The 105,107-nt window shown below is 62.4% G+C and overlaps 2 protein-coding genes across 5 annotated transcripts; one reads left to right on the top strand and one right to left on the bottom strand.

Annotated features, from left to right (window-relative positions):
- The first annotated feature begins 386 nt into the window (after positions 1-386).
- On the top strand, positions 387-39,851 carry APBB1 (amyloid beta precursor protein binding family B member 1). 4 transcript variants are annotated; one of them, XM_039520051.1, is made up of 15 exons: positions 387-424; positions 2,426-2,519; positions 6,403-6,956; positions 18,285-18,490; positions 20,869-20,925; positions 26,310-26,395; positions 26,602-26,656; positions 27,827-27,964; positions 28,190-28,317; positions 31,123-31,237; positions 32,812-32,896; positions 34,714-34,797; positions 34,914-35,029; positions 37,591-37,767; positions 39,556-39,851. In XM_039520051.1, the coding sequence occupies exons 3-15, from the start codon at positions 6,416-6,418 to the stop codon at positions 39,721-39,723; spliced, it is 1,956 nt and encodes a 651-aa protein (XP_039375985.1). In that variant the 5' UTR covers positions 387-424; positions 2,426-2,519; positions 6,403-6,415; the 3' UTR covers positions 39,724-39,851. The 4 variants fall into 4 exon arrangements, with proteins under 4 accessions (XP_039375985.1, XP_039375986.1, XP_039375984.1 ...); XM_039520052.1 differs by lacking the exon at positions 387-424 and adding an exon at positions 1,642-1,709; XM_039520049.1 differs by lacking the exon at positions 387-424 and adding an exon at positions 1,738-2,037.
- A 556-nt stretch (positions 39,852-40,407) lies between these two features.
- Positions 40,408-46,186, bottom strand: SMPD1 (sphingomyelin phosphodiesterase 1). Its single transcript, XM_039519498.1, has 6 exons — positions 45,986-46,186; positions 43,254-44,023; positions 42,536-42,707; positions 42,070-42,146; positions 40,910-41,055; positions 40,408-40,828 (listed from the first exon to the last, which is right to left on the bottom strand). The coding sequence occupies exons 1-6, from the start codon at positions 46,184-46,186 to the stop codon at positions 40,419-40,421; spliced, it is 1,776 nt and encodes a 591-aa protein (XP_039375432.1). The 3' UTR covers positions 40,408-40,418.
- Between the last annotated feature and the right edge of the window lie 58,921 nt (positions 46,187-105,107).

Consider the following 105,107-nt stretch of genomic DNA (forward strand, 5'->3'; position numbering starts at 1 on the left):
GCAGGCACGGGGGCCTGGCCAGCACGGGGGGAGATCAGCACTGGGGCCAGGCCAGCACGGGGCAGATCAGCACGGGGGCCAGGCCAGCACGGGGTGGGGCAGATCAGCACAGGGGCCTGGACGGAGCTGGGGGGGACCAGGCCAGCATGGGGGGGACCAGAGCAGCGGGGGGGGCCCAGGCAGGCACGGGGGGGAGGCAGATCAGCACGGGGGGGGCCAGGCCCGCACGAGGGGCCCGGGGGGGGGCCTGGATCTGCCTCCCCCGCCCCAGCACCCCCCGGGATGAACCGCCCCCCCCAGGAACTTCCTGAGAGTAACTAGCCCCCCCCAGCCCCCCAGCGCCCCCCCACCTGCCCCGGGCGGGGCCGAGTCTCTCGGAAGCGGAAGCGGCGGCTCCTCCCAGAGCCGAGCGGGGCAGCAGCAGGTACCGGCCGGGCCGGGGCAGCGGGAGCAGGGAGTGGGGACACCGGGGAGCAGGGGCTGCGGGTCAGGAGTGTGGGGCAGCAGGGGGCTGCGGGGGCAGCAGGGAGCGGGGGCTGTGGGTCGGGAGTGTGGGGCACCGGGCAGAGCGGGGGCTGCGGGGAGTGGGGGCACCGGGGCAGGGGCTGTGGGTCGGGAGTGGGGACACCGGGCAGAGCGGGGCTGTGGGTCAGGAGTGTGGGGCACCGGGGGCGGGGCTGTGGGTCAGGAGTGTGGGGCACCGGGCAGAGCAGGGGCTGTGGGTCAGGAGTGTGGAGCAGCGGGGGCGGCGGGGGGGGCGGGTGGGGCACCGGGCCGTGCGGGGGGCGGCGGGTCGGGAGTGTGGGGCACCGGGCAGAGCGGGGGGCTGCGGGTCGGGAGTGTGGGGCACCGGGCAGAGCGGGGGGCTGCGGGTCGGGAGTGTGGGGCACCGGGCAGAGCGGGGGGCTGCGGGTCGGGAGTGTGGGGCACCGGGGGCAGGGGCTGTGGGTCGGGAGTGTGGGGCACCGGGAGCAGGGGCTGCGGGTCAGGAGTGTGGGGCAGCGGGGCTGTGGGGGAGCAGGGGCTGCGGGTCGGGAGTGGGGACACCGGGGAGCAGGGGCTGTGGGTTGGGAGTGTGGGGCACCGGGGCTGCGGGTCGGGAGTGTGGGGCACCGGGGCAGCGGGGAGTGTGGGGCACCGGGAGGCGGGGAGTGTGGGGCACGGGAGGCGGGGCTGCGGGTCGGGAGTGGGACACCGGGAGCGGGGGCTGTGGGTCGGGAGTGTGGGGCACCGGGCAGAGCGGGGGCTGTGGGTTGGGAGTGTGGGGCACCGGGCAGAGCGGGGCTGCGGGTCGGGAGTGTGGGGCACCGGGAGGCGGGGCTGTGGGTCGGGAGTGTGGGGCACCGGGAGGCGGGGGCTGCGGGTCGGGAGTGGGGACACCGGGCAGAGTGGGGGCTGCGGGGGGAGCGGGGCTGCGGGAGTGGGGACACCAGGCAGAGCGGGGGCTGCGGGTCGGGAGTGTGGGGCACCGGGAGCGGGGCTGCGGGTTGGGAGTGTGGGGCACCGGGGAGGCGGGGGCTGCGGATCGGGAGTGTGGGGCAGCGGGGCTGTGGGGGAGCAGGGGCTGCGGGTCGGGAGTGGGGACACCGGGCAGAGTGGGGGCTGCGGGAGTGGGGGGCACCGGCGGGGCCGAGGGGAGCCCAGGGTGTGGAGTTACGTGTCTGTGGGGCCGTGGGTCAGGCCGTGCCAGGCGTGGGGCAGACATGCGGGTGAGCAGTGGCGGGCGCAGCTCAGCTCTGCGGTTAGTTGCCCCTGGTGTGGGGCTGGGCTGAGCGGTGCCTGGAGTCGCTGGCCGTCAATACCCAGACGTGATCCCCACGCGGCCGGTTGGGATTGAGCCCAGCCGAGGCCCCACAACACCCAGCAAAGCAGGGGCAGGTCCAGGACCCCCGAAATCCTGAGGCTGCCGCGCCCCGCGGGGCAGAAGGGTTCCCAGCCCTGGCTGGGGTGTGGAGGGGGAGTCGCCTGCCCCCTGCGTCTGGATGGGCTGTCGGCTGGGGACTGGTCCGGGGCGGCGCAGATGCGGCTGGCTCTGGGGTGAGGGAGGGGCCGGTGATCTGGGGGCTGCTGAGGACGGGATGGGGAGAGACGAGCTCTGCATGCCACGGATGGTGCGGGTGGAGGAAGTTGGCGTCTGGGGATCACAGGGCGGACTGGGCTCCGGACCCTGGCAGACGAAGTCTGACCCAAGCCGGTGGCCGGGAGCTGAGGCTGGACCCTGGGGTGGGGTGGGGTCAGTTAGCTGCTGGGGCATTTCCCACCCCCTGACTGGCTTTGAGTCCCGTCGAGATTCGGGGAGTCCTGTGGCCTGTACTTGGCAGGGGGTGAGATCAGCTGATCCTGTCCATCTCGCCTGCCCTTGGGATCTGAGTCTGACCCCGCTGCCCCCCTGAGTGACCCCCCTCTCCTGTTCTTCTGTCTCCAGGTTCTGGGAGTTGGTCCCCAGCAGCATCCCCGCATGGACACGGCTGTCCTGGTCCTCAGGGGCACGTAGGATCTGCCTCGGCTGCAGCCACAGGGTAAGGGCGCCCCTGGGCCAGCAGAGTGGTGGCCAGTGACCTAGGAGGGGCGGGTGGGATCCTGGGCTGGACGGGCTGTGGGTCCGAGCCAGGAAAAATGGACTGTGACTGGACTGAGGTTGGGTGGTTCCACAAGGGGCTGTTCTGGGGCCGGTGTTAGAATCATAGACTCTCAGGGTTGGAAGGGACCTCAGGAGGTCATCTAGTCCAACCCCCTGCTCAAAGTAGGACCAAACCCAACTAAATCATCCCAGCCAGGGCTTTGTCAAGCCGGGCCTTAAAAACCTCTAAGGAAGGAGATTCCACCACCTCCCTAGGTAACCCATTCCAGTGCTTCACCACCCTCCTAGTGAAAAAGTTTATTCTCTGGCTGTCAGCCCAGAGAGCAAGCTGAGCCAATCTGCAGCTGACACAAAGCTGCGGGGAGGCGGGTGGGGACCGACACTTTGGAGGACAGAACTAAATTCAGAGGGATCAGGATAAATTGGAGAACTGGGCTGTAGACAACAAAATGAAATTCAACAAAGACGAATGGAAGGTGCTACACTAAGGGAAGAAAAAACGAATGCACAAATACAGCCTGGGGGATAACTGGTTTGGCGGCAGCACTGCTGAGAAGGATCTGGGAGCAGTGGAGTCAGCAATGCGATGCTGCTGCAAAAAAAGCAAATGCGATGTTAGGTTGCATGATCAGAGGCTTAGCATGCGAGTCACAGGAGGTGATAGCACCGCTCTGCTTGGTGCTGGTTAGGCCTCAGCTGGAGAACGGTGTCCAGTTTGGGTCACCAATGCACAGGAAGGATGTGGAGAGGCTAGCGACAAAGAGGATCCACGGGGTGGAATGCAAACCATACGAGCAAAGGCTGAAGGAACTGGGTACAGTGGAGTCGCATCACAGGCGCATTTAACTTACGCAATTTTAACTATATGCGCTCGGCAAAACAAAACGAACGAGAGAAAAATAACAGTTTAAATACTGCACCTGTAGTGCGGGCGATTGTGCCCGCCATTCCACTCAGTGGGCGTTTGACTAGACGTGATTTTCGCTGTACGCGCTGACATCAGACCCTAACGCCCGCGTACGATTCGACTCCCCGTATGTTTAGTTTGGAAAAGAGGAGATGGGGGGGGGCATGACAGCGGTCGTCAGGTACTGGAGAGGCCGCCATCAGTAAGGGCAGGACAAGAGGTGAGGGGTCAGACTCCAGCCCAGCGGAGTGAGGTGAAATCTCCGGAAGAACTTTCTAGCTAAGATCAGTAGGACAATGGACCAGACGCCTTGGGAGGTCAGGGAACCGTTTCCAAAGGGGGCTGGGGCTGTCAGGAATGGGTCAGACCAACCAATCCTGCATCTGAGCAGGGCCAGACTAGCTGACCCCTGCGGTCCCTTCTAGCCCTGTGGGTCAGTGGTTCTAGGATGGGATGCCGGGTTGCCCAAGCTGCTACGTCACTTCCAGGGTCCCTGCTGCCTCTGGCAGGCTCGGATCGCAGAGCTGCTGTTGTGCACAGGGGCCCCCAGTGTGAGCAGAGGCAGAGGGAGCCTGTCCCGGGGTGCCCGCCCTGGGTGCCTGGCCAGGGTGCGCTTGCATTCAGCAGCTTCCCTCGTCCCCCCATGGCTGAGTGTCACCCGGCCCCGGGCTCTCCCAGCTCTGTCGTGGTGCCCTGACCCTCACCGAGGGAGCCAGGCTGGGCCTGAGGCCGGGAGCTGGGCATGTGGTTCCTGAATAGATCTATAGTCCAGCTTATTGCACCCAATGCCGCAATACCTGCCCTGTGGGCGGGTGGCGTATGTGTGCACTCGGTGCAGGAGCTCCTGGCCCTCAGAGCCCGCGCACGGGCTTTGGGGACCAGGGTGGCTGAGCTGGAGGAGCTGAGGGAGACAGGGATGCAGTAGACCGGTCCCACCCCATACATGAGAAGCAGGAAGCTGGTAAACAACCAGTGGGGCCACTGGACAATCGAGGTGCTAAGGGAGCACTCAAGGACGATAAGGCCATTGCGGAGAAACTAAGTGAATTATTTACATCGGTCTTCACGGCTGAGGATGTGAGGGAGATCCCCAAACCTGAGCCAGTCTTTTTACATGACAGATCTGAGGAACTGTCCCAGATTGAGGTGTCCTTAGAGGAGGTTTTGGAACAAATTGAGAAACTAAACAGTACTAAGTCATGACGACCGATGCTGTTCACCCAAGGAACTCAAATGTGAAATTGCAGAACTACTCACTGTGGTTTGTAACCTATCATTTAAATCAGCGTCTGGACCAGATGACTGGAGGACAGCTAATGTGACACCAATTTTTGAAAAGGGCTCCAGAGGTGACCCTGGCAATTATAGGCCTGTAAGCCTGACTTCAGTACCAGGCAAACTGGTTGAAACTAAAGAACAATATTGTCAGACACACAGATTAACATAATTTGTTGGGGAAGAGTGAACATGGTTTTAGTAAAGGGAAATCATACCTCACCAATCTACTAGAATCCTCTGATGGGGTCAACAAGCATATGGACCCAGTGGATCCAGTGTACTTAGATTTCCAGAAAGCCTTTGACAAGGTCCCTCACCAAAGGCTCTTACACAAAATCAGCTGCCATGGGATGAAAGGGAAGGGCCTTTCATGGATTGGTAACTGGTTAAAAGATGGGAAACAAAGGGTAGGAACAAATGGGCAGTTTTCAGAATGGAGAGAGGTAAATAGTGGTGTCCCGCAGGGGTCTGTACTGGGACAGTCCTATTCCACATATTCATAAATGATCTGGAGAAAGGGGTAAACAGTGAGGTGCCAAAATTTGCAGATGGTACAAAACTGCTCAAGATAGTTAAGTCCGAGGCAGACTGTGAAGAGCTACAAAAGTATCTCACAAAACTGGGTGACTGGGCAACGAAATGGCAGATGAAATTTAATGTTGATAAATGCAAAGTGATGCACATTGGGAAACATAATCCCAACTATACATATACAATGATGGGGTCTGAATTAGCTGTTACCACTCAAGAAAGAGATCTTGGAGTCATTGTGGATAGTTCTCTGAAAACATCCACTCAATGTGCAGCGGCATCAAAAAAGCGAACAGAATGTTGGGAATCATTAAGAAAGGGATAGATAATAGGAGAGAAAATATCACGTTCCCTCTATATAAATCCATGGGATGCCCACATCTTGAATACTGCGTGCAGATGTGGTCGCCCCATCTCAAAAAAGAGATATTGGAATGGTTCGAAAAGGGCAGCAAAAATGATTAAGGGTATAGAATGGCTTCTGTATGAGGAGAGATTAATAAGACTGGGACTTTTCAGCCTGGAAAAGAGATGGCTAAGGGGGGATATGATAGAGGTCTATAAAATCATGAGGAATGTGGAGAAGGTGAATAAGGAAAAGTTATTTACTCCTTCTCATATCACAAGAACTAGGGGTCACCAAATGCCATGAATAGGCAGCAGGTTTAAAACAAAGCAGCGGCAGTATTTCCTCACACAACACACAGTCAGTCTGTGCAGCTCTTCGCCAGAGGATGTTCTGAAGGCCAAGACCATAACAGGGTTCAAAAAAGAACTAAATAAGTTCCTGGAGGACGGGTCCATCAATGGCTCTTAGCCAGGCTGGGCAGGGATGGGGTCCCTGCCTCTGTTTGCCAGGAGCTGGGAATGGGCGACAGGGGATGGGTCACTTGGTGACTCCCTGTTAGGTTCACTCCCTCTGGGGCACCTGGCACTGGCCACTGTCGGCAGACAGGACACTGGGCTAGATGGACCTTTGGGCTGACCCAGTATAGCTGTTCTTGTGTTGTTAAAGATGTCCCCTGGCTGGCTGCACCCCGGGGCCAGGCCGAGCCCTGTGCTCCGTGCTGTGCCGGCCTTCACGCCAGTGTCTCTCCCTTCTCAGGGTACCCGGGGCCATGTCATGGCCGCTGAGCCAGAGGAGCGACTTGGCCAATGACAACAGCTGCCCGGGGCTGAGTTTGGCACTGCGGGTGCCCCACAGTGAGCTGCTGAACGGCACGCTGCCGTGCCAGGCCTCGCCCCCAGAGCACCACCCCTGCACCTGCCCTGCTCAGCACAGCGCCCTGAGGCCAGGACCCCCACCTGAGGAGGAGCCCGCCAATGCCAAGTGGGTGAAGGACGGGCAGAACCAGCTGCGCCAGGCGGCCGAGCAGGACCAGAATCGCAATGAGCTTGGCCCCCCCGCCACGGCGCTGCTCAGTGACCTGCCGCGGGGGGGCCCGGAGGAGGAGGAGGAGGAGGATGGTGACTCCACCCCGGTACAGAGTGACCCCATCACGGCTGAGTCGGAGCAGAGCTCGGAGCGCGGGCCCCGCGAGCACGGCAAGAGCGCCAGCCTGCTCTTCGGCCCACGGGCCAGCGCCGCCAGCGACGAGGACTCCAGCTGGGCCACGCTGAGCCAGGGCAGCCCGGCCGGCAGCTCCCCCGATGACACAGGTACGGGGGGGGCCCACCGGCTCCCTCGCCTTCTCTGCTGGCCCAGCCCTGGGGGGCAGAACTGCCAGATGCTGCTGGGAGGGTGGGGGTGGAGCTGGATGGGGGGCGGAGCTCTGCACTGACGAATCACAGAATCATAGATGGGACCTCAGGAGGTATCTAGTCCAACCCCCTGCTCAAAGCAGGACCAAACCCAACTAAATCATCCCAGCCAGGGCTTTGTCAAGCCTGTCCTTAAAAACCTCTAAGGAAAGAGATTCCACCACCTCCCTAGGGAACCCATTCCAGTTCTTCACCACCCTACTAGGGAAAAAGTTTTTCCTAAGGTCCAACCTAAACCTCCCCCACTGCAACTTGAGACCATTGCTCCTTGTTCTGTCATCTGCTACCACTGAGAACAGTCTAGATCCATCCTCTTTGGAACCCCCTTTCAGGTAGTTGAAAGCAGCTATCAAATCCCCCCTCATTCTTCCCTTCTGCAGACTAAACAATCCCAGTTCCCTCAGCCTCTCCTCATAAGTCATGTGCTCCAGCCCCCTAATAATTTTTGTTGCCCTTCGCTGGACCCTCTCCAATTTTTCCACATCCTTCTTGAAGTGTGGGGGCCAAAACTGGACACAGTACTCCAGATAAGGCCTCACCAATGCTGAATAGAGGGGAATGATCACATCCCTCGATCTGCTGGAAATGCCCCTACTTATACAACCCAAAATGCCATTAGCCTTCTTGGCAACAAGGGCACACTGCTGACTCATATTCAGCTTTTCGTCCACCGTAACCCCTAGGTCCTTTTCTGCAGAACTGCTGTCCAGCCATTCGGTCCCTAGTCTGTAGCAGTGCATGGGATTCTTCCGTCCTCATCATATTTCTTTTGGCCCAATCCTCTAATTTGTCTAGGTCCCTCTGTATCCTATCCCTACCCGCCAGCGTATCTACCACTCCTCCCAGTTTAGTGTCATCTGCAAACTTGCTAAGGGTGCAGTCCACACCATCCTCCAGATCGTTAATGAAGATATTGAACAAAACCGGCCCCAGCACCGACCCTAGGGGCACTCCACTTGATACCGGCTGCCAACTAGACATGGAGCCGTTGATCACTACCCGTTGAGCCCGACCATCTATCCAACTTTCTATCCACCTTATAGTCCAATCATCCAGCCCATACTTCTCTAACTTGCTGGCAAGAATACTGTGGGAGTATAACAGCATTTAAAAGGAAACTGGATAAATTCATGGAGGTTAAGTCCATAAATGGCTATTAGCCAGGATGGGTAAGAATGGTGTCCCTAGCCTCTGTTCATCAGAGGATGGAGATGGATGGCAGGAGAGAGATCACTTGATCATTGCCTGTTAGGTTCACTCCCTCAAGGGCACCTGGCATTGGCCACTGTCGGTAGACAGATACTGGGCTAGATGGACTGACCCGGTACGGACGTTCTTATGTTCTTATGGGAGACTGTGTCAAAAGCTTTGCTAAAGTCAAGGAATAACACGTCCACTGCTTTCCCCTCATCCGGAGCCAGTTATCTCCTCATAGAAGGCAGTTAGGTTAGGATGGAGGAGGGCATGGATGGATCAATAGGGGTGTCCCGGCCAGGCCCTTTGGGGGTGACCCCTGTACTGGGCCGGGCCCCAGGTCCCCGTAGCTCACAGGGGCCGGCCTGCAGCCTCTGAGGCTGGGCCTACGGCACCAGCGTCCAGTCTCTGTCCGGGGCTCCCTGCTGCGAATCTGCCCGGGACACCGGCAGGCCCCACTGAGCAGTCACCTGGCTACTGGCAGCCAGGCCGTGGCTGGCTGGGGGGCTAAGCCGGAGCTAACAGCGCGGCCGGCGCCAGGCCGGGGGTCTGTCCCTGTCGTTAGTCGCAGGAGGGGCCAGGGAAGAGGCCGCGTGCCTGGCGATCGCGGGGGGCAGGGCTCGGGGGCAGGGTGGGGGCGGGGAGGGGGGTAGGGCGGGGGTGGGGAGGGGGTGACAGCCGCGGGCGTGGCGGGGACCTCACCCGGCACCAGAATGCTGTAAAACGAACGTGGCCCCGCTGAAGGGGGGCAGGGCTGGGGCAGGGCTGGGGCTGGGGCACGGCGGGGGAAACGCTGACTGGTCGGTCCCTGAATGGAGACCTCACTGGGGGGCAGGGCTGGGGGGCAGGGCTCGGGCAGGTCGGGGCGGGGCAGGGGCGGGGCGGGGGAAACGCTGACTGGTCGGTCCCCGAATGGAGACCTCACTGGGGCAGGGCTGGGGCAGGTCGGGGCGGGGCGGGAGGGGAAGCGCTGACTGGTCGGTCCCGAATGGAGACCTCACTGGGGGCAGGTCGGGGCAGGGCTGGGGCAGGGGCGGGGGAGGGAAGGGCTGGGGGCAGGTCGGGGCGGGGCGGGAGGGGAGGGAAGCGCTGACTGGTTGGTCCCGAATGGAGACCTCGCTGGGGGCAGGTCGGGGCAGGGCTGGGGCAGGGCTGGGGCAGAGGCGGGGAGGGGAAGGGCTGACTGGTCGGTCCCGAATGGAGACCTCACTGGGGGCAGGGCGGGGGAGGGGGAAGCGCTGACTGGTTGGTCCCCGAATGGAGACCTCGCTGGGGGGCAGGGCTGGGGCAGGGCGGGGGAGGGGGAAGGGCTGACTGGTCGGTCCCCGAATGGAGACCTCGCTGGGGGGCAGGGCTGGGGCAGGGCGGGGGAGGGGGAAGGGCTGACTGCTCGGTCCCCGAATGGAGACCTCGCTGGGGGGTTGGTTCCCTGGGCCCCGCGGGGATCGGCCCCTGGCCCTGCACTAGTAACACCCTTCCCAGCCACCTGCAGGAAGACCCCAGCGGGGTTTGCAGGTGGCTGGGAAATGGGGGAGGGGTGACTAGGCCAGAGCACCGCGACCCCGAGGGTGGCTCCCTCTCTCTCTCTCTCCGGGGTTTGGCCCTTTGTCCCCCTGCCTCCAGCACGTCTGGCTCTGCCGGGGGCCCCGGCCCCACTCGGCTCTGGGGCTGCATCTCCCCTCAGGGCACCTGTCCCAGGGCAAGGACCCTGCTCCGCTTCGGCACCTCCTGGGTCTGACCTCGGAGCGTTCAGCCCCCTGCTCACCCCGGGAGCTCCCCGCAGCGAGTCCCCTGGGGGAGCCTCACCCCCAAAGGGCCCTGCCCCCCACGCCGCAGCCAGCCGTGACTCCCAGCCCGCGTGGGACAGACGGGTTATTATCGTGGGGAGCCCAGCGCAGAACAGAGCTTGCAGCACCGAGATCAGGGACCTTCGGCAAAGTCCATGGGGGGATCCAGAGCCCTGGGCCCTCGCCCCCAGTCCCCAACCAGGAGACGGACTCGCTTCCAGCTGCCCGGCCTCCATCACGCCCGCTGCCCTCCTCCCTCCTTTGTCCCTAACCGGGTCCAGCAGGTCACCTGGGCTGCACCAGCCCCCCCAGCTGCTCCTTGCAGAGGAGGGGACCCGGCCAGCAGCTGCCAGGCTACAAGTGTCGGCTGTTCTCTGCAGCCCGTCAGCAGTCGCACCTGCTCTCTAGGGGTGTCTGCAACAATCACACCCCCTTGAGTAGCACGTGGGGAAACTGAGGCACACACAGGGTTCAGACAAAGCAGTCTCACTTTGTTACAGTGACACCACCTCCCCCACCCAGGATCCTGCTCTGCCCCAGAGCAGCTTTTAACCTTTTACGCTCCCTGCATAGCAATGCAAAGCACAGAGGGAAACTGAGGCACTCAGAAAGATGTTACCATCCCCGGGGTGGAGCTTTGAGTGCCCAGGGGGCAGAGCTTTGGCTGTACAGGGAAGGGACAGAGCTCCCAGCCCCTCCCCCGTTATAACCACTAGACCCCACTGCCTTCCCAGAGCTGGGGAGAGAACCCAGGAGTCCTGGCTCCCAGCCCCACCGCATCTGTCCAGCTAGGCCTGCTGCAGGGAGCCATGGTCCCTGAGTCCCCTCTGTCTGGGGGGGGTCCCTGTCCACTGCATGAAAACCAGCCCCAGCCAGCCGCTGGGGCTGGTGTGATGGAGTAGGGGCTGTCTGTGTGGGGGATGGGGGAGAGCAGGGGCTGTCTGTGTGGTTGGTAGGTGAGAACCAGGTCTGCAGCTGTAACATGAGCCTGGCCTGGGGGAGGGGAGGTCTCACCTCTGGCTGGAGGTAGACAAAAGGGAACGGGGGAGTGGAGGCATTCTTCAGTTTTGGGAGCTGGGGGGTGGGGTTTCAGGGGATCCTAGGCTGGGATCCAAGCACCCTGAACCCCCAGAAGGGCCAGATTGAGGGGTCCTGGCTCTGAGCACAAGCTGGGCCGTATCCTGTGTTCCTGTTGTTCAATAAACCTTCTGTTTTAATGGCTGGCTGAGAGTCACTGGGAGTTCAGGAAAAGGGGTGCAGGGCCGGACTCCCCCACACTCCGTGACAGCTGGATACTGGTGCAGGGGGCACAGTGCAGGATGTGGGGCACGCAGGGATGGGGGGACAGGTGGGGGCGCAGGGTGGGGGCAGCAGGCAGCTGGCTCAGCCTGTGCCCACGCCCTGCCCTGCTCGGGCCTGCTGCAGTCTGTGACTTTGTGGGGCTGGGCCCTTCCCCATGCTCCTCCCCCCGGTCTCCCCCACAATGTGCCTGGAGTGGGGCCGACTGGGGTGGGCACTGGTAGCCCCTATTGTTTAGCAACTGTCTCTGCTGGAAACAGCACGTCCCCACTGCCCTCCACCAGGGTACCCCCCCACTTCTGCGTCCTGCCCCTCCTGCACAGACCCCTTGCCCCCCACATCCTGCTGCCCCCCATACAGACTCCCTTCCCCATAGCTCCCACTGCCCCCGTCAGTGCCGGGGGGTGCTGGTCCTGGCATGAAGCGGGGGGACCTGGGGCTGCAGCACCCACAGGAGGAGCTGGGGCCCCGGCAGACTGGCCAGTTTCACTAGAGGAGTGCCTCGCTGAGCTGTGTCAGGACTCCTGGGTCCCTCCCAGGTCAGACGGGAGCCAGGGGCCTTACCCCCCATAACGATGCTGCCTTTGGTGGGATGCTTCTGAGAGCATCAGTTCTGGACCAATTGCTCGGAGCAGGGCAGTCACAGCCCTAGGCTGGGGTTTTTCCACCTCTAAGGCACCAAACCAGCCAGACAAGAAGGACTTTGGTCTCACCCCACTGGCTAACCACAAGTCACACAAGCAATTTCCTTAGACACTCCAGTCTCCCAGTATCACCACCAGTGCACTCGTCCTGGGGATAAATGGTTAAGAAAACCAACACCCCAATAAAAGAAAAAGGTTCTCTCAATCCCAAAGGACCAAGCCCCAGACCCAGGTCAATATACACATCAGATCTTACCCATAAATCACGCTGTTGCCAATCCTCTAGAATCTAAAATCTAAAGGTTTGTTCATAAAAGGAAAAAGGTAGAGATGAGAGCTAGAATTGGTTAAATGGAATCAATTAATGGCCAAGTTCTTAGTTCAGGCTTGTAGCAATGATGAAGTAAACTGCAGGTTCAAATCAAGTCTCTGGAACATCCCCCGCTGGGATGGGTCCTTCAGTCCTTTGTGCAGAGCTTCAGTTTGTAGCAAAGTCCCTCCAGAGGTCAGAAGCAGGATTGAAGACAAGATGGAGGGGTTTTATATTCTCTGCCCGTGGAAGGACGCCCCGTCCGTTCTTACTGTGGAAAATCACAGCAGCAAGATGGAGTCTGGCCTCACACGGGCAAGTCACATGTCCCTGCATGACTCAGTTTACAGGCCAACGCCATTGTTCACATGTTAGTTTGAAGGTTCCCAGGACAGCTCAGATGTGGTTGGCGTCTCCCAAAGTCCAGTGTCCAGGGAGTGTTTCTTGGTTGGGCACTTACGGAGAACAGCCCCTTCTCAAGAAGCTGAGCAAATGCTTCACTGAGGCTCCTTAGAATCGAATGCATTTGAGATACAAGTACAGAGCCACTATTCATAACTTCAACTACACCCACCCAGACTATAATCAGAACCAGCCACCCAGAACCTTGCCATAGACACCTCACTCGACAACATAAGAACATAAGAACATAAGAAAGGCCGTACCGGGTCAGACCAAAGGTCCATCTAGCCCAGTATCTGTCTACCGACAGTGGCCAATGCCAGGTGCCCCTGAGGGAGTGAACCTAACAGGCAATGATCAAGTGATCTCTCTCCTGCCATCCATCTCCATCCTCTGACGAACAGAGGCTAGGGACACCATTCTTACCCATCCTGGCTAATAGCCATTTATGGACTTAGCCACCATGAATTTATCCAGTTCTCTTTTAAACCCTGTTATAGTCCTAGCCTTCACAACCTCCTCAGGTAAGGAGTTCCACAAGTTGACTGTGCGCTGCGTGAAGAAGAACTTCCTTTTATTTGTTTTAAACCTGCTGCCTATTAATTTCATTTGGTGACCCCTAGTTCTTGTATTATGGGAATAAGTAAATAACTTTTCCTTATCCACTTTCTCAACATCACTCATGATTTTATAGACCTCTATCATATCCCCCCTTAGTCTTCTCTTTTCCAAGCTGAAGAGTCCTAGCCTCTTTAATCTTTCCTCATATGGGACCCTCTCTAAACCCCTAATCATTTTAGTTGCTCTTTTCTGAACCTTTTCTAGTGCTAGAATATCTTTTTTGAGGTGAGGAGACCACATCTGTACACATATATTTGCTGCAAATATATAACAGTGGTTGCATCAATGATCTATACGGTCACAGGTAATGTCAATAACGTCCCATGGGGGGAGCCCAGGGCTGGGCTAGCAGGGGCTGCGGGTCGGGAGTGAGGGGCACCGACAGGGTGGGGGGAGCCCAGGGCTGGGGTGGCAGATACTGTGTGGGCGCAGGAGTGGTTCCACAAGAGCGGCCAGACTGGGTCAGACCAAGCATCCAACCAGCCCAGTGTCCTGTCGGCCAACAGTGGCCAGCGCCAGGTGCCCCAGAGGGAATGAACAGAACAGGGAGTCAGAGACCAGGGATACCCCCGGGCGCTGGGCTGGCCTGTCCCCCCCCAGCACGGAGCCCCCGGGCCGGCCTGTCCCCCCCCCAGAGCACAGAGCCCCTGGGCTGGCCTGTCCCCCCCCCCAGAGCACAGAGCCCCCGGGCCGGCCTGTCCCCAGGCGCGGAGCCCCAGGCCGGCCTGTCCCCACAGCACGGAGCCACCGGGCCAGCCTGTCCCCACAGCACAGAGCCCCTGGGCCGGCCTGTTCCCGAACACGGAGCCCCGGGCCGGCCTGTCCCCAGAGCACAGAGCCCCGGGCCGGCCTGTCCCCCAGAGCACAGAGCCCCGGGCCGGCCTGTCCCCAGGCGCGGAGCCCCAGGCCGGCCTGTCCCCCCCCAGCACGGCGCCCCCGGGCCGGCCTGTCCCCACAGCACGGAGCCACCGGGCCGGCCTGTCCCCACAGCACAGAGCCCCTGGGCCAGCCTGTTCCCGAACACGGAGCCCCCAGGCCGGCCTGTCCCCCCCCCAGCACGGAGCCCCCGGGCCGGCCTGTCCCCCCACAGCACAGAGCCCCCGGGCCGGCCTGTCCCCCCCCCCCAGAGCACAGAGCCCCCGGGCCGGCCTGTTTCCCCACAGCACAGAGCCCCGGGCCGGCCTGTCCCCCACAGCACAGAGCCCCGGGCCGGCCTGTCCCCAGAGCACAGAGCCCCGGCCGGCCTGTCCCCCAGAGGACAGAGCCCCGGGCCGGCCTGTTCCCCACAGCACGGAGCCACCGGGCTGGCCTGTCCCCACAGAACAGAGCCCCGGGCCAGCCTGTTCCCCACCCACAGCACAGAGCCCCCGGGCCGGCCTGTCCCCCTCCAGAACACGAAGCCCCGGGCCGGCCTGTTCCCCACAGCACGGAGCCACCGGGCTGGCCTGTCCCCACAGCACAGAGCCCCGGGCCGCCTGTCCCCACAGCATGGAGCCCCAGGCCGGCCTGTCCCCAGAGCACAGAGCCCCGGGCCGGCCTGTTTCCCCAAAGCCCGGAGCCCCCAGCACAAACCAGCTGATGCTCCATTGCCCCTGAGGTGACCCAGACCCCCCCACTGAGCTGAGTTCGAGGGGGGCAGGGGTTGTGGAGCCCAGCCCCGGGGGAAGCAGCCGGGGGCGCTGGGGCAGGCACAGTGCGGCGGCAGAGCCTGGCACGAGGATGGTTGCGCCGCTCCTGGCCAGCTGTGCCCACAGGGCCGGGTGGCACCGGCTGCCGGCGCCGCGTACGGCTGGGATTCCTGCCTGGCCGTGCTGGCTGGCTGCCCGCCCGCGAGGGAGCCGGGAGCTGGGCCCAGCCGGGCCCCGCAGCAGCGGAGGAGCCCCAGGCTGGGTGAGCTCTCGGGGCTGCGTCATGGGGCCTGGCAGCCGCCGGCAGAGCAGGCCAGAGCTGCTGTGGGGCCAGGGGCCAGGGCTTGGACGTGGGTCACAGGCTGGATGCAGGGCCGGGCTCAGCCAGGGGAGCCCGGCGTGACCCTCAGGGGCCGGCGGGGTCCCCCTGCGCAGAGGGGAGGGGGATCCGGCCCTCTGCCCCCCACGTCTGTCTGGTGTACGCAGATGGTACAGCGCCAGGGGCCTCGGCGGCAGGGGGGTTGTGGGGTGCCTGGCATGTCGGGGCCCTGAGCTCACTGGCAGGGGGTGGGGGTGTCTGTGATGCCTAAGAACAATGGAGCATTGGCTGGTTTGTGCTGGGGGCTCTGTGCTGTGGGGGAACAGGCCAGCATGGGGGCTCTGTGCTGTGGGGACAGGCCGGCTTGGGGCTCTGTGCTGTGGGGGACAGGCCGGCCCGGGGGCTCTGTGCTGTGGGGACAGGCCGGCCTGGGGGCTCCGTGCTGGGGACCAGCTGGCCCGGGGCTCTGTGCTGTGGGGACAGGCCGGCCCGGGGCTCTGTGCTCTGGGGACAGGCGGCCTGGGGCTCCGTGCTCTGGGGGACAGGCCGGCCCGGGGCTCCATGCTGTGGGGGGGACAGACCAGCCCCGGGGCTCCGTGTTGTGGGGAGGGGGGACAGGCCGGCCTGGGGGCTCCGTGCTCTGGGGGGGGAACAGGCCGGCCCGGGGGCTCTGTGCTGTGGGGGGGACAGACCAGCCCAGGGGCTCCGGGTTGAGGGGAGGGGGGACAGGCCGGCCTGGGCGCTCCGTGCTCTGGGGGGACAGGCCGGCCCGGGGGCTCCATGCTGTGGGGGGGAAAGACCGGCCCAGGGGCTCTGTGCAGTGGGGGGGGGAACAGGCCAGCCCGGGGGCTCTGTGCTCTGGGGGGACAGGCTGGCCCGGGGGCTCCCTGCTGGGGGGGGGCAGACGGGGGGACAGAGGTTTATTAGAGGACAGGAACCAAACCAGAGCTTGTAGGTACAGAAACCAGGACCCCTCAGCCGGGTCCATCTTGGGGCCAACCTCTCTCTCCCCAGCCAGCTCCAGCTGAGACTCTCCAGCCCCACCTCTGGCCTTTGTCACCTGATCCCTTTGTTCTCCCGCACATTCAGCTGGCACCTTGCAGGGGAGGGGCCCAGGCCATCTGTTGCCAGCAGACAGGGTGTCAGCCATTCTCTGTGCAGACACCATCACACTGGTCCCCGAGGGCTCTGCAACGATCACACCCCCTTAGCCCACCACCTAGATACCTCAGAACTGCAGAGGGGAAACTGAGGCACCCACACAGTATTCAGAGCAAACACCAAGAACATTCCCATCTCATCACAGAGGCCTTCTGAGAAGAGACTTTAGCCAAACCCGAGTCTCTGGGCTCAGTGCAGGGCGGGCAAATGGGCCTTTGTTGGTAATATTTGTATGACGCCTAGGTGTGCCTCAGTTTCCCTGGTGCGCCATGTTGTTTCCCAGCGTGGGGAAGGGACTGAGTGAGGAGTCAGTGCTGGGCCGTGCCGGGGAAGGAGCAGGCAGCTGCATCCCACATGCTCACGGGGAGGCTGAGCTGGGACGTGTTCGGCCCAGTGATCACTATCACCGGACAGTGGGCTCGGCTGGGTCTGGCTGGAGCTCGGCTGGGTCTGGTGCCCGGCTCGGCTGGGTCTGGTGCCGGGCTCGGCTGGGTCTGGCTGGGTCTGGCCGGGGCTCGGCTGGGTCTGGCCAGGGCTCGGCTGGGTCTAGTGCCGGGCTCGGCTGGGTCTGGCTGGGTCTGGCCGGGGCTCGGCTGGGTCTGGCCGGGGCTCGGCTGGGTCTGGCCAGGGCTCGGCTGGGTCTAGTGCCGGGCTCGGCTGGGTCTGGCTGGGTCTGGCCGGGGCTCGGCTGGGTCTGGCCGGGGCTCGGCTGGGTCTGGTGCCCAGCTCGGCTGGGTCTGGCTGGAGCTCGGCTGGGTCTGGATGGGTCTGGCCGGGGCTCGGCTGGGTCTGGCTGGGTCTGGCCGGGGCTCGGCCGGGTCTGGTGCTGGGCTCGGCTGGGTCTGGCTGGAGCTCGGCTGGGTCTGGTGCCGGGCTTGGCTGGGTCTGGTGCCGGGCTCGGCTGGGTCTGGCCGGGGCTCGGCTGGGTCTGGTGCCGGGCTCGGCTGGGTCTGGGGCTGGAGCTCGGCTGGGTCTGGTGCCGGGCTCGGCTGGGTTTGGCTGGAGCTCGGCTGGGTCTGGCTGGGGCTCGGCTGGGTCTGGTGCCGGGCTCGGCTGGGTCTGGCCGGGGCTTGGCTGGGTCTGGTGCCGGGCTCGGCTGGGTCTGGCCGGGGCTCGGCGGGGTCTGGTGCCGGGCTCGGCTGGGTCTGGTGCCGGGCTCGGCTGGGTCTGGCCAGGGCTCGACTGGGTCTGGTGCCGGGCTCGGCTGGGTCTGGCCGGGGCTCGGCTGGGTCTGGTGCCGGGCTCGGCTGGGTCTGTCCGGGGCTCGGCTGGGTCTGGTGCCGGGCTCGGCTGGGTCTGGCCGGGGCTCGGCTGGGTCTGGCCGGGGCTCGGCCGGGTCTGGTGCCCAGCTCGGCTGGATCTGGCTGCGGGACGACGACGAAGGGACTGTGTCATAGGCAGAGGCTCAGAGGTGTCTGACTTGGTGCCGTCCGGGCGAGGCCCTGACCGGACACTGCCCATCATTGTAACGGGGGCGCCGGGTTCCAGGCTGTTCGCAGGGGCCCCGCAGGGGCTGTTCCCAGCCCGGTGCCCGTCACGCCGGGAAATGGGGGGTGACGGGGGGGCCTGGCTGGGCCCCGAGCAAGTGGGTGCTGGGCATCCCGTAGCACCGTGCGAGTCAATGCAGCCGGAGCCCCAGGCCTGGCTGGAGTGGCCCTGGGAAGCAGCGGCCCTGCAAAGGTCTGGGGGGCTCAGCTGAGGGCCGGCCGTGGGGAACGAGCAGGCATAGTGAGGGGCAGGGCGGTGGGGGTGTGGGTGTGCTGGGGCCTGGGCCGGTGTGGGGGCCTCGTCATGCCCCGGCTCAGGCCCGTCCTGACTCCCTGGGGGGGCCTGGCCCCGCTCACACCCCCTCCTTCCACAGACACTGCCTGGGCCCGCAACGCCTTCGAGACGGACTCGGACCTGCCTGCCGGATGGGTGAGGGTGCAGGATGCCTCAGGCACCTACTACTGGCACATCCCCACGGGCACCACGCAGTGGGAGCCGCCCGCAGACCTGGGGCAGGGCGAGGGGGGCTGTGGCCCCGACCGTGACTCCCAGGGGAATACGCCCACCGAGGAGCAGCAGGTGAGAGCCCCGCGGACACCCCCACCCTGGGGAGACGCTGCCAGTGCCCCAGGGACCCCCCCCACACCCTGGGGAGACGCTGCCGGTGCCCAAGGGACCCCCACACACACCCTGGGGAGATGCTGCCGGTGCCCCAGGGACCCCCCACACACCCTGGGGAGACGCTGCCAGTGCCCCAGGGACACACACCCCCGCTGCCGGTGCCCCAGGGACCCCCCACATACCCTGGGGAGATGCTGCCGGTGCCCCAGGGACCCCCCCCCACACCCTGGGGAGACGCTGCCGGTGCCCCAGGGACCCCCCCCACACCCTGGGGAGACGCTGCCGGTGCCCCAGGGACCCCCCACACACCCTGGGGAGACGCTGCCAGTGCCCCAGGGACCCCCACACACACCCTGGGGAGATGCTGCCAGTGCCCCAGGGACCCCCGCTGCTGGTGCCCCAGGGACCCCCACCATTGGGAGACACTGCCCGGGCCCCAGGGACCCCCCCACACACCCTGGGGAGATGCTGCCGGTGCCCCAGGGACCCCCCCCCGCTGCTGGTGCCCCAGGGACCCCCCCCACCAGGGGGAGACGCTGCCGGTGCCCCAGGGACCCCCCCCCACCCTGGGGAGACGCTGCCAGTTGTCACGGAGTGTGGGGGAGTCCGGCCCTGCGCCCCTCTTCCTGGGACCCACAGTGACTCTCAGCCAGCCAGTAACACAGAAGGTTTATTGGACACAGGAGCTCAGGCTACAGCAGAGCTTGGAGATACAGCCAGGACCCCTCAAACTGGTCCTTCTGGGGGTGCAGGGTGTCTGAATTCCAGCCTAGGTTCCCCTGAAAACCCACCTCCCTGGTCCCAAACCGAAGACTGACCCCACCCCGTCCACTCAGCGCCTTTCCTTTGTGCAGCTCCTGGGCCGAGGTGTCACCTCCCCTCCCCCAGGCCTAGCTCCTCTTACAGTCTGAATACCTGCATCTCACCTAAAATCCTCCCCGGCTCTCCCATCCCCCACACAGACAGTCCCTACTCCACCACACCAGTGCCCCAGGGACTCCCCCCCCCCCCACACCCTGGGGAGACGCTGCCGGTGCCCCAGGGACCCCCCAAACACACCCTCGGGAGACGCTGCCAGTGCCCCAGGGACCCCCCCCACACACACACCCTGGGGAGACGCTGCCAGTGCCCCAGGGACCCCCCAAACACACCCTTGGGAGACGCTGCCAGTGCCCCAGGGACCCCCCAAACACACCCTCGGGAGACGCTGCCAGTGCCCCAGGGACTCCCCCCCCCCCCACCCCCCGGCGAGACCCCGCCGGTGCCCCAGGGACCCCCCAACCCCACCCTCGGGAGACGCTGCCAGTGCCCCAGGGACCCCCCCCACACACACACCCTGGGGAGACGCTGCCGGTGCCCCAGGGACCCCCCAAACACACCCTGGGGAGACGCTGCCAGTGCCCCAGGGAGCCCCCAATCACACCCTCGGGCGACGCTGGCAGTGCCGCAGGGACCCCCCACACACCCTGGGGAGACGCTGCCAGTGCCCCAGGGACCCCCAAACACACCCTCGGGAGACGCTGCCAGTGCCCCAGGGACCCCCACACACACACACCTGGGAGACGCTGCCGGTGCCCCAGGGACCCCCCAAACACACCCTGGGGAGACGCTGCCGGTGCCCCAGGGACCCCCCCCACACCCTGGGAGACGCTGCCGGTGCCCCAGGGACCCCCCCCCCACACCCTGGGGAGACGCTGCCGATGCCCCAGGGACCCCACACACCCTGGGAGGCGCTGCTGGTGCCCCAGGGACCCCACACACACCCTGGGAGACGCTGCCAGTGCCCCAGGACCCCCACACACACACCCTGGGAGACGCTGCCGGTGCCCCAGGGACCCCACACCCTGGGAGACGCTGCCGGTGCCCCAGGGACTCCCCACACCCTGGGAGACGCTGCCGGTGCCCCAGGGACCCCCCCCCACACCCTGGGGAGACGCTGCCGGTGCCCCAGGGACCTCCCCCGGGTCTGGGCCTCCCCCCATCTCCAAACTGAAACTCTCCAGCCCCACCTCTGGCCTTTCTCTCTTTCCCGGGCCAGGAGGTCACCTGATCCCTTTGTTCTCCCGCACATTCAGCTGGCACCTTGCAGGGGAGGGGCCCAGGCCATCTGTTGCCAGCAGACAGGGTGTCGGCCATTCTCTGTGCAGACACCATCACACTGGTCCCCGAGGGCTCTGCAGCGATCACACCCCCTTAGCCCACCACCTAGATACCTCAGAACTGCAGAGGGGAAACTGAGGCACCCACCCAGTATTCAGAGCAAACATTAAGAACAGCCCCACTTTGTCACAAGGCCACTGACCCCCACTGGCTGGTGTCTGTCCCGCTCTCTGCAGCTGACCTGGACGGGCTGTGTGGAGGCCGAGCGCTTGGCGGAGGCTGAGGGCTGGAAGGTGAGTGCGGCGCTGTGTGGCGGGAGCCGGTGCCAGGGGGCGTCCAGGCCGGGCAGGGCAGGCGGAGGAGTGAGAAGGGGGCACCCCCAGGCCGGGCGGGTATGGAGGCACTCACCACCCAGCCAGCAGCTGGAGAACGGCAACAAAGCTCAGGCCGGGTCGCTGTAGGGTGTGCTGGGCACCACAGCCCGTCTGAGAGACCGGGCCTGTGTCCGGGGGGACGTTCTGTACTATTGTTACAGAGGGGGAGCCGTGTTAGTCTGTATCAGCAAAACAACAAGGAGTCCTCGTGGCACCCTAGAGACGAACACATTTCTTTGGGCGTAAGCTTTCGTGGGCTAGAACCCACTTCATCGGACGCATAGGCTGGAACATACAGTAGGAAGAGATATATACACAGAGAACATGGAACAATGGGGGTTGCCATACTAACTCTAACGGGACTAATCAGTTAAGGTGAGCTATTATCAGCAGGATTAGAAAAGCTTTCGTAGTGATAATCAGGAGGGCCCATTTCCAACCATTAACAAGAAGGTGTGAGTAACGGTAGGGGAAATAGTTTAGTTTGTGTAATGACCCATCCACTCCTAGTCTTTCTTCAGGCCTAATTTAATGGTGTCCAGTTTGTAAATTAATTTCACATAGAATCTCAGGAGGTATCTGGTCCAACCCCTTGCTCAAAGCAGGACCAATCCCCAGACAGACTTTGGTCCTAGATCCCCCTCAAGGATTGAGCTCACAACCCTGGGTTTAGCAGGCCAATGCTCAAACCACTGAGCTATCCCTCCTGTTCTGCAAGGTCATGTTGGAGTCTGTTTTTGAAGTTTTTTTGTTGAAGAATTGCCACTTTTAGGTCTGTTATTGAGTGACCAGAGAGGTTGAAGTGTTCTCCTGCTGGTTTTTAATGTTATAATTCCTGATGTCAGATTTGTCAGACTTATAGGGTGGTGTTTATGTGACCATCACTTATTAGCACTGTAGTGTCCAGGAAATGGATCTCTCGTGTGGACTGCTCCAGGCTGAGGTTGATGGTGGGATGGAAATCGTTGAAATCCTGGTGGAATTCCTCGAGGGCTTCTTTTCCATGGGTCCAGATGATGAAGATGTCATCAATGTAGCACAAGTAGAGTAGGGGTGTTGGGGACGAGAGCTGAGGCAGCATTGTTCTAAGTCAGCCATAAAAATGTTGGCATACTGTGGGGCCATGCGGGTACCCATAGCAGTGCCGCTGACTTGAAGGTATAAATTGTCCCCAAATCTGAAATAGTTGTGGGTGAGGACAAAGTCACAAAGTTCAGCCACCAGGTTTGCTGTGACATTATCAGGGATACTGTTCCTGATGGCTTGTAGTCCATCTCTGTGTGGAATGTGGGTGTAGAGGGCTTCCACATCCATAGTGGCCAGGATGGTGTTTTCTGGAGGATCACCGGTGGATTGTAGTTTCCTCAGGAAGTCAGTGGTGTCTCGAAGATAGCTGGGAGTGCTGGTAGCGTAGGGCCTGAGGAGAGAGTCCACATAGCCAGACAGTCCTGCCGTTAGGGTGCCAATGCCTGAGATGATGGGGCGTCCAGGGTTTCCAGGTTTATGGATTTTGGGTAGCAGATAGAATACCCCTGCTTGGGGCTGCAGGGGTGTGTCCGTGTAGATTTGTTCCTGGGCTATAGCAAGGAGTTTCCTGAGCAGATGGTGCAGTTTCTTTTGGTACCTCTCAGTGGGATCGGAGGATAATGGCCTGTAGAATGGGGTGTTGGAGAGCTGCCTAGCGGCCTCCTGTTCGTACTCCGACCTGTTCATGATGACGGCAGCACCTCCTTTGTCAGCCCCTTTGATTACGATGTCGGAGTTCTTCCTGAGGCTGTGGATGGCGTTGTGTTCTGCACGGCTGAGGTTCTGGGGCAAGTGATGCTGCTTTTCCACAGTTTCAGCCCGTGCACGTCGGCGGAAGCGCTCTCTGTAGCAGTCCAGTCTGTTGTTGCGACCGTCAGGAGGAGTCCACGCAGAATCCTTCTTTCGGAAGTGTTGGTAGGGAGGTTTCTGTGGGTTCGTCTGCTGTTCAGTGCTGCGCTGGAAATATCCCTTGAGTCGGAGGTGTCGCAAGTAGGATTCTAGGTCACGGCAGAACCGTATCGTGTTTGTGGGGGTGGAGGGGCAGAGGCCCCGAGATAGGACAGACTCTTCTGCCGGGCTAAGAATGTAGCTGGCTAGATTAACAGCTGTGTTGGGTGAGTTAAGAGAAGCACTGTGTGGCCCCTTGTGGCACTGTGACGATGCGGTTCTGCCGGGACCCCACCAAACAGGGCAGTCACAGCCCTAGGCTGGGGTTTTTCCACCTCTAAGGCAAACCAGACCAGCCAGACCAAGAGGACTTCGGTCTCACCCCACTGTCCAGGGCCGGCTCCAGGCACCAGCATTCCAAGCAGGTGCTTGGGGCGCCAGTCTGCAAGGGGCGCCAGTCCGGGTGTTTTTGCCCCCAAGCAGTGCGCCGAATGGCCACTGCAGACGGCGGGGGCAGTCCCTGTGCCGTTAGGGCGGCAGGCGCATTTCTGCGACGGTGGCAATTCAGCGGCAGCTTCTATGTTCAGTTGTCCGCAGTGGCACAGCTTCTGTCTTCCGGCTGAAGACAGATGCTGCCACCGAATTGCTGCCACCACGGAAACGCGCGTGCCGCCCTATCGGCACACGGACTGCTCCCGCTGTCCGCGGCGGCAATTTGGCGCGCTGCTTGGGGCGGCAAAAACAGTAGAGCCGGCCCTGCCACTGGCTAACCGCAAGTCACACAAGCAATTTCCTTAGACACTCCAGTCTCCCAGTATCACCACCAGTGCACTCGTCCTGGGGATGAATGGTTATGAAAACCAACACCCCAGTAAAAGAAAACGGTTCTCTGATCCCAAAGGACCAAGCCCCAGACCCAGGTCAATATACACATCAGATCTTACCCACAAATCACGCTGTTGCCAATCCTTTAGAATCTAAAATCTAAAGGTTTATTTACAAAGGGAAAAAGGTAGAGATGAGAGGTAGAATTGGTTAAATGGAATCAATTACATACAGTAATGGCAAAGTTCTTAGTTCAGGCTTGCAGCAGTGATGGAGTAAACTGCAGGTTCAATTTAAGTCTCTGGAACATCCCCCGCTGGGATGGGTCCTCAGTCCCTGGTGTAGAGCTTCAGTTTGTGGCAAAGTCCCTCCAGAGGTCAGAAGCAGGATTGAAGACAAGATGGAGATGAGGCATCAGCCTTAGATAGGCTTTTCCAGGTGTAAGAATCCCTTTGTCTTCACTGTGGAAAATTACAGCAAAATGGAGTCTGGAGTCACATGGGCCAGTCCCTGCATATTTGCTGAGTTACAAGGCGTATCTGCCTTCTCTCCATGGGTTAATTGTGTAGCTGATGGTCCTTAATGGGCCATCATGCAGGCTAGGCAGGGCTAACACCAACTCGTCTGGGGTGTCACCCAGAAGCACAGCACAAGTTTGAAGTACAACAGAACAGAGCCAATATTCATAACTTCAACTACAAAATGACACATGCGCCCAGACAGCATAATCCTAACCAGCCACCCATAACCTGGTCTTAGACACCTCATATGACCCCCTGTCACGGAGTGTGGGGGAGTCCGGCCCTGCACCCCTCTTCCTGAACTCACAGTGACTCTCAGCCAGCCAGTAAAACAGAAGGTTTATTGAACAACAGGAACACAGGATACGGCCCAGCTTGTGTGCAGAGCCAGGACCCCTCAATCTGGCCCTTCTGGGGGTTCAGGGTGTCTGGAATCCAGCAAGGGTTCCCCTGTAAACCCACCTCCCAGCTCCCAAACCGAAGACTGACTCCACTCCCCCCTTCCCTTTGTCTAGCCCCAGCCAGAGGTGACGACCTCCCCTCCCCCAGGCCAGGCTCATGTTACCGCTGCAGACCTGGCTCTCACCTACCAACCACACAGACAGCCCCTGCTCTCCCCCATCCCCCACACAGACAGTCCCTGCTCCATCACACCCCCTTTACATAAGATTTGGTGCCGTTACAGGACCTTGGTTGTAACCATGTTCTATATGGTCCCAGATTACATCAATAACGTCACAGGCGTGTAGGAATTCAGTTAGGTTAGTGTCCATTTTCCTCTGTAGAGAAGCAAAGTGTGTGTTGTAAATGGCTTGTTTCCCTCTGTCCTTTGTGTGGCCACCCAGTGAGTGCCGTGGGGGGGGGGGTCACCGCCTGTCTGGGTGGAAGGACAAGGGTGACACCAGCTCAGGTCAGCGGAGGATCAGACATACAAAGCCCCAAACAATCCCCGGTAAGAGCAGGGCGCCCGGAGCCAGGGAGCGAGGGGAACGGAGAGCAGAGCTTGGGCTGGCTCCTGTCTCATGGCTTAGCGCTGGCCTGGCAGCCAGTAGCCAGGGGACTGCTCAGTGGGACCTGCCAGCGTCTTGGGGATCATCGCGCCCTGACGGGGATGGACCAGCCCCTCGCCGGGGCCTGGCTGGGCTGGATTCGCCGCAGGGAGCCTCGGACAGAGACGGGGCCCAGGGCCTCCCCTGAGAGCTGCAGGGCCCGGGGCCCCAGTCCAGTCCAGGGGTCACCCCCTGTCATGGAGTGTGGGGGAGTCGGGGCCCTGCACCCCCCATTCCTCGATTCACCGGGACTCTCAGCCAGGCAGGAACACAGAAGGGTTATTAGCCGACAGGAACAGTCCCAGGCAGGGCTTGTGGGTACAACCAGGACCCCTCAGCCCGGTCCCTCTGGGGAGCCCCAGGGAGCCCAGACCCCAGTTCTAGGCCTTCCCCCATCTCCCCAGCGAGCTCCGAACTAAACCCCCCCAGCCGTCTCCCCCAGCCACCCCCCACCCTGCCCCCGGCTCCTTCTCCAGCCTTTGTCCAGTTTCCCCGGCAGAAGGTGTCACCTGGCCCCAGCCCCCATGCTAGGCCCAGGCATCGTCCCTCAAGTGAAGTCGCCGCTGATATCCCATCCCCATCGGTATTAATGCAGACAGTAAAGTAGTGAAACTCCCACCCAACATCCCCAGGCCAACACCCCCCACTCCCTGCCTCACAATACCTGATGGCCCTTAATGGGCCGTCAAGCCGGCTAGGCCGAGCTGACACCAGCGTGTCTGGGGTGTCTCCCAGAAGCACAGCACAGGTTTGAACTACAGACAGAACAGAGCCAATACTCATAACTTTAAACAGAACAATGATACACGCACCCAGCCAGCGTAATCGTAACCAGCCACCCAGAACCGGGGCTTAGACACCTCATCTCACCCCCTTTGTACAAGATTTGGTGCCACTACAGGACCTTGGTTGCAACCCTGATCTCTACGGTCCCAGTGTGTGTCAATCCCGTCACACCAGCCCGACCTGCTGTGACTCTCTGTCCCTCGCCCAGGACGTCCCGTCGGAGGAGGGGACCCCGGAGCTGGGGCAGCAGGACTTGGAGCAGCCCACCCTGCACCTGGCACTGCTGAGCCTCCGGTGAGTAGGGCAGGGCTGCCGGGGCCAGGCTGTGCACCGAGGCAGTGGGGCTGGGAGTCAGGCACCCCTACAGGATCCCCTTTGTGAGGCTTTGCCCTGTGACCCACGGGCTGGGGGTGACAGGGATCAGCCCGGGGCCCTTCCCATAGGGGGCAGGGGGCCAGGCAGTACCCAGGGCGTCACCAGCCTCTCTTGCTCTTCCTCAGTGCGCCGAAAGCCAAGGAACAGACGCTGCAGCTGGGCTCACCCCCGGGCTCCAAGGTACGGCTGCCGGGTTACTGTCGTCATGGTGCCGGGGCAGCAGGGCTGCCGGGTTACTGTCACCATGGTGCCGGGGCAGCAGGGCTGCCGGGTTACTGTCGCCATGGTGCCGGGGCAGCAGGGCTGCCAGGTGTCACGGAGTCCCCGGGCGATGCTCTGGAGCTGCTCCCCACCAAGCCAGGCAGGACTCTGGGGAGCCTCCTCTCCCTCGGAGCAGCCTGTCTGCAGGGCAAGAAGCTCCCACGGCTTCACCTCCTGGGTCTCTCCTTGGAGCATTCAGCATCCTCTGCCCCTCCGTGCGCTTCCCCCAGCGAGTCCGCCCAGGTGGGGTCCTGGGGAAGCCACCGGGTCCTGCCCCCCCACTGCGCAGTCAGACGTGACTCTCAGCCAGCCAGTCACACAGAGGTTTATTCGATGACAGGAACAGGGTCTAACACAGAGCTTGTAGGTACAGAGAACCGGACCCCTCGGCCAGGTCCATTCTGGGGCCCAGCGAGCCAGACACCCCCGTCTGCCCTCACTTCCCGTCCCCAGCCAGCTCCAAACTGAAACCCCCCCAGCCCCTCCTCTCTGGCCTTTGTCTCTTTTCCAGGCCAGGAGGTCACCTGATCTCTTTGTTCTCCTTCAGCCATCCCCTGGCAGGGGGGAAGGGCCCCGGCCATTAGTTGCCAGGAGCCAGAGTGTCAGCCATTTATGGGCACTGGAGACTTAAGAAATGCATAGGGGAAACTGAGGCACCCACACAGTATTCAGCAGAAACATTAAGAACAGTCCCACTTTGTTACACCGGGTTACTGTCGTCATGACACCCAGGGCAACAGGGATGCTGGGTTACTGTCGTCACGGCGCCGGGACAGCAGGGGCTGCTGCGTGACTGTTGTCACAGCGCTGGGAAGAGCTGCCAGCAAGTGCGCCCATTTAGCCTGGTATCATTCACCCCCGGTCAGACCCCTGGGCCCAGCCAGCCCGTCCCGTCCCCCCCCCCACCCGGGTCAGACCTCTGGGCCCTCCAGTGGCTGGCGGTGGTGACTCTGCCAGGGGTGGTGGGGCTCTGGCAAGAGGGGCTGGCAGGGTGGTGGTGGTGGGGCTGTGCCAGCTGGGGGGGGGGCTGTGCCTGGGGGGGTCGGCGGGGGTGGCTGGCAGCAGCCCCATGGCGTGTCCCCTCCCCAGAGCTTCCCGGTGCAGTCGCTGGGCTGGGTGGAGATGAGCGAGGAGGAGCTGGCGCCAGGCAAGAGCAGCGCGGCCGTGAACTCCTGCATCCGCCAGCTGGCCGGCTGTGGGGCCCCCCCGCTGGGGGGCTGGGACCAGGTGAGCGGGGCAGCCGGGGGGAGGGGGGAGGTGCGGGGCTGGGCCGGTCCCTGGGGCCGCGGGCTGGGCTGGGCTGTGAGCTGCAGGGAAAGGGGTCCCCATGGGGCTAATCCCCAGCCAGCCCCCCCATCCCCCCACTGCTGCCCTGCCCCAGGCCTGACCTCTGACCCTATGCTGCCCCCCCGCTCTGAGCCCCTCCCCCACCCTGACCCCGCTCTCCCCCAGGGCCGGACCATGCTGCTGCTCCTGGACCGCGAGACGCTGCGGCTGGTGGAGCCGGTGGAGCGGACGCTGCTGCATGCCCAGCCCGTGGCCGGCATCCGCGTGTGGGGCGTCGGCCGGGACGATGGCAGGTAGGGGGCTCTGGGGAGCCGGATGAGCCCCGCAGGGCGCGGCGCAGGGACCACCACAGGGCCCTGGGGCTGCAGGCAGGGCAGGGTCCAGCTTGGGGGCCCCCTTGCCCAGCCCCCCTAACTCGCCGGGACACAGAGCTGTACGGTGCCGTCCCCCGTGTGCCCTGGCCCCTGTCACCCCCCGTGCGCAATGACGCTGGCTTTGGTGGGACCCTTCTGAGAGGGCCAATGCAGGACAAATTGCTCAGAGCACGGCAGTCACAGCCCCAGGCTGGGGGTCATTTGCACACCAAGGCAAAGCAAACCAGCCAGACAGAGAGGACTTTGGTCTCACCCCACTGGCTAACCACAAGTCACACAAGCAATTCCCTCAGACACTCCAGTCTCCCAGCATCACCACCAGTGCCACTCGTCCTGGGGATGAATGGTTATGAAAGAAAAAGGTTCCCTCGATCCCAAAGGACCAAGCCCCAGACCCAGGTCAATATACACATCAGATCTTACCCACAAATCACGCTGTTGCCAATCCTTTAGAATCTAAAATCTAAAGGTTTGTTCATAAAGGGGAAAAGGTAGAGATGAGAGGTAGAATTGGTTAAATGGAATCAATTACATACAGTAATGGCAAAGTTCTTTCAGGCTTGTAGCCGGGACAGAATAAGCTGCAGGTTTAAATCAAGTCTCTGGAGCATCCCCCGCTGGGATGGGTCAGTCAGTCCTTCGTTCAGGGCAAGTCCCTCCAGGGGTCAGAAGCAGGATTGAAGACAAGATGGAGGGGTTTTATATTCTCTGCCCATGGAAGGACGCCCCGTCCATTCTTACTGTGGAAAATCACAGCAGCAAGATGGAGTCTAGGGCCATGTCAGGGGGGATAGCTCAGTGCTTTGAGCATTGGCCTGCTAAACCCAGGGTTGTGAGTTCAATCCTTGAGGGGGCCACTTAGGGATCTGGGGCAAAAATCTATCTGGGGATTGGTCCTGCTTTGAGCAGGGGGTTGGACTAGATACCTCCCAACCCTGAGATTCTGTGAAACTGAGGCACGTACAGTATTAATGAAAAACAGTAAGACTCCCATAGGCTCATAAATGTCATAACAGGGAAAATTCCTGCTGTGTCACACTAGGTCCCTCCAATCTGTGACTCTGGGAGCCAGCCTGACCCTGCTCCACTGTGAGAACCCCACTCCTGGGCTGTTCACACAGCCCCAGGCATGTAATACGCTCCTTGGATTGAGCAGCCGAATGACACTAGCCAATATCCCTGGCCCCAGGCGCAACCCTAGGAACCTCCGTCTTGCAGTGTCCAGTTGTGCCCGCTGGATGCTGCAAGCTTCTATGAGCTCATCAATTGAACAAAGACATTGCTATGCGCCAGGCTTGTTATCCCCAGGGGAGTCTCTGACGCGCTCCAGCCAAGCGCACTGCTCCAGCTGAAACAAACACACACACGTATTAACTACGCAGACGGATTTTAAGTGATGATAAGTCAAGGCACAGCAAGTCGGATTTGGTGAAATGATATAAAAGCAAAACGCATTCTGAGCTGCTCTTAACACTTTCACAGACTTCAATGCGTCTCACCCCAGGCCGGCTGGCTGCCCTTCAGCCCGGCTCTCCCCTTGGATCAGCGCTTCAGTCGCGGGGGGGTGTCTGTCGATGGAGGTGGCAAGGGCAGGACAAGGGAAGGGAAGGGGGGTGACTCACTCGGGAGTCCCACAGACCCTTTGTTGGTGCCTGGGCCAGTGTCCTTCGTTCTGTGAGGCTGGGCTGGGTTTGTCCCATCCAGGCCCTGATGAGGTGTGAACTGCCCTCTGCTCCTGGAGAGTTATGCCTGGGCTTGCTTTAAGCCATGAGGACACATTTCCAGCCTCATAACTATGTACATGAAATTACACCCTCTAACATCACTATAGCAACACTGCTCCGTGCATCAGGAGCCTTCCGAAGACACCCGACACGACACACTTTGCACTGGATCCCACACAGTCATTTTACAGGGATGAACATGGGGCTGCAGGGGGTTCCCCCGAGGTACAGAGCGTCACACTCACGTACAGCATAACAAGGGACAATCCCCACTACGTCAACCCCACCGCCGGGGGACGCTGGGCTCTGCACCCCACCACCGGGGGACGCTGGGCCCTGCACCCCGCCGCCGGGGGACGCTGGGCCCTGCACCCCGCCGCCGGGGGACGCTGGGTTCTGCACCCCACCGCCGGGGGACGCTGGGCCCTGCACCCCGCCGCCGGGGGACGCTGGGCCCTGCACCCCGCCGCCGGGGGACGCTGGGTTCTGCACCCCACTGCCAGGGACGCTGGGTTCTGCACCCCGCTACCAGGGGACGCTGGGCCCTGCACCCCACCGCCCGGGGATGCTTGGTTCTGCACCCCGCCACTGGGGGACGCTGGGCGCTGCACCCCGCCACCGGGGAACGCTGGGCTCTGCACCCCACCACCGGGGGACGCTGGGCTCTGCACCCCACCACCGGGGGATGCTGGGCTCTGCACCCCACTGCCATCCCCATGGGGGGCCCCCTTGGTGAGGGGAAACTGGCTCCAGACTCATTGCACATCTCAGCCAACACCTCTGTCTCCTCTGGCCCCTGGCTGGACGGGATCTGGCCGGTGTCGAGCCCGGGGGGGGGGGTGCCTGGAAACCCCCCCGCCCCCCCGGATGGGTGGGTGGGAAGATGCTGCAGGGCTGAGTTTGGCAGGCAGGGTCAGAGGTCATGATCTCCAGAACATGACCCCCCTGCTCAGGCTGAGGGCTCAGCAGGGGGCTCTGACATTCGGGGTCTCACCCACAGGGACTTTGCCTACGTGGCCCGGGACCCACTGACGCAGATGCTGAAATGCCACGTCTTCCGGTGCGAGACACCAGCCAAGCCCATCGCCACCAGCCTGCAGGCCGTGTGCTCCCAGGTGAGACCCCCGACCTCCCCGGGCCCCCCCGAACCTCCCCTGAACCTCCCCCCCATCGCCACCAGCCTGCAGGCCGTGTGCTCCCAGGTGAGACCCCCCGACCTCCCGGGTGCCCCGAACCTCCCCTGAACCTCCCCCCCATCGCCACCAGCCTGCAGGCCGTGTGCTCCCAGGTGAGACCCCCGACCTCCCCGGGTGCCCCCGAACCTCCCCCCCCATCGCCACCAGCCTGCAGGTCGTGTGCTCCCAGGTGAGACCCCGACCTCCCGGGTCCCCCAACCTCCCCATCGCCACCAGCCTGCAGGCCGTGTGCTCCCAGGTGAGACCCCCGACCTCCCGGGCCCCCAAACCTCCTCTGAACCTCCCCATCGCCACCAGCCTGCAGGCCGTGTGCTCCCAGGTGAGACCCCGACCTCCCGGGCCCCCGAACCTCCTGAACCCCCATCGCCACCAGCCTGCAGGCCGTGTGCTCCCAGGTGAGACCCCGACCTCCCGGGCCCCCAAACCTCCCCTGAACCTCCCCATCGCCACCAGCCTGCAGGCTGTCTGCTCCGAGGTGAGACCCCGACCTCCCGGGCCCCCAAACCTCCCCATCGCCACCAGCCTGCAGGCCGTGTGCTCCCAGGTGAGACCCCGACCTCCCGGGTCCCCCAAACCTCCCCCCCATCGCCACCAGCCTGCAGGCCGTGTGCTCCCAGGTGAGACCCCCGACCTCCCCGGGTGCCCCAAACCTCCCTGAACCTCCCCATTGCCACCAGCCTGCAGGCCGTGTGCTCCCAGGTGAGACCCCCGACCTCCCGGGTCCCCCAAACCTCCTGAACCTCCCCATCGCCACCAGCCTGCAGGCCGTGTGCTCCCAGGTGAGACCCCGACCTCCCGGGTCCCCCGAACCTCCTGAACCTCCCCCCCATCGCCACCAGCCTGCAGGCCGTGTGCTCCCAGGTGAGACCCCGACCTCCCGGGCCCCCGAACCTCCCCTGAACCTCCCCCCCATCGCCACCACCCTGCAGGCCGGCTGCTCCCAGGTGAGACCCCGACCTCCTGGGTCCCCCGAACCTCCCTGAACCTCCCCCCCATCGCCACCAGCCTGCAGGCCGTGTGCTCCCAGGTGAGACCCCCAACATCTCCGGGCCCCCCCGAAGACTCCCCTTCCTGGGGTCTCACGTTACCTGCTCAGGTCTCCTCCCTCAAGGCCAGTCTCCCGTCCCCCAGCGCCGATTGATCGTCCTCCCAGGCCGACACCCCCCACTCAGCATTCACAGGCCACAGTCAGAACAGTCCCAGTTCCTCACGTGCGGTGCCTGGGTGCCGGGAATAGTGCCAGTGGGGCCAGCATGGTGCCCGGGAGTGCCAAGCGCAGTGCCGGGGGGGTGCCGGGCATGGTGCTGGGGGGGGGCACGGTACCAGGGGGCCGTGTGTGGTGCCGGGGCGGCTGGGCGCGGTGCCAGGGGTCTGGGCATGGTGCCGCAGGGTGCTGGGCTTGGTGGCAGGGGCAGTGCCAGGGGGCAGGCACGGTGCCGGGGGGGGGAGACGGGCACCTTCAGTCGGACTCTCTGTGACCCCGGCTCCCCTAGATGCTGGAGCAGCGGCAGAGCAGCCGGGCACTTGTGAGCAGCCTGGCGCTGGAGCAGGCCGGGATGGTGGAGATTCCCTTCCAAGGTAGCGGGGCACAGGGGCCTCACGGCAGGGTGGGGCCAGGCTGGGCGGGGCTGGGCAGGGTGGGGCTGAACTGGGCGGGGGCTGGGTGGGCGGGAAGTGGGGTTAGGGTGGGCTTGGGCGGGCCGGGCAGTGTGGGGCAGGGTTGGGCCGGGCTGGGTGGAGGACTGGGGGCCAGGCAGTGGGGGCTGGGGTGGCCGGGAAGTGGGGTTAGGGTGGGGCTGGGTGGGCGGGCAGTGTGGGGCCAGGCTGGGTGGAGGACCGGGGCCAGGCAGTGGGGGCTGGGGTGGCCGGGAAGTGGGGTTAGGGTGGGGCCGAGCAGTGTGGGGCTGGGTGGGCCGGGCAGTGGGGTTAGGGTGGGGCTGGGCGGGCCTGGCAGGGTGGAGGACTGGGGCCCAGGCAGTGGGGGCCAGGGGCCAGGCAGTGGGGGCCGGGGGCCAGGCAGGGTTGGGCCAGGCTGGGTGGAGGACCGGGGGCAGGCAGTGGGGGCCGGGGGCCGGGCAGTGGGGGCCAGGGGCCAGGCAGTGGGGCCGGGCAGGGTTGGGCCAGGCTGGGTGGAGGACCGGGGGCAGGCTGGGTGGAGGACTGGGGCAGGCAGTGGGGGCGGGGGCCGGGCAGTGTGGGGCTGGGTGGAGGACCGGGGCCAGGCTGGGTGGAGGACTGGGGCCCAGGCAGTGGGGGCTGGGGGCCAGGCTGGGTGGAGGACTGGGGCCCAGGCAGTGGGGGCTGGGCGGGCCGGGCTGGGTGGAGGACCGGGGGCCAGGCCGTGGGGCCGGGGGCCAGGCAGTGGAGGGCCGGGGCGGGGCCGGGGGCCGGGCAGTGGGGGCTGGGGGCCGGGCAGGGTTGGGCCAGGCTGGGGAGGACCAGGGGCAGGCAGTGGGGCCGGGGCCGGGCAGTGGGGGCCGGGGCAGGCAGTGTGGGGCTGGGTGGAGGACCGGGGCCGGGCTGGGTGGAGGACTGGGGGCCAGGCAGTGGGGGCCGGGGCCAGGCTGGGTGGAGGACTGGGGCCCAGGCAGTGGGGGCTGGGCGGGCCGGGCTGGGTGAAGGACCGGGGCCAGGCCGTGGGGCTGGGGTGGCCGGGAAGTGGGGTTAGGGTGGGGCCGGGCAGTGTGGGGCTGGGCGGGCCTGGCAGGGTGGAGGACCGGGGCCAGGCAGTGGGGCTGGGTGCCGGGAAGTGGGGTTAGGGTGGGGCCGGGCAGTGGGGCTGGGCGGGCCAGGCTGGGTGGAGGACTGGGGGCAGGCAGTGGGGGTTGGGGGCCGGGCAGGGTTGGGCCAGGCTGGGTGGAGGACCGGGGGTAGGCAGTGGGGCCGGGGGCCGGGCAGGGTTGGGCTGGGCAGGGTGGAGGACCGTGGGGGCAGGCCGTGGGGGGCTGGGGGGGCCAGGCTGGGTGGAGGACCGGGGGGCCAGGCTGGGTGGAGGACCGGGGGCAGGCAGTGGGGCCGGGGGCCGGGCAGGGTTGGGCCAGGCTGGGTGGAGGACCGGGGCCAGGCTGGGTGGAGGACCGGGGGCAGGCAGTGGGGGGCCGGGGGCCGGGCAGGGTTGGGCCAGGCTGGGTGGAGGACTGGGGGCAGGCAGTGGGGCCGGGGCCAGGCAGTGTGGGGCTGGGTGGAGGACCGGGGCCAGGCTGGGTGGAGGACTGGGGGGCAGGCAGTGGGGGGCTGGATGCGCCGGGAAGTGGGGTTAGGGTGGGGCCGGGCAGTGTGGGGCTGGGTGGAGGACCGGGGGGCCAGGCCGTGGGGGGCCGGGGGGCCAGGCAGTGGGGGGCCGGGGGGGCCGGGCGGCTCTGCCGGCGCAGACTGACCCCCGTCTCTCTCCACAGGGGAGTTCCCGGCTCCCAGGACCGAGCTGGTGCAGAGGTTCCCGGTGTCCTACCTGGGCAGCGCGGTCGTGGCCCGGCCTGTGGGTACGGCCAGGGGGGCTCCTGGGCACAAGGGGCTCACGGCTGGGGGCTGGGCCGGGGGGAGCGGGGCCCCGGCTCACCCCACGGCTTGACAGCCGCTCTGCTTGGCCCCTTCCCAGGCATGGACGTGATCAACGCAGCCCTGGACTCGGCCCTGGCGGCCCCCAGCCGGGACCACTGGACCCCCAGCCACGTCCACGTGGCCCCCGCCACGCTCAGCGTCACCCACGCGCAGGTGAGACCCCCCCGCCCCTCCCCCCCGCTCAGCGTCACCCACGCGCAGGTGAGACCCCCCCGCCCCTCCCCCACCCCGCCACGCTCAGCGTCACCCACGCGCAGGTGAGACCCCCCCGCCCCTCCCCCGCCCCGCTCAGCGTCACCCCCGCGCAGGTGAGACCCCCACCCCTCCCCACCGCTCAGCGTCACCCACGCGCAGGTGAGACCCCTCCCCTCCCCGCCCGCTCAGCGTCACCCACGCGCAGGTGAGACCCCGCCCCTCCCCACCCCGCCACGCTCACCCACGCGCAGGTGAGACCCCGCCCCTCCCCACCCCGCTCAGCGTCACCCACGCGCAGGTGAGACCCCCGCCTCCTCCCCGCGCTCAGCGTCACCCACGCGCAGGTGAGACCCCCGCCCCTCCCCACCGCTCAGCATCTCCCACGCTCAGGTGATACCCCCTCCCCTCCCCTCCCCTCCCCCGCGCTCAGCGTCACCCACGCGCAGGTGAGACCCCCGCCCCTCCCCGCCCGCTCAGCGTCACCCACGCGCAGGTGAGACCCCCTCCCCTCCCCGCCCGCTCAGCGTCACCCACGCGCAGGTGAGACCCCGCCCTCCCCTCCCCGCCCGCTCAGCGTCACCCACGCGCAGGTGAGACCCCCCCTCCCCTCCCCGCCACGCTCAGCGTCACCCACGCGCAGGTGAGACCCCGCCCCTCCCCACCGCTCAGCGTCACCCACGCGCAGGTGAGACCCCCGCCCCTCCCCACCCCGCCACGCTCAGCGTCACCCACGCGCAGGTGAGACCCCCGCCCCTCCCCTCCCCGCCACGCTCAGCGTCACCCACGCGCAGGTGAGACCCCCTCCCCTCCCCACCCTGCTCAGCGTCACCCACGCGCAGGTGAGACCCCGCCCCTCCCCACCATGCTCAGCGTCACCCACGCGCAGGTGAGACCCCCGCCCCTCCCCACCCCGCTCAGCGTCACCCACGCGCAGGTGAGACCCCCGCCCCTCGCCGCTCAGCGTCACCCACGCGCAGGTGAGACCCCCGCCCCTCCCGCGCTCAGCGTCACCCACGCGCAGGTGAGACCCCTGCCCCTCCCGCCCGCTCAGCGTCACCCACGCGCAGGTGAGACCCCCTGCCCCGCCACGCTCAGCGTCCCACGCGCAGGTGAGACCCCGCCCCTCCCGCCCGCTCAGCGTCACCCACGCGCAGGTGAGACCCCGCCCCTCCCCCGCCGCTCAGCGTCACCCGCGCAGGTGAGACCCCCGCCCCTCCCCTCCGCCGCTCAGCGTCACCGCGCAGGTGAGACCCCGCTGCCCCGCCCCCGCCACGCTCAGCACGCGCAGGTGAGAACCCCGCCTCCCCCGCTCAGCGTCACCCACGCGCAGGTGAGACCCCGCCACGCTCACCCACGCGCAGGTGAGACCCCCCCGCCCCTCGGGGGTTGAGTTGGGGGGGAGGGAAGACCCCAGTGATGATGTCACTCCGGGGTTGAGTTGTGTCACGTAGTGGGGGGGGACACAAGGCCCTGCACCCCCGGCTTCCTCTCTCTCTATATATGTAATTGGAGCTATGCCAATCTCCTAGAGCTGGAAGGGACCTTGCAAGGTCATTGAGTCCAGCCCCTGCCTTCACCAGCAGGACCAAGGGCTGATTTTACCCCAGATCCCTAAGTGGCCCCCTCAAGGGCTGAACTCACCACCCTGGGGTTAGCAGGCCAATGCTCAAACCACTGAGCCCCGTCCCGCAGGAGCTGTGCCGGGGGCGGGGGGGTGGTTCTCAGAGCCATGCCATGGGGGGTTCTGGCTCCCTGCTCCGCCACACATGTGCTGTGTGTGTGTGTGTGGGGGGGGGGATTCTGGGAGCCGTGCCGTGGGTGGGTTTCCAGGACATGTGCTGTGAGGGTCCTGGCTCCCTACTCCCCCCTCCCACACCCGACACATGCCATGTGGGTGGTCCTGGCTCTCTGCTTCGCCCCCCCCCCCGGACACATGCTATGTGTGTGGGGTTCTGGCTCCCTGCTCCCCCCCCCCCAGGACAGGTGCTGTGGGGGGGGGGGGTTCTGGCTCCCTGCTCCCCCCAGACATGTGCTGTGTGTGTGTGTGGGGGGGATTCTTGGAGCCATGCCATGTGGGGTTCTGTTTCTGCCCCCAGGACAGGTGCTGTGGGGGTTCTGGCTCCCGGCCCCCCCCCAGACATGTGCTGTGTGTGTGTGTGGGGGGGGGGGATTCTGGGAGCCGTGCCGTGTGGGGGGTTCTAGTTCCCTGCTCCCCCACCGGACACGTGCCATGGGGGGTTCTGGCTCCCTGCTCCCCCCCAGACATGTGCTGTGGGGGGGTTCTGGCTCCCTGCCCCCCCGGACAGGTGCCGTGGGGGGGTTCTGGCTCCCTGCTCCCCCCAGGACAGGTGCCGTGGGGGGCTCTGGCTCCCTGCTCCCCCCCCAGGACAGGTGCCGTGGGGGGTTCTGGCTCCCTGCTCCCCCCCCAGGACAGGTGCCGTGGGGGGCTCTGGCTCCCTGCCCCCCCCAGGACAGGTGCCGTGGGGGGTGCCGGGCCCTGAGCCCCGCTCTCCCCGCAGACGGAGGCCGTGCTGTGCGAGTGCCGGGTGCGGTTTCTCTCCTTCATGGGCGTCGGCCGGGACGTTCGCTCCTTCGCCTTCATCACGGCCAGCGCCCCGGGCGCCTTCCGCTGCCACATGCTCTGGTGCCAGCCCAACGCCGCCGGCCTCAGCGAGGCCCTGCAGGCCGCCTGCATGGTGAGCGCCTGCCCCCGACCCCTGGGACTCTGCCCCCCGGGACCCTGCCCCCGACCCCCGGGGCCCTGCCCCCGGGACCCTGCTCTGGTGCCAGCCCAACGCCGCCGGGCTCAGCGAGGCCCTGCAGGCCGCCTGCATGGTGAGCGCCTGCCCCGACCCCCGGGACCCTGACCCCGGGACCCTGCCCCCAACCCATGGGGTCCTGCACCCGACCCCCAGGACCCTGCCCCGACCCACGGGACCCTGACCCACGGGTGCCTGCCCCGGGACCCTGCCCCCGACCCCCGGGAGCCTGCCCCGACCCATGGGAGCCTGCCCCCGGGACCCTGCCCCCGACCCATGGGGCCCAGACCCCCGGGACCCGGCCCCGGGGCCTGCCCCGACCCATGGGACCCTGCCCCGGGACCCGGCGGCCCAACCCCCGGTGCCCTGCCCCCAACCCACGGGACCCTGCCCCTGGGACCCTGCTGCCCAACCCCCAGGGCCCTGCCCCCGGGACCCTGCCCCCGACCCCCGGGGCCCTGCCCCCGGGACCCTGCTCTGGTGCCAGCCCAACGCCGCCGGGCTGAGCGAGGCCCTGCAGGCCGCCTGCATGGTGAGCGCCTGCCCCGACCCCCGGGGTCCTGCCCACGGGACCCTGACCCACGGGAGCCTGCCCCCGACCCATGGGACCCTGCCCCCGGGAGCCTGCCCCCAGGACCCTGCTGCCCAACCCCCAGGGCCCTGCCCCTGGGACCCTGCCCCCAACCCACGGGACCCTGCCCCCGACCCCCGGGACCCTGACCCACGGGTGCCTGCCCCCGGGACCCTGCCCCCGGTGCCCTGCCCCCAACCCACGGGACCCTGACCCCCGGGTGCCAGCCCCGGGACCCTGCCCCGGGTTCCCTGCCCCCAACCCACGGGGTCCTGCCCCCGACCCCCAGGGCCCTGCCCCCGGGACCCTGGACCCCGGGACCCTGACCCGACCCCAGGGACCCTGCTGCCCAACCCCAGGGCTCTGCCCCGGGACCCTGCCCCCGACCCCTGGGGTCCTGCCCCCGGGACCCTGCCCCACAGGACCCTGCTGCCCAACCCCCAGGGCCCTGCCCCCGGGACCCTGACCCCCGGGGTCCTGCCCCTGGGACCCTGCCCCCAACCCATGGGGTCCTGCACCCAACCCACAGGACCCTGCCCCCACTCCACAGGGCCCTGCCCCTGGGACCCTGCCCCCCATCACCAGCTTCTGACCCATGGGGCCTTGCCTCCATCCCTGCCCTCCATCACTCTGCCCCCCGACCCCCGGGGCCATGCTCCCCATCCCTGCCCCTGCCCCACAGGCCCTGCCCCACAGACCCTGCTCCCCAACCCCCGGGGCCCTGCCCCCAGGACCCTGCCCCCGACTCACGAGGTACTGCCCCGTCACCGGCCTCTGACCCATGGGGCCTTGCCCCCATCCCTGCTCTCCATCACTCTGCGTCCCCGACCCTGCCCCCAACCCACAGAGTCCTGCCCTCAGGGCCTGCCCCCCGTCACTGGCCTCTGACCCATGAGGTCGTGCTCCCCATCCCTGCCCCCAACCACAGGCCCAGCCCCCCCATCCCATGGGGTCCTGTCCCTAACCCATGGGGCCGTGTCCCCCGACTCATGGGGCCCTGTACCTGGGCCCTGCCCTCCCCCGCTACCTGCCTCTCCCCCCCTGGGACCACGGCCTGCAGGGGGCATCCCCCTCCCTCTGGGCGGTGGGCGGGTGGGGTGTTTTGGGGGGGCTGTTCCCCACTCTCCCCAGCTGGTAACCCCGTTGCCCCCCAGCTGCGCTATCAGAAGTGCCTCGACGCCCGGCCCCAGGCCCCCAGCTCCTGCCTGCCGGCGCCGCCCGCGGACTCCATGGCCCGGCGTGTGGGCTCCACCGTCCGCAGGGGCGTCCGCAGCCTGCTGGGCAGCCTGAAGCCCAAACGCCTCGGGGGGCAGACGCCGTGAGACCCCCCTGCACGCGGCCAAGGCTACGGCCCAGCGCGGGAGACGCCCCGGCTGGCCCCACGGCGCCTGGGCTGCCCGCCCTCCCCCCCGGCTCTGGCTGGGGACTGAGGGGGGTCCTGGCTCGGCCCCTCCCTCCACCCCCTGCCTGTGACTCGCCGGGTAGTGCTGGGGGGCCCATGGGCGCGGCCCCGGGAGCCGCTGTCACGAGGTGGGCGTTGTACTAGCTCGTTAATAAACCCGTCCAGCCCGACCGGCCCGGCTCGCTCTGTGCGCCGCGGGGGCGGGGGAGTTCGCCAACACAGCCGGCTTGGGGGGAGATTCCTGGGCTGAATCTGCCGGCTCAGGGGGGTGGGCAGGCCTGGCCCTGCAGCCCACCCCAGCCCCAGCACGGGGAGGGGGCTCGGGGGCCCAGGGGACGACCCACGCTGGGGCCAGGCTGTGCCCAGGCAGCCGGCCCCCGTGGCCAAGAACACCAGGAAGTTTGGGCAGCAGGAGCCCCGGCTCAGCACCCTCCCCCAGCACCAGCACCATGTGTTTTCCTCTCCTTTTATTGAGGGGCCGGAGCCCCCAGCCCCGCCTGGTCCAGGCCCCAAGGCTCTGCAATGCCCCCGGCTCCCCAGCCCAGCAGAGCCCCCACCCGACAGGCTCTGCCCCGCCCCAGCCAGGCTCTGCCCCCCACCCCCCCGTGTCCTGGCTCAGCACAGCCGCCGCTGGCGCCACAGGGCCTGGACGTGGGCGAAGGGCAGGCGGGGGCGCAGGGCGCGGCAGAGGCTGGGGTCGGCGGAGCGGCCGGAGCGCAGGGCGCAGAGCAGAGCCGCCTTGCAGGCCTCGCGGCAGGGCTCCCGGGGCGGGTGGCCCTTGTGGAAGAGGAACCAGAAGTGCTGGAAGAGCCGCTCGTCGGCCTGGAAGCGCCGCAGGAGCCCGTCCCAGTCGGCCGGGAAGACGCTGGGCAGCCCGTAGGCCTGGCGGGCCCGGTACAGCCGCTGCCAGCGCGGCTCGGCCCCCGGCACGTTGGCCTCCGTCAGGTTCAGGATGAAGGTCTCGTGATCCAGGACCATGTGGGAGCTGCCAGGGTAGTCGCCGTCCAGCTGGTAGACGCGGTAGCCTGGGGGGGAGCAGAACGTCACCCCTGCGGCACCGCGGGGCCCTGGCCAGGGCCGGCCGCGGCGCCGGGGGCTGGACTCACCGGGGTTCAGGTTGATGTAGGTGGTGACGCTGGGGGCCACGAAGGCCACGGAGACGGGGCGCGAGAGCGTCTCCTCGTCGTAGAACATCTCAAACTCGTCCACGTGCGTGTGCCCGAAGAACTGCGCCGCGATGGTGCCCTCGAACCTGCCGCGGGTGGAGACGGGCGTCAGGGCCGGCACCTCACCGCGGGGCCCCACAGCTGGCAGCGGCAGGAACCGGCGCCGCCGCGCCCGGGGGGCTGGGCACCGGCAGGAACCGGCGCCGCTGCGCCATGGGGGGCTGGGCACCGGCAGGAACCGGCGCGCGCCGCCGCCATGGGGGGCGGCACCGCAGGAACGGCGCCGCCGCGCCATGGGGCGGGCACCGGCAGGAACAGCGCCGCTGCGCCGGGCGGCGCGGGGGGCGGCAGGACGCGGCGCCGCGCCAGGCGGGCGGGCGGCAGGAACCGGCGCCGCCGCGCCCGTGGGGGCGGCACCGCAGGAACCGGCGCCCGCGCGCGTGGGGGCGGGCACGCAGGAACGGGGCGCCGCGGGGGGGCGGGCACCGGCAGGAACCGTGGGGACGTCGCCGGCCATGGGGCGGGCACCAGCAGGAACCGTGGGCGGGGGGCTGGGCCCAGCCCTGCTGTGCTCTGGCTGGGGCGCTGGCCTCCAGGAGCTCTGTGCACCCCGACCCTGCGCCGCCAGCACCTCCCAGTGCCTAGGCCTGAGCCCAGCACCCGCTTCAGAGGCCTTGGCTGGCCCCAGAGCTGCAGGTGCCCGGCCCGCCGAGAGGCCCCGTGGGGGCGGGGGAAGGGGCCGGAGACGCCCCCAGGGAGCAGAGCGAAGGCCCCGGCGGGGAAGGGGTCCGCCCTGGGGCTTGCCGAGGCAGCGCGCCTGGGGGTCCCTGTGGCTCTGGGCAGGGGCCCCGGCACCCCGGGGGCTCGGCTGGGCACAGCTCGGGGGGGACATGCAGGCGGCTGGGGCCAGAGGCTCAGTCTTGGGGGCGCGGAGGCTGCGTGGCCGGCCCAGGAGCAGACGGGACCCCAGGTCTGGCCCATGCCAGGTGCAGAACCTGGGGGTGCAGGGCTGGTCCGGGGGCTCTGGGAGGGGCTGGTCAGGTGGTTGGTTCTGAGCCCTGGAGGTAGGGCGGGAACCCAGGCGTCCGGGCGGGGCTCACCTGTTAACGATGCGGTAATAGTTCCAGCTCCAGCTCCTCAGGCAGTGGGCGGGGGGGATGTGCCCGATGATGTGCACCTGGGGCGGCAGTGGGTGTGAGCAGGAACGGCACAGAGAGGGACCCCCCCTCAGAACAGGGACCCCCCCCAACCCCCAGGAGCACAGACAGGGACCCCCCGCCAACCCCCAGGAGCACAGACAGGGACCCCCCTCCACGCCCGGGAGCACAGACAGGGACCCCCCCCAACCCCCAGGAGCACAGCCAGGGACTCTCCCACAGGGCCCCCCCGCCCCTGGGGAACAGTGACGCCCCCTTGATGGTGCCCTGCCCAACCCCAGCCCCGCTTGGCCCCTCGGGGAGGGGAACCCGGCAGTGACTCTGGCTGGGGGGGAGGGGCAGTGGCCCCCCCAACACCTGCCCCCGGCCGTGGGGCACAAAGGGGGCAGCCCTGGGCCCAGCCCCTCACCTTCTCCTGCTGCCCCTCGGCAGCCTGCAGGACGCCCACCAGCCACTGCAGCTGCCCGGCCGGGTCGGTGGCGTTGATCAGGAGCCAGAAATTGGCCTCGGAGCAGAAGTTCATGTTGAGGGAGACGAGCCGCAGGCCGGGCCGGAGCCGCAGGGTGTAGAACCCGCCGACCCTGCAGGGGGGTGGAGGGGGCAGCTGTGAGACCCTGGGCCGGTGGGGCTGCCCCCCAACTCCACCTGCCCGCCTGGGTGCCTGCCCCCCAACTCCTCCTGCCCACCAGCCCCCCAACTCCTCCTGCCCGCCTGGGCCCCTTCCCTTGCCAGCCCCTGGGGCCATGCCCGCCTGGGCGCCAGCCCCCCAACTCCTCCTGCCCGCCTGGGCCCCTTCCCTCGCCAGCCCCCCAACTCCTCCTGCCCACCTGGGCCCCTTCCCTCGCCAGCCCCCCAACTCCTGCCCACCTGGGTGCCAGCCCCCCAACTCCTCCTGCCCACCAGCCCCCCAGCGCCTCCTGCCCGCCTGGCCCCCTTCCCTCGCCAGCCCCCCCACTCCTCCTGCCCGCCAGCCCCCCAGCGCCTCCTGCCCGCCTGGCCCCCTTCCCTCGCCAGCCAGCCCCCCAGACCAGTGCTGCCAGCCGCCCCGCCTCCTCTCCCCTAGCCAGCTCCCTGCTTATCCATCGCCCCTGACCCCCGGCTCACCCACCCCGTGCCCCCAGTCCCACCTGAGGGTCTCCAGCGCCTCGGGGGGCAGCCAGCCCTCCCAGGCCTCAGCCATGGCACCGTAGAGCCAGGCCGAGGACTGGTTGCCGTGGACGTAGGGCGGGGGGAAGCCGTTGACCGGCGCGGCCTCGTGGTTGCCCACGGCCGGGTAGACGGGCAGGGGCGCCAGGTGCTTGCGCAGCAGGGTGCTGAGGGTGCGCAGGGCCCGGAGCTGGTCGGCGCGGCTCTGCTGCCACACGTCGTGGGCGGGCAGGTCGCCCGTCCAGTAGGCCAGCTGGAAGGGGGGGCCGCGGGCCAGGTGCTGCAGCAGGTTCTCGATGGTGTGCAGCGGCAGGTCGCACTTGCTGTACTCCCCCCAGTAGCCGGCGCCCGCGTGGGGGGGGCCCTGCGCCCGCCCCCCCCGGCAGCACAGAGGGTCCTTGCAGGCCGGGTCGCTGCCCGGCGCGTAGGCCGGGTCCCAGTGCAGGTCGGTGAGGAAGAGCAGGCGGGCGGTGGGGGCGCCGGGCGGGGGGGGCGCGGGCGGCACGACCGGGGGCTTGGGCGTGCCGGGCAGCGTCACGTTCCAGTCGGAGAGGATGTCCCAGTGCCCACAGCGGGCGCCCACCAGCAGCCCGCAGATCTCGGCCGGGCGCAGCACCGACCGCACCCAGGCTGACACCACGTCCTTCTCAAAGAGCCGGACGGCGTCCTGGCAGATCTCCCGCCGCGCCAGCCGCAGCTCCGTGCACACGCTCACCGCCAGGCGCTCGAGGCGGGCCTGGTTCGGCTGCATCTGCAACAGGCCAGGGCGTCAGGGGCGCGCCAGCCCGGGGCCTCGCCAGGCCGGGGGTCACGCCAGGCCGGGGATGGGGGGCCGCGCCAGGCCGGGGTGGGGTCACGCGCCAGGCCGGGGTGGGTGGGGCCCGCCGCGCCAGGCCGGGGCGTGGGGCGCCTCGCGCCAGGCCGGGGGTCACGCCAGGCCGGGGTGGGGCCTCGCGCCAGGCCGGGGGTGGGGCCTCGCGCCAGGCCGGGGTGGGGCGCCGCCAGGCCGGGGATGGGGGCTCGCCAGGCCGGGGGATGGGGGGGCCTCGCCAGGCCGGGGGGGGGGCCTCGCGCCAGGCCGGGGGGGGGGGCTCCCGCCTGGCCTCTTTTATCCCCCACTAGGCTCCCTCTGCAGTTGGACTCTGTCCCGCAGCCCGGGCCAGGCACTGTCCTCCAGCCCCCCACCCATGGGACACCCTGCTGCACCCCCTCCCCGCCCCCACACACTGCCCCGGGGGCAGGGTGGGGACTCAGCTGTCTCGAGGCTTCTCAGCCCAGTGCAGGGACTGGTTCCCCACGGGGGTGGCAGGTCCCCACCAGACGCGCCCGCAGCCCTGGCATCTCTGCTCAAGGTGCCCCAGACATCAGCCGTGGGGCCATGGTGAGAGCGGGCAGGGCGGGCAGCGCCCGGGGGGCGCAGCGCCCGGGGCGGGTCAGCGGCCGGGGGGGGCGGGGGGTCAGCGGCCGGGGGGGGCGGGGGGAGCGGGGGGCAGGAGCGGGTCAGCGGCCCGGGGCGGGCCAGCGGGGAGCGGGGCAGGAGCGGGTCAGCGGCCCGGGGCGGGGAGCGGGGGCAGGAGCGGGTCAGCGGCCCGGCGCGGGGGTCAGCGCCCGGGGTGGGGAGCGGTCAGCGCCCGGCGGGGGCAGCTCAGGCTCTGCCCTTGCCAAGGACCACAGAGGTCAGCGCGGCACCACCTGGGGGGCACTGCTGGGGGTCAAGATGCTCAGGGCTTGAGGGGCTCTGGGCAACTGTCCAGGCAGCTGGGACCCAGAATTTCTCTGCTGCTGGGGCAGGACCCAAGACCCCTGGCCTGAGGGCCGAGCCGGCCCCCCGTGCCAGGGCTGGAGCGCTGGGATACCACCAGGGCCGGCTCCAGACCCCAGCACGCGCTTGGGGCGGCATTTTGCCGGCAGGGCGGCAGGCGGCTCCGGTGGACCGTCCGCAGGCACGTCTGCGAGAGGCCCCCGGAGCCGCGGGAGCGGCGACCGGCAGCGCACCCCCTGCGGCGTGCCGCCCTGCTTGGGGCGGCCAGATTCCTAGAGCCGCCCCTAGATACCACCCTGCTGTGGGGCACCAGGCAGGCAGACACCCTTAACTCTGCCCTGCTCTTCCACCAGCCTGCCGGCCTCTGCACCAGGGGAGACACGTCCCACTCCAGGAAGCTTGAGGGGGCAGCTGGGGGGACGCTGGGTTCAGCTCCCGGCCCTGTCCCATCCAGCAGCCCGGTCCCGGCAGGCGCTGTGGGGCTGGCGGGGGTCAGCGAGGCGGCCAGGGGGTCCTGATCCCGGGGCCCAAATGGAGCAGGCTGCCAAGCCTAGTGGATGATTGTGAGTATCTTGTGCCACAGCTGGGACGGGCACTGCACACCCCACAGATGCTAGCGCCAGAGCCAGGGAGAGAACCCAGGAGTCCTGGCTCACAGCCCCCCTGCTCCAACCCCCCTCCCAGAGCCAGGGAGAGAACCCAGGAGTCCTGGCTCTAACCACTAGATCCCACTCCCCTTCCAGAACTACGGAGAGAACCCAGGAGTCCGGGCTCCCAGCCCCGCCGCTCTAAGCCACCAGACCTCGCTCCCTTCCCAGTGCAGAGAGGAACCCAGGCGTCCGGCGGGGGAGGGGGAGGGGAAGGACGCTCCCAGGAGCCGGCGGTTCCCCTCGGGGCGGAGCGGGGCAGGGGAGGGGCCCGAGGCGGCGGTGAGGGGCCGGCGGGCGCTACCTGCACGCCCAGGTCGATGGCGGAGAAGAGGACGCGGCAGGCGGAGCAGCTCAGGTTCCTCCAGCCGAGCTGCGCCCCCGCGGCCGCCAGCTGCTCCCCCAGCGGGGCCGGGCCCCACGCGCCGGGCCGGGCCAGGCCGAGCCGAGCCAGCGGCACCAGCCAGGCCAGCGCCAGCAGCAGCAGCCGGGCGGCCCCGGCCATGGCGAGTCCGGCAGGAACCTACAGCGCCCGCCCAGGAAGCGCCCGGCCCGGCCCCGCGCAGCGCCCGCCCCCGGCACCTCCCACCTCCCGGCCCGGCCCCGCAGCGCCCGCCCCCGGCACCTCCCACCTCCCGCCACCCCGCAGTGCCCGCCCCCGGCACCTCCCACCTCCCGCCACCCACCCCGCAGCGCCCGCCCCCGGCACCTCCCACCTCCCGGCCCGGCCCCGCGCAGCGCCCGCCCCCGGCACCTCCCACCTCCCGGCCACCCCGCAGTGCCCGCCCCGGCACCTCCCACCTCCCGGCCACCCCGCAGCGCCCGCCCCCGGCACCTCCCACCTCCCGGCCCGGCCCCGCGCAGCGCCCGCCCCGGCACCTCCCACCTCCCGGCCACCCCGCGCAGTGCCCGCCCCCGGCACCTCCCACCTCCCGCCACCCCGCAGCGCCCGCCCCCGGCACCTCCCACCTCCCGGCCCGGCCCCGCGCAGCGCCCGCCCCCGGCACCGCCCGGCCCCCGCAGCGCCCGCCCCCGGCACCTCCCGGCCCCGCGCAGCGCCCGCCCCGGCACCTCTCGGCCCGGCCCCGCGCAGCGCCCGCCCCCGGCACCTCCCACCTCCCGGCCCGGCCCCGCGCAGCGCCCGCCCCCGGCACCTCCCGGCCCGGCCCCGCGCAGCGCCCGCCCCCGGCACCTCCCACCTCCCGGCCCCGCGCAGCGCCCCCCGGCACCTCCCGGCCCGGCCCCGCGCAGCGCCCGCCCCCGGCACCTCCCACCTCCCGGCCCGGCCCCCCGCAGCGCCCGCCCCCGGCACCTCCCCCCTCCCGGCCCGCCCACCGCGCAGCGCCCGCCCCGGCACCTCCCACCTCCCGCCACCCCGCAGCGCCCGCCCCCGGCACCTCCCACCTCCCGGCCCGGCCCCGCGCAGCGCCCGCCCCCGGCACCTCCCACCTCCCGGCCCGGCCCCGCGCAGCGCCCGCCCCCGGCACCTCCCACCTCCCGGCCCGCCCCCGCGCAGCGCCCGCCCCCGGCACCTCCCACCTCCCGGCCCGCCCCGCGCAGCGCCCGCCCCCGGCACCTCCCACCTCCCCACAGCGCCCGCCCCACCGGCACCTCCCACCTCCCGGCCCCCGCAGCGCCCGCCCCGGCACCTCCACCTCCCGGCCCGGCCCCTGCAGCGCCCGCCCCCGGCACCTCCCCTCCAGCAAATCCCGCCCCGAGGACCGCCCACCCGCCGCAGAGCATTATGGGAGCTGGGGGGGGGCACCGCAGGGCATTGTGGGGGCTGGGGGCACCGCAGGGCATTGTGGGGCTGTGGTGTCACGGGGGGCACCGCAGGGCCTTGTGGGAGCTGGGGGGGCACCGCCGGGCATTGTGGGGGCTGTGGTGTCACGGGGGGGCACCGCAGGGCATTGTGGGAGCTGGGGGCACAGCAGGGCATTGTGGGGGCTGTGGTGTCACCGGGGGCACTGCAGGGCATTGTGGGAGCTGAGGGGGCACCGCAGGGCATTGTGAGACCTGTGGTGTCACTGGGGGGGGGCACTGCAGGGCATTATGGGAGCTGTGGTGTCAGGGGGGCACTGCAGGGCATTGTGGGGGCTGTGGTGTGACTGTGGGACGCCGCAGGGCATTTTGGGAGCTGGGGTGCACCGCAGGGCAGTGTGGGGACTGTGGCGTCACTGTGGGGTACTGCAGGGCATTGTGGGAGCTGTGGTGTCACGGGGGGCACTGCAGGGCATTGTGGGGGCTGTGGTGTCACTGGGGGGGCACTGCAGGGCATTGTGGGGGCTGTGGTATCACTGGGGGGGCACCACAGGGCATTGTGGGGGCTGTGGTGTCAGGGGGGGCAATGCAGGGCATTGTCAGAGCTGGGGGGGCACCACAGGGCGTTGTGGGGGCTGTGGTGTCACTGGGGGGGCACCGCAGGGCATTGTGGGAGCTGGGGGGGCACCGCAGGGCATTGTGGGGGCTGTGGCTTCACTGGGGGGGCACCGCAGGGCATTGTGGGAGCTGGGGGGGCACCGCAGGGCATTGTGGGAGCTGTGGTGTCCCCGGGGGGCACCGTGGGTTGCAGGTGCCCGGTTGAAAGGGGCCCTGGTTCTCCGGTCAGTCCCACTGACTGGGCTGGTCAGAGTCCGGTTGGTGCCCTGTGGGTGAGGCCGGCTCCCTGCCTGGCCTGGCTCCGCGCTGCTCCCGGATGTGGGGTGTGACCCAGCAGGGAGGGGGGCAGAATGACCTGGGAATGTCGTCTGGTTTTACTGGGGCTGTCTGCATGGGGGAGGGGAGAGCAGGGGGTGACTTTAGGTGAGGGACGTACCTGAGCAGGGAGGGGGGTGGGGCGAGCCTGGGAAACTGGACAAAGGGAGAGGGGAAGAAGGAGGGGGAGAGCCGGCTGGAGGGGTTTTTGGTGTCAGTTTGGGGCTGGCTGGGAGGAGGCAGGAACCCCAAGTCTGGGGTCTAAGCTCCTTGCCCCCCAGAGGGACCTGGCTGAGGGGTCCTGGTTGTACCTACAAGCCCTGCTTGGGACTGTTCCTGTCGGCTAATAACCCTTCTGTGTTCCTGGCTGGCTGAGAGTCCCAGTGAATCGCAGGAAGTGGGGCTGCAGGGCCCGGATTCCCCCACACTCCGTGACAGCTGGTGGTAGAGGTGGGATGTACTGCACCCCATAGACATGACAACTGGTCTCTCCCCCCTTCGAGACTGGACTGAGCGGGGTCACTCTGCCCAGTGACCTGGGGAAGTTCAGGGCCCCCTCTCCGGGACAACACGTCTGCTATCAGGTTGGCACTTCCCTTCACATGGACCACGTCCTGTGACAAAGTGGGACTGTTCTTAATGTTTCCTCTGAATACTGTGTGGGTGCCTCAGTTTCCCCTATGCATTTCTTAAGTTTCCAGTGTGCATAAACTGCCCACACTCTGTCTCTTGGTAACAAATGGCCGGGGAGACAAAGCCCAGAGGAGGAGGGGCTGGAGGTGGTTTCAGTTTTGGAACTGTCTGGGGACGAGGAGTGAGGGCAGACATGGGGGTCTGGCTCACTGCCCCCCAGAATGGACCCGGCCAAGGGGTCCAGTTCGCAGTACCTACAAGCTCTGTTTTAGACCCTGTTCCTGTCATTGAATAAACCTCTGTGTTACTGGCTGGCTGAGAGTCACAGAGCGTAGGACCCTCCGGCTTCCCCAGGACCCCGCTGGGGTGGGCTCGCTGTGGGAAGCACATGGAGGGGCAGAGGAAGCTGAATGCTCCAAGGAGAGACCCAGGAGGTGAAGCCATGTGAGCTTCTTGCCCTGGAGACAGTCTGCTCCAAGGGAGAGGAGGCTCCCCAGAGTCCTGCCTGGCTTTGTGGGGAGCAGTTCCAGAGCATTGCCCGGGGACTCCGTGACACCTCCATTTTTTAATCCTGCAGGAGCAGGCTCCACCTCAGGATCTTGGCGTTGGCTCCTTTCATCTGGTGCAGCCGGGTCAGGGGAGAGTGGTCGGTGTACACGGTGAAGTGTCACCCAAAGAGATAGGGCTCCAGTTTCTTAAGGGCTCACACCATGGCCAGACATTCCTTCTCGATGGCTGCGTAGTTCTGCTCCCGGGGTAGCCACTCCTTGCTCAGGTACACGATGGGGTGTCTCTCCCCCTTTTCATCCTCCTGCATCAACACCGCCCCCAGGCCCGTGTCTGAGGCGTCGGTGAACACCATCTTCTTCTTCTTATTATTATTCACTCCCTGTGGAGCATAAGGCGCCAACCACTCTCCTCCATTCATTTTGTTCTTGAGCGAGACAGCAGATTTCATCCCACTTCATTCCCATACCTTTCATTTCCTCTTCAATGGTCCTTTGCCACGTCCGCAATGGTCTACCTCTCCTCCTTCTTCCTTGAGGTGTCCATCGTAGGGCAATACGAGGGTGTCTATCAGCATCCATTCTCAACACATGCCCCAGCCACCTCCATCTTCGTTGTTTGGCTTCATCCACTATATTGTTGATGCCCGTTAATCGGCTCACTTCAACATTGGTGATACGCTGTGGCCAATGTATGTTAAGAATTCGCCTAAGACAACTTCCTTCAAAGCCCCGAAGCTGACTTTCTATCTTCTTGTTGGTCCTCCGTGTTTCTGCCGTATAGAGCAACAAAGAGCGGACGTTCGACCTCTAGATCTCTACCTTGGTTTTCATTTGCAAGATGGTTGACCTCCAAATATTCTGAAGTCTATAGAATGCATTTGCTGCAAGACCGATTCTGGTAGATATCTCCTTCTGAATATTGCCATCAGCTGATATGTAACTACCAAGATATTTGAAGTAGTTCACCTCCTCCAATTCTACGTCACATAACACTGTCTTCGTCGAGCTGGCTGTTTTTACTTTCATTATTTTGCTCTTACCGGCATGGATATTAAGTCCTACACACCTTGCTACTCTACCTACTCTATCAGTCTTCTCTTGGAGGTCCGTCTGAGAGCTTGAAATCAGGGCGATGTCATCCGCAAAGTCACAGTCTTCAATATGACCAGAGGGTCCCCATGCGATCCCTCTTGGCCTATCTTCAGTGGCTTTCCGCATCACCCAATCTGTGACCACAAGAAATAGAATGGGCGAAATAACACACCCTTGTCTAACTCCCGTTCTCACATGGAACCACTCACTCTGCTGTCCTTCATGGCGAACACAACACTTATTGCCGGCATACATATCTTTGAAGATGTTAATCACTTTCGAAGGGAATCCATATATTTTTAAGATATTCCAGAGAGATGGATGGTGGACACTATCAAATGCCTTCTCGAAATTGAGATAATTAATGAACAGTGGCGAGTTCCATTCAAGAGATTGTTCCATTATCGTACGTAGTACAAATATCTGATCAACGCATCCTCTCCCACTCCTAAATCCTGTTTGTTCTTCCCTCAGGATCTCTTCTACTGCTTGTCTTATTCTCTGTAACAGAACTCTGCAGAAAACCTTCCCAAGCACTGATAACAAGTTTATACCTCTCCAATTACCACACAAAGACAAATCACCCTTCTTTGGTAGTTTCACGATGATACCTTTCTTCCATGCTTCAGGTACCTTCTCTTCTTCCCACACCTTGTTGAATAGCTCCTTTAGAATCCCGGCACTCATATTCTGGTCGGCTTTTAGCATTTCTGCGGTTATTCTATCTTCACCTGGTGCGCTCTTTGCTTTTGTCTGTCTAATAGCCTCTTCTATCCCTCGCTCTGTGATAGGCCCACATTCTACCTCCATCTGAAAACTCGTTTCCTCTATTTCAACTACCTCTTCAGGATTTGATCTATTTAAAGTCTCTCTAAAATGCTCTGCCCATCGATTGATTTGTTCTTTCTCTTCTATCAATATTCTCCCATTCTTTCCTCTAACCACTGTTGACCTATTGCTGAACCCTCCTGTCAAAGTCCTCGTGATTCTATACACAGTTCTTGTGTCGCCCCGTGCGGCTGCTGACTGTGCCTCTCTTGACAGACTGGTAATATAATCCCTTTTGTCTTTTCGGGCACTTCTCTTCACAGCCTTGTTTTTCTCCCTATATTCTTTGCTCACAGCTTTCTGTTGTTCATCCCTTCCAGTTAGCACGCGTAGTTTTGCTGTCTTCCTCTCCTCAATGAGTTTCCATGTGTGATCTGAAATCCATACTTTCCGTTCTCTTCTCTTGTAGCCAAGCACTGTCTTGCTGGTCTCTACATATGCCTTCTCGACATTGTCACAAAAAGTGTTTATATTACCAGTTTGCAAGTCATTTAGAAGTTGAAACTGTTTCGAGAGCTCCAATATGAACCGTGCCTTTACCGGCGGTTCTTCCAACTTCCTTGAGTCAAAAATTTGTTGCCCATAAACTTTCTTCGTCTTTCTCAATTTTATCTGAAGCTTGCTCAATACAAGGTGATGGTCACCACCTACATCTGCACTTCTTAATACTCTAGTATCCAGCAGTGACCCTCTCCACTTCCGATTGCAATGTGATCAATTTGGTTCCTGGTTTTCCCATCCGGTGATATCCACGTCAGCTTGTGTATTGTCTTATGTTGGAAGATTGTTCCACCTATCACCAGTCCATTCTCAAGACATAAGTCTACAAATCGTTGACCGTTGTCATTTCTCTCTCCAACTCCTTCCCTCCCCATGCATGCTTCATACCCGGCATTGCTGGAACCGACTTTAGCATTGAAGTCGCCCATCAAAATCAGGATGTCGTGGCATGGGGTCTTCAGTATCTCTTCCTGGAGTCTGGTATAGAACAAGTCTTTTTCCTCCTCAGCTTGTTCAGTAGGTGCATAACATTGGATGATGGTAGTCTTCGCATATCTGGAGAAGAATCTCACTCTTATTATTCTGGAGGTAACAGGACTCCATCCTAACAAACTCTTTCTCGTCTCTTTGTCGACAATGATGCCCACCCCTTCATGGTGATGTCCATCTATGCGTCCTGAATAAAAAATTGTCTCACCAGAGTCCAGTATTAACATACCAGTGTCCGTCCACCTCATCTCACTAATCCCAAGAATGTTAATGCCGTATTTTCCCATTTCCTTTGTTACTGATGCTGTTCTCCCTGTTTCATACATTGTTCGAACGTTCCATACCGCTATCTTTATTTGTTTTTTTGGGTTTGACCAGAGACTCCATCGAAACAGACTCCGCCGTTGCTTGGTCCCAAGCCCAAGATGCGAAAGGAGGAGGGTTGTGCATTGGGCTGGCAACCCACCACGTAAAAAACAAGCGCTACAGAAACGTCAACCAAATCTTCAGAACACCATATAGGGCTTGTCAAAGTCTGGGTTTGCCAGAACTGGGCCACTAACCAGAGCCTCCTTCAGCGCCTGGAGAGCCTCCTGGCACTGCTCGGTCCAGACCACCTTGTCTGGCTTCCCCTTCTCGCACAGCTCAGTGATGGGGGCAGCTATGGGGCTAAAGTGGGGCACGATAAAGATAAGTATCCCGCCATACCAATAAAGGCTTGTGTCATGGAGTCCCCGGGCGATGCTCTGGAGCTGCTCCCCACCAAGCCAGGCAGGACTGTGGGGAGCCTCCTCTCCCTTGGAGCAGCCTGTCTGCAGGGCAAGAAGCTCCCACGGCTTCACCTCCTGGGTCTGACCTTGGAGCATTCAGCATCCTCTGCCCCCCCGTGCGCTTCCCCCAGCGAGTCCGCCCAGGCGGGGTCCTGGGGGAGCCACAGGGTCCTGCACCCCCACTTCGCAGTCAGACGTGACTCTCAGCCAGCCAGTAACACAGAGGTTTATTTAGCCGACAGGAACACAGTCCAAAACAGGTCTTGCCAGTACAGACAACAAGACCCCCGTTAGTTTGGTCCATCTGGGGCCCCAGGGAGGCTCGAGCCCCGTTGGGAGGCCCGAGGCCCGTCAGGGCCCCTCTCCATTTCCCAGCCAGCTTCCCAAAACTGCCAAACCCCCTCCAGCCCCTCCTCTCTGGGCTGTCTCTCTTTCCTGGGCCAGGAGGTCACCTGATCTCTTTGTTCCCCCACACCTTTAGCATCCCCTTGCAGGGGGGAAGGGCCTGGCTATTAGTTGCCAGGCGACAGAGGGTCGGCCAGAGCTGAGGCCCCCCCCACAGTATTCAGAGGAAACATTAAAAACAGTCCCACTTTGTCACAGCTTGGACCTGCTTTTTGGTTTGGGGAGCGGGCCAGTCTCTGATCACCTCCACCTTGGCTGGTTCTGGCTTTAGGCAGCCGCTCCCCACCCCATGGCCCAGGTAAGATACTTCAGCCATCCCCACCTTGCACTTCTCAGCCTTTACGGTTAACCCCGCCTCCCGGAGTCGGTCCAGCACTTGTCTAACCTGGGACATGTGGTCCTCCCAGGTCTGGCTGAAGACACAGATGTCATCAATATACGCCACAGCAAAACTCTCCATCCCCCTCAGTAGCTGATCCACCAGGCGCTGGAAGGTGGCCGGCGCTCCCTTGAGGCCGAAGGGCAGGGTCAAAAACTCATAGAGCCCCAGGGGGGTGATGAAGGCCGATTTCAGCCTGGCATCTGCGTCCAGTGGCACTTGCCAGTAGCCCTTTGTAAGATCCATGGTGGTGAGGTACCGAGCGCCTCCCAGCTTGTCTAGGAGCTCGTCAGGCCTGGGCATGGGGTAGGCATCAGATACGGTGATGGCATTGAGCTTCCGATAGTCCACACAGAACCGGATCGACCCGTCCTTCTTGGGGACCAGCACCACTGGGGAGGCCCAAGGGCTGGCGGACGGCTGGATCACCCCCAAGGCCAGCATGTCCCTGACCTCTCTTTCTAGGTCCTGGGCAGTTTTCCCGGTGACCCGAAAAGGGGAGCATCTTATAGGGGGATGTGACTCGGTCTCCACCCGGTGGACAGTCACATTAGTGCGCCCAGGCTGGCTGGAAAACAGCTGTCGGTACAGATGCAGCACCCCTCTGATCTCAGCCTGCTGAGCCGGGGTCAGCTGATCCGAGAGGGGAATCACCTCCAGGGGGAACCAGCCTTTGTCCCTGGGAATAGATCCACTAAAGGGTCATCCCCCGGTTCCTCCCAATGTCCACACACGGCCAACACCACATTCCCCCGGTCATAATATGGCTTCATCATATTCACATGGTACCCGGCGGTGGTGCGCCCGGTTCGACAGCTCCACCACATAGTTTACCTCATTGAGCTGCCTGACAACCTTGAAGGGCCCTTCCCAGGCAGCCTGGAGTTTGTTTTTCCTCACGGGGATGAGAACCATCACCAGATCCCTGGTGGCGAAGGCGCGGGCCTGCGCTGTGTGGTCGTACCAGACCTTCTGCTTCCTCTGGGCTCGGGCCAGATTCTCCCTGGCCAGGCCCATGAGCTCAGCCAGTCTCTCTCGGAAGGTCAGGACATACTCCACGTGATGGAGTGGGGGATTTTCTTGTGTTTTCCTTGTTTTTCCGGTGGTTTGCATGCAGAGGGGGTGGGATTCAGTGTCCCCGGGTGTTACTGGTTTAACGAGGTGAGGGGAGAGGGAGTTTGTTGGGACACAGGTCCGGAGAGGGAACTCGGGACCCCGGCCAATGGCCTGGAGGACGGAGACCCCAGTGACTGGTGACCTGGTGCCCTGGAGACGCAGCTCAGGAGTCACAGCCGGTTCTGGCCAGTGGGGGACAGAACCCGGTGACCGGACCAGTCGGCTCCAGCCAGAGGGGCCAGAGGACAGGCCAGGTGACCCTGTTTCCCTGGAGAGAAGCCAATGGACAGAGGTGGGGTTGGGGCCGGGGATATCGGAGGCCCAGCTGGGGAAGCAGGGGGGCTCGGGGCTGGAGGGGGGGAGCAAGCAGAGGCCCCCTGGCTGCAGGGGGAGTGGGATGTGCTGGGCTGGGGGAGGCCAGGCCTGAGGCCAGAGAGTTTGCTGTGCTGGGTTCAACACTCAATAAACCCTCCTGTGTTACGCTGGCTGAGAGTCGCTCCGGGCTAGAGATCAGGGTGTGTGTGGGGGGAATTATCCCCTTTGGGTCCATGGCAGAGACAGACGTGCTGAGGCTCAGAGAGGTGCGGCTCTGGGAGGTGGAGGGGCCTGACCCCGAGAGACAGCGGACCCCCGAGAAGGGCTGTCTCACTGAAAGGCTCCTCCCCCCCCCCACGGACCTCACGGGCCCATGAGTGGGCACGATCTGTGAGTCCGTGACACTCCACCACTGACTCTCCCTCGGGAGCGGCCTTCCCCTCCCATTCATCTCTCATCAGGTCCAGGGGCCCCCTTACCTGCCTTCCATACAACAGTTTGAAAGGTGAAAACCCGGTAGACTCCTGGGGACCTCCCTGTACGCGAACAGCAGGTGAGGTAAGTACTTGTCCCAGTCCTGTGGGTGCTGGTGCATGAATGTTTTCAGCATCATCTTTAGCGTCCCGTTGAACCTCTCCACCAGCCCGTTGGTCTGGGGGTGATACGCTGAGGCCCAGCTGGGTCGGACCCCACATTTCTTCCAGAAGGACTGGAGCGGGGTCGACATGAAGTTGGACCCCTGGTCCGTTAAGACTTCCTTGGGGAACCCCACCCGGCTGAAAATGGTCAGCAGCGCATCCGCCACGGTGTTGGCTTCAATGGAAGCTAAGGGCACCGCCGTGGCGTAGCAGGTGGCGAAATCTAGCACCACCAAAATCTATTTCTTCCCCGACCGGGTCGTCTTGCTGAGAGGTCCCACTATGTCCATAGGCACCTTCTGGAAAGGTTCCTCTATGATGGGCAAAGGCCTCAAAGCTGCTTTCCCCTTGTCCCGGGCCTTCCCCACCCGCTGGCAGGGGTCACAGGATTGGCAGTACTGCCGGACATGGGTAAAGACCCCAGGCCAGTAAAAGTTCTGTAGCAGCCTCTGCTGGGTACGCCAGGTTCCCTGGTGCCCTGCGAGGGGGGATGTCATGGGCCTGGCACAGCAGCTGGCAGCGATACTTCCGGGGTACCACCAGCTGCCTCCTGATCCCCCCTGACTCCATTTTCCCTGGGGGAGCCCATTCTCAGTACAGGAACCCCTTCTCCCACAGGAACCTTTTCCAGCAACCTCCCCCCATGGGCTGTACCGCACTGAGGTTGGCCAGGTCCCTTATCTTCCGCAAGGAGGGATCTTTCTGCACCTCGGCCTGGAACTCGGCAGCTGGCGAAAGGATGGGGATCGACTCCTTCTCGCCTGCTGGCTCTGAAGCCTCAGCCTCCCTGAGCCATGTCCCTGGGCGTTCCCTCCCCTCCGGGCCAGGGTCCTGTGCCTCAGGCAAGGTACCTCACCCCCCAAGGTCAGGGTGCAGTGCCCCTTGCTTGCACAGCTCCACCGGGTCACCCTTAAGCCGCTTGGCAAACCTCTTCCTGCTGGCCACTCACAGGCCTGGGTGCTCGCCGCTCCCCACGGGTTCCAGGGGGACCCCTCGTGCACCAGCCCTTCTCCAGGTCACCCCCTCTCTGCCAGGGTCGAGCTGCAGACTCCTCCACCCCTGGGACCGCTCGCTGTGATCCCCCGGGGAACCCTGGTACTGCAACAGTCCTTCTCTCTGGTCACACACTCCCGGGGGTTAATTGCCCCCTGACCCCGTCTCTCTCTGACTCTTCAGCACGCCTGGTTCCCGTCAATCCCCCTTTGCTTTACTGCTCCCCAGTCACTTACTGCAGGAAGCGTCGTCCACGGGGTGCAGTAGATCCCACCTCTGCCACCAGTTGTCATGGAGTGTGGGGGGACACAAGGCCCTGCACCCCCGGCTTCCTGTGATTCACCAGGACTCTCAGGAGAACAGAAGGGTTATTAGCCGACAGGAACAGTCCCAAGCAGGGCTTGTAGGTACAACCAGGACCCCTCAGCCAGGTCCCTCTGGGGGGCAAGGAGCTTAGACCCGAGACTTGGGGTTCCTGCCTCCTCCCAGCCAGCCCCAAACTGAAAGAAACCCCCAGCCAACTCCCTCCCCTCCCCCCAGGCCCCCCTTCTCCTTTTGTCCAGTTTCCCAGGCAGAGGTGTCACCTGGCTCCACCCCCCTCCTGGCTCAGGTACCCCTGCTCCCCCCCCCCCCATGCAGACAGCCCCAGTAGAACATTCCCAGGTCACTCCACCCCGCTCCCTACTGTGTCACACTGTGATGGAGCAGGGACTGTCTGTGTGGGGGGTGGGAGAGCCGGGGAGGACTTTGGGTGATGGACAATACCTGAGCCTGTAACCTGAGCCAGGCAGGGGGTGGGGGGAGTCAACACCTTTGCCTGGGAAGCTGGACAAAGGCAGAGAGTCGGCTGGAGAGGGGTGGGTCAGTTTCGGTTTGGGGCTGGGGGGTGCAGTGCAGGGAATCCCAAGCTGGGAACTAAGCTCCCTGCACCCCCAGAAGGACCAATTTGGGGGGTCCTGGCTGTATCTCCAAGCTCTGCTGTAGCCTGTGTTCCTGTGTCCAATAAACCTTCTGTTTTACTGGCTGGCTGAGAGTCCTGGTGAATCGGCAGGGAGCCCGGGGGTGCAGGGCCGGACTCCCCCACACTCCGTGACAACTGGTGGCAGCGGTGGGATCTACTGCACCCTGTGGACGGTGCTTCCTGCAGTAAGTGACTGGGGAGCATTAAACAAAGGGGCGATTTCAGGAGGCGATTAACCCCTGGGAGCGTGTGACCAGAGCGAAGGACTTTGCAGTAACAGGTCCCCCGGGGGGATTGCAGGAGCAGTCCCAGGGGTGGAGGAGTCTGCAGCTCGACCCTGGGGGAGAGAAGGATTTTTGCAGTAGCAGGGTTCCCCGGGGGTTGTAGCGAGTGGTCCCAGGGGCGGAGGAGTCTGCAGCTCAACCCTGGCAGAGAGGGGGTGACCTGGAGAAGTGCTGGTGCACGAGGGGTCTCCCTGGAACCCGTGGGGAGCGGAGAGCACAGGCCGGCGAGCGGCCAGCAGGAAGAGGTTTGCTAAGCGACTTAAGAAAGACCTGGTTTAGGTTGGACGTTAGGAAAAACTTTTTCACTAGGAGGGTGGTGAAGCACTGGGATGGGTTCCCTAGGGAGGTGGTGGAATCTCCTTCCTTAGAGACAAAGCCCTGGCTGGGATGATTTAGTTGGGGTTGGTCCTGCTTTGAGCAGGGGGTTGGACTAGATACCTCCTGAGGTCCCTTCCAACCCTGAGATTCTATGATGGAGCTGAGCAGGCAGAGGGGGCTGCGCATTGGGAGCTCCACCAAAGACCAGCTCATTGCCCAGCTGGAGGAGACGGATCGCTTGGGTGAACCGAGCCCTGTCCCGGAGGGAAGCCGCCCGGCGGACGCAGCGTGGGCCCCGGGGCCTGACATGGCTGGGAGGGGCCAGACTGCTGCCGAGGACACCCCGAGACCCTGCCCCCTATACCTAGGGGAGGGGTTGGGGGAAGCCCAGCGAAACCGAGGGCACCCTGACCCCCCCGGCCAGCAGGGGATCGGCCCGGCGGAGCTCCCCGTCCCTGGAACGGATGCGGCTGGAACAAGACAGGGAGCTGAGACGGGAAGAGCTCGAGTTAAGGAGTCAAGAACTGAAGAAACAGGAGAACCAGCGTCAGCATGAGCTGGACCTGGCCGGCTGAGGAGCAGCGGGGCCCCGGCTACGGTGAGTGAGGGGGGACCCAAGCCTACAAAGAGCTTCGATAAGGGCTTCCTGGCCCGGCGTAAGGAGGGGGAGGACATAGACACCTTCCTGACGGCCTTTGAGACGGCCTGCGAGCTGCACCGGGTTGACCCTGCAGACACGATCCAGTGCCTCACCCCCTTACTGGACTCCACCGCCGTGGAGGTGTACAGCCGAATGAGAGGGGCGGAGGCAGGGGACTACGAACTGTTCAAACAGGCCCTGCTCCGCGAGTTTGGGCTGACCCCGGAGATGTACCGGAAGAGGTTCCGGAGTCAACATAAAACCCGTGAGGTCACATACCTACAACTGGTCAACCGGGCGCAGGGGTGTGCCCGCAAGTGGACGGCTGGGGCCCAAACTAAAGAGGACCTGCTTGACCTATTCATACTGGAGCACCTGTATGAGCAGTGCCCGTCGGACCTGAGGCGATGGTTGATGGACCAGAAGCCAGAGAACCCGCAGCATGCAGGCCGGCTGGCCGACGAGTTTGTGGACCATCGGGCAGGAGATAACAGGGAGGAGTCTCGAAGGAGCAGGCCTGCCTCAATGCAGAGAGAAAGTCACCATGGGACCTCCCAGCAGGTGTCTATGGAGAATCCCCACCAAAGGGGAACATCCAGCGTCAGGTCCACCCGACCCACTCGAGGGGACCCACGGGACATGGGCTGCTATCACTGTGGCCAGACGGGCCACATACGGGCCCAGTGCCCCAGGCTCAAGGACAGACTGAGCAGACTGACCCCCCACCGGGTTAACTTGGTAAGAGACCCAGTCGGATGAGGGGCAGCGTTCGCATGAAAGGGGGGCTGGCAGCGTACCACCTGGGAAGGAGGGAGGGGGGCCCCGGGTCAGCTCCTCTGGGGGGCTGGATGCTCCGGACCCAGGGTTTTTGGTCTACAGGGTGGGCACGGGGCTGCCCCTCCGGAGCGAGTGCCTTGTTCCCCTGGAGGTAGATGGGAGGAAGGTCGCTGGGTACTGGGACACGGGCGCAGAGGTGACGCTGGCCTGGCCCAAGGTGGTGGCCCCAGATTGGATGGTGCCTGACACCTACCTGACCCTGATGGGCATGAGCGGGACCCCATTCAAGGTGCCCATGGCAAGGGTGCACCTGAAGTGGGGGGTCAAGGAGGGCCCCAAGGATGTGGGGGTGCACCCGCATTTGCCCACAGAGGTGTTAATGGGGGGGGACCTCGAGGACTGGCCAAGCAACGCCCAGGGTGCCCTGGTCGTGACCCGTAGTCAGAGTCGGCGCAGGGCACTGTGCCCTGACAACGGGGAAGGTACCCTGCCCGAGGCGCAGGACCCTGACCTGGAGGGGAAGGAACACCCAGGGACACGGTTCAGAGAGGCTGCGGCATCAGACCCAGCCGGTGAGAGAGAGCAGGTCCCCATCCCTGTCCCAGCTGCTGAGTTCCAGGCCGAGGTGCAGAAAGATCCCTCCTTGCGGAAGCTCAGGGACCGGGCCAACCTCGGGGGGGGACAGACCATGGGGGGAGGTGGCCGGAAAAGGTTCCTGTGGGAGAAGGGGCTCCTGTACCGAGAATGGGCTCCCCCAGGGAAGATGGAGTCAGGGGGGATCAGGAGGCAGCTGGTGGTTCCCCAGAAGTTTCGCCACAAGCTGCTGTACCTGGCCCATGACATCCCCCTCGCAGGGCACCAGGGAGTCCGGCGCACCAGGCAGAGGCTGCTACAGAACTTTAACTGGCCTGGGGTCTTTACCCATGTCCGACAGCACTGCCGCTCCTGTGACCCCTGCCAGAGGGTGGGGAAGGCCAGGGACAAGGGGAAAGCAGCTTTGAGGCCTTTACCCATCATAGAAGAACCTTTCCAGAAGGTGGCCATGGACATAGTGGGACCTCTCAGAAAGGCGACCCAGTCGGGGAAGAAATACATCCTGGTGGTGGTAGATTTCGCCACTCGCTACCCCGAGGCGGTGGCCTTGTCCTCTACCGAAGCAGACACTGTGGCGGATGCGCTGCTGACCATTTTCAGCCAGGTGGGGTTCCCCCAGGAAGTCTTAACGGACCAGGGGTCCAACTTCATGTCGACCCTGCTCCGGTGCTTGTGGGAGAAATGTGGGGTCCGACCCAGCTGGGCCTCAGCATACCACCCCCAGACCAACGGGCTGGTGGAGAGGTTCAATGGGACGCTAAAGATGATGCTAAAAACATTTATGCACCAGCACCCACAGGACTGGGACAAGTACTTACCTCACCTGCTGTTTGCGTACAGGGAGGTACCCCAGGAATCTACTGGGTTCTCGCCTTTCGAACTGTTATATGGAAGGCGGGTAAGGGGGCCCCTGGACCTGATGAGAGACGAATGGGAGGGGAAGGCCACTCCTGATGGAGAGTCAGTGGTGGAGTATGTCCTGACCTTCCGGGAAAGACTTGCCGAGCTCATGGGCCTGGCCAGGGAGAATCTGGCCCGAGCCCAGAGGAAGCAGAAGGTCTGGTACGACCGCACGGCGCGGGCCCGCGCCTTCGCCACCGGGGATCAGCCGCTCTCCCCTGCATCCTCAAGCATTCAGCCATAAAACTGTTCTGCCTTGAAATGCCAGTAACTGAATCTGTCCTCAGACCCTGAAGCACAGACTGCTCACTCCCACAATCAGCATGGAGACATTCCTGTTCCAACACCATTGTCTTCCCAACACACTGGCCACACACAGCCACCTGGTTATATGGCTGCTCAACTCTCTCAACAGCTCCTACTTCATCTGAGACCTTATTAAAGCTGCCCACACTGGATCTCTCAAAAGGAAAGTCAGTGGATCCATTCACAACAGAAAATTTCTGGCTGTCAGGAACTGAAACTTTCTGGATTAAATCACTTTTACACCCTTCAGTTGCAGTAAACTGCTTGCACAGGCTACCATGAGGATTCCTTTCCCTAGGAGCTTCTCTAAGCAGCAATTCACCCCTCTCAGAAATTCTGCCCTTCCCTGCTTCACCTTGGGCTTGCTCTACAGGAACACTTCCCTGAGCAACCACAGCCGCTTTCTGGGTCTCACTTACATTTAGAATCACCTCTGGCCCATCAGGCCGATCTCTACACAATCCCCTTTCAGGCACACCTACAGACTTTCTAGGTAACAGGTTAGAAGGATTCTCCTTCCCTTGGCCATGAACAAGTTCAGGAATCTTTTCCTTCTTGCTACAAGTTGTCAAACTGTCAGTAGGTAACACACTTAAATCACCTTCATGCTCTCCTTGTGCCCTGGCTGGGGTATCACGCTGATCAGACAGAGTTGCTGCACCCTTTTCCAACCACACATTAGCAACTGGCAAACTACAAGCACCAGAATTGTCAGTTCTCTGGGATTTTGCTAAGACACTAACTGGATGCAACCTAGTCACAGTGCCATTCTCCCCAGCAGACACAAACTCAGGACCATTCCCTTCCTGGGCTTTAGCTGTATTTACAACCAACTTCGAAACAACTGAATCACCCTCAACCATCACAGGCTGAAAGGCACCTTCTGTCTGCTCCACAGACACAGAAGAGCCGGAGACACATTCTCCTTCACCAGGCACACAGCTCGGGATTTCACTTCCCTTGTCCCAGCACACAGGGCTGTTCACAGACAACTGCTTGGAGACCGAGGTAGCTCCCTTCATAGGCAAGTCAATACCCCTGACAGACACAGGCACATTCCCTTCACTGTCACATTTCTCCACACAGGAAACAGGTAAGGGATATGGACACTCATCTTCCAGTATCCCTGTCTGCCCAAACTGCTGACTAGACAAAGCCATCAGCTCACAAGGCTGCCTAGGCTCCTCCAAACTTTCCCTACCAGGCACATTGCCACTCCCAACAGATAAGCTGCTGCTCTTTTCACTACACTGAGCTACTTTTAGCAAATCACAGTTACCCATTTCAGGTTTACTTCTACAAGCTGCACTAGCCACCAATCCATTACCCATTACAAATTTACCCTCTCCTTCCTCAGTTAGGGCTTTAACCTGACCATCTACTTTAATCTGCTCCTGAGAAACATTTTCCTCCCCAATGAGATCTTTCTGCTCTTGACCTAACTCCAGATTCACTTCTGAGACATCAGGCAGACATTCAGAAACTCCACTCACAGACACGCTGCTTTTTTGCACAGACAAACCTTTGGAGCAACCCACCTCAGGCAAATCATTGCCCACACTAGACACAGGTTTAAGATCATTCCTCTCCTGTGACTGGCTACCTGGATTGAACAAATCTTTAACATTTTCCCCAATTAAAAGATCTTCAGGCAATAACTTCCTGGCGCCAGCTATCACTTCATGCTGAGCCCCATTCCACTCAAGGTGGATTCTGGCTAAAGGCACACGGACCGTAAACTCACAGAGGATCACAACACTCACACTCTGATTTGGTAGATAATCTTCCTCTTTGACCAGATCTGCTTTAACAAGAGTGATGTTAGAAGCCATAATTTGCCCTAAACAGCTTTTACCATTGACTTTTACACTCTCTATGAATTTTCCATTACCATTCCCATCCATAGCACTGGCACAATTTATGGGGCCACCCCCTACTGAACCCATAGTAACAGCATTGACATAAAAGGTGGCATTGTTGGGGTACATTTGGTTACCCCCAGACAACTGCTCAGAGTTATACAACATACCAACATTGTTACAAACTGGACTTTCCAGAGGATACAGTCTCTGCTGTTCTTCCCTTGCTTTTTTGACTTGGAGCTGGAGTCTGACAGTTTCTCGTTGCATCTTGTGAGTTTCCTCCTCAGCAGCCAGCAGCTCCAGACGCCCCTTACGAGCTTTTTCTTCTCTCTCAGCTGCCTCTTTCTTTCTCTCGGCCACCTCTTTCTCCAGCTGGGCCAAGACTTGCTTCTCTTCCATTCGAATTTCTGCCAGTTTTTGCTCATGTTCAAACTGCAGGCTGTCTCTCAAGGCTTGCAGTTTCCTTGCTTTTGCTGATGCTTTCTGTCTCATGGTCACTATCTTTAACCAACTAAACTCTCAATCCCAAAGTTAAAATTTGGATAGCGTGGGGTTCTGACCCAAAGCTTAATTGACCTGGTTCTGTGAGAGAGCCAGGATGCTCAGAAAGCCTGGTGTGACAGAGATGCTGAAGGATGTTTGGCCCGGACCCATGGAGGTGGTGGAGAGGATTAATGAGGTTACCTATGATGTGAGGAAACCCCATGGCCGGGGAAGTGTGCAGACCGTGCATGTGAACAGAATGGAGGCCTATCATGCAAGGGAGGTAAATGTGAACATGATCTGTTGTGCTGAGGAACAGGCAGTGTCTGTCCCTTTGATTGACATGGTTGCTGAAAGCCAAGAAGAGACGCCTCTTGAGAGCATTGAGATGGGGGAGGGTTTATCCCCCCCTCAAAGAAAGGAGCTGCTAATGTTATTAAAACACCACAAGCGAACCTTCTCCAACAGGCCAGGGCTCACTGATAGGATGACACACTCCATTCAGACGGTGGGTCCCCGCCCAGCTCCCAGCAGAGCTTACAGGGCAAGGGAGAGATGCAAAGGCAGATCCAGGAAGAGGTGAAAAGCATGCTGACAATGGGGGTAATTACCCAATCCATGAGCCCCTGGGCCTCTCCCATTGTGATGGTGCCAAAGAAGGATAAAACCATGAGGTTTTGTGTGGATTACAGGAAGCTAAATGCGATCACTCAGCCTGACCCTTACCCCACACCCAGAATAGAGGATCTGTTAGATACGCTGGGAGGGGCCAAGTTTATAAGCACCCTGGATCTGACTAGGGGGTACTGGCAAATTCCCCTAGATGATGATGCACAAGAAAAATCCGGTTTCATAGTGGAATCTGGCCTGTATGAGTTCAAAGTGTTGCCCTTTGGGATGCGTAATTCAGGGGCTACTTTCATGAGACTTATAAACGAGGTCCTACGGGGATTAGAGTCTTTTGCCAGGGCCTATATAGACGACCTGGCCATATTCAGCAGTTCGTGGCAAGATCACCTTAACCACATAGGGGTTGTGCTGCACCGGCTCAGAGAGGCCAATCTAACTGTTAAGGTGTCTAAATGCAGAATGGGAGCTGCTGAGGTGACCTACCTGGGACACAGGGTGGGCAATGGGCGACTACGCCCTGAGCCTTTGAAGGTGGAGGCCATTAAGAACTGGCCTGTCCCTAGAACTAAGAAACAGGTCCAATCGTTCATTGGTCTGGCCAACTATTACAGGAGGTTTGTTCAGGGATTCAGTGACATTGTAGCTCCCATCACAGACCTGACGAAAAAGGAAAAACCAGACCGGGTGCAGTGGACGGAGGCCTGTGAGCAGGGATTTCAAAGCATAAAAAGTGCTTTGGCCAAAGAGCCTGTTTTAGTCAGCCCAGATTTCAAAAAGCCTTTTTTGCTGTGTACAGACACTTCACATATTGGGCTGGGGCAGTGCTAATGCAAGAGGGGCGGGGTAAGAGACATCCCGTGGCGTACTTAAGTAAAAAGTTGTCCCCCACTGAGCAAAATTACGCTCCCATTGAGAAGGAATGTTATGCCATTGTCTGGGCTGTCAAGCAGCTTAAGCCCTATTTGTACAACCAAAAATTCACTGTGTGGAGTGATCAGGCCCCTCTGGTCTGGCTGCACAAGGCCAAAGGGACCAACTCCAGGTTGCTGCGCTGGAGTTTGGCCCTTCAAGAGTATGAAATGGATATAGTCCACATAAAGGGGAAGGAAAATATTGTAGCTGATGCATTGTCCCGGATGGGGACTCATTAGGATGCACTCAGTGATGTTTGTGTCGTCCCTTCCTGCATCAATTTTGCGTTGGGGGTGTGACGTTATGAGTGTGATATAATATCTCATTGAAAGGGGAAAGGGCCAGAAAGAGTTAATTAACTCATAGACTGACCTGACCCATGGGTGAACCTTGAGGACGGGTTAGGAAGATACTAAATGAACAGAGCTTTGAAATGCAGCCGGCATTGTTAGAGGTAGAAGGGGAGATGTTTGCTCAGGTCTTGGGATGTCAGCAAACAAGTCTTGTCTATCGCTATAGTTTTAATTCAAAGATCAAAAAAGGAATATTAACATTTATGATGATACTTGAGTAAAATAGTGTTGTTGTCTATGTGTCTCTTTGAAGGTTGTGCTAACCTGTATCTGAACTGTTTAATTGGTAAAATACCCTGTGCTAATTGCCAGGATGTTTGGGAGAAGGAGAGTTAAGCCTATTGTTTTCTCAGGCCGAAAGGCTGCTGGAAATGTATAAGAACCTGGGACACGATCCTGCTTCATCTCAGATCTGCTTTGGGTTTCAAGAGGGGGAAACCTTAAGCCACAAGGATTGAGATCCCCAGTCACTGACTGGAGTCACCCTGAATATGGACATTGGACTATAACCTATGGACTATTTCTAAAAGGGCTTTTGGCAACTACAAGCTCTTCTCTGCCATGTATCTGAACCTCAAGAATTGAATTCAAGTCTGTCTGTATATTGATCTTTAACCAACACTCTCTCTCTTTTCTTTGTTAATAAATTTTACCTTAGTTACTAAGAATTGGCTATAGCGTGTATTTTGGGTAAGATCTAAGTCATAATTGGACCTGGGTATGTGGCTGATCCTTTGGGATTGGAAGAACCTTTTCTTTTATATGATGAGATCAGATTTTCAGGAATCATCATCATATCTGACAGGTGTGTCTGGACGGAGGCCTGAGGCTGGGCACTTTAAGGGAACTGCGGGGTTTGGACTCTAAGTGACCAGTGAGGTACTAGAGAAGATGTGGTAAATCTAAGTATTGGAATAACCACCAGCGTCTGGGGTTTGTCTGCCCCGTTCTGTTTGCAGTTCACCCTGATTGAGTGACCTCAGCTGGCTCCCACGGGCAGCACCGTCACAGGGCCCTGTGGCAGGCGGGAGGGGACCTCGGCAGGCTCTGCCGGAGGAGGCACCGGGAGGCACTGGGACCTGGGGAGCTCTGGCCTTTGGAGAGACAACGGCTCCCATCGCCTGGTGCCGGCCGCGCTGTTAGCTCCGGTTTAGCGCCCCCAGGCCAGCCACAGCCTGGCAGCCAGTAGCCAGGTGACTGCTCAGTGGGGACCTGCCAGCGTCCCGGGGAGCATCGCGCCTTGACAGGGACGGACCAGCCCCTTGCCGGGGCCTGGCAGGGCCGGTTCGTGGCAGGGAGCCCCGGACAGAGACGGGGTGCTGGTGCTGAAGGCCCAGGGCTTCCCCTGTGAGCTACGGGGGCCTGGGGACTGGCCCAGTACAGGGGTGTGACGAAGTGGGACTGTTCTTAATGTTTCCACTGGCCCCCCTCTGGACAGGCTCCTCGGGGCGGGGCGAGGGTCTTACAGCCATCCCCCCCCTGTCCCGGGCCTTCCTCCCCCTCTGGCAGGGGTCACAGGAGCGGCAGTGCTGCCGGACATGGGCAAAGACCCCAGGCCAGTAATAGTTCTGTAGCAGCCTCTGCTGGATACGCCAGGCTCCCGGGTGCCCTGAGGTGTTGGTGCCTCAGTTTCCCCTATGCATTTCTTAGGTCTCCAGCGTGCATAAATGGCCGACACTCTGGCTTCTGGCAACTAATGGCCGGGGCCCTTCCCCCCTGCCAGGGGATGGCTGAAGGAGAACAAAGAGATCAGGTGACCTCCTGGCCCGGGAAAGAGACAAAGGCCAGAGAGGAGGGGCTGGGGGGGTTTCAGTTTGGAGCTGGCTGGGGACGAGGAGTGAGGGCAGACGGGGGTGTCTGGCTCGCTGGGCCCCAGAATGGACCTCAGAACAAGGAGTAATGGTCTCAAGTTGCAGAGGGGGAGGTTTAGGTTGGACATTAGGAAAAACTTTTTCACTAGTAGGGTGGTGAAGCACTGGAATGGGTTCCCTAGGGAGGGGGTGGAATCTCCTTCCTTAGAGGTTTTTAAGGTCAGGCTTGACAAAGCCCTGACTGGGATGATTTAGTTGGGTTTGGTCCTGCTTTGAGCAGGGGGTTGGACTAGATACCTCCTGAGGTCCCTTCCAACCCTGAGATTCTAGGATTCTATGATTCTATGACCCAGCCGAGGGGTCCGGTTCTCTGTACCTACAAGCTCTGTTTTAGACCCTGTTCCTGTCGTCTAATAAACCTCTGTGTTACTGGCTGGCTAAGAGTCACGTCTGACTGTGAAGTGGGGGGGGCAGGACCCTGTGGCCCCCCAGGACCCCGCCGGGGGGACTCGCTGGGGGAAGCGCACGGAGGGGCAGAGGAGGCTGAATGCTCCAAGGAGAGACCCAGGAGGTGAAGCCGTGGGAGCTTCTTGCCCTGCAGACAGGCTGCTCCGAGGGGGAGGAGGCTCCCCAGAGTCCTGCCTGGCTTTGTGGGGAGCAGTTCCAGAGCATCGCCCGGGGACTGCGTGACAGGGGGTCACCCCCCAAGGGCCTGGCACAGGCTGGGCACATCCCCACTGCTGGCCTGTGCCCTGCAGTACCGCCCAGCCCCAGCAGAGGGAGCCTCGGCCCCTGCATTGCCCGGCTGCACCGGGACGCCGCACCATCTGGGCCGCGAAAGCTCCAGGAGCAGATGGGAGGCAGAGAACATGGACACCTGCGAGGGGGCAGGAGCCTGCAACTCCCCTCCCACAGCCCTGCTGGTGCCCCTCACTCCTGACCCGCAGCCCCTGCTAGCCCAGCACTGTCCCCACCCCCCCAGCTCTGCTGGTGCCCCTCACTCCCGACCCGCAGCCCCCGGCTAGCCCTGCCCTGTGGGTTTGGGGGAGCCCAGGGCAGAGTGGCAGGGCAGGGAGTGGAGCCCGGCTCTCGGATTTGGGGGCCAGGGCCAGGGCCGGTGCAAGGATGCTTCGCGCCCTAGGCGAATCTTCCACCTTGCACCCCCCCCACCCTGAGGCGCCCCCCCCCCGCGGCAGCTCCCCCCCTCCGCCCTGAGGCGCCACCCCATGGCAGCTCCCTACCCCCCACCCGTCACCCTAAGGCACCCCCCCGCCCCATATCATCCCTGCTCTGTGCACAAGCACCCCGAGCACGAGCACCCCGAGCACAAGCACCCAGAGCACGCCGTGGCTGCTTCACTTCTCCCGCCTCCCAGGCTTGTGGCGCCTAAGCTGATTGGCATCGCAAGCCTGGGAGGTGGGAGAAGTGAAGCAGCCACGGCGTGCTCGGGGAGGAGGCGGGGGTGAGCTGGGGCAGGGAGTTCCCCTGCCTGCCCCCCCTTACTTGCTGCCAGGGGCGGCTCCAGGCCCCAGCATGCCAAGCACATGCTTGGGGCCGCATGCCGCGGGGGGCGCTCTGCTGGTTGCCGGGAGGGCGGCAGGCTGCTCCGGTGGACCTCCCGCAGGCGTGCCTGCGGAGGGTCCGCTGGTCCCATGTCTCGGGTGGACCTCCCGCAGACGTGCCTGCGGAGGGTCCGCTGCTCCCGCGGCTTCGGTGGAGCATCCACAGGCACGCCTGCAGGAGGTCCACCGGGGCCGCGGGACCGGCGACTGGCAGAGCACCCCCTGCGGCGTGCCGCCCTGCTTGGGGTGGTGAAATGGCTAGAGCTGCCCCTGCGTGCTGCAGGCGGCCCTCCTCGCGCCCCCCTGCCCCAGCTCCCTCCGTCTCAATGCCGGCGGCGACCGGGGCGGCCGAAGATCCGGCCAGTGCGGTCGCTGCCAAAGAAAATGGCGCCCCCCATATCCCAGCGCCCTAGGTGACCGCCTAGGTCACCTAAATGGTTGCACCAGCCCTGCCCAGGGCAGTGGAGGGTCCGTGCAGACAATGGCAGATCTCAGCACTGGGACATTTACTCGCAAGCAACTCAGGCCCCGGATGCCCCCCGCTGCTCCCCGCAGGAGAACGGACCGAGGAGGGGCCGGGGGTGGGGGAGTGGCACGGCTTGGCTGGGCGCTGGGTCCCCAGGCTGGGCCAGGCAGCTCCCTGGGCTCCCCGAGGTCCCTGGGCCCAGACGTCCCTGGGCCGGGCATCTCTGCAGACGCTGGGGGGCCCGGCTCCCTTTGGGGGATGTGCTGGGCAGTGCTCATGGGGGGCTGCAGGCCCAGCGGGCCGGTTGCAGGAGGTGGTGGGGCTACGTGGCTCCCCCTGGAGGAAAAGCAGGACCCCTGGGGGGTCTGGCACCCTGAAGGGTCCCCCCAGCCCATTCCAAGGGGGCCTGAGGAGCCGTGCCCTGGGCACTAGGGGTTGATTCCTCCCCTGGGCACAGGGGCAGGGGTGCCCGGCGGGGGCCTGGCTCAGTAGCTGCTGACGACGGGTGACACCTGCCAGGGTGCACAGAGCAGGGGGACGGGGCGAGAGGCCTGGCTGGGGACTCGGGGCGGCTGCTGCTGCCTGCTCCGGCGGGGCTGGGTCCCTGTGGCTCCTCCCTGCCCGGCCGGCCGGCCGGCGCTCTCTGGGCACAGGGTCTTGGCAGGGCTCTGCCGCGCTGCAGGCTGCACCGAGATGCCGGGGCCCCTGGGGGATGCAGCTGAGCCTTGGGGCAGGTGGGTATTCGGGGTCCCCCAGGAGTGGGCCTGGGCACTGGGGCACGGTGCCAGCGACCCCCACCCCGCCCCACGCCAGCCCCTCGCTGCGAGCCCAGTGCCAATGCGGAGCTGGCCCCGGAGCAGCGAGTTCCCCCCACGCGGCTCCCCCCACGCCCGCCTCCGTCTCCCCAGAGCCGCTCCGACGTCCTGGCTCTGGCCCAGCAGCCTGAGCAGCCGGCGCCGGAGCCTGACTCAGTGGGGGGAGCCGAGCCGAGCCGGGGCTCTGTAAATAGCTGCTCAAATCATCTGCCCCCCTCCCCCAGTGCTCTATTCCCCCCCCACGCTCTGCCAGTGCCCCTCACTCCCGACCCTGTCTCCCCCCCCCACCGCCCCGCAGCCCCTGCTAGCCCAGCCCTGCACCCCCCCCAGCTCTGCCGGTGCCCCTCACTCCTGACCCGCAGCCCCTGCTAGCCCAGCCCTGCACCCCCCCCCAGCTCTACCGGTGCCCCTCACTCCCGACCCTGTCGCCCCACCCACCAACGCCCCGCAGCCCTGCTGGTGCCCCTCACTCCTGACCCGCAGCCCCTCCTAGCCCAGCCCTGAACCCCCCCAGCCCTGTCGGTGCCCCTCACTCCCGACCCTGTCTCCCACCCCCCACACCGCCCGCAGCCCTGCTGGTGCCCCTCACTCCTGCCCCGCAGCCCCTGCTAGCCCCGCCCTGCCCCCGCAGCCCTGCCGGTGCCCCTCACTCCCGACCCTGTCTCCCCCCCCCACCGCCCCGCAGCCCCTGCTAGCCCAGCCCTGCACCCCAGCCCTGCCGGTGCCCCTCACTCCCGACCCTGTCGCCCACCGCCGCCTGCAGCCCCTGCTAGCCCAGCCCTGCACCCCTAGCCCTGTCGGTGCCCCTCACTCCTGACCCGCAGCCCCTGCTAGCCCAGCCCGGCACCCCCCCAGCCCTGTCGGTGCCCCTCACTCCCGACCCTGTCTCCCCCCCCCCCACCGCCCCGCAGCCCTGCCGGTGCCCCTCACTCCCGACCCACAGCCCCTGCTAGCCCAGCCCTGCACCCCCCTAGCCCTGTCGGTGCCCCTCACTCCTGACCCGCAGCCCCTGCTAGCCCAGCCCTGCACCCCCCTAGCCCTGTCGGTGCCCCTCACTCCTGACCCACAGCCCCTGCTAGCCCAGCCCTGCCCCCCAGCCCTGCCGGTGCCCCTCACTCCCGACCCACAGCCCCTGCTAGCCCAGCCCTGCACCCCCCTAGCCCTGTCGGTGCCCCTCACTCCCGACCCGCAGCCCCCGGCTAGCCCAGCCCTGGGCTCCCCACGCAGAGCTGGGTGGGTGGCAGATGTCCGGGGGAGGGGGTGCACCATTGCCCGGGTGGGGCCGGGGGGCTCGCCCCACACGCTGCAGAGCCGCTCATGGGACAATCTGTGCGCGAGGTGCTTTGTGTGAGGGGCCCTGGCTGCCCCGGGCGAGGGGGCCGGGGGGCGTCTCTGCTGGGGGTGCAGCTGGTGCAGTTACCCCTGCGGCTCGGAGGCACCTGGCATGTGATCCAGAGACCCCAGCCCTCCAACCCCTCACCCTGTCCCCTGCCCCAGCCCCCCAGCCCCTCACCCTGCTCTGCCCCAGGCCCCCAGCCCCTCACCCTGTCCCCTGCCCCCAGCCCTGCCCCACCCTGCTCTGCCCCAGCCCTCACCCTGTCCCCTGCCCCCAGCCCTGCCCCACCCCTGCTCTGCCCCAGCCCCCAACCCCTCACCCTGTTCCCTGCCCCAGCCCTGCCCCACACCCTGCTCTGCCCCAGCCCCCAACCTCACCCTGTTCCCTGCCCCCAGCCCTGCCCCACACCCTGCTCTGCCCCAGCCCCCAACCCCTCACCCTGTCCCTGCCCCCAGCCCTGCCCCACACCCTGCGCTGCCCCAGGCCCCCAGCCCCCCACCCTGTCCCCTGCCCCCAGCCCTGCCCCACACCCTGCTCTGCCCCCAGCCCCTCACCCTGTCCCCTGCCCCCCAGCCCTGCCCCACACCCTGCTCTGCCCCAGTCCCCCAACCCCTCACCCTGCCCCCCAGCCCTGCCCCACACCCTGCTCTGCCCCCAGTGCTGGGGGGGAGGGAGCTGGCAGCGCTGCTCATGCAGCCATCAAGGTCAGTGCCTGATGCCATGGATACCGGCCCACCGCCATGGCAACCGGGGCCACTCATGAGCATCCCACTAAGGGGGGGCACATTAGCCCCCTCCCGATCGGGGGCTGCTGCCGGCGCCTCCGGCCTGGGCTGCCCCCCCCACCCCGGCTCCCACCTCCAGCCCCCCACTGCCTGTAGGAAACCCCACAAGTGCAGGTGGCTGCAGGGAGCGGAGGGGGGGGATCAGTGGGACACTGGGCTCTGGTGCCCCCAGCCAAGAGCCCCCTGCCCCCCACAGCCCCCCACTGAGCCCCTGCCCCACCCCCACAGCCCCCCTTGGTGGCCCTCTTGGGGGCCGGTCTAGGCCATCCCAAGGGTCCCTTCTGATCTTGGCATCACAGCGTCGACCCTTCCCCGGGGGGGGGGGGCTCAGCCCTAGGCTCTGGGGGGGCCCCATAGCCACCCACCTCCCTAGCCACGTCCCAAACCACCCCCGGAGCCTGGCACCTCCCCAAGGCCCAGCCTGGGGTTCCGGCCGGCTGGTGGCCCCTGGGCTGCTCTGTTGTGGGTCCGGCCTGGCCACGTGCCTTCTTCCTTCTGCCCCCACTGCCCTACCACTGCAGGTGACCAAGTGGGACTGGTCTTAATGTTTCCTCTGAATACTGTGTGGGTGCCTCAGTTTCCCCTCTGCATTTGTTAAGTCTCGGGGGGGGGGTGAGATTGTTGCAGAGCAAAGGGCCAGCGCACATAAATGGCCGACACTCTGTCTCCTGGCAACTAATGGCCGGGGTCCTTCCCCCCTGCAAGGGGATGCTAAAGGTGGGGGAGACAGAGAGATCAGGTGACCTCCTGGCCCGGGAAAGGAGCTGAGCAGAGGAGGGGGTTGGTCAGTCTGGAGCTGGCTGGGGACGAGGAGTGAAATGCAGACGTGGGGGTCTCGCTCCCGCCTGGGCGGACTCGCTGGGGGAAGCGCATGGAGGGGCAGAGGATGCTGAATGCTCCAAGGTCAGACCCAGGAGTTGAAGCCGTGGGAGCTCCTTGCCCTGCAGACAGGCTGCGCCGAGGGAGAGGAGGTTCCCAGAGTCCTGCCTGGCTTGGTGGGGAGCAGCTCCAGAGCATCGCCCGGGGACTCTGTGACAACTGGTGGCAGCAGTGGGATGTACTGCACCCTGTTAATGGTGATTCTTGCAGTAAGTGACTGGGGAGCAGTAAAACAAAGGGGGGATAATGAGGACCAGGCGTGCTGAAGGCTCAGAGAAGGACGGTTTCAGGGGGTGGTTAACCTCTGGGAGTGTGTGACCAGCAAGAAGAACTGTTGGAGGAACGGGGTCCCCCTGAGGACTGCAGGGAGCAGTCTCGGGGCGGAGGAGCTGCCGCTCGACCCTGGGGGAGAGAAGGATTTTTGCAGTAGCAGGGTTCCCCTGGGGATTGCAGGAGCAGTTCCAGGGGCGGGGGAGTTTGCAGCTCGACCCTGGCAGAGAGGTGGTGACCATGAGGAGGGCTGGCACACCAGGGGTTCTTCCTGGAAACCATGGGGGAGCCAAGAGCGCACAGGCCTGTGAGTCCAGAGCCACTTGGGAAGGGTGCAGTGATGGCCTGTCACCGTCTCCTTAAGAAGGACATTGCAGGAGAAGCAGCAGCAGCCTGGACTGGCGATGGTGGAGCGGGGAGGCATAGGGGGCTGCCCAGGGGTCAGTGGGGAGACGCGCCTGGGGTGGCGAGGCCCTGGGACAGAGAGAACGGGGGTGGTGCAGCCGCAGATGCTGAGGGGCTGTGGGACCTGGGTGAAGGTCCCCGGGGTGAAGCCCCTCGCCCTGCCTATGGCCCGGATCCCTGTGCAGACCCAGGAGGGGTTGGGCTGGCTGGTCGTTGGGGGTCTCCGGGATATCGGCTGGGAGGCCCTGTTGGGGGGTGACTGTCTCTCTTTGGGACAGGATCCAGGCCCTGCTCCGGTAACGACCGAGGGTTTGAATTTAAATCCAGGGGACCAATTGGCTAAGATGGAAATGGTCAGTGAAAATGCAAATGACCCGGCTGGCAGGGGACAGGGGCTGCTGGGCTCAGGATACCTGCCTGCCTGTAACCAGCCCCCGGGGGCTGAGTGGGACAAAGGGATGTTCCCCGCCCCCCTGCACACCGGAGAGGGGCTCACGCTGGCTCTGAGGCTGTGACCAGAGCAAAGAGCTCTGGTCTCGAGGGGGGGGGGAACTGAGACCCCAGTTGAGTGGGGGGGGACATTCCACAGCAGGGAGGGAGCTACCAGGGACAGGGCTCAGGGGGGCTGTGACCCCAGGCCCAGCCAGCGAGAGGGGGCAGGTCCCACTCCCTGCCCCAGCAGCTGAATCCCAGACCGAGCTGCGGAGGGTCCCTCCTTGGAGAAGCTGCGGGGACTTGCTGGCCCCAGCGCTGCAAACCCCCTTGGGGAAGGCTGCAGGGACAGAGTCCTGCGGGAGAAGGGATCCCTGTACCGGGAATGGGCTCCCCCAGGGGAAGTGGAACTGGGGGGGATCGGGAGGCAGCTGGTGGTGCCCCAGGAATCCACAGGGTTCTTCCCTTTCGAGCTGCTGGACGGGAGGAGAGTGAGGGGACCCCAGGACCTGGAAGGGGAGGAGAAGGGGGCAGACCCCCTGGGGGTCTCTCCCCTGAGGTGGGAGCCAATCTCCCCATCAGGTGTTCCCCGTTCAGAGTCACTGGGAAAGCAGCCCAGAACCTGGAGAGAGGTCAAGGACCTGCTGGCTTTAGATGGGATCCAGCCATTCAACAGCCCATGGGCCTCACCCGTGGGGCTGGTCCCCAAGGGAGACGGGATGATCTGGTTCTGTGGGGACCATCGGAAGCTTAAAGCCATCACGGTGCCCGATGCCGACCCCATGCCTAGGCCTGGGGAGAGTCTAGACCAGCTGGGGGGGATGGAGAACCTGGCCCTGGCAGACACTGATAACATGGGCCTCTCTAGCCAGACCTAGGAGGAACAGGTGTCCCAGGGGAAGAGGGGGCTGGGCTGCCTCAAGGAGGTGGGACTGACTGGTAAAAGCCGAGAAGTGCAAAGTGGAGACGATCAGAGCTTGGCCCGTTCCCCAGACCAAGAAGCAGGTCCAGGCCTGTATCAGGATGGCGGGGGCCACCGGAGGTTGGTACCCCACCTTAGCCCCTAGCTGCCCCATCCCTGAGCTATGAGAGGGGGAAGCCAGACGAGGTGGGCTGGGCCAGAGGGTCTCTGTGCACTGAAAGAGGCTCTAATCCAGGGCCTGGTAAATCTGGCAAACCCAGACCTTTGCAATGTTCACCGACGCCTCAGACGCAGGGCTGGGCGCGGTGCTGATGCCGCCGGTGCTGAGCGGGGGAGACACCCCATCAGGTACCTGAGCAAGGAACTGCTGCCCCGGGAGCAGAACTCTGGTGCCTCAGAGAAGAAAGGCCTGGCCGTGGTGCAGGCCCTTAGGAAGCTGCAGCTGGGTCTATTTGGGCGGCGCTTTGCTGTGTAAACTGACCAGTCTCCTCCGGCATGGCTGCATGAAATGCCAGGGGCTGATGCCGAGCTGCTGGGGACAGAGACGCCTGTTCAGAGGGTGGCCAAGGTCAAGCTGGAGGCTCTGAACCAAGAGAGCCCGAATCCCAGCCCCCCAGGCTGGAACGCTGGGAGAAGCCCCCAGCCCAGCTTGAACCCCAGGGGTATTGGGGTGGGGAAAGGGCCCGGGCCGCATAAACCTTCCCACATGCGAACCGAGCACCCCCGACCTAAAGGGGGCAGGAAACTGGAACGCCCTGTGTGACGTTATTGATATAAATGGGGACCATATAGAACATGGGTTGCAACCAAGGTCCTGTAGTGGCACCAAATCCTAAGTAAAGGGGGTCATATAAGGTGCCTAAGACCAGGTTCTGGGTTGCTGGTTATGATTGTGCGGTCTGTATGTCTGTGTATCATTTTGTAGTTGAAGTTATAAGTATTGGCTCTGTAATGTCTAGATTCTGTATTATGCTCTGCCTCTGGGAAGTGTCCCAGACAAGCTGATGTTAGCCCGGCATAGCTGGCTGGATGGCCCATTAAAGGCCATCAGCTACACAATTGACCCATGGAGAGAAGGCAGACACGCCTTGTGACTCAGCAAAGTGCAGGGACTGGCCCATGTGACTCCAGGTTCCATTTTGCTGTAAATTTCCACAGTGAAGACAAAGAGATTCTTACACCTGGAAAAGTCTATATAAGGCTAATGCCTCATCTCCATCTGGTCTTCAATCCTGCTTCTGACCTCTGGAGGGACTTTGCCACAAACTGAAGCTCTACACCAGGGACTGAGGACCCATCCCAGCGGGGGATGTTCCAGAGACTTAATCTGAACCTGCAGTTTACTCCATCACTGCTGCAAGCCTGAACTAAGAACTTTGCCATTACTGTATGTAATTGATTGCATTTAACCAATTCTACCTCTCATCTCTACCTTTTTCCCTTTGTAAATAAACCTTTAGATTTTAGATTCTAAAGGATTGGCAACAGCGTGATTTGTGGGTAAGATCTGATGTGTATATTGACCTGGGTCTGGGGCTTGGTCCTTTGGGATTGAGAGAACCTTTTTCTTTTATTGGGGTGTTGGTTTTCATAACCATTTATCCCCAGGACGAGTGCACTGGTGGTGATACTGGGAGACTGGAGTGTCTAAGGAAATTGCTTGTGTGACTTGTGGTTAGCCAGTGGGGTGAGACCAAAGTCCTTTTTGTCTGGCTGGTTTGGTTTGCCTTAGAGGTGGAAAAACCCCAGCCTAGGGCTGTAACTGCCCTGTTTAAGCAATTGGTCCTGATTTGGCACTCTCAGTTGGGTCCCGCCAGAATCGCTCCGTCACAGTGGCGTAGTCGGCAGGATCCACAGAACCAGGTCAATTAAGCTTTGGGTCAGAACCCCACGCTATCCAAAATTTAAATGTGGGATTGAGAGTTTGGTTGGTTAAAGATCAGTGACCATGAGACAGAAAGCATCAGGAAAAGCAAGGAAACTGCAAGCCTTGAGAGACAGCCTGCAGTTTGATTATGAGCAAGAACTGGCAGAAATTCGAATGGAGAAAGAGGCTGATGAGAGAAAGAAAGAAGTTGCTAAGAGAGAAGAAAAAGCTCGTAAGAGGCGTCTGGAGCTGCTGGCTGCTGAGGAGAAAACTCGACAGATGCAACAGGAGACAGCTAGACTCCAACTCCAAGTCAAAAAAGCAATGGAAGAACAGCAGAGACTGTATCCTCTTGAAAGTCCAGTTTGTAACAATGTTGGTATGTTGTATAACTCTGAGCAGTTGTCTGGGGGTAACCAAATGTACCCCAACAATGCCACCTTTTATGTCAATGCTGTTACTGTGTGTTCAGTAGGGGGTGGCCCCATAAATTGTGGCAGTGCTATGTATGAGAGTGTAAAAGTCAATGGTAAAAGCTGTTTAGGGCAAACTTTGGCTTCTAACATCACTCTCTTGTTAGAGCAGATCTGGTCAAAGAGGAAGATTATTTACCAAATCAGAGTGTGAATGTTGTGATCCTCTGTGAGTTTACTGTCCGTGTGCCTTTAGCCAGAATCCACCTTGAGTGGAATGGGGCTCAGCATGAAGTGATAGCTGGCGTCAGGAAGTTATTGCCTAAAGATCTTTTAATTGGGGAAAATGTTAAAGCTTTGTTCAGTCCAGGTAGCCAGTCACAGGAGAGGAATGATCTTAAACCTGTGTCTATTGTGAGCAATGATTTGCCTGAGGAGGGTTGCTCCAAAGGTTTGTCTGTGCAAAAAAGCAGTTTGTCTGGGAATGAAGTTTCTGAATGTCTGTCTGATGTCTCGGAAGTGAATCTGAAGTTAAATCAAGAGCAGAAAGATCTCATTGGGGAGGAAAATGTTTCTCAGGTTAAATCCCTAACTGAGGAGGGAGAGGGTAAATTTGTAATGGGTAATGGATTGGTGGCTAGTGCAGCTTGTAGAAGTAAACCTGAAATGGGTAACTGTGATTTGCTAAAAGTAGCTCAGTGTAGAGAAAAGAGCAGCAACTTATCTGTTGGGAGAGGCAATGTGCCTGGTAGGGAAAGTTTGGAGGAGCCTAGGCAGCCTTGTGAGCTAATGGCTTTGTCTAATCAGCAGTTTGGGAAGGGAGGGATAGTGGAAGATGAGTGTCCATATCCCTTACCTGTTTCCTGTATGGAGAAATGTGACAGTGGAGGGAATGTGCCTGTGTCGGTCAGGGGTATTGACTTGCCTATGAAGGGAGCTACCTTGGTCTCCAAGCAGTTGTCTGTGAACAGCCCTGTGTGCTGGGACAAGGGAAATGAGATCCCAAGCTGTGTGTCTGGTGAAGGAGAATGTGTCTCCGGCTCTTCTGTGTCTGTGGAGCAGACAGAAGGGGCCTTTCAGCCTGTGATGGTGGAGGGTGATTCAGTTGTCTCAAAGTTGGTTGTAAATACAGCTAAAGCCCAGGAAGGGAATAGTCCTGAGTTTGTGTCTGCTGGGGAGAATGGCACTGTGACTAGGTTGCATCCAGTTAGTGTCTTAGCAAAATCACAGAGACCAGACAGTTCTGGTGCTTGTAGTTTGCCAGTTGCTAATGTGTGGTTGGGAAAGGGTGCAGCAACTCTGTCTGATCAGGGTGATATCCTAGCCAGGGCACAGGGAGAGCATGAAGGTGATTTAAGTGTGTTACCTACTGACAGTTTGACAACTTGTAGCAAGAAGGAAAAGATTCCTGAACTTGTTCATGGCCAAGGGAAGGAGAATCCTTCTAACCTGTTATCTAGAAAGTCTGTAGGTTTGCCTAAAAGGGGATTGTGTAGAAATCCGCCTGTGGGGCCTGAAGTGAGTCTAAGTGTAAGTGAGACCCAGAAAGCGGCTGTGGTTGCTCAGGGAAGTGTTCCTGTAGAGCAAGCCCTAGGTGGAGAGGGGAAGGGCAGAATTTCTGAGAGGGGTGAATTGCTGCTTAGAGAAGCTCCTAGGGAAAGGAATCCTCATGGTAGCCTGTGCAAGCAGTTTACTGCAACTGAAGGGTGTAAAAGTGATTTAATCAGGGAAGTTTCAGTTCCTAACAGCCAGAAATTTTCTGTTGTGAATGGATCCACTGACTTTCCTTTTGAGAGATCCAGTGTGGGCAGCTTTGAAAAGGTCTCAGGTGGAGTAGAAGCTGTTAAGGAAGTGGAGCAGCCCTAATACCACCTGGCTGTGTGTAGCCAGCTTGTGGGGGAGACAATGGTGGTGGGACAGGAATGTCTCCATGCTGAATCTGTAAGTGAGCAGTCTGTGCTTCAGGATCTAAGGACAGATTCAGTTACTGGCGTTTCAAAGCAGAACAGTTTTATGGCTGAATGCTTGAGGAGGCAGGGGAGAGCAAGCCAGCTCTCACCCTCAGACTCTTTGGATTTGTGTGGTATCTCTGTGAGACAAAGTCCAGCCGTGGAATCCATAGCAGCTAAGAAGTTAAAAGCTAGTGTCTGTGTTGATGCGAATTACTGGGCTGGCAGGGAGAAGAAAGACTTGCTAATAGCTGTTAGCACAGAGGGCCCACCCCATCAGCCAGTGATCTCTGTTAAGCAAGAGGAATCAGGGTTTAATCCTGAAGGACAAGAAGGAAAGAGAGAACTGAATTTTGCAAAGGGAAGCCACAGGTTAACCCTAAAAGGCCCAAACTCCAATGGTATTGAGCCAAGGGTGTGGCATGACAAACATGTTTCTAGATGGACACTTGCAATCAATTTGTTGTTATTGCTAATGCTAACTGTAACAATGTATAATGTGCCTAATCTTTTGGAAAATCCCTTGAACATGTTGAAAGGAATACATGAAAACACACTTTATGTTAAAGGGCCTTGCTATACTGATGTTTCACAGTTAATGCATGTAAACAGCGTTGGAACTTTTCACAGGGGAAAATACATTCCAGACCTGATGTGCTGTATGAAGGGGGAAACTGAGGCACACTACCATATTGCTTTCATGGCTAAATGCCAAAAGTCCTGTACTATGAACAACATCAATATCTACATTGGTTTAATGTTAATTGGGTTCAAAACATTGGCCAAAGCTGGTATGGATAAAGTAGCTGTTTTCTTTAGCTCTTGGCAAGATCACATGAAACATACAGGAACCATGCTGCAAAAGCTAACCAAGTTATACCTTAAGTTTGTAAAGAGATCCATTCATGTTATTGAACATGACTTTGATAAACCATTTCGGTTATACACTGGTGCGGCCTCTAGCCCAACACTAGCTGTAGTGAGACAGACCCAAGGAAAGGGGGCTCTTGGGATGCAGTCAGCGATGTTTTGTCATCCCTTCCTGCATCAATTTTGCGTTGGGGGTGTGACGTTATTGATATAGATGGGGACCATATAGAACATGGGTTGCAACCAAGGTCCTGTAGTGGCACCAAATCCTAAGTAAAGGGGGTCATATAAGGTGTCTAAGACCAGGTTCTGGGTTGCTGGTTATGATTATGCTGTCTGGGCGCATGTGTCATTTTGTAGTTGAAGTTATAAGTATTCGCTCTGTAATGTCTAGATTCTGTATTCTGCTCTGCCTCTGGGAAGTGTCCCAGACAAGCTGATGTCAGCCCTGCATAGCTGGCTTAATGGCCCATTAAAGGCCATCAGCTACACAATTGACCCATGGAGAAAAGGCAGACACGCCTTGTGACTCAGCAAAGTATGCAGGGACTGGCCCATGTGACTCCAGGTTCCATTTTGCTGTAAATTTCCACAGTGAAGACAAAGGGATTCTTACACCTGGAAAAGTCTATATAAGGCTAATGCCTCTGTGACGGAGCGATTCTGGCGGGACCCAACTGAGAGTGCCAAATCAGGACCAATTGCTCAAACAGGGCAGTTACAGCCCTAGGCTGGGGTTTTTCCACCTCTAAGGCAAACCAAACCAGCCAGACAAAAAGGACTTTGGTCTCACCCCACTGGCTTACCACACGTCACACAAGCAATTTCCTTAGACACTCCAGTCTCCCAGTATCACCACCAGTGCACTCGTCCTGGGGATAAATGGTTATGAAAACCAACACCCCAATAAAAGAAAAAGGTTCCCTCGATCCCAAAGGACCAAGCCCCAGACCCAGGTCAATATACACACTAGATCTTACCCACAAATCACGCTGTTGCCAATCCTTTAGAATCTAAAATCTAAACGTTTATTTACAAAGGGAAAAAGGTAGAGATGAGAGGTAGAATTGGTTAAATGCAATCAATTACATACAGTAATGGCAAAGTTCTTAGTTCAGGCTTGCAGCAGTGCTGGAGTAAACTGCAGGTTTTAGATTAAGTCTCTGGAATACATCCCCCATCGGGATGGGTCGTTCAGTCCCCTGTGTAAAGCTTCAGTTTGTAGCAAAGTCCCTCCAGAGGTCAGAAGCAGGATTGAAGACAAGATGGAGATGAGGCATTAGGCTTATATAGACTTTTCCAGGTGTAAGAATCCCTTTGTCTTCACTGTGGAATTTTACAGCAGAAATATGGAGTCTAGAGTCACATGGGCCAGTCCCTGCATACTTTGCTGAGTCACAAGGCGTGTCTGCCTTCTCTCCATGGGTCAATTGTGTAGCTGATGGCTCTTTAAATGGGCCATCAAGCCAGCTATGCCGGGCTAACATCAGCTTGTCTGGGACACTTCCCAGAGGCAGAGCAGAATACAAACTATAGACATTACAGAGCCAATACTTATAACTTTAACTACAAATGATACAGACATACAGACAGCATAATTATAATCAGCAACCCATAATCTGGTCTTAGACACCTTAGATGACCCCCTTTATCTAAGATTTGGTGCCACTGCAGGACCTTGGTTGCAACCCATGTTCTATATGGTCCCAATTTATATCAATAACGTCACACCCCCAACGCAAAATTGATGCAGGAAGGGATGACAAAACATCACTGACTGCATCCCAAGAGCCCCCTTTCCTTGGGTCTGTCTCACTACAGCTAGTGTTGGGCTAGAGGCCGTACCAGTGTATAACCGAAATGGTTTATCAAAGTCATGTTCAATAACATGAATGAATCTCCTTACAAACTCAAGGTATAACTTGGTTAGCTTTTGCAGCATGGTTCCTGTATGTTTCATGTGATCTTGCCAAGAGCTAAAGAAAACAGCTACTTTATCCATACCAGCTTTGGCCAATGTTTGGAACCCAATTAACATTACACCAATGTAGATATTGATGTTGTTCATAGAACAGGAATCTTGGCATTTAGCCATGAAAGCAATATGGTAGTGTGCCTCAGTTTCCCCTCTCATACAGCACATCAGGTCTGGAATGTATTTTCCCCTGTGAAAAGTTCCAACACTGTTTACATGCATTAACTGTGAAACATCAGTATAGCAAGGCCCTTTAACATAAAGTGTGTTTTCATGTATTCCTTTCAACATGTTTAAGGGATTTTCCAAAAGATTAGGCACATTGTACATTGTTACAGTTCTTGGCCATAGCAACACATTAGTTACAAAAATTAGCATTAGCAATAACAACAAATTCATTGCAAGTGTCCATTTACAATCATGTTTGTCATGCCACACCCTTGGCTCAATACCATTGGAATTTGGGCATTTTAGGGTTAACCTGTGGGTTCCCTTTGCAAAATTCAGTCTTCTCTTTCCTTCTTGTTCTTCGGGACTAAACCCTGATTTCTCTTGCTTAACAGAGATCACCAGCTGATGGGGTGGGCCCTCTGTGCTAACAGCTATTAGCAAGTCTTTCTTCTCCCTGCCAGCCAAGTAATTCGCATCAACACAGACACTCGCTTTTAACTTCTTAGCTGCTATGGATTCCACGGCTGGACTTTGTCTTACAGAGATACCACACAAATCCAAAGAGTCTGAGGGTGAGAGCTGGCTTGCTCTCCCCTGCCTCCTCAAGCATTTAGCCATACAACTGTTCTGCCCTGAAACACCAGTAACTGAATCTGTCCTCAGATCCTGAAGCACAGACTGCTCACTTACAGATTCAGCATGGAGACATTCCTGTCCCACCACCATTGTCTCCCCACCAACAAGCTGGCCACACACAGCCAGGTGGTTATAGGGCTGCTCAACTTCCTTAACAGCTTCTACTCCACCTGAGACCTTTTCAAAGCTGCCCACACTGGATCTCTCAAAAGGAAAGTCAGTGGATCCATTCACAACAGAAAATTTCTGGCTGTTAGGAACTGAAACTTTCTTGATTAAATCACTTTTACACCCTTCAGTTGCAGTAAACTGCTTGCACAGGCTACCATGAGGATTCCTTTCCCTAGGAGCTTCTCTAAGCAGCAATTCACCCCTCTCAGAAATTCTGCCCTTCCCTCTTCACCTAGGGCTTGCTCTAAAGGAACACTTCCTGAGCAACCACAGATGCTACAGACTTTCTAGATAACAGGTCAGAAGTAGTCTCCTTCCCTTGGCCATGAACAAGTTCAGGAATCTTTTCCTTCTTGCTACAAGTTGTCAAACTGTCAGTCGGTAACACAATTAAATCACCTTTATGCTCTCCTTGTGCCCTGGCTGGGATATCACCCTGATCAGACAGAGTTGCTGCACCCTTTTCCAACCACACATTAGCAACTGGCAAACTACCAGCACCAGAATTGTCTGGTCTCTGGGATTTTGCTATGACACTAACTGGATGCAACCTAGTCACAGTGCCATTCCCCCCAGCAGACACAAACTCAGGACCATTCCCTTCCTGGGCTTTAGCTGTATTTACAACCAACTTCGAGACAACTGAATCACCCTCAACCATTACAGGCTGACAGGCACCTTCTGTCTGCTCCACAGACACAGAAGAGCCGGAGACACATTCTCCTTTACCAGACACACAGCTTGGGATTTTACTTCCCTTGTCCCAGCACACAGGGCTGTTCACAGACAACTGCTTGGAGACTGGAGTAGCTTCCTTTATAGGCAAGTCAATACTCCTGACAGACCCAGGCACATTCCCTCCACTGTCACATTTCTCCACACAGGAACCAGGTAAGGGATATGGACACTCATCTTCCACTATCCCTCCCTTCCCAAATTGCTGATTAGACAAAGCCATCAGCTCACAAGGCTGCCTAGTCTCCTGCAAACTTTCCCTACCAGGCACATTGCCTCTCCCAACAGATAAGCTGCTGCTCTTTTCACTACACTGAGCGACTTTTAGCAAATCACAGTTACCCATTTCAGGTTTACTTCTACAAGCTGCACTAGCCACCAATCCATTACCCATTACAAATTTACCCTCTCCTTCCTCAGTTAGGGATTTAACCTGAGAAACATTTTCCTCCCCAATGAGATCTTTCTGCTCTTGATCTAACTCCAGATTTTCTTCCGAGACATCAGACAGACATTCAGAAACTTCATTCCCAGAAATACTGCTTTTTTGCACAGACAAACCTTTGGAGCAACCCTCCTCAGGCAAATCATTGCCCACAATAGACACAGGTTTAAGATCATTCCTCTCCTGTAACTGGCTACCTGGATTGAACAAAGCTGTAACATTTTCCCCAATTAAAAGATCTTTAGGCAATAACTTCCTGACGCCAGCTATCACTTCATGCTGAGCCCCATTCCACTCAAGGTGGATTCTGGCTAAAGGCACACGGACAGTAAACTCACAGAGGATCACAACATTCACACTCTGATTTGGTAAATAATCTTCCTCTTTGACCAGATCTGCTCTAACAAGAGTGATGTTAGAAGCCATAGTTTGCCCTAAATAGCTTTTACCATTGACTTTTACACTCTCATCCATAGCACTGCCACAATTTATGGGGCCACCCCCTACTGAACACACAGTAACAGCATTGACATAAAAGGTGGCATTGTTGGGGTACATGTGGTTACCCCCAGACAACTGCTCAGAGTGATACAACATACCAACATTGTTACAAACTGGACTTTCAAGAGGATACAGTCTCTGCTGTTCTTCCATTGCTTTTTTGACTTGGAGTTGGAGTCTAGCTGTCTCCTGTTGCATCTGTCGAGTTTTCTCCTCAGCAGCCAGCAGCTCCAGACGCCTCTTACGAGCTTTTTCTTCTCTCTTAGCAACTTCTTTCTTTCTCTCATCAGCCTCTTTCTCCATTCGAATTTCTGCCAGTTCTTGCTCATAATCAAACTGCAGGCTGTCCCTCAAGGCTTGCAGTTTCCTTGCTTTCTGTCTCATGGTCACTGATCTTTAACCAACCAAACTCTCAATCCCAAAGTTAAAATTTGGATAGCGTGGGGTTCTGACCCAAAGCTTAATTGACCTGGTTCTGTGGATCCAAGCACGACTACGCCACTGTGACGGAGCGATTCTGGCGGGACCCAACTGAGAGTGCCAAATCAGGACCAATTGCTCAAACAGGGCAGTTACAGCCCTAGGCTGGGGTTTTTCCACCTCTAAGGCAAACCAAACCAGCCAGACAAAAAGGACTTTGGTCTCACCCCACTGGCTAACCACACGTCACACAAGCAATTTCCTTAGACACTCCAGTCTCCCAGTATCACCACCAGTGCACTCGTCCTGGGGATAAATGGTTATGAAAACCAACACCCCAATAAAAGAAAAAGGTTCCCTCGATCCCAAAGGACCAAGCCCCAGACCCAGGTCAATATACACATTAGATCTTACCCACAAATCACGCTGTTGCCAATCCTTTAGAATCTAAAATCTAAAGGTTTATTTACAAAGGGAAAAAGGTAGAGATGAGAGGTAGAATTGGTTAAATGCAATCAATTACATACAGTAATGGCAAAGTTCTTAGTTCAGGCTTGCAGCAGTGCTGGAGTAAACTGCAGGTTTTAGATTAAGTCTCTGGAATGCATCCCCCGCTGGGATGGGTCCTCACTCCCTGGTGTAGAGCTTCAGTTTGTAGCAAAGTCCCTCCAGAGGTCAGAAGCAGGATTGAAGACAAGATGGAGATGAGGCATTAGGCTTATATAGACTTTTCCAGGTGTAAGAATCCCTTTGTCTTCACTGTGGAAATTTACAGCAAAATGGAGCCTGGAGTCACATGAGCCAGTCCCTGCATACTCTGCTGAGTCACAAGGCGTGTCTGCCTTCTCTCCATGGGTCAATTGTGTAGCTGATGGCTCTTTAAATGGGCCATCAAGCCAGCTATGCCGGGCTAACATCAGCTTGTCTGGGACACTTCCCAGAGGCAGAGCAGAATACAAACTATAGACATTACAGAGCCAATACTTATAACTTTAACTACAAATGATACAGACATATAGACAGCATAATTATAATCAGCAACCCATAATCTGGTCTTAGACACCTTAGATGACCCCCTTTATCTAAGATTTGGTGCCACTGCAGGACCTTGGTTGCAACCCATGTTCTATATGGTCCCAATTTATATAAATAACGTCACAGCCTCATCTCCATCTGGTCTTCAATCCTGCTTCTGACCTCTGGAGGGACTTTGCTACAAACTGAAGCTCTACACCAGGGACTGAGGACCCATCCCAGCGGGGGATGCATTCCAGAGACTTAATCTAAACCTGCAGTTTACTCCATCACTGCTGCAAGCCTGAACTAAGAACTTTGCCATTACTGTATGTAATTGATTGCATTTAACCAATTCTACCTCTCATCTCTACCTTTTTCCCTTTGTAAATAAACCTTTAGATTTTAGATTCTAAAGGATTGGCAACAGCGTGATTTGTGGGTAAGATCTGATGTGTATATTGACCTGGGTCTGGGGCTTGGTCCTTCGGGATCAGAGAACCTTTTTCTTTTATTGGGGTGTTGGTTTTCATAACCATTTATCCCCAGGACGAGTGCACTGGTGGTGATACTGGGAGACTGGAGTGTCTAAGGAAATTGCTTGTGTGACTTGTGGTTAGCCAGTGGGGTGAGACCAAAGTCCTTTTTGTCTGGCTGGTTTGGTTTGCCTTAGAGGTAGAAAAACCCCAGCCTAGGGCTGTAACTGCCCTGTTTGAGCAATTGGTCCTGATTTGGCACTCTCAGTTGGGTCCCGCCAGAATCGCTCCGTCACACCCTGGTGTAACTCCCACCAAGGAATGGGAGAGATTCTGGGGCTTCCATGAGAACGTTGGTGGGTTCGAACTTCCCCAGGTCACTGGCTGAAGTGACCTCGCTCAGTTCGGTCTCGAAGTGGGGAGACTCGGAATGGTCTTAATGTTTGCTCTGAATGTGGTGTGGGTGCCTCAGTGTCCCCTCTGCAGTTCTTAAGTCTCTAGGGGGTGAGAGTGTTGCAGAGCAAAGGGCCAGTGCCCATAAATGGCCGATACTCTGTCTCCTGGCAACTAATGGCCGGGGCCCTTCCCCCCTGCCAGGGGAAGGCTGAAGGAGAACAAAGAGATCAGGTGACCTCCTGGCCTGGAAAAGAGACAAAGGCCAGAGAGGAGGGGCTGGGGGGGGTGTCAGTCTGGAGCTGGCTGGGGACGAGGAGTGAGGGCAGACGGGGGTGTCTGGCTCGCTGGGCCCCAGAATGGACCCGGCTGAGGGGTCTGGGTCTCTGTACCTACAAGCTCTGTTTTAGACCCTGTTCCTGTCGTCTAATAAACCTTCTGTGTTACCTGCTGGCTGAGTCACGTCTGACTGCGAAGTGGGGGGGCAGGACCCTGTGGCCCCCCCAGGACCCCGCCTGGGCGGACTCGCTGGGGGAAGCGCACGGAGGGGCAGAGGAGGCTGAATGCTCCAAGGAGAGACCCAGGAGGTGAAGCCGTGGGAGCTTCTTGCCCTGCAGACAGGCTGCTCCAAGGGAGAGGAGGCTCCCCAGAGTCCTGCCTGGCTTGGTGGGGAGCAGTTCCAGAGCATCACCCGGGGGAGCGGCTGAGCTGGGACCCCTGGATCAGCTCCATCTGAACGCCAGAGGCCCACTGGGGCGGTGGAAGGGGGCAGCGTGGTGCAAGGCCTGAGCCACAGGGAGTCAGGCCCTGGTGGCGTGAACTCTGGCCCACACGACGTGACAAAGTGTGTGTGGGGGGGGGTTCTTAAGGTATTGCACTAATACAGTGTGTGCCTCAGTTTCCCCTGCATTGCACAAGTATCTTGGTGGTGGGACAGGGTATGTGATTGTCGCAGAGGGGAAGGGACAAAGGAGGGAGGAGGGCAGCGGGCGTGATGGAGGCCGGGCAGCTGGAAGCGAGTCCGTCTCCTGGTTGGGGACTGGGGGCGAGGGCCCAGGGCTCTGGATCCCCCCTTGGACTTTGCCGAAGGTCCCTGATCTCGGTGCTGCCACGCTCTGTTCTGCGCTGGGCTCCCCACGATAATAACCCGTCTGTCCCACGCGGGCTGGGAGTCACGGCTGGCTGCGGTGTGGGGGGCAGGGCCCTTTGGGGGTGAGGCTCCCCCAGGGGACTCGCTGCGGGGAGCTCCCGGGGTGAGCAGGGGGCTGAACGCTCCGAGGTCAGACCCAGGAGGTGCCGAAGCGGAGCAGGGTCCTTGCCCTGGGACAGGTGCCCTGGAAGGTGTCACTGCAGAGGGTCCTGTCTGGCTATTTCCTGAGCGGTGCCAGAGCCCAGCCCGGGCGCCAGGACACATGTTCGCTGTCTGGTCCGTGCACTTGGCAGGGGCTCGGCTGGCGCTGCTCAAACTCAGCCGCTCCCAGGACGTGCCAGGCTCGGGGAACTCAGGAAAACACATTCCAGCAGGGAGCCCAGGGGATAAACACCGGCCTGGCGCCGGCCCAGGGACACGCCGACCCCGGGCAGAGTCACGGACGGGCAGGACGAGGGAGGGGCTGGGGGTGGAGCCAGCAGGGCTGCGGTGACGGGGCAGGAGGGGACAAGGAGCTGCGTTCGGTGGCAAAGGTGCTTGGCCGGGTTTCTTGCCGACGAGCCTGGTCCTCGTGCCCCGGCTCCATGGTTACAGGGACACGCAGTGGGCTGGTCACCGGCTCCGGCCTCAGGCCAGGGCTGGCCCCGGTGTAAGAGCCCCCGGCTGATCGGGGGAGGCAGGCTCAGCTGTGGCCACGCCCCAGTCAGGGCCCAGTATAAGAGGCCCTGGGCCAGGAGACTCTCACTCTCTCGCTCGCCATTGGAGAGGGGGGGACCAGGCTGCTGGGGGCTGAGGCGGGTACCTGGGGGGAGCAGAGCCCCAGGCTGCGGCCGAAGGAAGGGCCCCCTTGAGGGCAGGGGCGGCTCTACGTTTTTGGCCGCCCCAAGCAGTCATGCGCGGGAGGCGCCCCGGAGCCGCGGGAGGAGCGGACCTCCCGCGGGCATGACTGCAGAGGGACCGCTGGTCCCGCGTGGCTCGGCTGGACCCCCCGCGGCTGCGGACGGCTCGCGGGTCCGCTTGAGCTGCCGCAGTCATCCCTGCGGGAGGTCCAGCCGAGCCGCGGGACGAGCGCCCCCTCCGCAGTCATGCCTGCGGCAGGTCCGGTCGTCCCGGGGCTCCGGTGAACCTCCCGCAGGCATAACTGCGGCAGGTTCGCCGGCCCCAGCCTGCCGCCCCCCCGGCCGTGGGGGACGCCCCCTAGATTTTGCCGCCCTAGGCACCAGCTTGTTTTGCTGGTGCCTAGAGCCGCCCCTGCTTGAGGGTACCCCCCGGTGTGAGCGTGGCGCTGGGACGGGGCCCCCCCAGTGTGAGCGTCTGGGCGCTGGGACGGGGCCCCCCCGGTGTGAGCGTCTGGGCGCTGGGACGGGCCCCCCCCGGTGTGAGCGTCTGGGCGCTGGGACGGGCCCCCCCCCGGTGTGAGCGTCTGGGTGCTGGGACGGCCCCCCCCCCCGGTGTGAGCGTCTGGGTGCTGGGACGGGGCCCCCCCGGTGTGAGCGTCTGGGCGCCGGGACGGGCCCCCCCCGGGGTGAGCGGCTGGGTGCTGGGACGGCCCCGGTGTGAGCGTCTGGGCGCTGGGACGGGCCCCCCCCGGTGTGAGCGTCCGGGCGCTGGGACGGCCCCGGGGTGAGCGTCTGGGCGCGGGGACGGCCCCGGTGTGAGCGTCTGGGCACTGGGACGGGGCCCCCCCGGTGTGAGCGTCTGGGTGCTGGGACGGCCCCGGTGTGAGCGCCTGGGCGCTGTGACGGCCCCCCCCGGTGTGTGCGCGTGGGGGCGGGGCGGGCGCCCCCCCGGTGTGTCCGTCTGGGCAGTGGGACGGGCCCCCCCGGTGTGAGCGTCTGGGCGCTGGGACGGGCCCCCCCCGGTGTGGGCGTCTGGGCGACGGAGCGTCACAGTCACTCTCACATGCTGGCCGGGGGTCGGGAACAGCCCCACCGCGATCGTCCTGTTACCCGAGCAGGGGGTCTCTCGCCCAGAGTCTCTGGTTCGGTTTGGTGTTTTACTGCGTTTGACTCTCCGCTTTCTGTCACATCTGGCGCGGCTCCCCCCGCACGGCCGGTCCCGCCCCTCCCAGAAATAAAGCCCGTTTGGATGTGACCTACCCCCGGGGGCTGTTCGAAGGGCAACGGGGGGATCTCAGCTCAGGCCCTAGAGACGGGGCCTGGGCGCGGGGCAGGGGCGCCGGTCCCGCTCCGGGCGCCTGGCTGGGGACCTGGGGGGGTCGGCCGGAGCCGCTCTGCCAGGGGTCACGAGTGGCTGGGAGCAGAGCAGGCTCGCAGGGTTTGGCAGCTGGTCCCATCACCGTGCGAGAGGGCGCCTGGCTGGGGGCCAGGGGCTCAGTGGCACCCGGGGGGGACCCGTCCCACACCCCCCCGGCCCCTGGCTGGGCGGGGGCGGGTACCTTGCTGGGAGAGCCGCTGGGAGCGCTCCGCCTGGGCAGGGACGGGGACGCCTGGTGAGTACGCGCAGCACCGGCGTGTCAGGCGCCCCAGCCCCATGCGCAGCGCAGCGGCTGCAGGCCGGCGTCACGGCTGTCGCCCACGGTCCGTGGCCAGAGAGACGCGGGGGGGGGCACTGGCTGAGCTGGGAGGGGTCAGTACAAGGCACCGGCGGAGGCCGGCCCTTGTCAGTGGGGACGCGGAGACGCAGCGGCGCCCGGGGCTGCTGGGGAGCGATCGGCTGGGAGGGGGGATCACCCTGGCAGCTCCCCCGGGGGACCGGAGTCGCCTGGCTGGGGAATGGCTCCGGGCTCTGCGGGAGCGTCAGGTGCCTGGGCCGGCAACTAACCCCCCCGCCTGCTTCGACAATGCTGCACGGCCTGGAGACGCTGGCTGGGCACGGGGGGGCCGCGGCTCCCGGCTGGGGGGGTGGGGTGGGCCGCGGCTCCGGGCTGGGGCTGCGGCTCCTGGCCAGCCCTTGTGGGAGAGCGGGACCCCGGGGGTCTGGGCCACTGGGGGGGCTCCAAAGCTGGGGTGTCGCCCCATTCCTGCCATGAGCCCCCTTCCATTAGCTTTCCTTGTGCCCCCACCCAGCCTCTCACCCCCCCATCCCTGTCCTGTCGTCCTCTGCCTCCCAGCAGGAGCTGCGGGGGTGGGCTCGTCCCATTGGCAGCACCGGGCTATGCCAGGGCCTGTGGAACTCCCTGCTGCAGGAACTCGCATCAGAACAGCCCTGCCTCAGCCCCCAACGGACACAGCGGTGAGGCCCCCCATCCCCCGCGGGGGGCCCAGGCCCTTCTGCCCCCTCAGGCTGCCACCCCAGAGCCTCTGGCCCAGACGCCCAGCCCCCGCCCCGGACGGGCCCCTGCAACCCCATCATAGCCAGAGCCTGGGGCTGGCGGCACCAGGGCAGGGGATGTGGCTGGCAGCCCCCCCCTTCCAGCACAGTCTGACCCCTATCTGTCACCCGCAAACCCAGACACCCCCTCCAACCTCCCGCAGCCCCCCTCCGTCACCTGCGCCCGCCTTCCCCCATCCCCCTCCAACCACCCCCCTCACCTGCGCCCCGCCTTCCCCCCATCCTCCTCCAACCGCCCCTCACCTGCGCCCCGCCTTCCCCATCCCCTCCAACCACCCCTCACCTGCGCCCGCCTTCCCATCCCCTCCAACCACCCCTCCTCACCTGCACCCCGCCTTCCCCTCCTCCAACCGCCTCCGTCACCTGCGCCCCGCCTTCCCATCCTCCAACCGCCCCACCTGTGCCCCACCTTCCCCATCCTCCTCCAACCACCCCTCACCTGCGCCCGCCTTCCCCATCCCCTCCAACCACCCCTCACCTGTGCCCCGCCTTCCCCATCCCCTCCAACCGCCCCACCTGCGCCCGCCTTCCCCATCCTCCAACCACCCCCTCACCTGCGCCCGCCTTCCCCATCCTCCAACCACCCCCTCACCTGCGCCCCACCTTCCCCATCCTCCAACCTCTGCCCCCCATCTCGGTGTCCATCGCGCCCCCCAGCTGAGCAGCAGGTGCTTTGCTCAGGGACCGGCTGCTGAGCAAGGTCCCCGGGGAGGGCGAGCGACTCTGTGCCAGCGACTGCAGCCCCCCCCCCCCCCCGGCGCTGCCGCATGAATTCAATCAGCCAGCGGCACAGGCAGGAAGCTGACCGAGCGCCGGGGGTGGGGGGGACCCCGGGGACCGGCCGCCTGGTGGCTCTGAGCAGCTCTCGCTCCCGGCTGGCGCAGACAGTGGGCGCCTGGCTGGCCAGGCTCTGGGGGAGTCGGGGGGCAGGGGGCGGCTTGCACCTCACAGCACAGTCTGACCCTGCTCGGGGCAGGGGAGCCCTGGCCAGGCTGCGACGGGGCCTGTGCATGGAGCCCCCGGCCCGGCCCCGCGCCCCAGGGAGCCCCGGGGCCACCACGGCCTCAGCACCTCTGGGCTCCAGCCTGTCCCCGGCCTCCCTGCAGGTGGCCCCACTCGGGGTCCCCGCCCGAGGCAGCGCTGGCCAGGGGGGCTCCTCGCAGGGCTGGGATCTGGCCACAGCCGCTCCTCCCGCCCCAGCCCCCGCCCGTCACCGCAGGCCCTGGGCTCCAGGACGCCTGGGTTCTGAGCTGAGCCCTGCCTGGAACTGGCTGTTCCCGCTCCCCGGGGGCGGCTGCAGCAGCCTGGCTTGGTGCCACCCGCGCCCGCAGCCCTATCGACGTGTCTGGGACCGAGCTGGACAGTTCCTGGCTCAGCTCCCGGCGCCTGGGCAGCTAATGGGAGCTGGCCTCCCCCGCACTCCCCTGCAGCCTGGCCCGTACAAGGCTGCCCCTGCGCCGGGAGGCAGAGCTGCGACTGAGGGGGCCTTCCCCATGGCGCTGGGGACAACCCCCATCACAGGATTAGGCCTGGCCTCCGCTGGGGGCAGGGGACCCGTTTGTGGAAATCACCTGTGGTGAATCCCTGTGCAAATCTACGATTGTGCAAAAGAGCTTGTGCCAGGATGTGTGTGCAAGAGGCTCCTAGCACGGCTGGGCTGGCAGGGGGTGTGGGTCAGGAGTGAGGGGACCCAGCAGGGATGGGGGGGAACCTGGCCGGGCTGGCAGGGGGCTGTGGGTCGGGAGTGAGGGGCTGCAGGGCCGTAGCAACAAAGAATGTGGCCCCCTCTGAACATATGTCCGGGGCCCCTTACAATGCAGATACTGGAATGCGGTATTTATTTTATACAATATACAGGGTTCATATTATGTATACATAGGCCTACAGTGTACATGTATTCCGTATTTACGCAAAGCGCGTCTTTCGAGCCTTGTTCTCCGCAAATTGGTTAATCAGTGCGTCATAGTCCAGAGATCTGGCAATCTTGTTTTTGATTGAGATAACTGCAAGCGCAGAAAGCCTGTCGTCTGTCATGGTTGAGCGCAGGATATTCTTGATCAGTTTCATTCTGCTGAAGCTCCTTTCAGCACCGGCGACAGTAACTGGAGTGGTCAGAAGAATTCTGATGCAAATGCAAAGATTCGGACATATCTCCTGAAGGCTGTTCTTGTATATGTACGTTAAAAAATTGTTTGCCGTGACAAGTCCTCTCTCTTTCTCGATGACATAAATAAAACGATTCAATTCCATTATGAGTTCGTTGGCATCAATGTCTCCCATTTTTCTTTCAAACTTTTTGCTGTGATTCTCCAGTTCATTTTCTCTGTGACGCTGCTTCAGGCTGGTAGCGTCGTACAGAAATCCAAACAACTTATACCACTCCACGAGCTGGTCAAATCGCAACGAAACAGAAGATATGGCCTGATCAGTGAGAACAAGAAAGAACTGCGATTTGAATTTTTCTTCGGCAGAAAGACGACTCGAATCATCAGCACATTCGTAATCAAACATTCTCTTCTTACATCGCACCCTGGTTTCTGGAAACACCTGCTCAATATCCATATGCTCTGCTATTTCACGTGCATTTGTGACCACAGAGTTATATCCTGGATTTCGAGAGTCTTCCAAAAACTTCATTGTAGCACCGACTTCTGCCTGCAGTACGTCAATTGACACATCTGGTGAGTGAATTAATTTGCTGGTTTTATTGACATGAAATAGTACATCGTACCACGTGTACACAGTCAGAACAAAAGGCCACGTAGTAACATGGTCTAAAAGCGCACCGGCTTCTGTTGCTGTGTTGCCATCTTGTCCGATAACCCTTTAACAGATATTGGCTGAAGGTGACGAAGAAAAGATAACGTATATTCTGTTAATCAGACCGAAAAAGTCAACGGCATATTTCGATGACTTTGCCGCGTCTGAGATCACAAGATTCCAAGTGTGAGCTCCACATGGTGCATACAAGGCACGGTCATTTATTTCTAGCATGCGGGCTTGAACTCCTTTATTCTTTCCTCTCATATTTGTGCCGTTATCATAAGCTTGGCCTCTCATGTCAGCAATGTCTATTCCTAAGTTGTTTGCCTTTTCAAGAAACGCTTCCAATAAGCCCTCGCCAGTTGTATCATGAACATTAAGAAAACCAACAAACGCTTCACGACTATTGACACCATCTTCACCGCTGCATTCAACAAAGCGTAACACCACAGACATCTGTTCTTCATGTGACACGTCGGGAGAACAGTCCAAAATAACTGAATCATATTTTGCTTTTTTAAGCTGCGCTATGTTGGCCTCTTGAATGTCACTGGCAACAAGTTGAATCAGCTCGTTTTGGATCTGTGGACTGAGGTACTGAACATGTGTCTCTGCCTTCTTAATCCTCTGTAAAAGTTCGCTGAGGACAGTATCGTACTTTGCAAGCAATTCAAACAGTCCCAAAAAGTTGCCATTCGAAGGATCGACGAGCTTTTCATTACTTCCTCGAAATGCCAAGTTTCTTTCGGACAAGAAAATAACGACATCAACCATGCGTTTGACAACATTTCTCCAGAAATCTCTTCCTTTCAGAAAAGCCTGCAATTCGACTTGGTCAATAGATGCACGGTTTCCTATGCCTGACCAAAGGTCAAACCATTTCACCATACAGTCTTCATGACCTTTGCCTGTTTCATGCTGCTGAAGTCTTTTTGACAGTGTTTTCCAAGCAGATGTTCCACGACGTAGAGGTATGTCGCCAGTGCCAAATAATTTAAAACAAAAACAAAAAATGGCATCTTTCTGAACTGAGTACATTTTTTCTTGCCATTTGCCATGGTTCGATAGAAATGAGTACTTGTGAACCTCCGTCCTTCCTCGTTAAATGGAAATTCGTAACTTTCATTCTGCTGCGGTGGGCCACGTGCAACAATGTCACACACTTGCCTGTCCGATATTATAGACGGCCAATCTCCTGGATCATCAGTCAGTGGTTCAGATTCAGATACTTCTTTCCCGGCAGCAGCTGGAATATCTGTCACAGTTTGTTTGGTAGAACAACTGGCTTCACCTTCAACCTCACTTGAAGCACTTCTGGATACTTCTGGATACGATTCGTTGCTGCTAGCGCTGTCCGTTTCATGTGCCTGTACCTGTACATTGGATTGCAGTGCAAAATACTTTGACAACTTTGGAATTTTCTCAAGTTCCTTCTCAGCATCTTTTGCTGCCTTTCGTTTACTAGCTCTGCTCTTATACGTTCTCTTAGACATCACAAAGCACGCTTCTGCGTTGGAAACGATAAAAAATTAAACAACTAAATTAATAACATTTATCCGCCGACCGCCATTATGAACGCAAATACACATTCTTTGAATGGGTCCAACTAAAATTCGAAACTGACCGACAGACAGCTGATGTAGCCAATAGCATTATGATGTATCATAATGACTTCACAGTTTTGTCAGTAAAACCGACATGGATTGTGCAATAGCGTCAATAAATGTCACTTCCCTAGTTATACCTTACGTTTTTTGCCACTTTTAGGGGCTCCCTTCCTTGCGGGGCCCCCTCTGGTCGGAGGGTACGGAGGGCGCTCGCTACACCTCTGAGGAGCTGTGATGGAGTGTGGGGAGTCAGGGCCCTGCACCCCCCCACTTCCTGCGATTCACCAGGACACTCAGCCAGCCAGTAACACAGAAGGTTTATTTAGACGACAGGAACAGTCCCAGACAGGCCTGGCAGGCACAGACAACAGGACTCCCTCAGTCAGGTCCATCTTGGGGGGGGGCCCAGGGAGGCCAGAGCCCTGTTGGGAAGTGTCACGGACTCACAGATCGTGCCCACTAATGGCCTCGTGCAGTCCGTGGGGGGGGTGCCCCTTTCAGTGAGACAGCCCTTCTCGGGGGTCCGCTCTCTCTTGGGGTCAGGCCCCTCCACCTCCTGGAGCCGCACCTCTCTGAGCCTCAGCACGTCTGTGTCTTACCGTGGGCCCCCTCAGGGAGTCCCCGCGCTCTGGACCCCCCGGGCCTCCTCACCCCCGAAGGGGTTGATGCCCCCTGTTCTGTAGCCCGGAGCGACTCTCAGCCAGTGTAACACAGGAGGGTTTATTGAGAGTTGACCCCAGCACAGGAAACTCTCAGGGCCTCAGGCCTGGCCTCCCTCAGCCCAGCACATCCCAGTCCCCCTGCAGCCAGGGGGGCTCTCCCTGCTCCCCCTCTCCAGCCCAAAGCCCCCCTGCTTCCCTGCTGGACCTCCGATATCCCCAGCCCCAACCCCGCCTCTGTCCATTGGCTTCTCTCCAGGGAAACAGGGTCACCTGGGCCCCCTCTCCCCTCTTCTGTCCTCTGGCCCCTCTGGCTGGAGCCGGCTGGTCCGGTCACCGGGGTCCTCTCCCCGCAGCCCATTGTCCTTCCACTGGCCAGAACCGGCTGTGACTCCTGAGCTGCGTCTCCAGGGCACCAGTCGCTGGGGTCTCCGTCCTCCAGGCCATTGGCCGGGGTCCCGAGTTCCCTCTCCGGACCTGTGTCCCAGCAAACTCCCTCTCCCCTCATTAAACCAGTAACACCCGGGGACACTGAGTCCCACCCCCCCCCGCATGCAACCCCCTGGGAAACACAGAAACCCCCCCACACACACTTCTCCACACGAAGCCCAAGCCCCATCGGGGCCCCCCTCCATTTCCCAGCCAGCTCCAAACTGAAACTCCCTCCAGCCTCCCCCCGGCTCCTCCCCCAGCCTCTCACTCAGCCCCGGCCCTCCCCAGCCTCTCACTCAGCCCCGGCTCCTCCCCAGCCTCTCCCAGCCCCCGGCTCCTCCCCAGCCTCTCACTCAGCCCCGGCTCCTCCCAGCCTCTCACTCAGCCCCCGGCTCCTCCCCAGCCTCTCCCCAGCCTCCCGGCTCCTCCCCAGCCTCTCACTCAGCCCCCGGCTCCTCCCAGCCTCTCACTCAGCCCCGGCTCCTCCCAGCCTCTCACTCAGCCCCCCGGCTCCTCCCCAGCCTCTCACCCAGCCTCCCCCAGCTCCTCCCAGCCTCTCCCCAGCCCCCGGCTCCTCCCCAGCCTCTCACTCAGCCCCCGGCTCCTCCCCAGCCTCTCACTCAGCCCCCGGCCCTCCCCCAGCCTCTCCCAGCCCCCGGCTCCTCCCAGCCTCTCACTCAGCCCCCGGCTCCTCCCGCAGCCTCTCACTCAGCCTCCCAGCTCCTCCCCAGCCTCTCCCCAGCCTCCCCGGCTCCTCCCCAGCCTCTCACTCAGCCTCCCCGGCTCCTCCCCAGCCTCTCACTCAGCCCCCCGGCTCCTCCCCAGCCTCTCACTCAGCCCCCGGCTCCTCCCAGCCTCTCACTCAGCCCCCGGCTCCTCCCAGCCTCTCACTCAGCCTCCCGGCTCCTCCCCAGCCTCTCACTCAGCCCCCGGCTCCTCCCCAGCCTCTCACTCAGCCCCCTCCGGCTCCTCCCAGCCTCTCACCCAGCCTCCCCGGCTCCTCCCCAGCCTCTCACTCAGCCCCTTCCAGCTCCTCCCCAGCCTCTCACTCAGCCCCCGGCTCCTCCCAGCCTCTCACTCAGCCCCCGGCTCCTCCCAGCCTCTCACTCAGCCCCCCGGCTCCTCCCAGCCTCTCACTCAGCCCCCGGCCCTCCCCCAGCCTCTCACTCAGCCCCGGCTCCTCCCAGCCTCTCACTCAGCCCCCTTCCGGCTCCTCCCAGCCTCTCACTCAGCCCCCGGCTCCTCCCCAGCCTCTCACTCAGCCCCGGCTCCTCCCCAGCCTCTCACTCAGCCCCCGGCTCCTCCCCAGCCTCTCACTCAGCCTCCCGGCTCCTCCCCAGCCTCTCACTCAGCCCCCTTGCTCCTCCCCAGCCTCTCACTCAGCCCCGGCTCCTCCCAGCCTCTCACTCAGCCCCCGGCTCCTCCCAGCCTCTCACTCAGCCTCCCCAGGCTCCTCCCAGCCTCTCACTCAACCTCCCCAGGCTCCTCCCCAGCCTCTCACTCAGCCCCCGGCTCCTCCCCAGCCTCTCACTCAGCCCCCGGCTCCTCCCCCAGCCTCTCACTCAGCCCCGGCTCCTCCCCAGCCTCTCACTCAGCCTCCCCAGCCTCTCACTCAGCCCCTGGCTCCTCCCAGCCTCTCACCAGCCCCTCGCCTCCTCCCCAGCCTCTCACTCAGCCCCCGGCTCCTCCCCAGCCTCTCACTCAGCCTCCCGGCTCCTTCCCCAGCCTCTCACTCAGCCCCGGCTCCTCCCAGCCTCTCACTCAGCCCCTGGCTCCTCCCAGCCTCTCACTCAGCCTCCCCTGGCTCCTCCCAGCCTCTCACTCAGCCTCCCCTGGCTCCTCCCAGCCTCTCCTCAGCCCCGGCTCCTCCCCAGCCTCTCACTCAGCCCCCGGCTCCTCCCCAGCCTCTCACTCAGCCCCCGGCTCCTCCCAGCCTCTCACTCAGCCTCCCCCGGCTCCTCCCCAACCTCTCACTCAGCCCCCGGCTCCTCCCAGCCTCTCACTCAACCTCCCCTAGCTCCTCCCCAGCCTCCCCAGCCTCCCCGGCTCCTCCCCAACCTCTCACTCAGCCCCGGCTCCTCCCAGCCTCTCACTCAGCCCCCGGCTCCTCCCAGCCTCTCACTCAGCCCCCGGCTCCTCCCCAGCCTCTCACTCAGCCCCCGGCCCTCCTCCCCAGCCTCTCACTCAGCCCCCGCTCCTCCCCAACCTCTCACTCAGCCCCCGGCTCCTCCCCAGCTCTCACTCAGCCCCCGGCTCCTCCCAGCCTCTCACTCAGCCCCGGCTCCTCCCCAGCCTCTCACTCAGCCCCGGCTCCTCCCAACCTCTCACTCAAGCCCCGTCTCTCCCCCAGCTCTCACTCAACCTCCCCTAGCTCCTCCCCAGCCTCTCACTCAGCCCCCGGCTCCTCCCCAGCCTCTCACCAGCCCCGCTTGCCTCCTCCCCAGCCTCTCACTCAGCCCCCGGCTCCTCCCCAGCCTCTCACTCAACCTCCCCTAGCTCCTCCCCAGCCTCTCACTCAGCCCCCGGCCCTCCCCCAGCCTCTCACTCAGCCCCTCCGGCTCCTCCCCCAGCCTCTCACTCAGCCCCCCGGCTCCTCCCCCAGCCTCTCACTCAGCCCCCCCGGCTCCTCCCCCAGCCTCTCACTCAGCCCCCCCCGGCTCCTCCCCCAGCCTCTCACTCAGCCCCCCCGGCTCCTCCCCCAGCCTCTCACTCAGCCCCCGGCTCCTCCCCAGCCTCTCACTCAGCCTCCCCTGGCTCCTCCCAGCCTCTCACTCAGCCCCGGCTCCTCCCCAGCCTCTCACTCAGCCCCCGGCTCCTCCCCAGCCTCTCACTCAGCCTCCCGGCTCCTCCCAGCCTCTCACTCAGCCCCTGGCTCCTCCCCCAGCCTCTCACTCAGCCTCCCCCAGCTCCTCCCCAGCCTCTCACTCAGCCCCTCCGGCTCCTCCCAGCCTCTCGCTCAGCCTCCCGGCTCCTCCCCAGCCTCTCACTCAGCCTCCCAGCTCCTCCCAGCCTCTCCCAGCCCCCCGGCTCCTCCCCAGCCTCTCACTCAGCCCCGGCTCCTCCCCAGCCTCTCACTCAGCCCCGGCTCCTCCCCAGCCTCTCACTCAGCCCCGGCTCCTCCCAGCCTCTCACTCAGCCCCCGGCCCTCCCCAGCCTCTCACTCAGCCCCGGCTCCTCCCCAGCCTCTCACTCAGCCCCCGGCTCCTCCCCAGCCTCTCACTCAGCCCCCTTCCGGCTCCTCCCCAGCCTCTCACTCAGCCTCCCCCGGCTCCTCCCCAGCCTCTCACTCAGCCTCCCCCGGCTCCTCCCCCCGCCTCTCCCCCAGCCTCCCCCCGGCTCCTCCCCCAGCCTCTCACTCAGCCCCCCCCTTTGTCCAGGTTCCCGGGCAGAGGTGTCCCCTGGCCTCCAACCCCCCCCTGTGTTCTCAGGTTACCTGCTCAGGGATCCTCCCTTCCCCAATGCAGACAGCCCCAGGAAAACGCCCCTGCATCCTTCCCAGGCCAACACCCCCCCCCCCGCAGCAATCCCATAACATTCCCACTTCGCCAGAGGGGCCCCGGCAGGGATGGGGGTGGGGAGTGCCCAGGGCTCGGCCTCCGCAGCCTGGGAGTTGGGGGAGCCGGGAACTGACCAGCTGAGGGGTCCAGGCAGCCCCAGGAATAGCCCCGACCCCCAGGCCCCTTTTTATACCCCACCTCAGTGGGGTGGGGCCTGGGGAATGTGGGCCGGGCATCCCTCAGGCTCCGCCTCTCCTGGGGCAGGCCCCGCCCCTGTGGGGAGGGGAGCCCAGCTCCTGTGCGGGGCGGGGGGTGATGTGCAACGACCCCGGAGTGGGGCTGGTTATCCAGGGGCCCCGCTACGAATGGACCCTGGCCGGGAAAGGCCCCATCCCAGCCCCCCGCCCAGGGTCACTCAGCTCGGGGTGGGGGCACGGCCGCACCCCCACATACCCTCAGTCAGTGTGCAGCATGGACCAGCCCCTCAGCATCTCCCCATGAGCCAACAAATAACCACCGGGCCAGGCCCCCCCGGGAGGCGCTGGCCACGATCCAGACCCAGGGGGACAGGCTGGGGGGGCGGGGAGTGGTGTCCATCCCCCCTGGGAGGCGCTGGCCATGATCCAGACCTAGGGGGACAGGCGGGGGGGGCGGGGAGTGGTGTCCATCCCCCCTGGGAGGCGCTGGCCACGATCCAGACCCAGGGGACAGGCTGGGAGGGGGCCCATCCCTGGGAGGCGCTGGCCATGATCCAGACCTAGGGGACAGGCTGGGGGCGGGAGTGGTGTCCATCCCCCCTGGGAGGCGCTGGCCATGATCCAGACCTAGGGGGACAGGCTGGGGGGGAGTGGGGCCCAGCCCCCAGGGAGGCGCGGGCCACGATCCAGACCCAGGGGGACAGGCTGGGAGGGGGCCCATCCCCTGGGAGGCGTTGGCCACGATCCAGACCCAGGGGACAGGCTGGGGGCAGGGAGGGGGTCCATCCCCTGGGAGGCGCTGGCCATGATCCAGACCCAGGGGACAGGCTGGGAGGGGGCCCATCCCCTGGGAGGCGCTGGCCACAATCCAGACCCAGGGGGACAGGCTGGGGGGGGCTGGGGAGTTGGGCCCATCCCCCTGGGAGGCGCTGGCCACGATCCAGACCCAGGGGGACAGGCTGGGGGGCGGGGCGTGGGGCCCACCCCCCTGGGAGGCGCTGGCCATGATCCAGACCCAGGGGGACAGGCTGGGGCGGGAGGGGCCCATCCCCAGGAGGCGCTGGCCACGATCCAGACCCAGGGGACAGGCTGGGTGGGGCGGGAGGGGCCCATCCCCTGGGAGGCGCTGGTTACGATCCAGACCCCGGGGGACAGGCTGGGGGGGGAGTGGGGCCCATCCCCCTGGGAGGCGCTGGCCACAATCCAGACCCAGGGGACAGGCTGGGGCGGGGGCAGAGAGTGGGGCCCATCCCCCTGGGAGGCGCTGGCCATGATCCAGACCCAGGGGGACAGGCTGGGGGGCGGGGAGTGGGGCCCATCCCCCCAGGAGGCGCTGGCCACGATCCAGACCCAGGGGGACAGGCTGGGGTGGGGCGGGGAGTGGGGCCCATCCCCCCTGGGAGGCGCTGGCCATGATCCAGACCCAGGGGGACAGGCTGGGGGCTGGGGAGTCGGGTCCATCCCCTGGGAGGCGCTGGCCACGATCCAGACCCAGGGGGACAGGCTGGGGGCAGGAGTGGTGTCCATCCCCTGGGAGGCGCTGGCCACGATCCAGACCCAGGGGACAGGCTGGGGGCTGGGAGTGGGGCCCATCCCCCTTGGAGGCGCTGGCCACGATCCAGACCCAGGGGGACAGGCGGGGGGGGCTGGGAGTGGGGCCCATCCCCCTGGGAGGCGCTGGCCACAATCCAGACCCAGGGGGACAGGCTGGGGGCGGAGAGGGGCCCATCCCCTGGGAGGCGCTGGCCATGATCCAGACCCAGGGGGACAGGCTGGGGGCGGGAGTGGGGCCCCGGGATTCGCTGGGGGCCTGGCCCCAGGCAGGACCCTCTGCCAGGCTTGCCCCAGGGTGGGGGCTGCACAGCCCCTGCCCCAGCAGGGCCCACGCTCCCCTCAGACCAGACTGTGCCGGGGGGGGGGCAGCGCCAGGCTGTGGGGTGGCTGGGGCGTCCTGGGGCCGGGCTGTGGGGTTGGGGCGTCCTGGTGGGCCAGGCTGTGGGGTGGGTTGGGGCGTCCTGGGGCCGGGCTGTGGGGTTGGGGCGCCCCTGGTGGGCCGGGCTGTGGGGTGGGTTGGGGGGTCCCTGGGGGGCCAGGCTGTGGGGGGTTGGGGGTCCCTGGGGGGCCAGGCTGTGGGGGTGGGTTGGGGGTCACTGCAGGGTGCCGGGGTCCCACGGGCGGAAGCAGAACCGGAGCCAGAGCCGTTCCAAGGTGTTTATTAGCCATGGGCCCCGGGTGGGGCCTAGCAGCAGCACAGCGACGTGGGGGGCAGGGGCTGGGCTCTGCCGACGTGACCCTGGAGCATGTGGGGGGCAGGGGCTGGACTGGGTCACCGATGCAGCCATGGGGGACTGGCTGGGGGAGGGGGAAGGGGGCACCAGCTCCGAGCCCAGGTGGCCAATGCCAGGCGCTGCTGCAGCCGGGCACAGGGACACCGGGGGTCCAGGAACCCGACCTGCCCGGTCCCCCACAGACCCCAGCAGGGACTATCCAGCCTGGCTGGTCGGCAGCCTGAGCCCCCCTGGTCAGCAACAGGCTCCCCGGTCACCCCCCGAGACCCCGCCCCGGGCACGGCTCCCGCGGGGACCCCAGAGACCCCGCCCCAGGCACAGCTCCCCCGTCACCCCCCTGAGACCCCACCCCGGGCACGGCTCCTGTGGGGACCCCAGAGACCCCGCCCCGGGCACGGCTCCCCCGTCATCCTCCAAAACCCTGCCCCGGGCATGGCTCCCCCGTCACCCCCCCGAGACCCCGCCCCAGGCACAGCTCCCCCGTCACCCCTGAGACCCCACCCGGGCATGGCTCCCGCGGGACCCGAGACCCCACCCTGGGCACAGCTCCCATCACCCCTGAGACCCCGCCCGGGCCCGGCTCCGGTGGGGACCTCAGAGACCCCGGCCCGGGCACGGCTCCCCCGACACCCTGCCCCGGGCACAGCTCTCGCGGGGACCCCAGAGACCCCGCCCCGGACACGGCTCCCGTCACCCCTGAGACCCCGCCCGGCACGGCTCCGCTGGGACCCCAGAGACCCCGCCAGGCACGGCTCCTCCGTCACCCTTGAGACCCCACCCGGGCACTGCTCCCCATCACCCCTGAGACCTCGCCCGGGCACGGCTCCCCCGTCACCCCCCCCCGCCCCCCCCCCGGGCCCCGCTCCCGAGGGGACCACAGAGACCCCGCCCCGGGCATAGCTCCCCCGTCACCCCCCTGAGACCCCGCCCCGGGCACGGCTCCTGTGGGGACCTCAGAGACCCCGCCCGGCACGGCTCCCCGTCACCCTGCCCCGGGCACAGCTCTCGCGGGGACCCCAGAGACCCCGCCCCGGACACGGCTCCCCCGTCACCCCCCTGAGACCCCGCCCCGGGCACGGCTCCCGCGGGGACCCCAGAGACCCCGCCTCAGGCACGGCTACCCGTCACCCCTGAGACCCCACCCCGGCACTGCTCCCATCACCCCTGAGACCCTGCCCGGGCACGGCTCCCGTCACCCCCTGAGACCCCGCCCGGCACAGCTCCCCCGTCACCCCCCTGCGACCCCGCCCCGGGCACGGCTCCCATGGGGACCCCAGAGACCCCACCCCGGGCACGGCTCCCCGGTCACCCCCCTGAGACCCCGCCCCGGGCACGGCTCCCCCGTCACCCCTGAGACCCCGCCCCGGGCACGGCTCCTGTGGGGACCCCAGAGACCCCGCCCCGGCACAGCTCCCTGGGACCCCAGAGACCCCACCGG

Source organism: Mauremys reevesii, linkage group 1, assembly GCF_016161935.1.
Source record: "Mauremys reevesii isolate NIE-2019 linkage group 1, ASM1616193v1, whole genome shotgun sequence".
Classification (NCBI taxonomy): Eukaryota; Metazoa; Chordata; order Testudines; family Geoemydidae; genus Mauremys; species Mauremys reevesii.

What these genes read in the sequence shown, in the direction of transcription:
- SMPD1 (XM_039519498.1), bottom strand. Translation starts at nt 46,186, where the DNA reads ATGGCCGGGGCCGCCCGGCTGCTGCTGCTGGCGCTGGCCTGGCTGGTG. An exon ending in GAGGCGCTGGAGACCCTCAG is followed by an intron (nt 42,708 to 43,253) that starts GTGGGACTGGGG and finishes ACCCCCCTGCAG; the next exon opens with GGTCGGCGGGTTCTACACCC. An exon ending in CCGAGGGGCAGCAGGAGAAG is followed by an intron (nt 42,147 to 42,535) that starts GTGAGGGGCTGG and finishes CTGCCGCCCCAG; the next exon opens with GTGCACATCATCGGGCACAT.
- APBB1 (XM_039520049.1), top strand. Translation starts at nt 1,983, where the DNA reads ATGGGCTGTCGGCTGGGGACTGGTCCGGGGCGGCGCAGATGCGGCTGG. An exon ending in CAGATGCGGCTGGCTCTGGG is followed by an intron (nt 2,038 to 2,425) that starts GTGAGGGAGGGG and finishes TTCTGTCTCCAG; the next exon opens with GTTCTGGGAGTTGGTCCCCA. An exon ending in CGGAGGCTGAGGGCTGGAAG is followed by an intron (nt 20,926 to 26,309) that starts GTGAGTGCGGCG and finishes TCCCTCGCCCAG; the next exon opens with GACGTCCCGTCGGAGGAGGG.